Source organism: Tiliqua scincoides, chromosome 3 (genome assembly GCF_035046505.1).
Source record: "Tiliqua scincoides isolate rTilSci1 chromosome 3, rTilSci1.hap2, whole genome shotgun sequence".
In the NCBI taxonomy this organism is placed as follows: domain Eukaryota; kingdom Metazoa; phylum Chordata; class Lepidosauria; order Squamata; family Scincidae; genus Tiliqua; species Tiliqua scincoides.
In genome coordinates this window covers 215,966,377-216,083,756 of record NC_089823.1, presented here as the reverse complement: position 1 = coordinate 216,083,756, position 117,380 = coordinate 215,966,377, and the positions used below count along the sequence as shown (strand labels likewise).

Below are 117,380 nucleotides of genomic sequence, written 5' to 3'. Positions count from 1 at the left end.
AATGAGTCTTTGGCCCTCTGGAGACTTGCTGGAGCCCGTGCTGGCCCAACACAACTGCTCTCAGCATGAGGCCAACTGTTTGACCGCTCACATGAGCTTCCTTCCATTGCTTGCTGTTTCACACCTGTGATACAGCAGCGGCAGTGACCTTCAGCTATTGCAAGACCTTCAAGCAAGGTTACAAGTCTGAGTCATTTCATTTAATATTTCATACATATATCATTATAGGATCATGTTGTTCTGATGCAGACATTAATCTCTGAAATACTGTGTCCTTTTATGCAAATAAGTTATTTGCAGTAGGGTTGAGCATTGAGGAGCCAGCCCATGATCATATGTTCTGCTAGGTTGTGTTTGAAGTTCACCACTGGAGTTGTATGCATTTTGAATCTAGAACTCTGAAGGGAAATGGAATGGCTGGGGGCTAATTATAAAGCTCACTCCACACATCTGTTAATAGTTTCCAATTGGTCACCTGTACTGGAAAACTGCACTTGGAGACAGGTCTGATTTGAAGCTATCAGGTGATGGTGAGGTTGACTGAGGAGTAGATACTGGCAGTAATTCTTACCTATTTTTGAATGATTTCCTATGAAGAGCGTTTGGTACTGCAGGGGAGTGTTTGCTGTGGAGAGTGTGTGTGTGGGGGGGGGGGAATAGGTCTTCTAGAACAGGGGTGCCCAAACCCTGGCCCTGGGGCCTCTTGCAGCCCTTAGACTCCCAATGCGGCCCCCAGGGAGCCCCTGGCCCTCCAGAGACTTGCTGGAGCCTGCACTGGCCTGATGCAACTGTTTGACCTCTTGTGTGAGCTGTGGGATGAGGGCTCCCTCCACTGCTTGCTGGTTTCACATCTGTGATGCAGTAGCGGCAGCAAAGGAAAGACCAGTCTTGCTTTGTGCAAGGCTTTTATAGGCCTTGAGCTATTGCAAGACCATTCATTCATATACATTCATCTTTAATACGATGAATACGTACATTCATGTAAACTTATGTAAATTTACTCAAACTTTAAATGTAAATTTTTTTCCCCTGGCCCCCAAAACAGTGTCAGAGAGATGATGTGGCCATCCTGCCAAAAACTTTGGACACCCCTGTTCTAGAACATCAGTGTGGGAATGGGGCTTGCTAGCATGCTCTTACTGTCCTTGCACAGATTCATTCTGTAATCTCTGAAAGGGCCATTCTCTGCCCCCCAGTTTCTGTCCTTTATCGAAGACATCGATAGCTCACTAATTCAGTGCTCTTGGTCAGATAAAACATTTCCTATCCAATGCGGTGAAATGACAAGTATGTTTGGTGAGGGACAGGCCTGCAACAATAGCAGGTCTGTCAGAGTAACTTGGTCTAAATGCCATACCAGCAAATTCCCAAACTGTGGTTGTGACGCTGTCACACTGCAAAGCATTACAGAGAGCCTCTGGAGACTCGTTCTGAATGCACCAGGCCTGCGAACCACTCCATTGGCCTACGCAGACCTCCAAATGCCCTGCAGGAGAGACTTCTGGTTTGCTTCTGCAAAGCATTCTGGGGTCCATGGAGGCAAATGGGTCGCAGGACCAGACCAGCCCAGAAGCAGTTTCTGGAAGCACCTAGAACCTTGTGGTGCTGCAGAACATCGTGGTGTGACAGGTGTGACCCACCAGGACTAGGTGGGTCATGGCACTAAAAAGTTTGGGAACCCCCGTACTATACTATTGAAAAGGAAATATTCGCATGTTTAAAAAAGTAGGCAGATGATTATTCTGTGTCTATTTTGTTTCTGAAGTGATCTGGCTCTGCTCAGACACAGTAGAATCTGTAGGTTTCAGTATAAATTTACCTGCCTGGTTATGTGGCTGTGTCCTGTTAAAAGAAAGGGTCATTTACTGTTGGATTCTTCATAGCATGCCCTGCAGCAATTTGAGGAAAACCTCAAAAGCCATAGGCAAAATTTATCAAACATTTGCAATGCAATAGGAAAATAAACCTCTGAATGAACAAGTAGTTAAAAATAAATAGTGCCTGCAGACAATATTTTTGACTTCTTTTCATCATTAGTACTATTTCGATCTTCCAAATGTTGCAGGAATGAATGTCAATCACAGCTTCTTGTATGGTAGGAGAAGCAGTAGCCTTGCACCATAGGAGTTGAAAGTACTATTTTGACAGTGATACATGAAAACACTTTAGCTGTCTCACTAGTGGAGACATTCGAACATTTTATTGAGATGCTGTGTTAGTGAGGGGCAATGCAAGGGTACCCTGTGGAGTGGTAGAGAAATGATATTACTGGAATGTTATGTAGTATGCAATATTAAAACAGAATTGAATAGTTAGAAGCTGCCTAACCTCATTTCCAGTTGCATGTATGGTATGTATACAAAACATCTAGTAATACTTTTATTAACAAGCATACACTGCATCTGTTGTAGCCAAGTCAGGACCAATGAAGTTGCAGAAAATAGACTGGTCAATTGCCCCAACCAATCCTGACCTTTTTGTGTTAATACATTAAAACTGATCAACTAAGCTTGACCAGTTTTAATGTATAGAGACCCAGTATGTGTTGGTAACTTGATTTATTATGGGCCAGGCTGAAAGCTGGTGCACACCTTATATTCACTAACAAAAAACCAAAAGTAGCCCTGCTGCTACAGCAGATGTCCCATGTTGCAGTTGTGATGTGTAGATAGCGTTGTAATCTATATCATTGCAGTAGCGGACACAAATGCATGTGTAGAGCGGCCCACTGCAAAACATTATAAATGGATCAATCTTCCAATTTGTGGTAGTGAATTCACAACTCAAAGCTTTAATGTAAAAAGGAACCTGCAACTTTGCCTGCAAATCTAGCAGGGCTGTGTGGCTGACTTCTATGCCTGTTTGCATGGTTGATATACAGTAATGTGATCTTGTGCATAGACCCCTAATCTGGCTTTTGTTTGACTTCAGTTTAAAAACAAAACTGGTGCCACTGTCCCAACTCCTAGAGAGGCAATTTCTGTAGGTTCAAATGTGCAGCTGGTTGGGTTAGGGCCACTATTTAAATTCTGTATTTAAGTATTAAAACCTGCTGCAGGTGCATTTACATGTGAAAAGTGCCATTTATAATGTTTTGCGCACCACCCAAGGAACAGTTTGGATTGTTCCATAAGTTCGCACTAACTTCTGCATAATAAGATATTGTCTCATGGTAGCATCTCTCACTCTGTGCTATAACCAATATATGCTTCAGTTGAGAAGTACAGGTTTAATATAGGCTTTGAGTCCATTCAAATATTCATTGCATGCTCTATTATATATAAATAGTATAGTATACAAAGTCTTATCAGAGTGAAAAAAAATGCCACAAGTAAAATATTTTACCACCCTTTTCTTTGACTCCTGTGAAGTGGTGAGGCCAAGCAAGAAAAAAGTTGCTTGTAGTACACAATGTAAAAAAGTCGGATCTATTTACAAAAAAATGCACTGCAATTTAAATTGTATTTATACAATTACATTCTAATTTATAAAATTACAAATCACTTTCTATTTACATGGTGGTTTGACAACACAACTCCTCTCAAACTGCAAGGCAGAGGTTTATACTGTGCTGTTCAACAGCTGCTGTACTCCTGGCAGGCCGCTAGTGGGGAAGGAAAAGATGAGACCAGCCAATCACAATCCAGCTGAGAAACTTACCCATAACTTGAGACTAGCTGAAGATGGTGGGGTGCAATAGAATGACAAACCTAAAAGTGGCTGAATTCAGCCCACAGTAATATGCTTTCTCGAAACTGAGATGAATAAGCTTAAGAGTGCCTAATGTAGTGTTGGACTTTCCGTAGCCAACACCACTGACAGGCTTTTCTGAGTGGTTCCAGCTTCTCTACAATCTGTTTCATCTAGGTGGACAAAGAAGCAGCTAGGAGATGCTATTAGAGGAGTGGTATTCCCCACTGGCTCTTTCTCCACCAGAACTGCTTCTGGAAGAAACTCCTGACAGCAGAAGCACTAGTGAGGATCCCACCCCAAGCAACAGACTTCTGGCAAAACAAACATGTTCAAGAACACAGCTGTTACACAGTAATCCAAAACACTTACTTGAAAGTACAGTGATAGTCCCAGATATTTAGTTCTTGTAAATGTGTTTAAGACAGGAACTAAATAAATGTTAAAAGAGACATTGTAAGTTGTTCTAAGCACAATGTAGAACACACTATCCTGTTGTTGCTTTTTGTCACACCTTTGCCAACCAACATACTGTCAGTGATGACAGGTAGGTAATTCTTTCCCCCTCGCTAACACATTCTGTGTACCTGCTCTTTCTTGCTACTTGACTCGGGACACAGCTTGCTTTCACCATGGTGCACCTAAAATGCATGGGACTGAAGCAGACAAAGAAAAGCTACCAAGAATCTATGCAAAATACAGATATAGTACAGCTGATACAGGTGCATGTGTGTATGACACACAGGAACCATAGATGCAATCTAGTGAAAGCTGTACTTGGTACTGAATAATGTGTTTCAGTCCTGTTAGTGCCAGTGAGATCAGGACTGCAATCCTATGCATGTTTACTCAGAAGTCCCATTGTGTTCAAGGGGGCTAATTTCCAGCTAAGTGCACAGAACTGCAGTCTTAGATAGGTTTACTGTATTGTACCCTATGGCCACAATCCAACTCTAGCTGCATATCCAAAGATGCACACCCCCAGAAGATACATGTGCAGTAGCCTCCTTTCTGCACATGAATTTTCTTGCCTGGATTGAGGCAATTATGCAGAAATGAAAGGAACCTAAAGTAAAATGGAAGGCAAGATGAGAGGTCTTTAGAATCAATGTCTAAAACAGAGGATCAGCATGGTTAGGATCCAGGATGGATTACTTCACTGTAATAGCCATAGGGATAATTCTATCAGGAATTCTATACCAATGTAAAATTAACTTTTAATTAAGAATGACTAATTTAAAAAATTCAATCTGCTACTAGCTGAAATAAATTTCAGTTGCTACAACGTTTGAATGGAGAAGTTCCTATCTGAATGCAAATTCTTTGCAGTTGCTTCTAGTCATGATTGCATAGACTGAGACCACTTTGTCACATGCTGTAGGCTAGCTGTAAAGTGACCATCTGGAGGCGACTAAGAGATCACAGACCCCACTTAGTGCAAATTCTGAAGTACTTATATGGCAGTGAAAATCTAGACATTGGTTTCGAGGCCTAGCAAGCGTCCCATCCGTTCCATGTTCTTCTCAATTGTGGCTTGACATGTGATCTCCTTGGCGCATTCTGTTGGAAACCAGCCTCTCTCTCCATCACGCAAACGCTCTCCTTCATACCAACCTGCAACAAATTTATTTATTTAATTAAAAGATTTCTATCCCGCCTTTCCTCTGCTGAAGCAGATGCCCAGACAGACGAAACATAACAGATATCTTAACCTAAGTTGACACGAACCTTTCTGGATATGACCACAGGTCTCTCTAGTTTACAAATTAGTTTTCAATCATGAGCAGCTAGAGTCTTCCGATAATCCAACAGACACAGGATGTACAAAACAGCCCTTCTCCCCAAGCAACTGATATTCAGAGATATGCAGATTGTTTCAAATTCCCTGGTAGACAGAGGATGCTCCCAGCATCACCATCTGTTGCAAACTGATGCCTCAGCAGAAGTGGTGCTGCTGAAAGGGTGGCTCATGTAATAATTGGGCTCTCCCACACCTTGAAAACATGGGTCAAGGTTTGCATATTTTCTCTTCTATCATTTGCAGCTAATGACTTCCTAAGTGAGAAAAATGAGCTTATTTCTGGCCATCATTGGCTTAATGATATCACTTCCTAATGTCATCAGTTTAATGACATCATTTCTGGCCCTCAGCAGGTGCCATGAATGAATGTATGAAATTAGTTTGACACCCCTGGTTAGCTGATGGACAGCAACTGGCCCACGGCCACATAATGGGCTACATGGTTGAGTGGATTTCTGATCCTGGGTACTCCTGGTCTAAATACAACACACAAACCTACTGGCTCTGCCCCTCAGGAATAAACTGGCATGAAGACTATGATGCTGGATTATGGTCTTCTGTAGTTTATCCTTGATGTAGCTCATGGATATCTGTATATGTGACTGTGATAAAGTCCACTCACCATCATTAACTTTCTGAGAGACCAAAACGACATCAGCAGTTTGAAGGGACAGCTCATCCGATTGCTTGGCAGTGTATGTCCTGATGACTTCTACCTGGGTCAGTGCTGAGAAGAAATTGACATTCAATTGATGCAAAGGCAAGCATATGATAAGTTTATTGCTGCTCAGCTTATTTAACAACAACAACTAGGTATTTATATACCACCTTTCTGGTCATCGGATTACTCCTCTGACTTTATTCAAGGCGGTTTACATAGGCAGGCGTTTCTAAATCCCTCAAGGGGATTTTGATAATCACAGAGGTTCTCTTTCAAGAACCAACAACATTTCAGAATGGATCTTCCTGGTTTGGTCTCATTTCTGGCCTCCAGTTCTCCCACGCAGGCTGGTAATTATTTTCTGGTAATTAACTCACTTGATAAGAGGCAATGACTTATGGCCTTCAACTTGTAATGACTGTTTCACACATTCAGTGATAGTAACAGCTGAATTTATCACATAGAAAAAAACTTGAAGATGACAGAAAAACACACAATCGTGTCTCATTGATTTAAATGGCACTGGGATGTACCTAGCTGTTTCTGAACAGAGAGCTCTGGACTCTTCGGAAATTAGAGATTTCCGATATCCCCAGCCCAGAAACATGGAGTATTTCAGAAGAGGCAGAGAGCATGTTCAGGCGACTATTCACCAAGTGGTTCCATAAAACAAATGTGTACATAACCACTTTGAAAGATGGTTCTCTTTCATCCTCTGAAGTACAACAAAACCACAAAGAATAACCTTGAATTGTACCTAAAACACAAAAAGAGCTAGTAAAAGTGCAATACTTTATACCAGCCAACTCTCAAGAAAATCATTTTTTTAAGGACGTACTAACTTCCTTTTTGCGGAAAAATTCAGAGGTAATTTAGACCATTCTCAATACACATACCAGTCTTACTTTAACGTTCAACATTTGTGGGAAACGACCACAAAAGGGAAGTGCATTTATATCTCACATCCATGTCCTCAAGCACCATCTCATTTCTCACTTACTGGTTCTGTCTGTGCTCTGTCTATCACTGCTCTGCCCAAGTGCGGTAATCCAACGAGCCCGTTCATTCCTGCAGCAGAGAAAGGAAAACAAAGAGATCCTTCAGGCAACTGGCATTTAGGTTTTACTGTGCTCACTGAATTGAAATTTTAGTGCACTGTTACAGAAAAATATTTTTCTTTTTCTCTTTGAAGGACCCCATTTTATCTATCAATAAGTAGGGGGCAATTCCCTGTTTGTGCATCAGTGCAAACTACTAGTCAGGTTTTGCAACTCATCTGTCCTCACACTCTTGACACATATATCAGCATGCAGAACTTAGGCAGCTAACCAGTGTCTTGCTTCGGGCTAGCAGTGATGAACTATGGGACTCTACACTTCAAGCTCCATACCAACCACCGACTGGCTCTCCTATACAGCTTCTTTATTAGAGTTGCTTTGATTGCTGTTAACTAAAAATGGGTGCAATGCATTTCTTCTGTATCCAGAAGATGGGAACTGATAAATGAGTGATGAGGAAGAGGATTAGCCAACAAGTTAAGGAGATTGACCAGAACAAGAAGTTAACTTCCTGTTAGGGTTCAATCTAGTTTTTTCAAGCACTCAGGATGCCTACACCCTACCTCCATGTCACTGTAACCTTGTATGCTTATAGCGATCTGTAAAAGGAAGAACATTTTCACAAAAGAAAATATTTCTTTACTCAGCGTGTGGTTGCTCTGTGGAACTCTTTGCCACAGGATGTGGTGATAGCGACTGGCCTGGACGCCTTTAAAAGGGGATTGGACAAGTTTCTGGAGGAAAAATCCATTACGGGGTACAAGCCATGATGTGTATGCGCAACCTCCTGATTTTAGAAAAGTGTTATGTCAGAATGCCAGATGCAAGGGAGGGCACCAGGATGAGGTCTCTTGTTATCTGCTGTGCTCCCTGGGGCATTAGGTGGGCCGCTGTGAGATACAGGAAGCTGGACTAGATGGACCTATGGCCTGATCCAGTGGGGCTCTTCTTATGTTCTTACAGTAGTAAGGATCTAAACAAAGTTAACGGGCATAGGGATTCACAGAGATAGGGTTCCCCCGTATTTTCTGTTTCTGTATCCATGGGTGCCCTGGAATGGGCAATGTGAAGATGAGGAAAGGGCTAGAGTGCCTCCACTTTTGTCCTCCACACTCTGCTCTTTCCTGCACTGCCTTCTGCCACATTCCCCCTTTTCTTTCTTTTTGAAATCAGGTAATGGAAAGAGGAGCAGGAGTGGTGGTGGCATGCTATTCCACTAGAGAGCAGCTGGGCAAGGGATGGGGTAGCTAGAGGCACCTGGTAAAGGAGGTAGTGGGGGGGTAGAATGGGTACCCTGGCTATCTGCTAAAGGAGGTACCCGGGCGGGGGCACAAGGATAAGATGCAGAGGCAGGGTGGTGCTCATTATCTTCTACACCAGTGATTTCAACCTGAGTGCTGCAGCATATTGGTGCGCCACAAGGATCTGAAGGGGTGCCATGGGAGTTTCAGAGAGTCATTTATTAGTAGAGCCATTGGGAGATGTGAGCTCCCCACCAGCAGAATGGTATGCTTGTCAGTTGTCAAAAAACTAATGGTGTGACTTAACAGTTTTAGTGTCTTGACAGTGTGGTGCGAGATGAAAACGACTGAAAATCACCATTCTAGGTGAGGCCAACATCTCACCTTATAGGGCTCTGCTGCCCCCCCCCCCATGGACTTTCATCAGAGGACAATTGGATATTAAAAGTTTGAACAGTTATAGGAGCGGTTTTCTGAGATTATTTTTCATATTTTTCTACCACTGCAGTCTTTTAGCAGCTGGCTGCTATGATCAGAAAGAAATATTTAAAAGTATTGTGAAATACTCCAGACAGGATTTTTTTTTTTTAATTGGGGGGGAGAATGACAAACTTTCTGGGCAAGACTACATGTGAGCTTTTGTGCAGATAACCCCTTCAGCCTTCCAGTTTCCATGGAGACAGATACAAACTATGGGCTTTGTAGAAAGCTGCTTGAATGTGAATGGCATCCCAGTGAAAGGAATTCTCTTTCATTGGGATTTGCACCAGTGAGAACAAGATGTTTCTTGTTTCTGTTGTCTAAAGCTGAACACAATCTGAAACTGGCCCAGCCAAATAAGGCTGACCCTCCTCCAAAACTTCAGTTTCCCCCCAAGCAAACAAAATTTTAAACACAGTTTCCATGGCTTTATCATGTCTTGTACTGAATACATGAGCTACAATGCTTGGTTAAGAAAAAAAATATTGCACACAAAACAGCAACAACAAGCAACAAAATCGTTGGCAATTTTTATCACTACAGTAGTGAATTTTATCGCTTACCATGAGCCTGTGCTCATCTCTGTGCTAAATCTCTATCTGGGGCACTACAGAACCAGTTAGTCAAACTGCTACCTGAGTCTATATGGCTAGCTTGTGTCAACCAATATTCTAAAGAAAGAAAGAAAGGTACCACAGGTCTCTTTCTCGGTTGGGTTTAATGAAAAGTTCTGGCCACCAGGTGCTAAATCCCCTAGGCTGGTATTTCCCAAACTGTGGGTCGGGACCCACTAGGTGGGTTGCAAGCCAATTTTAGGTAGGTCCCCATTCATTTCAATGTGTATTTTATTTTTACTATATTAGGCTTGATGCTACCATGGTATGTGAGTGCACTGGAGGAAATGTTACAGACCTGCACTTTTAACAGGCTACTTACTATGTATATGCCTGTTACAATGATAGTCAATGGGGCTTACTCCTGGGTAACTGTGGATAAGATTGCAGTTTTGGGATGTTTAGGGAATTTTTTTTTTTAAAGATCAGCAACTGCTTGGTAGGGTTAGGAGGATTCTTAATTTTACATAAATTTTTAAACTCATACTTACTGCAAACTTTTAATTTTAATTTGAGGTAACAGCCTCAGATATTAAAAAGCTTATTAGTGGCCTCAGTGTAGGAAAGGCTGCCAGGCCAGACAGTCTACCCTCCAACCTGTTAAAATTGGATCCGGATTGGTGGGATCCATTTCTAGCAGATCTGTTCACTCAGGCGGACAGGTCAGGAATTATGCCTGCATCCTGGACAAAATCTATTTTGGTTCCACTACACAAAAAAGGTGACATAAGATCCCCATAAAATTTTCGACCAATAAGCCTTTTGTCAGTGGTAGCCAAGATGTACTCCAAACACTTGCGAGACAAGCTTTTAGGTTGGTTATTACAGAATAATGTTATAGGCTCTGAGCAGGCTGGGTTTCCAGCAGGGAAGTCAACCTTAAATAATTGTCTAATTCTGTCTCATCTTGCAACAAAGCATGCCTCACAGCAAAATTCACATCTATATGCAGCTTTTTTAGATCTTAAAGGTGCATTTGATTTGGTGGATCGGGAGAATTTGTGGGGCAAGCTAACTAAAATGGGACAGAAGTTTGATTTTTTTGATACAGAGACTTCACTCTGGCACCTCTGATCGTATCAAGTTGTCCTCGTGCGGCGATTTGTCTGGGGAGGTTTCCCTGAATAAGGGAGCAAAGCAGGGTTGTGTGCTTGCCCCCCTCCCTGTTTAATTTATATGTTAATGATTTCGCCACCCACTTGCATGAGGTTGACACTCACTGCCCTAAACTTGGCTCCATAAAAGTCCCTGTACTGCTCTATGCAGATGATATGGTTCTGCTCTTCCGAACCAGAATTGGTTTATGGCACCTCGTTCAATCTAGTTTTACCTATTTTGAACAGAACAAGCTCTCTTTAAACTGCGAAAAGTCCAAAATCATGGTATTTGGTCGGTCATGTAAACCCTAACTCTGGACTTTTAATGGCAAAGTGAACAAGCAAGTAAAGGAATTCAGGTATTTGGGTATTCTGTTTCATTACAGACTCTCTTGGAGTCCGCACCGGCAGGCGAGGATTCAGGTTGCAAAATTGTCTACACAGGCTATTGCACGCTTTTTCTATGCATGGGGCAATTCTTACATCCCTTCTGCCCTGCAAATTTTTAACACTAAGGTTAAGACCCAAATTTTATACAGAATACCTATCTGGATATCTGCATTTGGTGCCAGCTTTGAGAGGATCCAGTCATGGTTTTTACATAAAATATTTGCCCTACCACGCTGCGTTCCATACGCAGTATTATGTTTGGAAGCAGGCCAGCACAAATTAGAAACCATGGCCAGGGTTAGTTTCTGCAAATTCTGGTTAAGGGTTTGCTACACATCTGAGCAGGATATTCTGCTCAGAGGTTATTAACTGACCCAACACTCTCCCCGGGCCTGTCATTGTTTCTCAAAAAGGTTCAGGCCATAGGTCTCTCAGCAGATCTGTTAGGAGCCCTCTGTCCAGAGCTGGCATTTAAAACACTGAAATCCCGATTGGAGGATAGAGAGCGGCAAGAGCTGTTTGCAGCCGCATCCACCACCTGTTCACCTCTCCAGTTTTCACTTTTTCCAATCCTGGATAAATGGCCTGCTTACTTATACTTCCTATTCAACTCACAGGAATGGACAGCTTTCTCACTGGCACGCTGCAATGTCATGCCATCTAATTTTACTTCGGGGAGATTCATTGGCCTGAGTGTGCAAGCAAGGGTATGTGGTTGCAGCTCTCTGGACATTGAATCTCTTCCGCATATGATCCTAACTTGCAAACAGTTTGACGATCTGCGTTCACAGTTGCTCAAGTTGCTTTTATCCTACGTACGTGGGTCAGAGGACCCTGTGTTATGTTATCTGCTATTAGGAAAGGATGAGGTATGTACACGCCAGGTGGCAAAATTTCTTTATTTAATTTTGAGGAGGTGCGGTATAAGTGAGTAAGGGCGATGTACTGGTTTGATTTATGGGGGCTGTTTTAGGTATTGTTTAACTGAGTTGGCTTGGTCATGTCGTGAGAATGGATGATGGCCGGATCCAAAGGATTTCCTCTATGGAGAACTCGTGCAAGGAAAGCGCCCTACAGGTAGATCTGAAGGCCTTAGGAGTGGACCTCAACAGGTGGGAAACCCTGGCCTCTGAGCGGCCCACTAGGAGGCAGGCTGTGCAGCATGCACGGCCTTTCCCAGTTTGAAGAGACACTTGGCCAACAGTCTGAGGCAAAGAGGCAAAGAAGGAAGGGCCATAGCCAGGGAGACAGACCAGGGACAGACTGCACTTGCTCCCAGTGTGGAAGGGATTGTCACTCCTGAATTGGCCTTTTCAGCCACACTAGACGCTATTCCAGAACCACCATTCAGAGCGCGATACCATAGTCTTTCGAGACTGAAGGTTGCCTACAGTATTGTTCGATGTTTTCATGTTTTATTTTATGCCAATAAAAGGTTCCTGAATCTGAACTTACTGCAAACTTTTAATTTACTTAATTGATTGATTGATTTGGATGTTAAATTTTCCTGCTTGATGGTATCATTTCCGGCCATGACATCACTTCCATGTTAAGGACATCACTTCTGGTGGGTCCCAAAAGATTGTCATTCTAAAATGTGGGTCCCAGTGCTAAAAAGTTTAAGTACCACTGCCCTAGACTACAAACTAGACAGAACATGATAGGTCTGTGATTGGACTTCTATGCAATTTTTTTATCTATCTGCAGTGACACGAGACACAAATTCAATCAGGGCTATGGGACAGTGAGCAATGGGGACAAAACCCGTTCCCTCACACCAAGGTCTCAATCCAAATGACCCTCATCATTAGCCACAGAGAGAAAAACATAAATACACAATATGGGAAAGGCTTAGACTCTTCCCTATAACTTGCCAAGGCCCCAGTTCAAACCAGAGCCCCTTACAGCAGCTTTAGACGAAGAAAACGTTACTGCGCAATCTAGGCATGGAACTCCCACAGAGTTTGGGTCTAGGATTACGCATTCTCTCAAGTGTAAATTCATTAACATTTGCAATGAAAATGACAGAAACTAAAGGTTTCTCCTCCCAATTTCTGGTACAACCTGAGGCCACCCACACATGATAGGATGTGGAATTAGACCACAATTTTTTTTTTAAACAAAGCTATGTATATTTCTGTTCACTTTCTGGGCCTCCCTCATGGTTAGGTTCTCCTTTCTGTATAAATAGTTCAACAACATGACTTCCAGATGTGCCACCTGGCCTGCACTGAAAAATGTAAACTAAACAATTTTTTAAAAGGCATTAAAACATTCATTAATCGGAGCCCTTAACCACTGAATGGCTTGATACCAGACTAAAATAGAACTGCCTAACATGGTTGTGGCAATCTAGAGTGTACCCCCACTACCTATACAAAGGTCTCAATAGATTCTCCACCACCTGTTTCACTCTTCTGCACTTCATGAAGCCCCTCTTTTCGTTTCTGAAATGCTGCAGCTGCACAGCTGAAGAGCTGCCTCTCCCAGAAGGAAGTTTCTTCACATTATTCATTTGGCTCAAGTATTCTAGTCAAAACTCTTGCCATGAAATAAGAGAGCACACTCGTTTTTCATAAGGGGTGAATTTTGTGTCTTAACATATCTTAAGAACCAGTCCAGTGTAGGAGGAAGAGTGCACAGGGAGATCTATAGTTGAACCCCTCCTCAGTCATGGTATTCACTGGGTGACACTTTAGCAGTCAATGAACTCCCTACTTCCTAGTCCTTACTTTCACAATGTGACTGAAGGTTAAGACGTGCACTACCCTAAGCAGCCTAGAGGAAAGAGTCACTCAGGAATTCAACCTTCACATGAGCAGTAATTCAGAGGGAGCCCATTCCAACATTTATATCAGAACTAAAATGCTGTATAGCAGTGGTTCTCAAACTCTTTAGCATCAGGACCCACATTTTAGAATGACAATCTGTTGGGACCCACCAGAGGTGATGTCATTAACCTGGAACTTATGTCATGGCCAGAAGTAACATCATCAAGCAGGAAAATTTTTAATACCTTCATACGATCAAATCAACTGAGTAAGTTAAAAGGTTACAATAAATATCTTTAAACATTTTTTAAAAGAAAATAAAGAACACTTCTGACCCTCCCAAGCAGTTGCTGATCCAATTAAAAAAAATTCCCCAAATATCCTAAAGTCTGAAATCCTAGCCACATTTACCGGGAAGTAAGCTCCATTGACTATCATTGTTAAAGCCTATACGTAGTAGCCTGTTCAAAGTACAGATCTGTCTCATTTCCCCAAATGCAGTCACATTGTCTATTAAAAATAAAATACACATTGAAATAAATGGGGACCCACCTGAAATTGGCTCGCGACCCACCTAGTGGGTCCCAACCTACAGTTTGAGAAACACTGCTGTATAGAGTGCTATGGCCATTCCCAAGCCGCACAACAAATGTCCCCAAAAGCAACCAAGTACCCTGCATGAAAGGGCGTCTTCAGTCGTTTCTTCTTTTATGTTTTCACATTTCATGGACAAAAGGAGGCTCTGGGTGAAATGATGAGAACCCCAGCATTACAAATACAGGGGTCCTACTACATGCCCATTGTAAACCAAAAAGGCTGTTAACACCTATACTTGACCAGATAACACACTAACACATGCTTGGCATTCTCATGGAAAATAAGAATTTGTTGCCAACTGTGAAACTTGTTTCTTGGGTCACTGAAACTCATGTATATTTCATTGTTTTAAATGCACTGGACAGGGGCCAATCCATCTGGGAACTACGTGTTCCTCCTCAACAGACAGAAAAAGAGCCTGGACGTGATAAGCAGATTGAGAAAAACATGTTATTGACTTACTGAGTCTCAGTCCCCAGTAGCAGTTCAATCTTCTCTCCTGCATGGTTATTTAAGACAGTTAATCTGAAGAGGTGATTTGCCGAACTCTGCCGAGAGTAGAGCATAGGTGTGCTGTTTTTTACAGGAGAGGAATTCAGCTCTTCGCTGTCACACTGTTCAACTAACAACTGATCCCTTAAGGAATAGTCTGTGACATTGTAGTTCTCTTCACTGCAAAAACAAAAGTGGGAAGAAGAACAAGGCAGACAATTGCTTAGAGCCAAATTGCTAGTAAATTTATCAGAAATTGGATTCTGCAGTAGAACCAAGTTTTGAGAACATTCCATCACTTTACACATAATTATTCAGACATTCTCAGCCTTTCAGCACATGAAGGAGAAAAAGACTTAAATGTTTACAAAGCAAGAGCTTAATTATAAGAATCTATTTTTTATATAAAAATACGGAACATTCTATTTGGAGATATTAAGAACATGAGAACAGCCCTGCTGGATCAGGCCAAGGGCCCATCTAAGTAAGTATTTAACAATGAGCCCAATCCTATCCTCCGCCAGACCTAAGAATGCAGCTGTGTTAATGGAGCTTACCTCCTGTTATGCCACCTGGTCACCAACGGGTCTCCTTTGACCCACACCACCTATTTTGCTGGCATAAGTCTTGGAAGAGGAAGGGGTCATTATGGGCTGCAAAAGAGTGGACAGCATCCTGATGCATGCTGCTGTCACTGGGATCCATCCCCTCTAGTCCTGTGAATATGGATCTTGACAAACACCAACTGTTTTTACTTTTGCACTATTGCTATCTACTGCACTGAGGTTCAGTTGGATTTGCCAATATGGTTCTGAGATGGTTGTAATTTGCTGATGGGCTTTTCTATTTGTTTACATTATGGTTTCATTTTATTATTGTGAAACTGCTCTAAGTGCTTGTTTTGAAGACGGGCGAAGGACATTTTATTAATAATAATAATGTCAACTGTGTAACATGTGACTGCACTTTTCCACTTTTATCCACTGTTTATTAAGCCATTTCATATACGCAACAGGGACCAAATATGTTTGTATCCCTGCACATGCCTGATCTCGTTTGATCTCAGAAGCTAAGCAGGGTCAGGCCTGGTTAGTACTTGGATGGGAGACCTCCTGGGAATACCAGGTGCTGTAGGCTTATACCATAGTCTTTCGAGACTGAAGGTTGCCAACCAGGGCTGGATAAAAACAGGTTTTAAAAATGTCTGCTGACATAGTTCTACCAGTTTTTTGCACTCAGTTTTTTTCTCGTTCAGACAGTGGAAAGATTGCAAATCCATATATCACACTGCAGTTCTCATCCATCTCTGTATTTTATGTATCAGAACTGTAGGGGAGGGAGAGTATAGCATAGGAGTAGAAGCTCTCAGGTGCATGCTGAATACAAACAGGCATACAGAGACGGCACAAGTGGGGGGAATGAGATTAGTACATAAGGAAAATGGAGACTGGATAGGAGTTATAAACTTTGTTGTCATCCTCTACAACACAAGAGACCTACAGTCAGAGAGACCAAAGCAAAAGTATATGAAAGTGCATGTGCTTAGCTATCCCCAATATCCTGCATTCCATGCAAGCATTTATAATTTTCTCCCCATCCGAAAACTAAGGCGGCTCTCGAACAGTTATCATGTGGTTTCTTTTCCAACATAGTCAACAAACTGCAAATCACACTGTGTCAGTTCCAACATATTCCATGAAGGCTCACTGACTGTTCATTCCGGAAAAGATAACAGAGGACATTTTACATAAACAGTCCATTTTCTGGAGTTTGCTAAGCAATGAATTCCAGTGCACGAGTGCCTTATAATGAGAGAACCCAATTTTCAGCAGAAGAAGGATTGAATTTCACAGGGCACACACAGCCTGTATGATCAATGCCAATAAGACCCAAACAAACAACAAATCACACCCTCTGACAGTCTGTAAGCACTATTAAAAGCCTAGCTCTGCAGAAGATGAGTAGCAGATGCTGTATGAAAATTGCTTTGCAATCAGACTGTACTTAAAAAAAATACTCAGCCTCTCCTGTAGAAGAACATAATATCGATTCCATTGCATTTCCTGAAGTCCAATTTTTATCTGCATACACACCACAGAACACAGACTAAGGAGAATTTTCTACAATATAGATACAGGAGGCCCGCATTCTCGGCGGGTTCAGTATCCACAGATGCTGGTCGGCCTCGCCCACCAAGCCTCTGAACCCAACCGAAGCTGTGCTCCAGTCTGGTCTGGAGGCCCTTCAGGGGCCTGCAGCCCCTGCAGGTTTCAGAATGACCATTTCAGCCAAAACACGTGACTTCCAGTTTTACAATAAAACCAGAAGTGACTTTTGATGCCTTAAAAGGCATAAAAACGTCACTTCCGTTTTTGTCATAAAACCAAAAGTAGTTGTTTTTTGGCCAAAACGGTCATTCTTATGGGTCTCAGAGGATGCTCTGCTTGAGCTTGGAGGGTGGGGACCCAAAATCCACAGGTCTGAATATGCACGGTTTTCTTTATCCTCCATGGGTGTTCCAGGAACACCCTGCAGATAACATGGGCCTGTGTGAGTGAGTGAGTGAGTGAGTGAGTGATTCTTTTTTTCCTGTTCTGTTAATTAAATTTTAATAATCAAAGAATACTGCAGCAGTTCTATTACACTGCAACACATTTTAGCTACATGTATTTTGTACTAATACTCTGCTTTTTGGCTTAGTAAACCTGACATAAGAATTGGTGAAAGAATTCAGGCTTCAGTCTAATTAGGCAAGGGCTTAGCATTACGTTGAACTGCTTCCTGGTGAATGTAGTTTAAGGCCGGTTTTAGCAAGCAGCTGTGGACAGGTAACATTCCAATGCACTGCTTGACCTTTGGCTGGCTTCGCATTTAAGAAGGTCCAGCTGCATTCCACCGCCAGGATTATCTGAGGAGCTGACAAGCCATTAGACAGAAAGAGAATTTTAGTGATATCCTTAGGGGATTGCAGACCATGGGGAAAGTATATTTAATAACCACAGCCTCAAAAATGTATAGAACTGCCTGAAATTTAAGTCTTTGACAGGTATCTGAACTGACGTTAATGAGCACATGAGATAAACATACTTTATATTACACACACACACACACACTCACTCTTTCCCTAGGTGGGGGGGACAAGCAGGTACATTGAACATTTTAACCAGGAGTCTTCAGTCATATTAGTGCGACTCTGCACTTGTACAGAAGAAAGTCACCTTGCAGACATATCCCTAGGGCAGTGATTCCCAAACTTAAAAAAAAAAAATTATATAAAACACTGCATAAAACACAGTACATAAAACACATACTATAACCTCAAAGAAAAAATATATAGGAAGAGCGAAGTGGTGGTAGTGAGTCTTCATGAGCAATCCTAACCCACTTTCCAGCACTGACATAAGGGCAATGCACCAGGTAAGGGAACAAACATTCCCTGACTTTGAGGGGGCCTCCGTGAGTGCCCCCCAACTGCAGGATGGAGCACATATCCTATTGGAACAGTTATGTCAGTGCTGGAAATTTGGGTAGGATTTGGGCCCTATTTACTAATATCTATCATTTATTTTTTTAAAAAAAAGAATAAAATAAGTCTCCATCAGTCCTTTTCATCTTCTATTATTTAAAATTTTCCTCTACCCAATAATACTCGTATATTTAATTTTATCCTTATTCATCAAAACCACTGATCATTATTTTTTTCTTTTTTCTTTCTTAATTGTCAGTTTGTCCATTTCTGCCAAATCCAGAACTTTTATCCACCATTCATCTACCAAAGGGAATTCCATAGTTTTCCAGTATTCCAGAAGTGGAATTTCCGATTTCATTGCACTTGCAACTTTCACTATTTAGAAGCCGCGGGGAGCCCTGCAAGCGCTCTGCAAGACTCCCCATACCCCACCAGACTCTGAGAACACGTATGTTAATTTAAAAATAGCCCCCCTTCCCCCACTGGGGCGTGATCCTAGGGATCACTTTGTTGCCCCCACTCCTGCCAAGACTTACCCCAGGAGTAAATCTCCCAGGAGGTTTGAGAACCACTGCTCTATCGTACACAGTACACTACAAGAAAGCTTCTGGTTTCATTTGTATATTTTAATTTCATTTGAGTATAAAACTGCAACCAATCTTTCTTTTTTTGCTTTCTCACATGTCTACCATATATGATAAAAGTACCTTCTTGTTTTTTTACATTTCCAACATCTATTTTTGCTAATCTTCATACATTTTTGTTAATTTACTTGGTGTCATATACCACTTGTAGAACATTTTATAAGAATTCTCTCATATAGATATTCATATTCAATGAAAATCTCAACCATTTTGTCCATAACTTTTCCCATTGCTCCATTCCCCTTGCCTCTGGACGGTCCTCTGAGCCTAGCAGAAGCTGCGGATGTCTGTCCAGGATCTCTGCTGGGCTCAGACTGAGCCCTAGAGGTAAAAAAAAAGTCACTTCTTGTTTCTCCTTGGAAACTGGAAGTGACGTTTTTAATGCCTTATAAGGCACTGAGAGGCCCAGGGAAGCCCTAGAGCAGGCATTTTCAACCACTGCGCCATGGCACACTGGTGTGCCATGAATGGTCTGCAGGTGTGCCATGGGTGTTTGAAGGAGAGTCATTTATTAGTAGGACCATTGGAGGATGTGAGGTCCACACCAACAGCATGGTGTGCCTTGTCAATTGTCAAAAAACTGATGGTGTGCCTTGACAATTTTAGTACCTTGTCAGTGTGCAGTGACACAAAAAAGGTTGAAAACACTGCCCAAGAGGGTTTATTTTTTAACCACTATGACTCTCCCAAAGGATCTCCTCTATGGAGAACTCGTGCAAGGAAAGCGCCCTACAGGTAGACCACAGCTGCGATACAAGGACATCTGCAAGAGGGATCTGAGGGCCTTAGGGATGGACCTCAACAAGTGGGAAACCCTGGCCTCTGAGCGGCCCGCTTGGAGGCAGGCTGTGCAGCATGGCCTTTCCCAGTTTGAAGAGACACTCTGCCAACAGTCTGAGGCTAAGAGGCAAAGAAGGAAGGCCCATAGCCAGGGAGACAGAGCAGGGACAGACTGCACTTGCTCCCTGTGTGGAAGGGATTGTCACTCCCAGATTGGCCTTTTCAGCCACACTAGACGCTGTGCCAGAACCACCTTTCAGAGCGCAATACTATAGTCTTTCGAGACTGAAGGTTGCCAATAGACAGGCTCTAGAACAGGCGTGTCAAACGTAAGGCCCAGGGGCCGGATGCGACCCACGGAAGCTTTTTATCTGGCTCTTAGGCTCTCAGCTGCTGAGCAGTGCTGAGGTGTTACTGCTGAAAGGGCAGCCCTCATGAAAATTGGGCTCTCCCATAACTTGAAATATGATCAAGGTTTGTGTATTTTCTCTTCTGTCATTTGCAGCTAATGAGTTCCTAAGTGAAAAAAGTGTTTATTTTTGGTTATGACCTGATTAATGATATCATTTCCTGCCTAATGACCTCACTTCCGGCCCTCAGCAGGCACCATGAATGCTGTTCGGCCCTTGGTATGAAACGAGTTTGACACCCCTGCTCTAGAAGGTTTTGTTTGTTTGGGTTTTTTTTTACCTGTAGAGCTTAGACTCAGCCTCTGCTGGCCTCAGAGAAGCCTCCAGAGGTGAGGGGAGCAGAGCTTCCCTTGGCTCCAGAGGGTGGGGGAAGTGTCTGCCCATATCCATGGTTTCACTTAATTGGGGGTGGGGTCCCGGAATGGAATCCCTGTGGATATGGGGACACGCCTGTATACATTTTCCTGGAAATTAATCTTATCACACACAGAAAGGATATGGGGTGGACTACTGTTATAGAGGCAAGCAGTCCAATATTAACTACACTACTTGGATAAAATCAACACGTTTATTTATTTAACTTTCTCTGAATTTATTTAACTTTTCTCTTTAACTTTCTCTTATTTAACTTTCTCTGTAGTCTACCAACCTCTTGAAGACTCAGACTACAAAATACACTTTAGACATAAAATGCCAAATGCACCAACCATGCATTCAATAGATGATCACAACAACTGAAGCATAAAGCCATCACTGTATGCCTAACGCTATGAGATTTATTATACTTTTATCTTCTTATAGCTAAATCACAAATAAGTCTCATTGCTCAGATGCCTGTCCACTTGCTTGCTCAATATAACAGTTATATGTAAGTCGCTTAATCATACTCCTGGTATGTAAAGCATTTGCAAATGCTGTCTTGAATGTACATCCCGTGTTAAACCACTGGACAAAAAAGTGTTAAACCACTCAACCAAAATGGTCCTTTTTTAACCAAAAAAACACTTTCTTGTGTTAAACCACTGGACACTGCACAAAAAAGTCGTTCTTATCTACAAGGTAATTTTAGCGTGTACTAGCAATCTTTATCTAGATTATTTTTTATCTAAGCCCTTATCATTGGCTTGGCTGAAATCTCCAAGTCTAGATAAGTGATTGAGTAGATAAATACAAATATTTTGAAGAGAGCACAGCTGAAGCACAGCAACTGTTACCCTGCACATTCCTGATCTCGGAAGCTAAGCAGGGTCAGGCCTGGTTAGTACTTGGATGGGAGACTGCCTGGGAATACCGGGTGCTGTAGGCGTATACCATAGTCTTTTGAGACTGAAGGTTGCCAACCACCACCAGCTGAAGTCTATATTAATCTGGGACATACAGAAGACTATTTCATGGCCATGGCTCACCATCCTATCTATTAAAAAATCATGTTTGCTGCCTTGCAATATGTCTAAAACTTAAAACTGAACTTTTGAAGCTTGATGAGTAGTTAAGACAACAGAACGAATCCTGAATGGCTTCAAAATACCATTGGCTTATTCTTAGCTGGGTAGGTGCTTTACATTAATTATTATTATTAATAAGGTCCCAAGTTCATTTCCAGCATCTCTAGCTAAAGAAATCTTGTGTAGCAGGATTGAGAAAGACACTGCCTAAGGCCCAGGAGTCCCAGTGCCAATCCTTGTCAGGAATAGTGTTTTAGAAGGATCAGTGGTATGGACAAGTAAAGGCAGCTATGTATGCTGAAAGCTACAGATGCACTACAATGGTTTTAGCACCATTGGGAACGAACTGTGACTAGCTGTCAAGCATCTGCACACCAGATACGCATAGTTCCATATACCAATATCCAGAAAAAAACACTTTAAATCAAATTTAAAAAACCAACCAAAAACTGACAAAACTATAAATGTGTCAGGTACCAAGAAGTTACCAAGTACATTCATAAGAACATAAGAAGAGCCCTGCTGAATTTGGTCAAAAGCCCATCTAGTTCAGCTTCCTGTATCTCACTGTGGCCCACCAGATGCCTCAGGAAGCACACAAGGCAACAAGAGACTTGCATCCTGGTGCCCTCCCTTGCATCTGGCATTCTGACATACCCCATTTCTAAAATAAGGAGGTTGCACATACCCATCATGGCTTGTAACTTGTGATGGACCTTTCCTCCAGAAAATTCCCTTTTAATGGCATTCAGGCCAGATGCCATCACCACATCCTATGACAAGGAGTTCCACAGACTAATGAAACACTGGGTAAAGATATATTTTCTTTTGTCTGTCCTAAGTCTCCCAACACTCAATTTCAGTGGATGTCCCCGGTTCTGCTATTGCATGAGAGGGAAATAGCACCCCCCCCAGGTTAATGGGAATAAAAAGAAGACCTCAACAATTAAGTACACTATGCTGTACACTTTGACCCATATGAACAGCACTTGGCCCATTACTGTTCCTTTCTGTAAATGATGGGCAAGAGTTACCTACCTACACAAGTCCCATGTATCTCCCAGGATTACTAACACTTTGACTCTTCCCAAATTGCCACATGCAAACAAGGCCCACATCAATAATCAAAGAGGTACAGCAAGCAGCCATTTTAATTATTACAGTTCTTCTGACTAAAAGCAAATGTATTCAAGTACAACTCTTACCTCTTCTTTTTTGTGATAATGAGGACATCGTTGAAGAGGAAGAAATACACCTGCTGCTTAGAAGTCCTTTTTGAGAAAAGTCCAGTGTCTTCTACATATGCTGTTAATTCACCACGTTTCACTAGCCACCGAGAGGAAGAAACCAGTGGGAATGGCTACAAAATACAAGGATTTCCATTTACTCTCTCAGAAAGACATGGACATGTTAAGAAACTTTTAAAGCGCTGTATACCCTACACGTAAGGTTTTAATAAAGTGGGGAAAAAGTCAACTTTCTTGACATTTTGACCACCGCTATATATATTGTGCTGACGGCTTAGTGCCCTGCTCACAGCAAATACGGTATACTGAAAAGAAACTGACATTAAAACTACAGCAAAGAAAGCAACAGAGAATGTGGAAAAGGTGTAAGACTCACAAAGTAAGCAGCAAAAAAAGTTCCAAATGCAAACTCTGGCTATTACCTGAAATGGGAGGCTAGTAGAACTGGCAGAGCAGTTTCAGTTATTCTATTTCATGTGCACAAACTACATGCATTCTGAGCATGTATGGGGTCGCAGGCTGCTCTATGCAATGCCTATAGGGAACGCGCATTCCAATTAATGGCGAGGCGCATTGTAGTGCATTCTGCATTGTGTGTCTCTAACCTCAGGCATGGAAAAGGATAGGTCATGCCCTTTTTTTTCTAAGCAGCAACTGTTAATCTAGCAACTCTGTTTGTGGTATAAACACACATGGGCAGGGACCATGTTAATGAGTCTGTGGGGGACTAGCCAGTGGATTGCGTTACCATGCAGCAAACTACCAGGGACTCTTGACTCTTTCCAAGTCAATGGTTTTAAACACAAAAGAAGGTGGGGGAAATGATCCAAAAGGGACTTCTTAAGAAAGGACTGCCACTTCCACTTTATGAACACTACAATTATATCAAGTAATCTATAAATCATGCAGCCTGGTTTATATTAACGGTGAAAGACAGTGTCATAATGTCAAGCAGCCCTGAGGGCTTTATGGAGCTCTGTGGTAAGATACAAATGGCAAAAATAAATTAAAAAGAAATAAATACGTTTCATAACACACGCACGCACACAAAGCACAAGTTTGCATTTGCCCATGGTTAGTGAATGCCTCCAATCTTTCTTCCATATGAACCAAGTATGTTTCTGATTTTCATCTCAAGTTTATGCATCTGGTTAAAATCCAATCAAAGTATAGCCTAGGTTTTCATTTGGTTTTTTAAAAAAATGCGTCTTACTATAACCGTCTTATAGAAATTCTCTCGTTGTCAATAAAGTGAGCCGAAAATTATGCCAAGAATATTGGTAATTTTCACAATCCAGTTTCAAATGGCCCATAGGTTAAGTCAAGTTTCCTGGCAATATTCAACACATAATATATCAAATAAGACATTACAAAAGGGAAAGAGGAAGACGTGTATAATTTCCATACTGCCTGATGAATTATAAACCTGAGGCTGCAACCCTAACACAATTTCTATTGAATAAGCCCTATTAATACAATACTCCTGAATAAACATACACAGAATTGCAGTTCCTTAAAATCTGCTCTGGAACACATGAGAACATTACGGGTTAACTTCAGAATGTGCTTGCAATGAAAGCATCAGGAAGCACCTTGCCAGAAATCTTCTGGCAAATTATTACAGTGCACTTTATATTAAACACTTGCAATGCTTCACTGTTTAGGAACACACAAATATATTAAAGCTAACCAGAGCCTTCGCTTGCGATATCTAAAAGGAAGTAAAAGGGAAATTTTCCTTCCTTGAAAGCTAGCAGCAGACTATTTCACAAAGGCCCAAATCCTAATCCACTTTCTAGCACTGGTATAGCTGTGTCAATGAAATGTGTGCTGCATTCTGCAGTTGGGAGGCACTCACAGAAGCCTCCTCAAACAAAGGGAATGCTTGTTTCCTTACCTAGAAGCTGCATTGCCCTTATGTCGATGCTGGAAAGTGGGTTAGGATTGCGCCCAAAGATGCAAATTCTTTTCTAACACTGAAAAATATGCTGCAGTCATAACATCATAATTCCAGTTTAGTTTATTGTGTCTAAAATGTGGACATTTGGAACTGCCAGTGCGCACTCAACCATGACTGAGACACCAGTTTAGCATCAAACCCGAATTGCTGCAAAGCACCATTTGCCTAGAGGTCACTCTATATGCAGGTAACCCTAGCGAAAGCCAGTGGGATGAAGCATCTAACCAGTACCCTCCCTGTTAACGTTGGGAGAATTAAAGACTTTTCTGTGTCACCTTGCCTTCTCTCTTTGGCTGTTGCTTAGCTGATCCTGTTACGATTATTGTTAGCGATACTGGTTTTGTGTTGCTGTTTTATTTTTATCATATTAATCCATTCAAGAGCTTTTAAAGCTCCTAAACTTTTGATTGTGTTGTTTTTAATATCAATGTCATAAGCCTCCTTGGTCACCTTTAATGCAAGATATAATAATAATAATATACAGTATTTATATACCGCCTTTCTTGGTCTTTATTCAAGACTTTATTCAAGGCGGTTTACACAGGCAGGCTTATTAAATCCACGCAGGGATTTTTACAAATTGAAAGAAGGTTCTTTCTTTCAAGAACCACTACATATTCAAGGTGTTACACTCCGATCTGGTTTAACATTCTGGCCTCCATCCTCCCACGCTCCGAGCAGATGGAACAGCTCAGCTGCAGCTTGCCAGCTGCTTCAAGGTCGCACGGTGCCGGTGGCCTCGAACTGGCGACCTTGTGGATGTTAATCTTCAGGCAAATGGAGGCTCTACCCTCTAGACCAGACCTCCTGCCAGACCAGACCAGATACAAAGCAGGATATAAATAATTTTAGTGTTTCATTAGTACGGAGAACAAAGATTGTTAGAGTGACAGGTCTCAGACCTTTAGGGCGCAATCCTCACCAACTTTCCAGCACTGACTTAGCTGTGCTAGTGTGGTGCACACCGCATCCTGAAGTGGAGAGGCAGTCAAGGGGCCTCCTCAAGGTAAGGCATGTTTGTTACCTTACCTTGGGGCTGCATTGTGGCTAGGTCAGTACTGGAAAGTTGGTGAGGATTGCACCCTTAACCTTACAGAGGCAACCGGAGCTTCCCCGGGCCTCAGAAGGCCTTAGAAAGACCTAAAATGTCATTTCCAGTTTCCCCCCCAAAACTGGAAGTGACCTTCTATGGCCTCCCAAAAGTCTTCTGAGGCCTGTGGAGGCAGCAATCAGCCTTCATAGGCCTCAGAACACCCTTCGGAAATGACCAGAGTGCAGCTCCAGTCACCTCTGGAGGGTCCAGGTTGGGCCAACTCCACGGGTCTCAAATCTGCGGATAAAGAGGCCCGACTGTACATAATCCCAGTGTCAGAACTTTCATTTCAAAAAGGTCTCAGTGAATATTAGATTTAAACCTGGCTAATTAAAACACACTCTAATAGAGCATTTTTTGAGGGGGGGGGGGTTTCCTGGTTTGTACAAGTACCTTCAGAAGGAAATATGCCTGATCTGCATTATTGGTTATAAAAGTGTGAAAATAGTCTTTTTTGCCAGGCTTTTAGACTGGCAAGAGCTAAATTTGATACCTGCTCCTATTCTACGTTGTTGTATTTTACAAGTTTTTACTTGCCCTTTAAAATGTTTTTACTAAAATCATAATTTTATACAGCGCCAAGAGGCACCTCAGGGGCTCCAAGGTGACAGACGAGTCCCCAGTACCGCTGACACTCATCTTTCTCAACGCTCCTCGTTTCGTGGTCTTGAGACTGTGACTGCATCCTTAGGTATCCCAGCTGTTTTTATTTTAAAAACTGTATAAATCTGTAGCTTGGGGAACTGGAAAAAACACCACCTCTGCCTGTCCAAAAAAACCTTGGAACACTGAGGAACAAAAAGAAATAAGCATAAACAGAATTGTTCTCAGAACATTATTAAACACAGAGAATGGGAAGCTCTGTGATTATCCGGTCTAGGTAATATAGGTCAGTTTGAAGGATGTTTTTAGCCGAACTTTTTCTGCTTAGTTCCAGTGACCAGACTTCCATCAACAGTTATGTCATCTGTTGCCTATGCCTCATCCATCACAAACTCTTTTCATGATATGAACTTGTTAGTCCTCTTTGAGAACATCAGTTCAAAAACTCTCTAATCCCCAGGTAATAAAACCATGTTTACGCAAGGTGTGTCAACCCATCATTAAAACTAAGTAAAGATTAAAGTTTGCACAGCAGAAGTATGAAGGAAGATATCATACCTTGATTTTGAATTCCAGCTGGGAGTTAATAGTGTACATCATTTCTGTCCGTTCCATCTTCCGAGCACCTTCGTTACAAAGGCGGACCAACTGGGAAAGAAACACTTTATTCATCAGGTATATTAGTATTCTATATTGCAAGCTATCATATTTCTCTTTACATTGCACTATTTTTTTTAGAAATTCGCAGCAATGAGGAAGGGGGTCAAACATATATCTGTTTCACAGAGGAGTGCTACATAAGGCATACTTTCAACAGCTTCAGAGCCTGCATGCCCTCATTCCAAAATGAACTCATTTATTATGTAATTATATTGACCCATATATTTTTACACATCTCTTGATAACAGTGATGGAAGGGGTTCATTTTAGTCTTGCAAGAACAATATAAAAAAATAGCCCAACGCAGGTTTTCTAACAGCAGTTCCCCAGTGGCTATTTTTGTTCCTTTAGGGTGAAATTGTCAGTCAGCTTGGCAAAAACGTGTTGTGGCTGAGTGGTGAGCTGCAAAGAGCAGCAAAAAGATAGGGTATTTTTCACCCAGAGTCTGCTTCCACCTCCCTGCAGCCCACCATGGACAGAAATGTTGGATTTGATTCCCACTTGCTAAAAGTAAGTGGGATATGAATCAGGAGGGAGCTAACCCACACTTCTTGTTTTGTTTAAACTAACCACAAAGAAGTGGAAAGGTAAGAGGGTAGGTGGCATTCTGCCTTCCATGCAGAGGACAGAGTGTGCATGGCAAAGATGGGTGGCAGATCACCCTTGATTGTAGGCCTTGATTGTAGGCCCTTGATTGTAGGGAAGAATCTATGGCTAGAATGAGGGTTCTTTTTAGTTCCTTCTAAATAATTATCCTCTGGAAATACCCTCCATAGACTGACTTTTCCCCCAACCAACTTATGTACTAGTCTTCTTGCAAAATAACCAATTTCAATATAACCCGAGTGTATCTGCAAGGATGAATTGGTGGGGAAGGGCCCAGGGATAAGCACTCTCTTGGACCTCCAGATTCTCACTGTCAAATGCCCTGGCCCACCCTCAAGCATCTCAAGACAAACACAGGCTTGGGAATTCTGTGTTTGTCTCATCAGATATGGTTCTACCTTTCCGTCATGCGGAGAATAGTGGGGAAACTGTAAATAAACTTTGGACATTTGATGGGAAGACAGAAGCCAAATGAAAGCTGGTATTATTATGCTCCCTATACACTCTGAGCTCAACTCAAATGCTCTTCATTTTATTCCAACCATGGCATTCTTTCATCTACCACCTGGAGATCTACTACCTACAGTGGGAGATCTGGACAAGAATGGCAAGAGCCACACTAAACCCCCAGAGAGTCTCATATACAATAACTGTAAGAATACACTGCAGCAACCTTAAACATCTTTTGTTGCACAGTCCTCAGAAGTAAGTCCCAGAGTAAGTTTTACTTAGTAAGTACTCGTAGTTAAGTAGCAAGTCTTTCTTACTACTCAGAAGTAAGAAATGTGTTGCATTAGCACAGTTCAGACTGTACTATCCTGTTTTCCAAAAGTCAATGTAAACATCTTTTGGTAAGCAAAGCAAATGGTGTCTTTTTAAAAAATTAATTATTGTTGATAAACTTTAACAACAAGAAACAACTGGCAATTAGCATTGCCCATGTTCAGTATCACCAATGAGGGATATAAAAGAGAGTTTTTGAAAATTAAAATGGGGCGTGTGTAGACTTGTCTCTTCTTTCTTTTTTCTAAAGCAAAGATCAAAATCTATGAACCATAATGTGTAATCTATTGATTCTAGCCAGTTTCCCAGATATATCATATGGCACAGTAGTTCAATGAAAAGGATCACGGAGTCACTGATGGGGAACACTGTAGCCTTTGCTAATGCCCATCAATAGCTTAAAGTAGAAAATGGGAAAAGAAAATGATTTCTGTGTATGCTACCTAAAGCCCTGGGGAGAAAAAGCAAAATAATCTTTCCTGCTCCTTTTCTGGAAAAAAAAAAAAAATTAAAAGGTTCACCAGGAGTCACAGAGCTAGAAAGTAGTTATGCTAGCAATTTCTATTTCAAGCAATTTTGTGTGTAGGAGGCACATTAAGCTCTTTTCTCACTCTAGAAGCCAATGAATTCAGTGCAAGTGATTTGGAGAAGCAGAAGATAAAGACTTTTTAAAAAGACCCTTGGGATATCTTTTGCCTAGGAACTACTTGGTAAGCTGCTAGTGCACCATCAAATGCATTTTTATGAGACAAAAATAAAAGTCATGCTCATCACTGATAACTTAGTGACATTCACAGAGGGTAAGGTAGAACTAAGCAGGGGAAATGCTATTTTTTCTTTCCAATTCCTCTCCTTCCCTAGTTTTACTACAGTGCACATTGCTCTGCTGTTCCCATAGGTAACTCCAGCAACGTTGGCTGTGTCAGATAGTGTAGTAATATCAGCACGTAAATAATAATCATAATCCTTGATTATGCTTGATAATGATGTTTAAACAAACTTGATAATGATGCTTAAACAAACTGACCCCTTGATAATCATGCTTAAACAAACTGAGTCAGCATTTTGGTCTGTGGTACTCTTCCCAGATTTAAGAGAAAAATTGAAATTATCTCCATATGCATAAAACATACTTGACAAGAAACAACTACAGCCTAACAAGAAGGCACATGTATTTCCAAAGGGTAACTATACCACTATTCCAACAAAAATAGTATACTGCCTTAGAATACTGGGTGATGTGATGGTCAATGATAAAATAAACCTGTGGTACCAGCTTCTGTGCCTTATATCCTTCTTTGTGTAACTGTTATAAATTGGACAACAATTGCCTCATATAAATGGAGACATAAGTGGAAATTATGGTTCATGGAGTTCAGTGATGCAATACAAGACACCAACAGCGCTTTACAGACATTTTGGACAACGGAGATACCCCATTCTAAATGGGTGACTGAAGCATACCTTGCTTACTTCTTTTAAAGCTCGTTTGCAAACTTCATATTTTGGTGAATCTTTAGGCGTTTTCTGGCAAATAGTCTGAAACAAAAGATCAACCTATTCAGAGATGGGCATTTTTTTTTAATTTCTTGCACTAAAAGACTATGGGTAGGAAGTTTCATATTGCAATGGGGGGGGGAAGCCTGAAAAGTTTTATTTTATGGAAAACCAAATTATACCACTTTCCAGTGCACAAAAGGATATATGTGGGGGGGGGGGGGAACCTGTGAATAGCATAGCATCAATACCACAGGAGAGAAGCACCTAATCCGATGACAAAAGCTCTGCATCTTGGAAACAGAGTTCTAGAGCCTGGATGAATCAGTCAAGAAAGTCCCATTTTGTTTGTATATCAACTGCAGTTCAGACTTGCGGGTTATCATTCCTTTGCGCCCCACACCTTCCCTTCTCAATATCAAGTCCAACAAGTCACTTATTCCAAAGATTTCAGAGTGAAGTCTTCTGAGAGCTTTTAAGACATTTCAGTCAAGTGGAAGATACTATCCAAAGAGCTCTCTTTTTCAGAAACACCATAAAAGTAAAAGGAATCTGCTCACTAAATCAACGTTTTGCAGACTTGCTTTCATAAGCAAGCTATGAAAACAAAGTAATACCTAAGCAAACATCCCGCACTGATATGTTTCTAATGATGAGGGGGATGTAGTATGTTTTTTGTGAGAGTAGCCAAAACGTTATAAAACCCTTGCCTGGTAAAATGTTATTACAGTCTGACTGTAATAAAAAGAATAATGATTCCTGCCTTGCTGGCCAACTGACATAATCAAAATTCATTACAAAGAAAAGAATAAATAACAGAGTTGTCTTGGAGGTAGGAGAACCAGGTCCACCGCCCAGGAAATTTGTTAAGTGACCCTGAGCAATTCAGACCTTCTGAATGTAGATTCCTAATTAAGACAAAACTGTAAGTTGGAACTATAAGTAGGAAGACATTCCTACCCAGGCAAAGGGATACAATTTTTGTTGACATTCCCTTCATGCCAAACCCCACACTACTTCCAAGAGTCTCCAACCCTCAAGACGGACTTTTCAGGAAGAATGGGAGGCCACAGAGGGGAGGGCAGGTTGGGAAAACCCAATTCCATTCACGGTTCTTTGGATTCAACCCAGTAATAATAATTATCCGTATAAAGTTATTTATAATAATATTGAAACGTGATGTTCTTACATCCATCAGCAGTGGAAGTCTTGTAACCCTTTGCATTGGAAGAATAAGAAAAGAAATCATAGGTAAGTTCCGACAGTCTTCTTGGGACTCAATCCGTGACAGTACTTCCTTAAAGGCTGGATTTGTAGCTCTGGCCAAAAACAAAGCAAAACACAAAGTATTAACATAGAATGAATGAGGAATATGACATAAGCAAAAGTTTAGTTAGCTGGTCTGCACAAGGAACATGGGTTGCCAGTTACCCAAATACGCTAGTTTACAAAACGTGCATAAGACTTAAAAGCCACAAACACACACTTGCCCCCTCCAGAGGACTCCCCCACCTACCTCTCAGGGCTTACTTTACTATGCAGCTCTGCCCTTCTTCCTACTGACCTCTAGGAATTGAGATGTTCCACTTTCTTCCTTGCAGAGGAAGGAAATGGAATGTCTCCATTCCTGGAGAACCCTCATGAAGGAGGGCTGATCAGCACCATAGAGGAAGCAAGGGAGGGGAGGTGGAAGGCAGGCTGGGAGTCTTGCTTGACTGATGCTTTCTTAACCAGAACACTCAATTAACTGGTACCTCTCCCCACATGAGAAGAGAAGATTTGAGGTAACCAAGTTTGCTGCTTAACCAAGTGCCAGAGAACACAACTTTTACCATATTAAATGCCTTGTTATTGAATTCAGATACATAAATACACTACTGCTTTGGTAAAATTGCTGAAAAACAGGAATAAAATTCATTATTCGTGTAACAATGATGCACTGCATCTTCCTTTCCTCTGCCAGTCCTCTTAATCATATTCTTGCCTGACCTGCTCTAGGGCAAATTCTCTCTTTGCTGCAGGCAAGGATAGGAAAGAGGACCAGTGAAGGACTGGGGTGAACGGTATAGCAACAGCAATCTCACTAGATTGCCTCAGTACACTTAAATATGAGTATCATTTCCAGACAAGAAACTTGCAGCCAGGTATATTAACTATTTCCTCAAACAATCACATACAGCACAGAATGCATCACTTGACCAGAACTGATAAGTCAGTCTCCAGCCAATGTGATCAGCCTCTCTTTGTAGGAATTAATCATGGTTTTAAGAAACATCTAGACATGTACAAGCAGCTGCCCAAATCAGAGCACCACAATTTTTTTTTTTGCATACAATCCTGATGTTGCCAAAGTGGCTATTTCAAAATATAAAGATCAATTTCCATTGCTTACAGTAGTTTCTGGAGAGTTCGCTGCTGGTAGACTTCATTTGTGCAGTATTTCACATAAGGGTCAAAGGTTGATGCCGTGTGCTTTTCCACAATATCACTGATATCATCTATGAAGATGTTATTCTGATGCCTTGCTTCAAGCTCTCTAAAGAACCTAGTGAAAAGACAACACATTAATAAAACTTGCTTTTCTGCTTTGTTATCTGAAAAACTAAGAGGTCTTTAACTGATTCTATACCAAACATTTATAAGTCATCTCAAAGAGACAACGTGAACAATCTATGAAGTTTCATACCAAAGAACAGCCTTAACCCATCTAAAAAGGGTGCACATACTTTTATTGTCAGCAGAAATAGTGTTGATAATTTGTATGGAGGGAAGATGAATGATTAGCCGAACACCAACCATATCAAACTCATTGGGTTATACAAATATATTTCATCAACAAGCAAGGAATGGAAACAACTTGAAATAACACATTTGCAGCCCATTCAGGCATTCTGCAAAGTGTACTGCATTTGAAAAGTGGTAAAACTGCTAGTTTTCCATTAAAATTATACAGACAATTCATGCCATATAATTCAGAGACCAATCCTATCTGTGATGTACGCTGGCAGATTCTGAGGTTCATCAGTGTTCCACATTGTCTGCTACCACAGTCATCTTTCTGATGGTCTATAGAGTACAACTGTCCACACAAAGGCCAGGAGACCATAAAATAGGCTTTTATTCCTATTCTTGTCTTGAAAACCTACTTGCAACCTGTCCACACAGCATCCCCTCCTCATGGTCAGAGAACTAGTGTTTGGGTCTCCAGTACTGCAGGTCCATGCACACATGAAATTGATTCTGCACACAGACTACATTTGCAGATTGGAGCTATGGTCTGAAAATTCTCAAGTTCCCTGGCAATTGTAGTTACCCAAAACTGCCTTACTACTGCTGAATAAATTAATTTTGGAAAATTATGCTGCCTGCCCTTTTATATTTCAAAGACATGCCTGACAATAAAACCATTCCAGAAATTAAATGTAAAAATCCAGCACCACTGGCTATTAAATTATGTCATGCCTTTGAGGAAGAGTGAATTATAGAGATGCAGAGGGAGTAGAAAATGAACACAAGCTCACCTTTGCTACTGAAATCAGTGCTACAGCAAGACATTGGTAAAACATAAAAATTTAAAGTTAGAAACTGAGGCCCCACTGATGTCCTTCCATTAATAAGCAATTTGGTAGAATTAGGAATTAATTATAATAATCCCTAGGGGGTACACACTTTAAAATTGGATCCAAAGCCCCTTTAACAATGCAAGAAGGATTTTCTGAAGTGCATTTTCCTTAGTTTAAGCTAAACAAGGTTTTGAGATGGAATCTATTCCTTTCCCTTTATTTTCTCATTAAAATAAATATCTGGTCTGTGATAATCTAATTTAGTTTACTGTCAATTCCTAAGAGGCTGCACTAACCAATCTTTCTTTCCCTCACGTTAGAAAAGAAAAGTCTTGCAGCACAATTCTATGTAAGTCCACTCAGAAATAAACTCCAATGAGATTTACTCTCAAATAAGTGTCCAGGATTGCAGCCTAACAGCCTGATCCTATGCATGTCTACTCAGAAGAAAGTCCCATTGGAGTCTGGTGCATACTCCCAGGAAAGTGTGGATAGGATTGGACTGTAACTCATAAGAACATAAGAACAGCCCCACTGGATCAGGTCATAGGCCCATCTAGTCCAGCTTCCTGTATCTCACAGCGGCCCACCAAATGCCCCAGGGAGCACACCAGATAACAAGAGACCTCATCCTGGTGCCCTCCCCTACACCTGGCATTCTGACTTAACCCATTCCTAAAATCAGGAGGTTGCGCATACACATCATGGCTTGTAGCCCATAATGGATTTTTCCTCCAGAAACTTGTCTAATCCCCTTTTAAAGGCGTCTAGGCTAGACGCCAGCACCACATCCTGTGGCAAGGAGTTCCACAGACCGACCACACGCTGAGTAAAGAAATATTTTCTTTTGTCTGTCCTAACCCGCCCAACACTCAATTTTAGTGGATGTCCCCTGGTTCTGGTATTATGTGAGAGTGTAAAGAGCATCTCCCTATCCACTCTGTCCATTCCCTGCATAATTTTGTATGTCTCAATCATGTCCCCCCTCAAGCGTCTCTTTTCTAGGCTGAAGAGGCCCTAACGCCGTAGCCTTTCCTCATAAGGAAGGTGCCCCAGCCCCGTAATCATCTTAGTCGCTCTCTTTTGCACCTTTTCCATTTCCACTATGTCTTTTTTGAGACACGGCGACCAGAACTGGACACAATACTCCAGGTGTGGCCTTACCATCGATTTGTACAACGGCATTATAATACTAGCCGTTTTGTTCTCAATACCCTTCCTAATGATCCCAAGCATAGAATTGGCCTTCTTCACTGCTGCCGCACATTGGGTCGACACTTTAATCGACCTGTCCACCACCACCCCAAGATCTCTCTCCTGATCTGTCACAGACAGCTCAGAACCCATCAGCCTATATCTAAAGTTTTGATTTTTTGCCCCAATGTGCATGACTTTACACTTACTGACATTGAAGCGCATCTGCCATTTTGCTGCCCATTCTGCCAGTCTGGAGAGATCCTTCTGGAGCTCCTCACAATCACTTCTGGTCTTTACCACTCGGAAAAAATTGGTGTCGTCTCACAGCAGCCCCACCAAATGCCCCAGGAAGTACGCCGGTTAACAAGAGACCTCATCCTGGTGCCCTCCCCTGCATCTGACATAGCCCATTTCTAAAATCAGGAGGTTGCACACACACATCACGACTTATAACATGTAATGGATTTTTCCTCCAGAAACTTGTCCAATCCCCTTTTAAAGGCATCCAGGCCAGATGCCATCACCACATCCTGCGGCAAGGAGTTCCACAGACCAACCACACACTGAGTAAAGAAATATTTTCTTTTGCCCATCCTAACTCTCCCAACACTTAATTTTAGTGGATGTCCCCTGGTTCTGGTGTTATGTGAGAGTTTAAAGAGCATCTTTCTATCCACTTTATCCTTCCCATACATAATTTTGTATGCCTCAATGATGTTCCCCCTCAGGCATCTCTTTTCTAGGCTGAAGAGGCCCAAACGCCATAGCCTTTCCTCAAAAGGAAGGCGCCCCAGCCCAGCAATCATCTTAGTAGCATTCTTTTGCACCTTTTCCATTTCCACTATATCCTTTTTGAGATGCGGCGACCAGAACTAAACACAATACTCCAGGTGTAGCCTTACCATTGATATGTACAACGGTATTATAATATTAGCTGTTTTGTTCTCAATACCTTTTCTAATGATCCCAAGCATAGAATTGGCCTTCTTTACTGCCGCTGCACATTGGGTCGACACTTTCATCGACCTGTCCACCACCATCCTAAGATCTAATCTGTCACAGACAGCTCAGAACCCATTAGCATATATGTGAAGTTTTGATTTTTTGCCCCAATGTGCATGACCTTACACTTATTTACATTGAAACGCATCTGCCATTTTGCTGCACATTCTGCCAGTTTGGAGAAATCCTTCTGGAGCTCCTCACAATCATTTCTGGTCTTCACCACTCGGAAAAGTTTGGTGTCGTCTGCAAACTTAGCCACCTCACTGCTCAAGCCTGTCTCCAGGTCATTTATGAAGAGCTTGAAGAGCACGGGTCCCAGGACAGGTCCTTGGGGCACACCGCTTTTCACATCTCTCCACTGTGAATATTGGCCATTGACACCCACTCTCTGTTTCCTGGTCTTCAACCAGGTCTCAATCCAGAAGAGGACCTATCCTCTAATTTCTTGACTGTGGAGCTTTTTCAGTAGCCTTTGGTGAGGGACCATGTCAAATGCCTTCTGAAAGTCCAGATATATAATGTCCACGGGTTCTCCCGCATCCACATGCCTGTTGACCTTTTCAAAGAATTCTAAAAGGTTTGTGAGGCAAGACTTACCCTTACAGAAGCCATGCTGATTCTCTCTCAGCAAGGCCTGTTTGTCTATGTGTTTTGAGATTCTATCTTTGATGAGGCATTCCACCATCTTACCCGGTAGAGATGTTAGGCTGACTGGCCTATAGTTTTTTGGGTCCCCCCTCTTTTCCTTTTTAAAGATCGGCGTGACATTTGCTATCCTCCAATCCTCTGGCACTGTGGCAGTTTGGAGGGACAAGTTGCATATTTTAGTCAAGAGATCAGCAACTTCATTCTTCAATTCCTTACTAACTCTTGGGTGGATGCCATCAGGGCCCGGTGACTTATTGATCTTTAATTTATCAATGAGGTCTGAAACATCTTCTCTTTTAACCTCTATCTGACTTAACTCCTCGGTCAGGTGGGGCCGTTCGGGCAGCGGTATCTGCCCGAGGTCTTCTGCTGTGAAGACAGATGCAAAGAACTCATTCAATTTCTCTGCCATCTCTAAGTCTCCTTTTATTTCCCCTTTCCCTCCCTCACCATCCAGAGGGCCAACCGCTTCTCTGGCGGGTTTCCTGCTTCTAACATATTTGAAGAAGCTTTTATTATTCCCCTTAATGTTGCTGGCCATTTGTTCCTCATAGTCTCTCTTGGCCTCCCATATCACCTTCTTACATTTTTTCCCCCACAGTTTATGTTCCTTTTTATTCTCCTCATTAGGGCAAGACTTCCATTTACAGAAGGAAGCTTCCTTGCCCTTTATGGCCTCTCTAACTTGGCTGGTTAGCCATGCGGGCACCCTCCTGGACTTAGTCGAGCCCTTCTTCCATTGCAGTATACACTTCTGCTGGGCCTCTATTACTATTGATTTGAGCCACCTCCATGCTCTCTGTAGAGACTGGACTCTTTTTACCTTCCCTTTCAACCTCCTTCTAACCAGTCTCCTCATTTGAGGGAAGTCCGCCCGTCAGAAGTCAAGGGTTTTGGTGAGAGATTTGCCAGGTATTCTTCCCCCGACGTGCATGTCGAAACAGATCGCAGCATGATCACTGTTCCCCAATGGCTCAGTAACACTGACATCTCTAACCAGGTCCTGAGTACTGCACAATATTAAATCCAGAGTCACCTTCCTCTGGTGGGCTCCATGACTAGCTGCTCTAAGGCACAGTCATTTAATATGTCAAGAAATCCGGTCTCCTTTTCATGACCAGAACACAAATTGACCCAGTCTATATGAGGATAATTGAAGTCCCCCATGATTACAACCCTGTCCCTCCTTGTCACCTCCCTGATCTGTTTCCTCATTTCTAGGTCCCCTTCTGGTTTCTGGTCTGGAGGATAATAGTATGTCCCTAGTATTACATCACTCCTCAGGTCTGGTAATTTAACCTACAGAGATTCTACGGTGGAGTCGGACCCACCTTCAATCTCTACTTTGCTGGATTCTATCCCTTCCTTAACATAAATGGCCACCCCACCTCCAACCCGCCCCTCCCTGTCCCTCCTGTAGAGTTTATAGCCCGGGATTGCGGTATCCCACTGATTCTCCGCATTTCACCAGGTTTCCGTTATGCCCACTATGTCAATGTTTTCCCTTGTCACCAGACATTCCAGTTCTCCCATCTTTGCTCAGAGACTTCGAGCATTTGCATAAAAGCATTTGTACATGGAATGCCCCAAGATGGGCTGCTTATTCGCTCCTTTGTCCCTGCATCCTCTCATTGTGCCAAACCGTCTATCACATTCCATCACGCTACCATTCCCAATTTCTTCTCCTACTCTGCCTTTACCTTGTTGTTCTCTAACCTCCCAATCCTCATCCCATAGAGATGAGGAGTCCCGAACCGGATGCCCCTCGGCTCCTGTCGACTTTCCCCCAGGGATCAGTTTAAAAGCTGCTCTGCCACCTTTTTAATGTTATGCGCCAGCAGTCTGGTTTCAGTCTGGTTCCATTCTGGTTCAAGTGAAGCCCGTCCCTCTTATACAGGCCCCGCTTCTCCCAATGAATCTCCCAGTGCCTAATGAATCTAAACCCCTCCTCCCTACACCACCGTCTTATCCACGCATTGAGACCTCTGATCTCCGCCTGCCTAGCTGGCCCTGAGCGTGGAACAGGTAGCACTACAGAGAATGCTATCTTTGAGGTCCTGGCTTTCAGCTTCCTACCTAATAGCCTAAATTTGGCCTCCAGGACCTCCCGGCTACACTTGCCCATGTCCTTGGTGCCGACATACACCACAACTGCTACCTCCTCCCCAGCATTATCTACCAGCCTATCTAGATGAGAAACACTGATAGCCCCCACCCTGCTCCTGGCTGTCTGACTGCATAGCTTTTTTTAGTTTGTTTGTTTTTGTTTAGGGGTACTTAAGAACTCTACACTGGTTAGCAGCCCTCTTCTCAAGGGAAGAGAAAGGGCGGTATCTGGGGCCCTGGCTTCCTCGCCCTGCTGCTGAACTCGCACAGATGCTAAACTCGCAGTGCCTTACCTGGCACTTTGTTCCCGAGGCACTTAATGTCCCAGTGGCCGCCTACGCTTCTGCAGAGAGCCTCATGTGGTGGCAGGCACTAGCTTTATACTCCTAGCTAGCTCCTCCTCCCTCCCTCCTTGCTGAATGAAAAGGGGCTGGTCTTCCCAGGTGAGATTTCCCTGAATGGGGTCAGTTGTCAGTCCTCTTTCCCTGCTGACAGAAGGAAGTCTCTTTGAACATGTATTCTGATTAACTCAACCGTTCTTGCTGAAGGACCTTTCCCTGGATTCAAAATGTTGATATGCAACTTCTTTTCAATTAAGACTGAAACAGAAATTTCTATGTATCAGTGATTCCAAAGGAAATGAAAGCAAATACATGATTGCTGCTCGTAGCTCTGCTCTAGACATTCTTTGTGCTTTCTGGAGCTTGGATACACACCTTCCCTGTTCACTGGGCAGTGATGAATTCCCGGCTGGTTCCTGCCACTGCTGTGAATGGGGAAACTTTCCGCTGTCAGGAGCCTGTGGTGTCCTCATCCTGGCCAGGAACAGGTACAACAGATCCAGTGATTTGCAACTAAAATCACCATGTGGAATACGCAGTAGTTGGATTCCAGCACGCCAGGAGCTTCTCAGGATTTCTCCATATCCACAGGCAGCACTGAAGCAGACTTACGGATCCTGTCTTCAGTGCTCCCTCTGAATCACTGCAGCAAACGACTGAAGGCAAAATGACTAATTTAATCGTACACATAAATGATTGCAAACTGCAGTAAGGCTCTTTCTGCCCCTAAACAATACCTCAAAAATGCTTTAATTTAAATAATAAATTACCCCCCAAATACCCTCTAGCACTTGAATACACATCTCACCCTGTTTGTTTTTTTTGGACAGAAAGAGCCGACGTGGAATAGAAAGTAAAATGTTGGACTTGGATCATGGAGGAGTTCATGCCTCAACGCAGCTATGATGTTGCTGGGTAGCCCAAGGCCAGTCATCACATGAACTGAGGTTCATTTCCAGGAACGACTTTTTTTTGGAAAAGCAGTATATAAATATTCTTTAATAATAATAAAGTATGTGTATAGGAATGAAGCCTAAAAAAAAAAAATCAACTGAAGCAGACCTGGTCAGGTTCCATAGCAGGCTACGCTCATGCAAGTGTGCTTAATTTTAGGCTGCAGATTTTATTTCACACTGATATCTAAACATCTAAAAAGTTTTCCAAACAAGAAGATATTTCTAAGGATTTGGTGAACAAACCGCATTCCGCTGCACACAGTTTAACTGGGATTTTACTTGGTGTTCTGCTCAATTTATCAGTTAGAATGGAACAGCAAAAACAAACATGAAAACACTGCTAAGCAGCTCCTAAAAAGAAAAGGAAGCAGGCTTCAAATTCCCAGCAATTATCTGTACAGTATCTCTATAAATTTTACACACACTACGTGAAAAAAGCAATTTTTTTTCCTGAACTTTGTTCCCAATAGTAGAGCAATGGAAGTGGATCTGGTTTCCCTAACAACCTTTCCTCTGACATGTAACAAAGGCTTTTATTTTGTATCACGTGTGTATATTCCAATCCTAATCCTGACCGACAGCACTTTGATAAAACATAATGACCTCTTTCAATACTCCTTTGTACACTTGTTGAAACATTTTCAAAGGAGGTTTAAAATCACAGGCCAGAAACATGAGTAAACAACCAAAATGTCAGCTTTACAAATGTGTTTCCTCCTAATGAGGGACAGTTACTGCACTTTATTTTGTATGCTGTGAACTTACACTCATGCACACACACCCCAAATGTCTCATCCTGTCTTCAAGGACTCAAATGAATAATTCTATGACACAGATTCAAAAGTACCACTTGATAAGAATTCATCATATTAAGCATGAATAAGTAACCTATTAATTTCTACTAACACAATTAACTGGGCAGCTGTTAAAGACCTAAACTGGATCCACAGGAGGACATCAGGGAAAAGGTTACCTGAAGTCTGTGACATCTTAACAGTCACGTTTGCATAGCCCAGAAGCCCCAACCCCTTATTTCTCTTTTCTTTTTTGCATAATCTCAAGTCAGTGGCTCTCACACTTGGTCCTTTCAGGACATTGTCACTGGCCACCTGGTATACAAGATACCAGGTGATATACCAGGTGATATACAGGCCACCTGGTATGCAAGAGGAATCTGCAGGCCTTAGGAGTGGACCTCAACAGGTGGGAAACCCTGGCCTCTGAGCGGCCCGCTTGGAAGCAGGCTGTGCAGCATGGCCTTTCCCAGTTTGAAGAGACACTTGGCCTACAGTCTGAGGCTAAGAGGCAAAGAAGGAAGGCCCATAGCCAGGGAGACAGACCAGGGACAGACTGCACTTGCTCCCGGTGTGGAAGGGATTGTCACTCCCAAATCGGCCTTTTCAGCCACTCTAGACTCTGTTCCAGAACCACCATTCAGAGCGCGATACCATAGTCTTTCCAGACTGAAGGTTGCCAACACCTGGTATACAATATCACCAACAGAAAATTACCATCAGTCACTTCCTTTCTGTGAGCAACAATGCACTGGGGAACAATATTCAGGCTATTTTGTTCCCTGCTTACATTCCATTAGTTTACCCCTGCCAATCTTTCATTTCTCTACTCTCACTGAAATCAACAGGGTTTATTTCTGAGTAGCTCATAAGCCTGCACTGTGAAAGCTTAGGGAGCATGTACATAAGCCACAAGACACAGAATCACATGCATATATTTTTGTGTGCTTACAGGACATGGGATGGTGCACTGTGTGTACTGTGACACATGCTGACTTCTGCTGCCAAACGCAATTAAATTTTCTTGGGGTTAATTTGTAAATGCCACAAAATCTATCTGGTTTAAGCAGTTCTCTAAACAAAATGCTCCCCCCCCCCCGTTTCCAGTGAGGGTTAAAAATATCCCTACAAAGTGAAGTACTGGAGAAAGTGCACACACAGTGTCGTAAAGTGCCTCAATAAACAGCATGAGTTTTGATAAAACTTCCAAGATCGATCCTGTTATTTGTTACACAGGCATAGTCTATTTTAAATGCATAAAGAAGGACTGAAAAACTTTAAAAAAACTCAGTGCCACAGTGTCCATTTGTAACTAACAAATGGGATTGATAACCAAAGCACAATAGTTTGCCGTGTACATACTTCAATCTACGTATGTGGTGTGGTGTCAGGCTTGCCCCATCTGCCGTTTTCATGTTGAACTTATGGAGTTGTTTTATATAGCACAAAATTCCTCAAAACAACACTTCCATGTAGGAACTAACAGATAACACCTAACATGTAAGACTATCACAAGCGAGCATACAGTCTATGTGCACATAAATTGGAACAGAGAGCTCATTCAACCCCTATAAAGGATTGTCTTATAAGGGGAATCGGACTTTTTCACTTCCTTCACTTAACAGTGATTGTTTCTCTGTCAGCCAGGAAATATGGAGGAAGGGGCAAGATTTTTAGCAGACCAAAGACATGTACTGGTTGTGGAAAAAATGGCACTGCCAGATCCAACAGCATCTGAGTAAAACAAATAAGAACACATGAATATGGCTCAATTGGGATAAGGATCAAACAAGGCCAAGTTTTGATACAGAATGCTTGGTCTCAGTTTTGCAAAAAGGAAAACAGGGTGTTAAGAGCACCTTTGGACACTGCTGCTCACTACTCTGTACTTAGTAACCATAAAACTTTCCCCAAATATTGGAATTAGGGAAAATGCTTCCAAATAGGTTTCAGTCCCAGAAGTCCTCCAAATACCACACACAGAACAAATTAAGCAAAGGTGTGTCCTAGACAGGGGGGAATATTGGACAGTAGAGCCATTCCGTGGCCTTTTGCATGAAGACCAGATACAGATATCCACTGGAAACATGCAGCAACTTGATAGTCTTAGACTTGATAGTCCAACATCTGTATTTTTTGTTAACAACTGAAAACATCACAGATCTTATTAACTTAAATAAATCACAGAAAGCTGCCTTATTTTGAATCTGACCATTAGTCCATCTAGTTAAGCACCGTTGACACAGTGTTGTATGAAAAATGTTTCAAAGAAGAAAATATCTTCTTTCCCTAGTGTTGGGGCAGTAGAACAGAGATGCAATGATAAAGCACAATGATGTAATTTTTGTTTACCCAGGATATGAAATAAAACATAACCCTTCATGAGTTTCCATTATAAGAAAGTAAACAGTAACTCAGCTGATTTAAGAATTTTAACATTAGTTAGAGCCTGAGGGTAAATATACCATTGCTGCAACATGAGACCTTGATGGACTTTTGCAAGACTTGCTACTTATAACTTATGTCCTTTTTACATAAAACAAATTGCATGTCACAGTAATCATACTACAACAAGCTTCTCTATGTGTTTCCTGGGTGATTTAGCATTAACTTTCCAATATGAAGCAAGGAAGCTTGTTTAGAGATGCAGTATTCTAAGTATCCTATCCACCATCTGGAAGAGACTGGGGAAGCAGCTCTTTGATAAAGCACCAGCTTTGCATGCCAAAGATCCCAGGTTCAGTCACTGGCATTTGGGCCAGGAAAGACCTTTGTCCCTTGAGAACCCTGCCAGTCATTGTAGAATGTAGATAATACTGGTCAGATGGAGCCAGGGTCTGACACAGTATAAGGCTTTTTGAAAGGTCAGATCAGAGTGGAGAACCACTCTGACCAGAAACCCAAGATATATCTGTTGTCTGCACAACAGAATTTCTAGCTGTGAAACCTGTTGTGCTAATCTGATAGCAATCAGGAACAACACATGCCAAGAAAGAAACCTCAAGCAAACCAATCTTAATGGCTCGAAGGAGAATTTTATAAAGTCTTTCAGCACCATATGAAATTCCAGAAGTTGAAAAACTGATGGCCTGAAGAGAGAAGCACTTCTTTTATGTAGGGACTGAAGGAAGAATGTTGTCTGCTATTTCAATGTCTTGCAAAAGTTTCCTACATGGAGGAAATAGTAAAAGGACTTCTCTAGGAGTAGCCAGACTGAATTTAGAGTTCACATATACACACTGAAGGCCTTAGGAGCGGACCTCAACAGGTGGGAAACCCTGGCCTCTGAGCAGCCCGCTTGGAGGGCTGTGCAGCATGGCCTTTCCCAGTTTGATGAGACACTTGAACAACAGTCTGAGGCAAAGAGGCAAAGAAGGAAGGCCCATAGCCAGGGAGACAGAGCAGGGACAGACTGCACTTGCTCCCGGTGTGGAAGGGATTGTCACTCCTGAATCGGCCTTTTCAGCCACACTAGACGCTGTTCCAGAACCACCTTTCAGAGCGCGATACCATAGTCTTTCGAAACTGAAGGTTGCCAACATACACACACTGTTTATTCAAATTCATAGACTGAATCTGATAATAGCATTGGCTGCCCTGGTGCAGACAAAATAATACATATGCTTGTATCTGCAATAAAATCAGTAGCCTTGGCAAATTCATGCAATTTTGTAAGAGTGCGAGTTTCTCTTGCAGGACACATTCATGTTTGTGTTCATTTACAGTACCTGTTCCAAAAGTCCTTAGGCCAAAGGACTGAAATCCAAATAAATATTTGGTATTTATGTTTACTATAAACTTTTAAAGCACTGTCTTACTTTCTTTCAATGGATAGACACACCTGACTGCATTTAAAATGTTCAACAAAGATGCCACGCTTACTGTGTCTATGTGCACAGAGATCAAAGTTCATTATCACTTCAAACATGCCCAGTGTCATTCAAGTCACCTCTGAAACCTACTGGAAAATCAAAAGTTGCAATTCAGAACAGTAAGGATGGAAAACAAACCTTTGCAAGTCCTAGAATGCACTCAGTATGGCTCTGAACTGTAGTTAATGAAAACAAGCTGACATAGCATAGTGGTGAGAGCAATGGGCTAGATTTGAACACAGTTTGCACAAGCTCACTGGATGACTTTGGGCTAAACATTATCCTAGATCCTTTTGCTACTGTAGCTTTATGAGTGTTATTAAAAGAATGTCTGAATAAACCACTCCTTGGTCACCTGCCCAGAACCTTCAGATACAAAGTTATAAATCTAAATAATAAACTAGGGAGGCGATAAAACCAGCACTCAAGGGTTGGAAAGGTCAATAGCCAAGCAACAGAACCGGTCCAGAAGAAAAAGGGCCAAGGGAAATTAAGCAGGCAGTCAACTAAGACACTAAACTATGTCAAGCATGCAATCTGCACTGTAATACCCAGATGAATTATGCTACTCTACCTGTAAAAGAAAGTTCAAAGTGACTTCTTTGCAAGAACATCAGGCTAGTTATACAACCACAGAGCCATTTGCATTCATGCCATGAGCACCACTTAAGGTAAATTGTTCCAAAATTATCTTTCTTTTTACATTTACTTCACAATGTTTTAATCTCATCTGAAAGTTCGGAAGTTAATCTGAAATAAAGAAAATAAAAAGACAATGCGAGATCCTTCCAAGTTTCCCACTGCTATTTCAAGCCATGAGTGCTCTCAATGTTAGGGGGGGAAAGGCTAGTTTTCCCAGCATGTTATCTATTAAATTGTAGTAAATTATAATAACTACGATGAATAATTAATGGCACAAAATTCAGAGGTACTGATGTGATTTATGTGGAAAGTCAAATTCCATACACCTGTACTGGCAGAGTTTTGAGCCCTAAAATGAAGGGGTATTCATCCAAGCAATTCTTCTACCATGACAAACTGGAAGGTATACAGTCTAATGCCCCTGCCACTCAGACATTTGCGTTATATGATACAACAAGAACATAATTATTTTCAAATTTTTAGCACTAATATATGCAACACATTTAGTACAACAGAATGCTGGGTGCAGCACTACTCTGAGCTATATTCCAGAGAAAATGTAGTCACCGAAGTAGCGCTGAACAACATTGAGTGCCTGCGTGTGTTGGAGAAGCTTGACAGTGAACCAACCCTAGAAGAACTTCACGTGGCCCTGGACTCCCTTGCCTTCGGCAAGGCACCAGGAAAAGATAGCATCCCTGCTGAAGTCCTAAAGTGCTGCAAAGAGATCATCGTCACTGAGCTGCATGAAATCCTCTGTCTTTGCTGGAGAGAAGGTGGAGTACCTCAAGACATGAGGGATGCAAACATCATCACGCTGTACAAGAACAAAGGCGACAGGGGTGACTGCAACAACTACCACGGCATCTCTCTCCTTAGCGTTGTAGGATAGCTGTTTGCCCGAGTTGCACTAAAGAGGCTCCAGGTACTTGCAGAGAGTGTCTATCCAGAATCGCAGTGCGGTTTCCGAGCCAACAGGTCCACCACTGATATGGTATTCTCCCTTAGACAACTGCAGGAGAAATGCAGGGAACAACAACAGCCACTCTTTATAGCCTTCATAGATCTCACGAAGGCTTTCGACCTGGTCAGCAGGGACGGCCTCTTCAAGATTCTCCCCAAGATTGGATGTCCACCCAGGCTCCTCAGCATCATCAGATCTTTCCACAAGGACATGAAAGGCACTGTTGTCTTTGATGGCTCCACATCAGACCCCTTTGACATCCAAAGCGGAGTGAAGCAGGGCTGTGTTCTTGCGCCAACCTTGTTTGGGATTTTCTTCGCTGTCCTGCTGAAGCATGCCTTTGGAACTGCAACAGAAGGCATCTATCTCTGGACCAGATCAGACGGAAAGTTCTTCAACCTCTCCAGACTGAAAGCAAAGTCCAAAGTTCAGCTGAAATGTCTGCGTGACTTCCTCTTTGCCAACGATGCAGCTGTCACTACCCACTCTGCCAAAGATCGCCAGCAGCTCATGGATCGTTTTAGCAAGGCCTGCCAAGATTTTGGACTGACAATCAGCCTTAAGAAAACACAGGTCATGGTTCAGGATGTGGACTCACCTCCCTGCATTACAATCTCTGTGCATGAACTGGAGGTTGTCCATGACTTTGTGTACCTTGGCTCAACGATCTCCAACACTCTTTCTCTCGATACTGAGCTAAACAAACGCATCGGTAAAGCAGCTACCACGTTTTCCAGACTCACAAAGAGAGTCTGGTCCAACAAGAAGCTGACGGAACATACCAAGATCCAGGTCTACAGAGCTTGCGTCCTGAGTACACTTCTGTACTGCAGCGAGTCATGGACTCTTCACTCACAACAGGAGAGGAAACTGAACGCTTTTCACATGCGCTGCCTCCGACACATCCTCGGCATCACCTGGCAGGACAAAGTTCCTAACAACACAGTCCTGGAACGAGCTGGAATCCCTAGCACGTATGCACTGCTGAAACAGAGACGCCTGCATTGGCTCGGTCATGTTGTGAGAATGGATGATGGCCGAATCCCAAAGGATCTCCTCTATAGAGAACTCGTGCAAGGAAAGCGCCCTACAGGTAGACCACAGCTGCGATACAAGGACATCTGCAAGAGGGATCTGAAGGCCTTAGGAGTGGAGCTCAACAGGTGGGAAACCCTGGCCTCTGAGCGGCCCGCTTGGAGGCAGGCTGTGCAGCATGGCCTTTCCCAGTTTGAAGAGACACTTGGCCAACAGTCTGAGGCAAAGAGGCAAAGAAGGAAGGCCCATAGCCAGGGAGACAGACCAGGGACAGACTGCACTTGCTCCCGGTGTGGAAGGGATTGTCACTCCCGGATTGGCCTTTTCAGCCACACTAGACGCTGTGCCAGAACCACCATCCAGAGCGCGATACCATAGTCTTCCGAGACTGAAGGTTGCCAACAAGAAGTAGTACAACATGAGAAACATAGCAGGAAAAGAGATCGCTTCTACAAAAAAGAAAGGTGGGAAGGGAGGAATCATAATGACTATTTAATCAATACACTAAATTTATTTATTTTAACAAAATTATACCCTGCATTCTGCGCCATAGGGGTCACCAGGTTGGCTCACAACAATCATAAAACAATGAAATCAATAAAAGTCATACTAAAGATATAGAAAAATTACAAATCAACAGACCATCCACCAGACTATTACTGGCCACTAAACAGGAAAATCTAATTCAGTAGCACAATTCAAGGAAGACCAGAAATGCCTAGGGATTCATACATGCAGACAATACATTTGACCAAGGATTAACACATTCTCCGAACTTGCTTTGAATTAAGGGCATCAGCAAGTATAAATTTCACAACTACAAATAGTTGCTGAAGTGCATTTCAATCACTCACAATATAGGTTTAACTTGGATGCATCTTGTTCCCACACAACTCTAAGTGATTGGAAAAGGCTGTTTGGCTTAAAACCAAAAGAAATATGGAGATTCCAAACAAGAAATGTCTTAATTTTAAAAAATCTTTCAAACCTTTTCACATGGTTTGCATTTTGCAGGACAATATCAGTTAACACAAAACAAACATTGGACTTAAAATGATATGTTCCTTTTTAGCAGTGAACAGAGGATTCATGTGTTGTCCTGCATACCTGCCCCTTGAGAGACATGGTCATGCGATCCAAAAACACCTCCCCATCCCAAGGGGTGTCTACTTCCAATTTCAGAATGTCAAGAGAATTCCATAGTCACAGATCTACACCTTTGGAGGTAATATGTAGATTGGAGTTAGGTAGAAGCCATGCTAGGTGAAGTAAAGATATAGGTGAACCTCCCAAAGAAAGGGAGTTAGAGGAAAAGAAACTGGTATTTCAGACTGATAGAACAACAACATACCTCTTCTAACAAAGTACTGAGGTATGAGATAGAGATGGATGTACACATCCAACCCTCAGTTCTATATGAAGAACTGGATGATAGGATAAGTCCCTAGCACTGGATACTGGAGGGAATCATAAGTCCAATGCTAATTCCCTAGAAGTAGAAAAGGGTATCCCAAAACAGTACTCCCAAAAGTCATTATATCTTCGGGATGGGCTGATCCCATCAACCACCATGACTGAAACACTGGTTGAAGTACTCTTTGTCTCACTGATGTGCACTTCTCTATCTCATACTATCAGGTGAGGTTCTGAAGATCATGTTGTTGCTTTGCAGATGTTTGATAAATGGGATGTGGGTGGCAAGGGATGCAGAAGGATGAAGCACACTGATGGTGAAGCGTATAGTGACATCCCAGGAGCCTGAGGTGAAACATTAACTCATAAGGATATTTATATACAACTTTTCAACAAATAACAAAATGGTTTTCAGAGAAAATTAAATAACTAGCAGCCCAACCCTACTCCCAGTCAGTCCATAGCACACAGTGTCACTAACGGAACATGTGCTACATGCTATGGTGATTTGGGGGGGGGGGAACGACAATCAGACTGCCAGCAATAAGGAAGTAAAAATATATGTCTTGCTTATCTTCTGGTAGACCACCTGGTCATTGATGGGTTTCTTCTGAGGTCACTTAACAGGGATACATTCTCCAATCCCCACTGTTATTCGATTAGGACATTAAGCAAACATTCAGCCCAATCTAGTGCCTTTGTTGTGTAAACAGACACTCCCTGACAGACATTAGCTGGTTGCACAGGCTACTGGAGATAGATTGCCTCTTCTTTGCATTAAGAGCCTCTTTGCTGTGTAAACAGACACTCTGCTGCAGGCTATGGGAGACCTGACTGCCTCATGAAGAGCCTCTTCGTTGTGCTTTGACCACTGTTGGATATGTGGCATGTCATTAAGCGGAAGGTCGTTAAGTGACACACACCTGTACACCAGCTATTTTGCTGGTGTAAGTCCAAGAAGAGGAAGGGGATGGAGTCTGGGCTGGGAACAGGGTACAGAATCTGGTACATGCGGCTGCTACAAACGTCGGTTTGACTCCTTGGGTCTTAGAAGGTGGTACTCTGGAGCCTTCTCTAGATAGGGTGGTTCCACCAGTTGCAGAGGCTGCATCAGAGAGAGAGTCTGAGGGAGAAGGATTGTTTTTGTACCTGATTATTTTTTCTGTGTCTCTTGCTCATGTCAAAGGAAAAAGAAGGAACTGATAGATGGAGCACCAAAGTGACCCTGCTACATGGAGCTAAACAGGCCTAGAACCAGGAGTAGATTTCCCGTGGGGGCAGAAAGATTCCAGATCACATGACCCCATCTCTCAAAAAGCATGGGACAATCCATGCAAGGATAACCTCTGTTGTTCAGTCCTCTGGCAATCAGATCGGTAAATTATAAATGCACCTACATAACAAATATACAAATTCCTTGTGAGCCCAATATTTTTAAACATGTTCTTGCTCAGGTATGACATACTGAATCAATGATTTGAACCAATAATCCTCACAAAGAACTGGTAATGAAGATTTAAGCTGAAGCCCTGCATTTGATTTCCACTGTCTGTAACAGAACTAGAGAGTAGGATTATCAGACAATGACTGGAATCCTGAGACCCAGTATATACACTGGAAGAGAGACAGCATGCAAGCTAGACCTGTATAACAGTGGGTGTAAATGTTAGCCACGGCCAACAGGAGTTTGTTGGTTGTTTAGAGGCTTGTGGGTTGCTCTCTCCTATAGAACCCTTGTTTGACTTCTACTGTCTTGTTTTTTTCTGCCTTTGTAACAATGGCTGCAGTTCTCTTTCCGTTCAAATGAAGCTCTTAACAAAAGTCAGTTTTGCTGTGCACAAGACTGCTTTAACCCCTCAGCTCTGCTAGCAGTAAGGACACAAAGAAAAGTTACAGGTTCAGCTGGAGTTTTGCCTAACCTCTAACAGCTCTTACTGCAGACGATAAAAGATGCTTTGTTTTAAAAAGCACTTCAATACTGTTTCTTCAGAAACAGAATATCAGAAAAAAAGTAAGCTAAGGTCCAGCTGCACACTCCAGGCATGATCTTTCCTCAATCAAGTACAGAGTCTGCACACAGAGTTATAGAAGCCCTATTGACACATCCACAGGCAGTGTCTCACAGCAGTCAAGGAATAAGCACAGGCTTATCTCCTAAATCACCATTCAACCTATCCTACGCTCAAACTTTAAAGCTTGTGACATGATTCAGTGAACAGGGAGGAATGGATGATATGGGAGATGCTGATATGCTGAGATCAAGGGGAATAAAGCCTCCATGAAAATTCTCTGCACATCCCAGCAAAGGATCATGCCCACAAACTTTCCCTTTTTTGCAATTTTGCTACATAAGCCCCACTGGATCAGGTCAAAGGCCATCTCACAGTGGTCCACCAGGGAGCACACAAGACGACAAGACACAAGCTGCATCCTGGTGCCCTTCCCTGCATCTGGCACTCTGAGGTAGCCTACCTCTAAAACCAGGAGCTTGCACATACCTATCATGACTTTTAACCTGTGATGGACTTTTCCCCCAGAAATTTGTCCAGTCCCCTCTTAAAGGCATCCAGGCAAGATGCCATCACTACTTCCTATGGCAAGGAGTTCCACAGACTAATTACACGCTGGGTAAAGAAATAACATGCTGGGTAAGTTTTGATGGATTGTTTTATTCTATAGTTTTAATTATTTTATGCTATTCCAGTTCGCATTGTTAAGGCCTCTGATTACATAATAAAAATATATCACTACTACCTTACATACAACACACAAAATTTGTATTTTGATCCCTACCATAGGGCTCACATTTTTCTCCATCTAGTTATACTCATACTCAATGACCTACAAAAGAAGTGTTTTAGAAAGGTCCTTAGTGTACGATAACAAGAAAAAAGCACAGTATGTGCCATCTTCCTTTATAATTGTTTTTGCCATAGATGGGTAACATGGATTCACAGAAGATGATATGTTTTACTCTTTTTAACTTTGAGTGAATTAAGTAGGATTCCTACTCAAAAAAGTCCAGCATTGATAACTGCTGTCAATGCAAACAATGATATGCAGGTGGGACCTTGGTATCTAATGATTTGGTAACCACTGATTTGACTCACCACTGATATTGGTCCACCTTTAAATGCCTTGCAACAAGGGAAAAAGCACCAAAATCCAATTTCCTACTTTTGCACTGTTAAATAATTATGATTTCATTCCACTAGATTCCATTATTCAGCCCACCTAGTGGCTGAATGCAGTAGAGTCTATACAATACATTCTAGGGTGACAACGGAGAAGCAAGAAACCTGGAAGTGGGTCTTTAAAGTTATTTTTCCATTGATTTGGTATCCACTGATTTTTTTTTTTAAATCCACTGGGGGTTCCAGAACAGAACACCAGTGGATAATGAGGCACAACATGTATATGTAAAAGCTCCTTGAACTACCAAAGAGATCTCTGTTAAATAAATACTTACTTCTTGCTTGCTTCACAGACATCAGCAATATTGGAGAAAAGGTGATGGTTTTCTGTTTTGGTCATTGTAGAACCCAGTTCTTTAGAGTTTTTAAACATTCGGATCAGAATTTCCAAACTTAGCAAGTACGAATGTTCTGAAGATATTACTTCAAATATAGCCTATATGATGGGAAAAGGAAAACGCACAGTGTCAGTTGCTTGGGCTTTAGGGGCTAATATCAGTGGAACATTTTTTTCATTATAGGCATCAAACACACATATCATAGTCTTAAGAGGATTGCTCTGGCACTGTTCACACCAAAGATCACTCTGGAAGATGCTTCATAGTTTAAAATGTCCAAAAAATGTTCCAAAGAAAAATAAAGGGCAAGCATTTCAAAGGCACTTCATACATTACAAATTTAGCATATACTTTGGTGAAAGTCTGAGGGTAAGAGATATTTGAGAAATACAAATTTTGTGGTGCGTTAAGTACAATAACAATAAAGTAATCTAATCTAATCTAACATTGAGAAATACAGTCAGCCATTATAACCTGGGGGCTTGCAACCTGGAGATTTGACTCTACACGGGATGCAAGTCCGCGCTGGAGGGCCTCAAGAGAACCTCCCAGCTGTAACTGGAAGTTGCATCCAGGAGGTCTTCTGAGGCACAGGAAGGCTGCATACAGTCTCTCCCTACCCCAGAAAGCCAGCCAGAGCTTTCTGAAAGGCACTTCTGATTTTTCCACTGGACCACTCTGAAGATTCCACTATCTGCTGAGGGGGGAGGAGGAGGTCGGGGAACTGATGTCCCACAGACACTGAGGGCACACTGTAGTTCAAAATCATCTGAAACAAACAAGTCTCTACAGCAGTGGTTCCCAAACTGTGTGGTAGGACCCACTGGTGGGTCGCGACCTGATTTTTGGTGGGACTCCAAAGGGTGATGAAAGATCAGATAATTAATTGTCTCAAGCCTTGGGGTTATTCAAAAATCAGATATTGCAGTTGCTAATTACCCTGCAACGAGCTCAGCTCCTGGAGTTTTCAAGCATGTCAAGCATGTGTAATAGGGAGAAAAAGGTTTAAGGATCTTTTTCTGGTTATTATTACTTATACATAAATAAAATATTATTTCTTTCTAGATCGCCTTTTAAAACAACAACAGGTAAACCTAGGTGGGTCTCAACAGAGTCATTATTGGCAACCTTCAATCTCGAAAGACTATGGTATCGTGCTCTGAATGGTGGTTCTGGAACAGCGTCTAGTGTGGCTAAAAAGGCCAATTCGGAAGTTACAATCCCTTCCACACCGGGAGCAAGTGCAGTCTGTCCCTGGTCTGTTTCCCTGGCTATGGGCCTTCCTTCTTTGCCTCTTTGCCTCACACTGTTGGCAAAGTGTCTCTTCAAACTGGGAAAGGCCATGCTGCACTGCCTGCCTCCAAGCGGGCCGCTCAGAGGCCAGGGTTTCCCTCCTGTTGAGCTCCACTCCTAAGGCCTTCAGATCCCTCTTGCAGATGTCCTTGTATCGCAGCTGTGGTCGACCTGTAGGGCGCTTTCCTTGCATGAGTTCTCCATAGAGGAGATCCTTTGGGATTCGGCCATCATCCATTCTCACAACATGACCGAGCCAATGCAGGCGTCTCTGTTTCAGCAGTGCATACATGCTAGGGATTCCAGCTCAATCCAGGACTGTGTTGTTTAGAACTTTGTCCTGCCAGAGTGTCATTTTAAAAAGTGGGTCCCAGTGCTAAAAAGTTTGTTTTGAAGATTCGCAGTAAAATAAATCCATGTTTGTGCTTTGTCAGTTGAGGGACTCACTACAGGTACATGTAACATGAGAAGCAGTACTCTGGAGTGCAGTGGCCAGATTGTTCAATTTGGATGCATGAGATTCAGTTCCAGGATACTGTGTGAATAATGAAGCTCACCAATTGGACATGGCAGCTTCTCATCTCCCAGGCTAACTTCCCTGAAAGATCGGTAGCAAGAATAAAACTGGTGAGAATTTTCTGCACTAAAAGTAGAAATTAACAGCAATAGATATACAAATTCTGTTTCGTCCAAAATTTGGAAAAAAAATTAAAGCTTCTGCAAGATTTATCTACTTTTGGTAGCCTACATAAGGATGATAGAAAAAAGCACTATAATAAAGTGTCGTGATGCTGTTTAAAACAAAACCACAGTAATAAGATGAAAACCTGTTATTTTGTACAGTATAAGCAAATCCCAAATTAATGAAAGGTCTGTAGGGGCACGAAAACTTCTGGATAGTAAGAGATTCAGCTCATTGAAAGCAGTGGAAACTGAGAAGCAGCTGTGCAAGATGCTTTTACAAAAGGTCAGCTGGCTGAAAAGGGAAAGGGTAGGTCTCCAGAATGCACAGGCAGCCTCCCACACAAATCTTCTCGATCAATTCATTTCTTCGCTTAACTCTGCCAAATCCTAGGCTACACTGCCCAACATCCTCTTTCCCTGGTGCGCTTTCATTCATTTAGTATGAATGCCATAGTAGAGTAACCCAACGAAATCTGACTCGAGCAACATGTTACTGTTAACGTAAACAATGCATCCAGTTTTTGTGCATTCAACAGTCACTAATTTATTTGCAACAAGAAGGATATTTTGATAATGATAGTTGGGATCCTGGTGTAATTCCTACTGCCACTGTCTCTCAAATGATGCTAACCCAGCAGCATGCAATATATTATTGTTGGCAACCTTCAGTCTCGAAAGACTATGGTATCGTGCTCTGAAAGGTGCTTCTGGCACAGCGTCTAGTGTGGCTGAAAAGGCAGATTCAGGAGTGACAATCCCTTCCACACTGGGAGCAAGTGCAGTCTGTCCCTGCTCTGTCTCCCTGGGTATGGGCCTTCCTTCTTTGCCTCAGTCTGTTGGCCAAGTGTCTCTTCAAACTGGGAAAGGTCATGCTGCACAGCCTGCCTCCAAGCGGGCCACTCAGAGGCCAGGGTTTCCCACCTGTTGAGCTCCACTCCTAAGGCCTTCAGATCCCTCTTGCAGATGTCCTTGTATCGCAGCTGTGGTCTACCTGTAGGGCGCTTTCCTTGCACGAGTTCTCCATAGAGGAGATCCTTTGAGATCCGGCCATCATCCATTCTCACGACATGCAATATATGGAGGAGTGCATATCCGCGGATTCACTTATCTGCGGATCACGTTGGCGGGGCCCCCCTGCACGTGCCTCCTCTGGAGGTAAAGGGAGCTCTGCTCCCCCTGCCACCGGAGTATCTTCTGAGCCCAGCAGAGGCCATGGACATTAGCCCAGTAAAGGCCAGCAGAGGCCACAGATATTTGCCTCAGACTAAGCCTGAGAGGCAAAAGAAGTCACTTTTTTGACTGTACGGCTCAGAGTGAGCTGGGCAGAGGCCATGGACGGTTGGACGTGGCCTCTGCTGGGCCCAGAGGAACCTCCAAAGGCCGGGTGAGCACACCTCATCTTGGGAGGGTGCAGGAAGGCATCCCCTCGTATCCATGGATTCACCTATCCGCAGAGGATTCCAGAATAGAACCCCCGTGGACACAGGGGCATGCCTGTACTATATTTTTATAATAAGCTGGATAGTGTTAAGTATTACATGCTTTGTTTTTAAGTCCAACCAGGCAGAAAGAAAAATCTGCTTCATAAAAAAAAAGACTGGAGGGAACAGAAGGGTCCCAAGTGCTGAGACAACCGTTTCCCACCAATCTTCTTACCCTCAAAATTTCTGCTACTCCTGCAGGCAGTTTGTTCCCTTCATTGCAATCATGAGGAAAGGATTTGCCTAGAGAGAGCAGCAAAGTTCCATGACTAATTTGTTCCAATCTGTGCATTTTTTGTTCAGGGAAGGGACAACTGAGCCTTCGTCTTCATGATACTATTTAAGGATTCTTTGTTCCCAGTTCTGATGACAGCCCTCATTGATTCCTTCTAAGCTTAGAAATTTGAGGCTCAGCATGCCAGTTCAGAAAGTCAAAACAAGATATAGGAAGTCTACTTATATCTGTTATGAGAGTACAAAATGAAAGCGAGCAATAAACCAAGAAATGTTTTGAGCTCACTTATAATGTACTGATGCTAATCAGAGATCAAGAATGAGAACGTGTTTACCAATTACTATTCTCTACACAAGGGAGTGACAGGCCCCCCGAGTGGCACTGTGAAATGCAGTTATACTTCATTTGCATGGCATCAATGCAAACAGATGTCTGAAGCTTGATAGCTTATGAATGCTTTTTACACTCTTTAGAGACCAAATGTATACTTCGGCTTTGCATGTAGCACTAAGAAATGCAGATGTGGTCAAGGCTGGAATCTGATAACACTTTAAAAGGAAAACTGGATGTTCTTTTTTAGATTAACCTACTTATTTCTCATCGCAACACTTGGCACGCTGAAATAATAAACTGCAAGAACAAAAATTGCCCCATTTTGTTCTTCTTTGGGGGAAAAACCTAGTAACATTTGTTCTCTGCCCCCTTTACTAGCTGCCTTTGATCAGTCAATCTGATTTCGAAATCTGTGGATCAGGACCCACTAGGTTGGTCGCGAACCAATTTCAGGTAGGTTCCCATTCATTTCAATATTTTAAATAGACTTGATACTACCACAGCACGTGACTGCATTTGGGGATACATTATAGATCTATACTTTTAACAGGCTACTATGTATATTCGTTTAACGATAGTCAATGGAACTTACTCCTGAGTAACTGTGGGTAGGACTGAAGCCTAGGATTGTTAATTTTCCTGCTTGATGATGTCACTCCTGGTCATGACATCACTTCCGGCGGGTCCTGACAGATTCTCATTCTAAAAAGTGGGTCCTAGTGCTAAAAGTTTGAGAACCGCTGCGTAAATCATTTTAATAGTTTCTTGAGCTTTAACAAACCATTCACACTAATGAAATAGCACGCAGTACTCAGACGACCAATGTCTGTGACGACAATGTAACAGTACTCAGTACCAACGTCTCCTTTCAATATGTGCAATTCTAAACTTGAAGATAATTCTTGGATTTACTTCTCTTTTCATGGATGCTTACTATGTTCTCAGAAAAGATGGCTGCTGCAGGTGTTGTGGGGAGCCTCGCACAGCCCTCCACAGGGCTCCCTGAGGCTTGGAATCTTGAAAAGAAGCGTTTGCAAACAGGAAATGCTTTGAAAACTCTTCTTTTCAACATTCTAAGCATCCGGGAGACCTGTGGAGGGCTGCAGCTTGCAGCAGGCTGTAGTAAGTAAAAGCACTCCTCTTTCACCCGTTAGTAACACTGCCCTCAGCCCCGCCCCTGCAAAGACTTACCTCGGGAGTAAAACTCCCGAAATGTTTGAGAACCACTGATCTAGAGAATAGAGGGTTGAGGAGGAGGAAAGTAAAAGAATTTTAGGATCATTCCTCATTTATATTTTAAAGGTAAAGGTGATCCACCTCACACACACAAAAAAATCCCATATCAGAAAATATTAAGAGAATGAAATAATACAGAATGGGATATATACTGTATCATGTAAATAGCTCAGATAAAAAACTGAGAACAGAATAAGCAGGATGTATTCTGAATAAGACCACTTTTGCATTTGAGCATACTGAATATGCTCATGCGTTTAGCATATACAGGGAGTCCTATATCTGCAAATCTTGTATTCGCAGTTTCGCTTATCAGTGGATTAGATCCATGGGGATTCCCCCCCCCCCCCGCATGTGCATTGATTCCAAAGGGTGTTCCAAGTCCCAAAGAGGTCAACAAAAGAGACTTACAGATTTACAAAAAAACCAGCAAGTGACACACTTAATGCCTTTTAAGGCATTAAAAACATCACTTCCGGTTTTACAAAAAAAAAACCCGGAAATCACTTTAATTTTGCTCTAAGAGTCATTCTGGGGCCTCAGAGGCTGCGTGCGGACACACGAGGAATTGTAGGGCTCAGAACACCCTCTGGAAGGGGGGGCGTTCCCTAGTATCCGCAGTTTCAGTTAACTATGGGGGGTTCTAGAATGGAACCTGCGCAGATAGCAGGACATGCCTGTACTATCAATTTTGGTCTCCCATTTTTAGATAACTAACTACCCTTTATGTAGGTCTTTATAACTTATGTATCCTCTCTCTAGACAAGCTTCATACCCCCAGAAAATCTGGTTTAAAAGGTAACTGTACTACAATTTACTTTAGTCATATGAAACAGAAGAGAACACAACCAGAATCTACTGAGGATGTCCTCAAGAAAAGGAGGCTATGAAAGGATTATACTAATTAATGGCATGTACAATCATAAAAGTACCTCTTGCCTTTTTCTTTCTTCTTGGCTGATGGTCTGAGATAACCCATTCTTTTTCACCTGAAAGAAATTTAAATTATTATTATTATTAACAGTATTTATATACCGCTTTTCAACTAAAAGTTCACAAAGCGGTTTACAGAGAAAAATCAAATAACTAAATGGCTCCCTGTCCCAAAAGGGCTCACAATCTAAAAAGATGCAAATGAATACCAGCAGGCAGCCACTAGAACAGACAGTGCTGGGGTGAGGTGGGCAACCTGCTCCCCCTGCTAAAAAAAGGAGCACACACACATTAAATCCTTTTAATTTAAAATTAAAAACACACACACACACACATTAAAATTAAACACACACACACACACACACAAATCCTTTTATCTATATCTATAATAAATCCGTTTATCTTCTAAATATTTCAAGTGTCCCAATCAAAATATCTGCTTGATTTTAGGGTAGCTTCTCATAAATTTCTGGAAAGGTATTGGTTGGCCTCTAGGTAGGAATAATGTAGGAAATAAAAGTCTCAGAAATCACATATGTACTAGCTGATTTACATATTTTCCAAAATATAAAGCTACTCAATTAATTATTTGATTATATTTTGGAGATGGCCAGAATGTGGAGAATCACTCAATAGTTCCACATGCCCAAGGAAGCCTTGACTGCAAAACAATTCTAATCATATTAATTCAGATGTACAGCTCCAACCTTGTCATACATGGATTTGACACAACACAAAAGGCCACTGCAAATGAAAAGGAATATGCTGATCCCCAGAGAAGAGGAAAAATGCATCCCTTTAAAATCACAGATTTCAAAGCGACCATTCTATTCTTCAGGCAGGGCGTCCTTTGCATTTCTAATTGCTGACTATCTCTATACAACAGTAAGAAAAGGTGTTTTTAAGCCACAATTGTAAAGAAATGCACTTTTTAATTTTTTTTAACTGCTTTTATTTAACATATTTTATGGTATCAGCAGGGAGTCCCAGAAACAGGTCTTTAAATCTATTTTTCCACTTCTTTTTATCCACTAGGGGTTCTGGAACGAAACCCCAGTGAATAACGAGGGACAACCTGTATAATCCCACTGAGGAAATGGATTTCATCATAAATGTGCTTAGCTCTGAACAAGGTCCTACTCTTCTCTTTCCTGTTAAGGTCATCTGCCAGAGCGATGAGAACCGTTTCAGTTCCAAAACCAGGCCAGTGCCAAGAATCAAACACCTCAGTATAACCACAGTACCATCTAGAACTGTCAAAGGCTGGACTTACATCATCCAGGGTATCAACACAATGTTGAAACCACACATATGAAACCACACATATTACAACATGATTGCAGGAGCGTTATTCCAGTGTTTTCGGCCGATAAGCTAAATAAATATTTAGGGTCAGGATACAAACTGCAAGTGCTAGGCACTAATGTTGAAGATTAGGCAAAATGGTGAATTTTTTCTAAGCCAAAAGTAAAAGATTTATTTTGTGTGCATTTTAGAATACATGTGTCCTGCCTCTTTCCCAAAGGACTCAATACACTATGCACTACATTTCATTATTTCTTGGTGTGTTTAAAAAAAATGTAAACTGGGTAGACTATTTTAGTCTACCTCCACTCTTCATTCACCTCCACTCTTCATTCACCAGCTTTCCACTTCCCATTTTTAAACAGGAAGGGAAAGAATTTAGTGGACACATACTGTCTGCTATATAAATATGCTCAGATGTGTCTTCCTCCCCACCCCCAATACATCCTATGATAAAGGCCAGAGTGCTTACTTCTCTTAGGCAGACTGCTGAATGCCAAAGAGTTCTAGGTTCTGTGCCAACCGAAGCATTCAGCAAGCAACTCTCTTCTTTCCTATTCAAGCTCAAAAACCAAATAAGTACCTGTAGTTCCAAAACAACCCCCAAATATGAGTTCTGTCTGAAAGTGCACGCCAACACATGTTCAAATTGTAGGTTAATTAAAGACGCTGAACTGTATGCACACAAATACTGCCCTTTCTTTGTCTGGCACACACTTAAGGAAACAATTTCATTTGTATAGCCTGATACTTCACATGCAACAGAGCAGTACATCTCAGTGGGCACATAGGTCATAAATGTAGGCAGGATCCAACCACGGTACAGCCTTCAAAGGAAAGACTTGCAAGTTCAGTTACAGGGCTAGCAGCACTAGAAAGCAATAGAAGCGGGATAACCTTTTACAGAAGGAGTTAAGCTTCAGGTTTAAACACAAAGTATGCTCCAATGTTGGAAGAGGCAACACACCGCCTTCACAAGAGCTAAACTAGGGGTACAATGCTTAGGAACATAGGAAACTGACTTATAGCAAGTCAGAACATTGGTATATCTATGTCCCTAGCGTCAACACTAGTTGGCTGCAATTCTACAGGGCTTGAAAAAAGACTCTACCAACTTTTCCCAGTTATACCTAGCCTAGTTATAGGCTAGGTATAACTAAGGACTAAACCTAAGGAACCTTTAAAAATGCCTATCTGTTTAAGTAAGCCCTTCTCTACTAAATTTGCTAAGCTTTTCATCAGTTCATTTAAATGCTCTTCTAAAATGATTGCATTTTAGTTATTTTAAAGACTCATCTTATAAATGATACATTTTAGATGGGTTTTTTTTGTCTGTTTTTAATTTCTCTTTAAAATGCCTGGAACTGTGGGAAATACAGGATAGAAATGTACCAAAGGTTTAAAAAATTCATATCTAATCGGGTGGAAAGTAGCCCCTGCTAAGTGGGTTAAGAGACACTTTTAAAGAGGTGATTCTCTTGTATTTAGCACTAGGAAAGAAACTGTCCCTATTAATCCCCAGCATAGTGTCTTTTCCAGTGGCCATTTGCTGGAATATTCATTGAGGGTTTTTTTTAGAACTGTGAGTTTCTAGGACAGGGCATCATTTTAAAATTGTCTTTTGCACTCTTAAATGCTTTGCAAACGTTGCTGTTGAAAAGTGGTATTATTAGGTTACATGCAGTATTCAGACATTAATTCATTATAATTCTGCCTATAAGCCAGCTAAGCTGATTCATTTCAAAGTAAGTTGTGAGAAAAACTCTATTTTCACTTTCATACTTCTAATTAAAAATCACACAGTTCTCAGCAGTCCAATTGGTGTACTAGAATCCTTCAAATTCAATGCCTTTTTTATAATATCCTAGATAATTCTCTCTACATGCCCTTGTATACTTACAGCTCAAGTAACCTTTCACAAGTACATTATTCCCTCATTAGCACACATTGTGAATTGGGTAGGATAGATTTTAGTTCTTCACATACTGCTTTACTGGAAAAGCTGACATGCAAAAGTAGAGTCTCAAAAGGACAAACTACCCTGGAATCCTTTCATAAAGTCTGGTATCCATTTACTGCATTAGAGCCCAATCCTATGCATGTCTACTTAGAAGTCAGTCCCATTATAGTCAATGGGGCTTACTCCCAGGAAAATGTGGATAGGATTGCAGCCTTAATCAATAGCAGCAGATCATCACCAAGACCTTCTTGCCATTTTGGAAAGGCTTTATGACAGGCAGAAACCAGAGCTTTCTGCTGTCTTCCAATGCTTCTTCTTACATGTAGTCAATGAAAGTACAGGTTGACCCTCCTTACCCGCGGATTTGAGAGCCACATATTTGACTTTATATAGATCCCGACCCACGTCTGGAAGGCTTCACCAAACCTCCCAGGCATGACCAGAACTCTCAGAGACTTCTGAGAGGCACCTCCAGTTTGAGGAAAAAGCAGAAGTGCCTCTTAGAAGCCCCTGGGGGGGTGCCTTCTGAGGTATGCAGAGGCAGCGCCCAACTCCCTGAGCCTCAGAACACTCCCCCGCCCACAGATCTTAATATCTGCAGGTTTAGCATCTGGGGGGAGGGTCTGGGAACAGAACTCCTACAGATACCAAGGGCCAACCTGCAGTGATTCCACACAACTAGATAAAACAGTGTTTCTCAAACTGTGGGTTGGGACCCACTAGGTGGGTCGCGAGCCAATTTGAGGTGGGTCCCCATTCATTTCAATATTTTATTTTTAATATATTAGACTTGATGCTACCATGGTATGTGACTACATTTGGGGAAATGCTACAGATCAGTACTTTTAACAAGCTACTATGTATATTCTTTTAACAATGATAGTAAATGGGACTTACTCCTGGGTAGGATTGCAGCCTAGGATTGTTAATTTTCCTGCTTGATGATGTCTCTTCTGGTCATGACATCACTTCCGGTGGGTCCTGACAGATTCTCATTCTAAAAAGTGGGTCCCGGTGCTAAATGTGTGAGAACCACTGAGATAAAATATTTTACATGAAGGAAGCAGTTCAGGAGATAAATACGGGGAGGCATATTTGTAGGATTATAGCACTCTCTCACCGGTTACAAATACTTACATAAATGTCCTGTACAGTTACCCTCCACATACATCCAGAGTTGAATCCTAAAGGATTCTAGTACAAGGGGGGGGGGGATCCCCAACGTATGTAGTTCCTCCCTACAGTTGCAGCATCTTCCATGCCACAACTCTAAGGTCTCCCCAAGAACACCTTTATAGAGAGCACATGGAGTTGCAGCAGGAGACACAAAGTCCTACTTTATGAGCACGCTTGTGGGTCAAAGAATCTAATCAAGCCATTTTCAACCTTTTTCATCTCATGACACACTGACAAGGCACTGAAGTTGTCTATGCATACCATAAGTTCTTTTTATAATTCACAAAACACACCATGCTGCTGATGGGAGGTTCACATCCCCCAGTGGCCCTACTAATAAAAGAGCCTCCCCCTAACTCCCACGGCACACCTGCAGACTATTTGCAGCACACAAATGTGATACAGCACACTGGTTTAAAATCGATGATCTAACCCAGGGGTGCCCAAACCCTGGCCCTGAGGCCACTTGCGGCCCTCAATGCGGCCCTCAGGGAGCCCCCAGTCTCCAATGAGCCTCTGGTCCTCCAGAGGTTTGTTGGAGCCCACACTGGCCCAAGAGCGTGAGGGTGACTGTTTGACCTCTCACGTGAGCTGTGGGTTGAGGGCTCCCTCCACTGCTTCTTGTTTCACATCTGTGATGCAGTAGCAGCAGCAAAGGAAAGGTCAGCCTTGCTTTGTGCAAGGCCTTTTATAGGCCTTTGAGCTATTGTAAGACCTTCATTCATTCATATATGTCCATCTTTAATATATTCATTTATGTAAACTTATGTAAATTTATTCCAATTTTATAAGTAAACTAATTCCTTCCCCCCCCCCGGCCCCCGAAACAGTGTCAGAGATGATGTGGCCCTCCTGCAAAAAACTTTGGACACCCCTGATCTAACCCATAATATACTTAGCACTGGATATAACTTGGATATCATTGCAACTCTTTATCACTAATAAGTGAAGGCTACATTTGCCACTCTGAAGGGAAGCTGCCCTACCACAAGAGGGACTGTGCTCATTAGTGGATCACAAAATTCACGAGGGTTACATTAACTAGCAATGCGCAGTGCCTTGTCTGGGCCTGTGCAAAGTTGAGGTTTCCTTTTCCACTCCCCAAAATACCAGGGCCCTACAACAAAAAGGAGAGAGAAAAAATGCCATGCTTTACACAAACATCCATGCTCTAACCTTCAGAAACATATTTGGATCCGCTTCAATTAGCTATGGCAAGTCTGAACAAGTTGTGACCTACCACACCAAAATGCAGCCAGCCAGCGAGAGATGGCTTCACAAGTCTCCTGTGTCACTGTCTTCTTGGGACTGCAAAAACTGGGGGTGGGGGGGCAGACTGTCAAGCACCTTTCAGGTCACAATGCATACCTTGGGAGCTGCATTTGCCTTGGTGCAGTTCATGCAGCCTGAACTACTGGCATAACCCCAACAATTATCACTGAATAGATCCAAAGAGTGTATTCCAAAATACTCACAGAAGTACAGAGAGTTTTCATTGTCTGGTTCCTTCTTTCAGAAAGAAGCACTTCCATACACTAACAAGGGTTATCTCTACATACTACAATGTATTCATTTGCCATATTTCAAAACATTGCTCTGTTAAATAATACACTGAGGCTGCAATCCTAACCACACTGTCCTGAGAGTAAGCCCCCTTGAACAAAATAGGACTTACTTCTGAGTAGACCTGGTTAGTCTTGTGCCTTAATGGAGCAATCCTAACCAACTTTCCAGCACTGACATAAGGGCAATGCAACTTTGAGGTAAGGGATCAAACACTGCCTTACCTTGAGGAGGCCTCCATGACTGCTCCCTAACTGCAGGATGCAGCACATGCCCCACTGGCACAGCTATGCCAGTGCTGGAAAGTTGGTTAGGACTGCGCCCTAAAGAAAATTTTGCCCTGGGAAAAGATGGTAGTTTTTGCAGAGTCACAAACAGACATTCAGTGTTGCTATTAAAGGTAATCATAATATGAAACTTACTGACAATCAAATATAGGACTATAAGCAGGCAAACATAAAACTCTTCAGTGCTTGGTTAAATTGTACTTGTAACCATATCAGGCCATAGTACATAAACAAAGAGAACCTCGACCTCTGACAGAGATTTTGATTGCAATGAAACGGCAGGGAAATTTATATTTGCTCAACCACAGAGGCATTTACATTTTGTCCTGTCACTATAATCTGATTCTTCCATTTTCTTAGTGCAAGCAGTTCCCAATCTGTATCGTAACGTCCTGGGATATTGTGGCGCACTTGCTGGGACCCAGAAGCAAGACTACAGCGTGAGCCTCCAGATGGCAGCAGGAGGTTCAACACAATGGGCAGAGCTGCAGTGCACGAAAACCATGCACTGCAAAAAGCCCTCCTGCCAGCACTGACCCTCTTACCTGTATTTAGAGGCTTTTATTAGATCTCGGAACCAGAAAGTGAATAGCAATGACTTCACTGTGTGATGTGTTTTACATCATCATCATTCACTTCCTGGTTCCAAGGACATCGCAGCCCGGTAAGTTTGGGAACCGCTGCCTAAGTGGTGCCACTTCAATGTGATCACTTCCCACACTCTTCCAGTAATGATAATAGGAAGATAATAGGAGCCAGGATGGTGTAGTAGAAGTTCAGGAGTTCATTAAGCTTCCTGGGTGACCTTGGACCAGTCTCTCAGCCTCACCCAAATTATCCACTCAGCCCAAATTTTCAGACAAAGATTACAGGTTTGGTATGAGGATAAATGGTTGGTTGACAACCTTCAGTCTCGAAAGTCTATGGTATAAGCCTGCAGCACCCGGTATTCCCAGGCGGTCTCCCATCCAAGTACTAACCAAGCCTGACCCTGCTTAGCTTCCGAGATCAGACAAGATCAGGCATGTGCAGGGTGAAAGGAGGGGAGAAATATACATACCACCCTGAGCTCCTTGGAGGAAGGGTAATATAAAAAAATGTGAAAAATAAATAAATGATGATGTGGAAAGAGCAGATTATTACTACAAATATTTATATACTTTTTTGTTGTTGAAAAGTTCACAAAACAGCTTATAATCATATAAATTGTTTTAAGTCCCAAAAGAGTTCACAATTTTAAAAGACATACAAGAAAACATCAGCAAACCGCTTCTACGAAAGACACTGTGCTGGTGTGTTTAGGGACTGTTAGTCTCACTTTGCTAAATATAAGAGAAGCACCACTTGAAAAAGTGCCTCCTGATCCGTTAGTAGAAATATATGGTTACTCCCTAAGTCAGCACAGCACACAAACCCAGATGGGTGCGAGAAGCAACCACAGGACAGTGGCAACTAATCTGTTAAAATAATGCAGGAAGAGGGTAATAGATGTCAACAGTTTAATCATGAAGACGACAGGAGTTATTAAATGCTCAAATTCCACCATAACAATGTGTGATATATTTACGGCACTTAGCCAGAACTCAAATTATATACATTATATATAATTATACACATTCACACACCCACGGAATGTAGAACTACAAACATATGACAACAGTAGTTCCCGTTTAATACACACACTTGTTTTGTTTCCTTGACTAGCAAATTCGCTTAGGAGTACAACACCAGGAGTAACTTGACAATAGCTCAAGTAATATTGGAACTGTAGACATACTGACAGCACCCTACATTTCAAACTTATCAACCCTCTTTCTCTAAAGTATCAGAAGAGATCACATCTATGAATGGAATGTACTTACAACTTATAACAAAGTCGTTTTTCTAAGTTCAAAAATTTAACAGACTAAGGGCGCAATCCTTACCCCTTATGTCAGTGCTTTCCAGCACTGGCATAGCAGTGCCAATGGGACGTGTGCTGCATCCTGCAGTTGTACACTCACGACGTCACTTACAGAGGACTCCTCAATGTAAGGGAATGTTTGTTCCCTTACCTCAGAGCTGCATTGCCCTTATGTCAGTGCTGGAAAGCACTGACATAAGGGGTTAGGATTGCACCCTACAGACCCAATCCTACACAGTGCACACCGGCTCACCGCCAGCACGCACTGTCACAAACGTGCCATAAGCATCAATGCTGGGAAGCAAAGCAAGTGGAAATCTCTTTCCAGAAGAGGAAGAGAGGAGAGGGTAGAAGTGCCCATCACTAAAATTTGCTCCCAGCTTACAATCCATGGTTTGCAGAGCCAGTGTCTCATCTACACCAACTCACTGTGAGGTCATATTTCCTGTAGAATAGTATTCAAAAATATACATTCTTTTGAGCAAAAGAATGAAACTGCTCATTTTCTTGCCTTACTTATTTTCATTAAATCTTATAATTTGAATATTTTCCTGTATATGATCCACAGTGTTCCCCCCTCCCCACCTCCATACAACCCCAAAGAAGATGGTTCCTTAAGTCCCAACACTGTTGACTTTGTTTGCATAAAAACGTGAGTGAAACAAAGTTTGGAATGCTGATCCAGCAGAGACCTCTTAGTCAGTTACAACTTTTCAGTATTATCTGCATGTCTATAAACACCACACACTGGGAGGTAGTTTGAGGGCAAAGGAAAGGCTATAAAACTTCAAGTTGAAAAGGACATAAGCAGATAAGAGACTTCACACATGCACCACCACATTCCAGTTTAGTTTTCGGCTCTGTAGCACTGGGACACTTACCACAAACAACTGACTCCATGTTGATCTCAGAGGTTTGTACTGAATAACTATCTTTTCATCTGACTTCTGTTCTTTCAGTTCTACCTCTTCATCAGAATCTATATCCAGAGCTTTTTCTTTGTAGTTCTGATACAACACAGCATTTTCTACAAGATCACCAAAAAGAAATGGGCTTGAGAAGATTTTCTAAGCACAGAAATAACATTACGAATATCACTCTCAAAGCCTGTGGACAAAATAGTCTTGTTTAAGACAGACAATAGGCTAGCATAGTACATATTACAGTAACAATAGATTACTGTACCAGCAGAAAGATGCCTTCCACCCAAATCAAATAACAGCCTGCGTTCTTTGTTGAGGAAAACTAGAATCTGATTTATTCTCCTTCAGTTAGCTCTTGACTGAATATAAAGTGATAACATTACAAGTATCTTTTTTAAATCTCACTTTTAAGCAAGCTATGTGTACTTCAAATAAGCACAGAATTAAACATTTCAGATCTCATTCTAAAATGGTACGTTTCTAGTCCTTATGAGGGAAGAGACCCTGAAAGCATGTTCAATGCCTTGGAATAGGAAGATTTCCAGGGGACAGTCTCTAGAGCCATGCATTGATCCTTTCTCCATGAATAGTGAAAACATAATAAATGATGCATGATATGCAAATATATGCACATTTGGTTGTATAATCTATACAGGTTTCGTTCATTTTTTTAATGCAGAGCACACAGCGCCTTAAGAAACAAATGTTAATAATAAGAATCGGATAACCACATCATAGCATGTTGCATACTTGCAGTAGAACTATAAAATGAAAACCACACTGTTATAAATGAAAATTAGTAGCTTCAGGCCCAAACATCTACAATTCTGCACTAAAAACCCCATTTCTGAAGTTGCAAGACCAGATTCTGGCTTTGGAATAAATTACTGCTATTCAATCAGACCAGAGTATACTTAATTTGACTGCATTTATTTGGGTTACAAACTCAAAGCAGCTGTTTTGTTTTTAAATTGATTTAGATTGATTTTAAACTTGTTCCCTTATTTTTTTTTATTTTTTTTTAGGAGTGAAGGAGCTAAGGTTGAAATGCAGAGTATTTTAGATAAGGAGCTTGAAAGGTCACTGTATCTGAAAGGAGTGCCCAGCAAAGAAGGCATTCCACTGCCTTAAACCTTAGAAGTCTCTGGAAAGCTGTAAAAAAACAGAGACAACACCTTTATTCGGCAATCCAATATGCAGAGAAAATTCCTGCCCTGAGAATTTCCCATTTGATCAAGTGGAAAAGAAGCTCTGCAATATGTAAACAGATGCGTAAACACAGCTGCCTCTTCCACCAAATAGGAATGTTTTCCCTGGGTATACTCCCCTGTTCAGGGAGCATGTGGCAAGGGAAAGCAGGACATACCTAGGCTGACATGCCTTCTGGTCATGCCCTGGATATCACCACACTGAGTGGTTGTCTGCAGAGAATAACAGTGAATAAGGAGAGAATTCCACCCTGTAGTTTGGAATCCTGCCCACTCAGTTTTACATCATGCCAAGCAACAGTGCTTGGATTCAGAGTTGCCCTTGACAGAGCTGTGTTGAACATGGGGACACCAAGGGGGCAAGGACAGAAGGCCCAACCGTGTGGGAAGATAGTACAGCTAGCTGGCCTGCTCCCATTCCCTGCTCCACAAACAGTGTCGATGAATATAGGAGGCAAACTTGTGAAGAGGATTCATGAGGGCAAGATACTGGTTCTATATACAGTGAAGAATAAGGTATTCAGGATTTGTATGTACAATAAAACCATAGCAAAATAAAAAAAGACTGTAAAAAGGGAGACACAACCATGACCAGGGGTGGCATCAGAGGTCAGTAAGGTCAAGCTGAGGGTCCACACCCATGTAATCATAATAATAAACATAGCATAAAATAACAATCACGAAGGCTTATATTGAAAAGATCGACTATCCAGTCAGAGGAAAATTAAAATTAAAGTTTGAATAAATAAATAATTTTACACAGTGTATAAAACTGCATCAGTAATAACTTCTAAAGTTACAGAAGTTAGCACTGCTGGCAAGGAAATGATATTTATTGCTTTACTAAATGCTTATACATTTTAGACCACTACTTCCAACAAATAGTTCTGACCACGAGAGCAGCTTCTCTACTCCATGCACCACAGAAGTCAGTACCAAGGCCATCAAGAGTCAGTAAAAATTAGCTACAATGATCTAAGCAATTGACAAAATCCTTTCATGCCCATGGGTAGGTTCGAAATGTCCTGTCTGCAAATGATAGGATTTAGTACTGATTTCATTCGTATGCTTTATGATGCCACCTTATCCTTGGTGGCTTGTTGAAAGCTTGTTGAAAGCCGCATATGCACATACACAAACATATGCACCAGCAGCTACACCCTTTCTTAGCCACTCCAAAGCTAAGGTTCAAAGCTCCAAAGACCACTTTTTTTAAAATCAAAATAATACCGGGGGGGGGGGGGAGGAGAATACTATCAGGATCAGGTATTTGGCAGGACAAATAACCTTACTAAGCCCCCTAACCTCACTGTGATTCCACACCATTTCACCTTCCCCACACTATTTTGGAAACACACGTGCACACACACATGGCTACATTACGAATTCCATCTAATTATTACGGTGGTGCGCTGTTAGGCGTGTCGCCACCTCTGCTCTGCCCCCACTGGAGCACGGTTGACAGAGAAAATAGCAGCCTCTGATTGACTGCTAGGGTCTTTTGGGAGGGGAAGGGCAAACTGTGCACAGCAGATGGGGTTCTCCTCATTGCGCAGTTCACCCTTAACTGTCGGCTCCCACCTGCCCACCCGTGGTACAATCTAAGGTTAGCTGGTTGCCAGCATTTATGGAGCCGGGTAGGAATTTTTTACCGTTAGCTGGATTGGCATTGGTACTAGCACTTTTTTCACCTACCCCAGACTGGTAGAGAGAGACTGGCTATAGGTTTGGGGGGTGGGGCAGGGAATTGATATTTATGCCAAATAAGTGGTTAGTTTTCATTTGGTCACTTTGGCAGGTATTGTGCGGGCAGGGTAGGCAGAATGGGATGATTGGCATCCATGCTAAGATGAGCGAAGTCAAGGGAAATGCCATACACAACTCATACGCAACTCCTACCAGGTCGGTGAATCTGGCTGGCAGCTCTCTTGACTGGATAAGCTAGATCCCCCTGGCGTTTGACCAGGGGGCATTGAGACGATGATAAGTTGCTTGGGCTTTGCCCTTGACTTGGAGTCCAATGACTATACCCTATTCATATGGGGATGAAATTTTAGCTTTCCCCAGTCTTAGTGCCCACAAGATGGGTGGTTTAGCTTAATCCCTGCTGCAGTTTTTGATTGTTATATATTAAATAAAGTGGTCCTAATTCCCAAGCCTGTGTCTTGCATGCTTCTTTGGGGGGGGGGGGTGCAAAGGTAAATAGTTTGGCCCTAAAAGGTTCAGGTCCAAGGCACAGCCAGAGTATGGAATGATGCACATTACTGATGCCTATATGGCAAAGATTTAACTTGTTACTTCATGCTGCCCCAGTTCAGATAGCATGCTTATTCAGGACTGAAGCTCACATGCTACCCTTCCTCTGTCTCCATATACAGTGCTTACAAGAAGACTTCCTTATTTGTCAAACTACTGCTTGCCATATGAACTGGGAAACTGTGATTTGGCAAAACAGAGTCTACTGGCAAACTGAATACACAAGAGGAAGAGGGAGTGTATAAGCACAGTGAACATTCCCAATCCAATAAATCTCAATTTCTTGTGCCCAGAACGCAATTGCTGAACTGGACCACTGAGTATAAATAGAAAGTTCAACATTAGGCCATCAGGGGAAAAAAAAGCCCTCTCTGCAAGTAGACTGAACTAGGCCAGGAGGCATGGTATAGAAGAGGTTGAGCCATCCCCTTGCCTCAAAAAGTTAAGCAGGATCAGCTACCTAGATGGGAGACTGCTGGCTTATCTGTGTGGAAGAGTCAACTACGAACTCAACCGTTCGTAGCTGCAAAGAGTTGATTACGAACTCAATCGTGGATAGCTGCAAACCCTACTCAAAATCCCCTACCCCTACTGCACTCATGACTCACCTCTCTTCATCCACAAACGCTTTGCCAATTTTTTTTTTTTTGGCTTTGCTGCAGAAGGTTGAGGGAAAGTGAAATAGCCAGATTCATTTGGTAGACTAATCCAACAGCAGGCAACAATGAGAATGGTAACAGGAAGTGTATAGTAGAGGAAACAGACGGCGAGAATACGAGACTCCATGTTGACACCTGTGGCTTCCCACCCAGTCTGCTTTCAAAAGACAGTTCCTGTGAGGAGGATGCCAAAAGAAGGAATGCCAAAAGGGCACGCTCAGCTGTTACTTCAGTAGTCAGGGGCTGGAGTAGCTGAACACGCAAACAAGACAAAGGGTTTGGGGGAGCAAAGAGGCTTTATTTTTGAAAAACTTCTGATTAGCACTGTTTTAATAAAGAGTTCAAAAATGGTCTTCCTTAGAGTGATTAACGTGGTCCGCACCAGCCACAGTTATTTAAGCACATGCACAAGTGAAACACTTATTAACAGACGTGTGTGCTCACACACACCTCTTCCTCTCTCCGCATACACAATGCTTACAAGAATCATAAGGGGGCTGGTGATGTGTGAAAACCCTCACTTATATATACAGAAACATCACTTCCCTCCATCGTGAGCCAATGCAATCTAAAAGTTCTCATTCCACAGCTCAAAACATGCCACACTTTCACGCCTTTCTCTCCTACTCACCTCAAGCAAGGGAAAGAGACAGCTGCCTCTAAAAAGCGAGACCACAAGCTATGGCAAAGAATGGCTCCCTGGATGGTCTACAGTGTTACTCAAACTGTGGGTCAGGACCCACTAGGTGCATCATGAGCCAATTTCAGGTGGGTTCCCACTCATTTCAATATCTTATTTTTAATATACTAGACTTGTTGCTACTATGATATGTGGCTGCATTTGGGAAAATGTTACAGACCTGTACTTTTAACAAGCTACTATTTATATTCTTTTAACAAAGAAAGTAAATGGGACTTACTCCTGGGTAAGTGCAGGTAGAATTGCAGCCTAGGATTGTTAAAAATCTTCCTGCTTGATGATGTCACTTCCAGTCATGACATCACTTTCAGTGGGTCCTTACAAGATTCTCATTCTAAAAAGTGGGTCCCGGTGCCAAAAGTGTGAGAATCACTGGTCTAAGATACTGTCTCACCCACCAAACTCATGGATATTGAGACTCATATCGGTTTTGCAACCACACATTCAAAAACCCATGTGGAAAAATCCAAACTCATAGATTAAGAGGATGATGAGTGGCAAAGATACTTGAATATTGTTTGACATGAAACTCACAGGCTAAGTTTTGCATCCTAACATACTTTTTTCCCCTGTGGAACTGCCCACTACCATATAGATTTCTTCATCTGTGGCTTGGACCTAAGATTCACAAAGTGTGGGAAAATACGTATCAGATGAAAATAAATAATATCAGTAAATGGTGTAAAGACTCTGCCAACAACTAAGCCTTTGGCAAGTTCACAATCCAAAAGGCATTAACAACTGTAATATACTAAGTCAGCACTGTATGTTGTCCATGGCTACACTGAACACGATGTCGTTTCAAACTAAGAACTGAAGCCCAGCAAAAGGAAACTAAATCAAAACTGACTTGAAAAGCCATTCAATGTGGCCAAAGAAGGCAAGGGAAGATGGATGAAGTCGAAGCAGAACCAAAGCAAGGTAAAAGTAAATATTTGCTCCCAGCAAAGTCTGGCCAGCAAACAAAAACAAAGCATTTCATGCTTCTCACTATCCATGGTAACAGTGAAAGAAAGTGGGTCTCCAGCAACAAAGCTGAAGGCATGGGCAGCAAATCAGTAGAGAAATGAACTACTACAGTCAAAACTGGTAAGTCATCCAAGAGATAAAGAAGCCACTACACAATTGACAAGAAGGTTCTTTACATCTCTACAAAAAACACAAAGAAATCAGTTTAGTTGTACTTTGGTACAAAGCTTTGCTTGGGCATTACAATGTATTTGGAGAGAATAAGTCTGTCCAAAAACCAATACTTACCTTCCCCATCAAATGTCCCCTGTCCTTTCAGCATTTTCTTCTAAAATCATTTCATAAGAAGAAAAAAAGAGAGAGAGAGAAAGAAGAAACCGGTGAAAATAAGAATGCACAAGAATAAAATCAAGAAAACGGAACTTCAAAATCTAAAAGAGAAACACATTTGAATAAATATTTAATCACCAGTAAGTCATTCTAGCAACCACTGCCTTGGCCCATCCGCAACTTCAAAAAATGTTCTGGACCCGAGTCAGAGGCCTCTAGACCCCTGCAAAGGAACGTATGTATGGACCTGCTGGTTCCACTGAAGTTAGTGGAGCAGCATCCGCAAATGAAAGAGCTGCTTAGATCACATGGTCCATGTTACAGCTGAATAATCTTGCTCCTAGGTACAATAAACCCTTCCAAAAGAAAGGGTCAGACTGTTCATATTTCAGTAGTGATCAACAAGCAAGCAAGTGATTTTACTAGTCTGGAATCACAAAGTCCACAGCATTCACATAAGAGAAACAGGCTTGTCTTCTTTTTCCTGTAGAACAACTTCCTCTTGAGCAGCAGTTTCCAAACGCTTTGCCAAAGGCCACTTCACACATGACGTTTCACTTAAATGTGCGGAGACTGATGCAGAACCAGCCAAACAATCATGAACAACACTATAATACGCAAAAAGTTCTTTATGTGCATTTTCCCCTATACGTGCACACACCCGGATGATGCAACACTATGTTTAGCCTAGAGCGTTTTACCATACAATTTTATGGCACCCTACAGACTTTTCAAATCAACCGAGTTATGAGAATTCAGGGCCCAAAGCAAGGAATGTGAATTAAATGTATCAGAACGTGACACAGTTAATCAAAGTTTCAAACCTTAAATATACCTTTGTAACATCCTAATACATTAACATTAGCTAGATACAAACAATGTTAAGGCTATAATACTATGACATTTACTTAAGAGTAAGTCCATTCAGCTCATGGGAATTTACGTCCTGGTAAATATATGTGGGATAAGGTTATAGAATACTATTTTTTTTTTTAAAGTTTCATTTTGGGAATTGAAATAAGCAGCGAGACTATTACTAAACATTCAGTTTATTCATCTCGCTGCCATTCATAGTGGAATCTGTCTTTCCTGGTCTTACCTGAGAGTTAGCTTTGGTGCTAACCCAAGTATAACCCCAAAGTTATGGAAACACTGCCTTCATGTACAGTATATTTATTTACTTTGTGGATTTGAAAGTGCTTTGGAAAATGTCACTTCTCGGCGTTTTAAAATGAGATGTGGTAAGAGGGAACAATAAATGTAACAATGGAGTGGTTCAACAGCAGGTAAGGAGCTAGAAATAGCCTTTGACATCTACTTGGTAGTCTTTCTTAGAAAGGTTTAAGGGGGCAAAAAAGTCCTTCTGAATACATCAATCCTCTGTAGAACTCTAAAAATGGACATTCCTTACTAATCCTACCAAAATCTGCACAGAAAGTATTGTGCAGAAGGAATCTTCCTAGGCCACATAGAAGGAAAGCTGCCTGTATTTAGAAGGACCCTGCTTTTACAGGGTCTCACAGTTTAGGTCCTGAATGCACCACTGCAGAAAGCTACCTCCTAATGTACCTTTATATTTACTAACTTGATTTAAACTGATGCTATAAGAACTATTATAAGCCAGGGTGGCACAATGACTGATACAGAGTGAGAGGCAAGACCAGGTTTAAGGCCCCCCAAAGGGCTGATTTAGACAATCATGATTTCCACAAAGACTGATGTTTGTTATAGAACAGTGTTTCTCAACCAGTGTTACTTCTACCACTGGTGGCACTTGAGGTGGTGTCCAGTGGTACACATGGAGCCCCCACACCACCCCCCCACTGCCTAGCAGCAAGACCAGCAATGCACTGCGACAAGCAGCAATAGGAGGCTCACCAGGCTGATCTTCAGCATACACTTTTCACGTGCTTAAAAAAGTCATCCCATTTGCCGTGAGCCTCTTACCACTGTTTGTTTCGTTGCACCTGGCCTCCCAATTTGGAAGAACCTGTAACAGGCAATGACATTATCACCAGTGACTTCTGGTCATACTTCCAATAGGTGAACCATACAAAGTGGTACAGCAGGAGACAAATGTTAAGAAACTCTGTAATAGAACATATTAACCCCTGCTAATTGGGTAAGAGGCACTTTTTCAAGTGGGTGCTCCTTTTTTTAGCAGGGGGAGAGTAACTGGCCCACCTCACCCCAGCACTGTCTGTTCTAGTGGCTGTCTGCTGGTATTCATTTGCATCTTTTTAGATTGTGAGCCCTTTTGGGACAGGGAGCCATGTAGTTATTTGATTTTTCTCTGTAAACCGCTTTGTGAACTTTTAGTTGAAAAGCGGTATATAAATACTGTTAATAATAATAATAATAATAATAATAATAATAATAATAATAATAATAATAATAATAATAATATAAAGTTTGTGCCGTTCAGACTGTGAAGCTAGGAGGAAGACAGGTTCAAGATGTGGCTCACTGCAAGTTCTTTTTGAGATACACTGAGAGAAAGAGAGAGAGAGAGAGAGAGCGCATTTATCTTCTCCCATACCTTTTACTGATGTGCAAATGCTCAGTGATACCCATCCTCTTCACTGAGTGTTGGCACAGCAGCAAAAGTATGAAGATCACTATCTCGCTTTCTCTCACACACACACACTCACACATACTCTCAGCACAGCTTTAACAGCACAGCTTCTTACTAGCTTCACTGTTTTGAATTGTACGTGAATTTTTTTTTTTTTAAAGTTAGAGGAATGTAGGGCTTCTTTAAGAAAGGCTTTCAAAGGGATTAAGTCACATGATGGTAAAGAAACTTCTTTCCTTGATAGCCTCCTGCCTTGACAAACCCAAGTTTAGACTGCAGCTCAAGGGAGAAAAAACAACCCTACAAAAATTCAGCTAATCCTGACATACGTAAGTGCAAGTTGCACCCACTCTCCATATATGAAGAAGCTGTCCCTCTTGCCCATTTGGGGAACACTGTCTTCTAATATCAGACAGATAATGCCATGGTACTTGTCTCTTCCCTGTTGCTTATTGACTACAACTGGAAGAAGCCCATAAATTTGTGGAGGTCAAAAAACAGTCATATATAAATACAGTAAGACTCCAACCCTAGAAAGCACTTCCCCCCCTTCCCTTTCCTGGAATCCCCAGGTTTCCTTCCGTTTTCCCTATAGACACATTTTCAAGAAGACATCTGCATCCTCATTTTAGCAGGGTTTGAGTTCCCCTGTGGGAGGGATAGAAAAACCGCCCTGCCCAGATCACACCTGGCTTGTAACCCTTTGCCTCCCCTGATGTTCTCTACCTACATGCAATTTCCCCCACCATTGCCTATGAACCAGTGCAGTTCAGCACATGGTAGAAGGCAGGGCTCAGACTGGACAAGGTGTTCTAAAACCACCCCCTCTGCAGAAACAGCATAGTCAGTTTCACTGCAGAAAGAAAGGTATGTCTGAATTAACTGCAGGGTTGCATCAAGCTCCCTATGACTGTCTACTACACATTGGCAGACATGTACCTATGTACCTTGAAGTTGACCACAGCAATGCAGCTGCTAAAAGTGTAAGTGGATAGTTAGCCAAATATTTTACTCAATGACACTGGGAAATTCATTACCCCCACCAAGTCTGACTTACAGGATTTGTTACGAGGTCAACCCACTGCTGTGGTCTCCACAGAGGAAATACAGGATTCAAATACTCCTCCAAAGATAGAATGATTGGTGTGTTTTTATGTGAACAACACAGAACTATAAATCATTAATGGAAGTTTTGTCAGTTTACTTACCTTTATTCTTCCTAAACTAGAGAATTTCTCCTTATCTTCCACAACTGCCTTCAGCACCGGCTGGGACATTCTGTTTTTCTTCTTAAAATTGACAGCACCGTCAAAGTCAACGCCACTCACAACAGCTCGCCGATATGAAGTGGACCTCAAACCACGTCTCAGCATCCCAGGACTGTCCACCTCACCTTCTGCTTCTTCCTCCCCATTCACTACCAAAGGAATACCAAGGGTCTCCACCATGCTGCGGACTTTAAGAACTCTCCTGTTCGGTTCCACATTTTGGCTGTTGGCTTTGTTGGCTACTTTTATTTCAGAAGCTAAACTCTTAGGGATGATCTGTTGTTTCCCCACTTTTAGCGCAGCAGCACTATTCGTACTCAGAACCACGGGTGGCGTGTCTGCGAGCTCATTCTGATTTGATGGCAGTCTTTGAAGAGGCAGATGCTGCTGTTCTGAAGGAGCAGACAGGCAAACAGATGCCTTCTCTGAGTTTTTAGGAAGCTGGCTGGGTTGCGATGCTAAGGCGGTGGTTGTGTTGTTATTTGGCAAATGTTCAATTTCTGTAGGCGACAATCCAGGGCTTGACGTGAAAACAATTTGTTCTTTCTCTGGACTTAGCACGGCTTGATTAGAGATCCTCTTTGGGTGAGCCAGTTTATTGCCTGCTGAATTTATAGGACTGCTAGCTGTAAAATTTACAGAATTGTTCGAAACCATTTTTAGGACTTGAGGTGAAGAGAGCCTAGGGGAGTGAGTTTTGCACTCTGGAAACTGAACCTTTCCATTTGGCACAGAACCAAGGCTGAAGCTGAGAAGCAACGGGTTCCTTTGTACAGATTTGTTGTCCGGAGAAGTAATGACAGTTTCAGCAGGCTGGGTTACAGTGAACGCATCCCTGTCTTCCACAGGAAAATCTGTGAAAAGGACCCCAGTGGAGCTCTGGTAAGACTGGGGCCTGGGTTTGGTCTTCGTCTGCAAATGGACTTGATTGACCGACCTCCTCCTCCACAAGGGTGCAACATTATTGTTGGAAAAGTCTACTTCATTTGGCCCATCCATAACCAAGTGCTTGAGTCAACCCAACATTGAGACAGGAACGTGATCTGCCCTTTCTGACAATGGATAGGAGGCAAGGAAAAACATCAGTCAGTGGCAACTTACAGTCTAAGGCTACAATCCTACCCAAACTTTCCTGGGAGCAAGCCCCATTGACTATAATGGGACTTACTTCTGAGTAGACATGCATAGGCTTGGGCTCTAAGAGGTTAGTTTATTTACAAAAATACACCACCTCTTCCCCCAAAGGCAAAAAAGAGAACATCTAGTTGCGTCTGCAGCGATAGAAAAAGAGCAAGAATCCTTCATGAGTCATTTTAAGGTCTTGCAGGGTGACCAGGGTGGGGAGTTTCTTATCCCACTAACACAGATCATTACATGTTAAAGAACAAAGCAGGAGGGGAAGTTTTCTTTTTAAGCAGAGGGACTACTGAATTACAGAAGCTAAATATTTGCAAAGAATACGTTAGTTAAATGGTTGTTCCCAGGGCGGTCTCAGAAAAAAAAAAACAACAGGTAAAGTAATACGAACTTTATATTGGACTAACCTCTGTTGCCATAAGTGTACGCATTACATCACATCACAACTCCTTATCCTTCAGGCAGAGGAAGAATTGCTTGCATGTCCTCCCAGTAATGCACTACACTACTTCAAAAGGATTGTACAATATGCAGTTTTATGCAGAGCTCAGTGGGCTACTACCAACACCATACAAGTTGCTGGAACTTTTTTTCACCATGGACCAACTTTCCAGTGCACCATCTGGGGGGTAAGAGTCTACACATGAAGAAATTATGACTTGGAAACACAGAGAAACAAGCCTGTACTATTTAAATCATTCAGCACTCACACACTCACATTTCATTGAGTTTCCAGGTCATGGGTAATTATTAGTCCACAGCTGCAGGCAAACTCAAGTGGGAATTTGGAAAACCGAAAAAAGAGAGGATTGCACTTAAAACTGTCTCCAAAAAGCCATTTCACTCAATGGGATTTTTTTTCCTTTGAGCAGCTGACCACGCTGTGAGAACACAACTACTTTTCAAGCTCCTCTCCATTCCCAAACTGGTTTTCCATGCTGGGGAGAAGGCTGTGCGCTGTTCAAGCCAACAAGTCCAAAGTCCCTTTCAACACACAAGAGTTAGCAGCAGGTTGAAATTCCATTGCAGGTTGAAAGCTGCTGGAGTTTTCACAGACAAAGTGCATCTGCTGACGCAGCTCATGACCAGGGCAAAGCTGCTATCCAAAACCCGCTTACTAGTGAGTAATCTTCACCATACACAGAGGGACTTGCTTCTGAACAAATGTGCAGAGGGCTGGGCAATAATTATATTAGCTTTTAAGGTGTCAACTACATCTTTTGTTGTATTTGCTGCACTAGCTCTTCTAGAAGTTTTCCCTCAAAAGGATGAACTTAGGGAGGGCTTTCACCATTTATTATGCTTTAGCTCCTCTTACTGGATAGTAATGGGCTATTTTACATTTCAGCAATGACGGTCCTGGCAGTTTTCCCACACTGGATTACCCCCCCAACTACCAGCCCCCAACCCAGAAATAATTGCGATAACATTACTGTCACGACAATTACTTCTGCACTGCCACCTCCTTTCCCCCTTTGAAAAAAGGAGGGGGAGGAAGGAGGCAGCCCAGGCTCCACTCCCCAAGCCTGGCAGCCAGGGTATTTGCTCCTATTGCCCCCTCTCGGCACACCACTGCATTTGAGAGGGTTGTCTGTTTTTATGTTTGTTTGATTTTACCATTTGCTAATCAAGGCTTTTGAGTTTAGGGCACAATCCTATGCATGTCTACTTAGAAGTAAGCCCTAGGAAACTGTGTATACTGTACACTGTGCAGTGGTTCTCAAACTTTTAGCACAATGACCCACTTTTTCCGAATGAGAATCTTTCAGGATCCACTGGAAATGATGTCATGACTGGAAGTGACATCATCAAGCATGACAATTTTTAACAATCCTAAGCTGCAACCCTACACATACTTACCTACAAGTAAGTCCCATTTACTATCATTGGTAAAAGCATATACATATCAGCCTGTTAGAAGTACAGAGCTGTAACATTTCTCCAGATGCAGTCTCATACCATGGTAGCATCAAGTCTAATATATTAAAAATAAAACACTGAAATGAATGGGGACCCACCTGAAATGGACTCATAACCCACCTAGTGCGTCCTGACCCACAATATGAGAAACACTGCACAGGATTGCAGCCTTAGGGCCCAACAAACGAACAGGCCTTGCTGAGGGAGAATCAGCATGGCTTCTGTAAGGGTAAGTCTTGCCTCACAAACCTTTTAGAATTATTTGAAAAGGTCAACAAGCATGTGGATGTGGGAGAACCCGTAGAAATTATATATCTGGACTTTCAGAAGGCGTTCGACATGGTCCCTCACCAAAGGCTACTGAAAAAACTCCACAGTCAGGGAATTAGAGGACAGGTCCTCTCCTAGATTGAGACCTGGTTGAAGACCAGGAAACAGAGAGTGGGTGTCAATTTTCACAATGGAGAGAGGTGAAAAGCGGTGTGCCCCAAGGATCTGTCCTGGGACCAGTGTTTTTCAACCTCTTCATAAATGACCTGGAGACAGGGGTGAGCAGTGAGGTGGCTAAGTTTGCAGACGACACCAAACTTTTCAGAGTGGTGAAGACCAGAAGTGATTGCGAGGAGCTCCAGAAGGATCTCTCCAGACTGGCAGAATGGGCAGCAAAATGGCAGATGCGCTTCAATGTCAGTAAGTGTAAAGTCAACAACAACAACAACAGTATTTATATACCGCTTTTCAACTAAAAGTTCACAAAGCGGTTTACAGAGAAAATCAAATATCTAATGGCTCCCTGTCCCAAAAGGGCTCACAATCTAAAAAGATGCAACACCAGCAGACAGCCACTAGAAAAGACACTACTGGGGTGAGGTGGGCCAGTTACTCTCTCCCTTCTAAATAAAAGAGGAGCACCCACTTGAAAAAGTACACATTGGGGCAAAAAATCCAACTTTCCAGCACTGATGCAGCCACAATGTAGCCCCCCCAAGGTAAAGGAAAAAGTGTTCTCTTACATTGAGGAGGCCTCCATGACTACCCCCCCCCCCCACACACACACAGCAGGATGCAGTGTGTGCCCCACTGGCACAGATGCATCAGTGCTGGAAAGTTGGAAAGGACTGGGCCCTTACAGCCCAATCCTATGCACGCTTACTCAGTCCCAATATAGTCACTGGGTCTTACTCTCAGAGAAGGGTGGATCGGACTGCGGCCTTAAACACGTTGAATCGAGAACAGGCAACCTGGCCGTGGTCCTCCCCCTTCTCATCACATTCGCACTCGCTTGACGCCTGCCCAGCCCCATTGCCCCCCTCTCCCTCCCTCTCCCCCCTCCCTACTACTTACAGCCCAATCCTATCCACACTTCCCTGGCAGTAAGCCCCATTGACTACAGTGGGACTTACTCCCGAGTAGACATGCTTCGGAGTGGGCTCTTAGGCAGCCCAGGTCTACTCAGAAGTCAGCCCCACCGGTGTTCAGTGGGGCCTGCTCCCAGGGAACTGTGCACAGGGTTGGAGCCAGAGGTTCTTGGGGGGGGGGATCCCATTTCATCCACGCCGACAACTTCTGGGAGACTTTGGAGGGCGGGCAGAAAAGTTGGAGGGAGCCACGCCAGCGCCCCGCCACCGCCCCCTGGCTCTGGCAGCGGGAAAGAGGGCGAGGGGTCCGTGCTAGCCGCCCCCAGACCTCCCCCCGCGACTCCTCCCCGGAGAAGCGCAGCCTCTCGCCTCCTTCCAGCGCGCAGCGGGGGCCGCGGAGGCGGAGCATCCCTACCTGTGCGCGCCCCTCTCCGCAGGTGGACGGTCCCGCCAGCCAGGGGCTCGCCCGGCGCCGCGCCGGGAGCAGGAAGGATGCCCAGCTGGCCGGCGCGCGCGCGCGCTCCTGGCGGGCTCCGGCTTGACCTGCCCGCTCCGCTGCCAGCGCCTCCCTGTCCTGCTAGCGCCGCCTCGCTGCCGCAGCCAAGCGCCTCCCTTGGAGTCCGGCGGAGCGGCGGCGGCCAAAGGAGAGGTGGCCTCCCCCCCCCGCCAGTGCTTGCGCGTCGCTCCAGGCAGCGCTGGCTCCCAGGACCTCGCCCCAGCTGCAGTAGGGTCCGGACTCTGCATGCTGGGCGACTGCCTGGGAGGAGCAGTGGCCACGACCCCTGGTCCCCTTGGAGCCAGCCTTGCCTTGCATGCAGGGAGGTTGGGGATCGGGGCCTCCCATGTCCCACCCTGAACCTCTCCCCCTCAATGGAGCACTGGTGGGGTGGGAGGACAGTGCAATCCAAGGCATGTCTACTCAGAAGTAAGTCCCGTTGCAGTCAGTGGAGCTTACTTCCAGGAGTGTGTTGCTTTGCATGCAGAGATTGTGGGGATCGGGGCCTCCCATGTCCCACCCGGAACCACCGTCCTCCCCAAATGAAGCACTGGGAGGGGGAGGACGGTGCAATCCAAGGCACGTCTACTCACAAGTCAGTCCCATTGCATTCAATGAAGCTCTCTTCCAGGAAAGTGTGTCTAGGATTGCGGCCAAAGTGAGGGCCCAATCCTATCCAATTTTCCAGTGCTGGTGCAGCCATGCCCATGGGGCATGCACTGCATCCTGTGGTGAGGGGCTGTCACAGAGGCCTCCTCAAGGTAAGGGAACATTTGTACCCATACCTCAAGGCTACATTGTGGCTGCACCTGTGCTGGAAAGTTGGCTAGGATTGGGCCCTGAGGCAGCTGTCCTTGCAGTTGAAGAGGAGAATGTGGGCATGCCATCAGAGCCAGGAGCCAGAGGAGGCCTGAGCCTATCAATCCAAAGCTATCCCATAAGACTTCCACAGCCTAATCTGTCAGCCGCCCACAGAAGTTGTCCCTTGTGATCAAAAGTACTTGCAGGATCTATTTGGGTTTCATTATTGGAACATGTAATACTAAATCACTGCCCAGCTTACCCTTGTGTAATGTATTTGGGAGTAGCTAGGTCTCTACCAGCCAATCCAATATCTACTCAGAAGTAAGTCCTATTGAGTTCAATAGGGCTTAGTCTTAGGAAACTGTATAGGATTGCAATCTATGTGACCTAGGCAGCTTGAAGGCAAACTCAATACACCTTGACCCACCATTCTGTAGTCACTGTCTGTTTTGCTACACACAATTTGTAGTTCCTTTGAATTAATTCATAATAATGACGCTGGCCCCTTTCTCACAAAAATGGAAATAAAAATTGTTCCTTTGACATCCCAGAGGATCAGGCATCTTATATGTGACTATGAAACTGCCCACAAGTACTTAAACCTATTTTTGCTTGGCCCACAGTGTACACATTTGGTCCCTGTTGCATATATGCAAGGTGAAGCAGAAATGTCTTAACCATGAAAATGCTCCTTATGCACCACTGCATAAGGAGTTTGAATGTTTGAATGTCTTAGTTTGGCAACAGCACATATAGCGTTTGCACACTAGCCAGACAGGGGCAGATGAAAAAGAATGACACCAGATGACTTGTGGAATGCTTTGGTTCCTTCAGAATAGTTCTGCCAGACACCATGCTGGTGTGAAGGTATTGTATCTACATGGGCCAGCACATGGGCTGGTTGGTTGGCAACCTTCAGTCTCGAAAGACTATGGTATAAGCCTACAGCACCAGGTATTCCCAGGCAGTCTCCCATCCAAATACTAACCAGGCCTGACTTTGCTTAGCTTCCGAGATCAGACTAGATTGGGCATGCGCAGGGTAACAGTCTTTTAAAGAAGATGCTGATAGGGGACCCAATCCTATCCAATTTTCCAGTGTTGATGCAGCTGCAATGCTGCCCCATGGTAAGGAAACAAATGTTCCCTTACCTTGAGGAGCCCTCCATGACTTCCCCACTACTGGGTACAGTGCATGTCCCATTTGCATGACTGCTGCACCGACACTGGAATGTTGGATAGGATTGGGCCCTGTGTCAATGGAGCACCATTACAGTAGTCTCTGAATGTCCATTCTTATTTGAAGGGGCCCTGAGTGTGAACAGAAATCATGCAAGAGAGACTGACCAAAGGATACCTACCTTCAGGTGGTAATGGGTGAATGGCAGCATGGTGTTTAGCAGCCAGCTCTTGTGGGAAGTTTCTGAATGCTGATTACTAGTTGTGTGGAAGGGTAAAATATGATTTTAGCCATTGCCACTATCCATGGTGTTGCTACAGTTTTCCATCTCTGTGGCTCCTGTTTTCCCTGGGTTGTCCTATCTCCATTCCTTCCCCTTCTTCTTCTTCTGTACTTTCCTTTGTGTGTCTAGAGCAGAAGCGCTTTATCCATCCCATGTGATAGTTGGGCTCTCCCAACACCACTATCAGCTGCTCTCAGGTGCTGAGGTGTCACTGCTGAAAGGGCAGCCTGTGTGATAATTGGACTCCCTCATATCTTGAAAATACGATCAAGATTTTCATATATTCTCTTCCATTATATGCAACTAATGAGTTCTTAAGTGAGAACAAGGTGCTCACTTCTGGTCACCACCTGTTTATTGACATTTCTTCCTGCTTAATGACATCACTTCCGGCCCTCAGCAGGCATCATGAATGCTATTTGGCCCACTGTATGACCTGAGTTTGACACCCTGCTAGAATATAGGCCTTGTCCTCTCAGTCTTTACAAAGCACATACATTGGCGCACTACATATGTGCTAAGAGGCACTTTATATCTTGAAGGTTACTGCTTGGTCAAATAATTCCATTTTAAAAATAATTCCATTTTTAAAATTTAGATAATCTCAGGGCAGTTAAGAAAGCAAGAGACTTTGAGCCCAATCCTATGCATGGCTACTACTCAGAAATATTCCCATTATAGTGGGGCTTAGGAAATTTCACAATTACCTGGGAGTAAGCCCCCTTAATAAGTGGGCTTACTCCCAGGTAATTGTGAATAGGGTCGCAGTCTTCATTCCAGTTTTTTAAAGTTTTCCATTGGGATCCACTCCCCAAATTGAGAAGCAGGAGTGAATACTTTCCCCATTTCCTTTCAATAATTCATGGGGTAGTATATAAGCAGACTTTCCCCATGTTTCTGTGCTTTCTGAATTCTAGTACAGTGAGTAAATTGTTATGACAATATGGTGATTGTTCTTCAGGCAATTGTATTGTTTAGACAAGCCTTCAGTTAAGACTGATTTCATGTTGCCTTGATAAACAATTATCTGCTTTCTGCTTGGTTCTGCTGTTTTACGTTATGCTATTGTCATTTCTGTGTGTCTGTCAGCCCAATCCTATATGTGTCTATTCAGAAGTAAGTCTCATTCTAGTCAATGAAGCTTACTCCCAGGAAAGTGTGCCCAGGATTGCAGCCTGTTTCCCCATTCAAAGATTTTAGCCGGTTATTTAGTTTTGAAAGGATTGTTTTAAATGGATACGGTGCTGTTCAGAAAGTACCAGTATACTGTATTAAATTAATATGCTGGTCCTTTCTGAACAGCACAGTATCCATTTAAAAACCACCTAGTCAGGATGCTGTCGTAGTGGTTCTGGTGTTGGATTTTGACCTGGAAGATCCAGGTTCAAATTCTGGCTCGGCCATGAAGCTACCTGAGTGACTTTGGGCAAGTTGCTATCTTTCAGCCTCACCTACCTCACAGGGTTGTTGTGAAGTCCACTGGAGGGAAGGAACCATGTACACCACTTTGAGCTCCTTGGAGGAAGGGCAGTATAAAAATGTGAGGAAGAAAAATGATATCCAGGCTTATTTTACCATGGCCGGCTCCTACTATTGTTATCCGCACTCAAAAGGAAGTTTAAGAGAAGAGCTGATACAAGGGTAGAGCTTTCTGGTAATAATACCAAACAAACAGAAGCAATATTGGCAGCCTGTATGAAATGACATAAGCAGAAAAGACTGTGGCTTCAAGGATTTCACAACTTTCATAAGGCATTGGTATACAAGTAACTTCCAGAAAAATACATTCTTGGTACTCAGCACAGTTATCAAGCCGTCTGTTCCACACGTGTCCTCCAAAAGCCCTCCCCATTTAGTGCCTGCCTCAAACCCCTCCCGCAAGCCAATTTTGCAATCATTAGATTGAGCTCTCTTAGGTTTCCTTGCCAGCTTTTCCCACCCTTTCTCCTATTAGGCTGTTGTGCCTTTGACAGCCGCATGATAGCCAGGATCTAGCAGGTGAAGTTTCTCTCATTTCTGTCCTAGAAGAGGGTTCACTTTCTGAATGTCTGTCACTTTGCTATTAAAGGCAACAGAATTTTGCCAGAAGAAAGCTAGCAAAGCCAAGGTACAGTGGCCAAACTTTTTTTTGCCAATCCCTGCTCTTGTGCTTATTGATAGCCTATTTCCATACCCTGAAAAGTTTTAGCTGTTGATTTCTGCAGATCAAGTGTCTGCTAAAGCACAGGAGCAGTCCAACCTGTTTTGTTCTAATCAGTTGACAATCCTGTGTAATTGCTGGTTTTGTGCGTATTAATAATAATTATATTATTATAATAACATTAATAATAATAATAATATTAATTATTTTTTTAAATACTGTGGGTTGTTAACAGATGCACAGATCTGTGCTTGAATTGGTGGGATGGATAGCACATGGGTACCCCATTGTGGAGGAGGAAAGGTGGGGTAGAAATTGTTAAATAAGTACATGTATATAAATGTGTAGGTTGTTTGCAGTGGGGTGGGTGGAAGTGAATGGGAATGTGTGTGCAGAGAGTTTCCATTCTCTCTAGTGCTCTAAGCACTATCTGTATGTGTAAATATGCATGTGTAAATAGTAATAGTAATTGAAAACAATTTAATTATAGCATTTATCTCTTAAGTACAGGAAAAAGGAAATGCTTTTACTGTTTATTTAGATTTAAAGCCAGTCCTTCCCCTAAGGCTCATTAGAGGTGACATCTTCTTTTGTCACTTAATCTTCGAACACCTTTGTAAGGTACTGATTAGTTCAGCTTTAAGACCATAAGAAGAGCCCTGCTGGATCAGGCAAAGGGCCCAGCTAGTCCAACTTCCTGTATCACACAGTGGCCCACCAGATGCCTTAGGGAGCACAAAAAACTACAAGATATCTATATCCTGTTACCACTCCCTTGCACTTGAAATTCAGATGTAGGCTACCTCTAAATCTGGAGGTTACATGAGGTCATCATTATTTGTAATCTGACTTTTCTTCCATAAATCTGTCTAAAAGCATTTTTAAAAGCATCTCGGCCAGGTGCCATCACCACATCCTGTGGCAAGGAGTTCCACAGACTCATAACACGCTGGTTAAAGAAATATTTCCTTTTGTCTTTAGGCAGCTTAGAGGTAGACAACTGAGGCTGAGGAATAGAGAGCATCTCATCATCACTGGTAAGTCTATGAATGATCCAGACATGGGTTTTTCTTCAGCACTTTTCCCCATGGATAATACATGCAGTACAACTCAGCTTCTTCTTCTTCTCAGAAGGAAGTCTGAATGACACCACACTCCTACATGTATCTACTCAGATGTAAGTCTCATTGTGTTCAATGGGACTTACTCCCAGGGCTGTGTGTATAGGATTGAAGGAGTATAGGATTGAAACCTAAGTCAATGTTGCTATCACATTGCCACCTTTCACATGTTATTTAGTAGTGCAATAGGCTGTTCTGTCTCCTGTGATGACCAGTCGTATTTTGGTTTGCTAAGCAGGCATTTCACCTGACTGCACAGATGGACAAGTGAGAGACAGCCTGGCCAACTGCTGTTTGGCTGCCTGCGTCAAAACTGTCTTCTCAAAGGCCATGCCATTATGAAACTTGAAAGTGCTGCCACCTGAATTGCTTGTTTTTCTCATCCCTTCCTGTTCTATTTTCCTTTTGTACTGAGACTATTAGCTTGTACGTCTGTGGGCAGGAACTGTGTCATTGTGACCAGTGTTGAATAACACAGGGAGACACTCAGTGTCAGTGTGTGTCTTTGCAGACATGGGGGGGGGGGCACTTTTGCCTGCATTCAGCCTGAATGCAGGAATGATACCTGAATAGGATGACAGAGTGTATACTTTTACTGCCGTGCTCAAAACACTTGACAGTGGTTTCATTCTTGCTGGATGCAGTTTCATGACAGGCTTCTTGACTTTTTTTTCCCCAGTTCATATAGAACTAAAAGAATAATAAAAGAAAACTACCCACAAAATGCTGATATAACTACCAGAAAATGCTTCTATATGGATGTGTGCTGTTGCTCTCGATTTTTATGGCATGGCTTACTCCTTCATGCCTGCTTCTTGGGCTTCTTGAAGGCAACTGGTTGGTGGCTATTGAAAGCAGCAGGATTTTGGAAGTCAGTTCATCAAAGATGATCTTATGCGTACTGCATATTCTGGGTGCCTGGGTGCCTCTCTTTGTGATTGCCATTGTAACAAGACAATTCAGATAAGGTGCAATCATCAACCATCAGTCGAAGAACAAATTGAAAAACGCAGGCTGCAATGGTTTGACCACATCTGCAGAATGGACACCAGTTGGCTACCACACAAGCTCCCCTGAAAAGAGCAACCTCTTTACTGGAGGGTTCAAAGGGCAGCACCAAAGAAAACATGGCTCAAACACATTGAGGAAGATCTAAGGAACCAGTGATTGACCATCAGTGAGGCTAGAAATATCACCAACAATCACAAAGAGTGGAAGCATGTCATGACTGATACATGGATTCCAGCAGCACCTACAGCAGCGTATTGGTTGAGAGGACAGCCTGCTCACCAAGCACTGGCTAAGGACTGAAGAAAAAGAAAATACTGTGGGCGTAAGGTTGACTGTCAGTTTCCTCCCAAGAGACCCAACAGACCCTTTGTCCTCCTTCTTAAAACCTTATCCCATAAAACCATTTCTGTATATTTGTATGGAAGTTGGGGCTGCATGCAGGGACATGTGCATGTAAGCATCACTGAGCACAATAGGACTTAATTCATGTGTAGGATTGTACTGTTCTTGGAGGCTGCTTTAGGGATTACTTTTACCTACTCAAATCTTCGAGGTGAATAGAGAGTCCTATGGATCAGACTTATGGCCGTCCATATGAACATTACAAAATTGTGGGGGTGGGGCATTTAGCATTAATTACACAGGCCAACACACATTTTGCTTCCTTAAACGTTACACCAGTTCTCATGAGGAAGCTGCTTGAACCATTCACTAATGAGGCTGTACTATATCTCCAAAACTAGCCGTGATAGGGCAAAACGGATGCCATTTTTGGAATCGGCACCCCAAATTCATACCAAACAACCATAAAGTTTGGGAAAAACTTTTCTGACCCTCAATTTTGTAGGCCCATGTTACCATTTCCTCTCCTTTCCCTACTCATTTCTTTAAGACACCCTTGACAGAAATGATGTCCAAAGCAATGCTAAGCAACTGGGTCCCTGTCAGCATGTAAATGCAAGCAGTAAGAAGGGGTCTCAAATAACTGTCTTTGGAGCAAGAAGAGGGATCCACATGTATCTGTTCTATTATGGGCACAAGCCCATAATACATGGGTATGACAACAAATAATGTGGTATGACAACATACTTTCCGGCATTATTGCCAGAGCAGAAGCAGCGCAATGGAAATTGTGAGGAAAATAAAGCCTGGTCATTGTAAACTTAAAAAAGCAAATAGAGCTTGCATTAAGAGGAGAGGTTCTGGCTTAGTGGAAGATCCTCTGCTTTATATATAGAAGGTCCCAGGTTCAATTGCCAGTGTCCCCAGGTAGAACAGAGAAAATTACTGAAACCTGAAGAACCACTGCCAACCAGCAGCAACAAGAGTGACCTAGATGGACCAGTGCTCTGACAGGTTTCAGAATGCAGTTTAGATGCACTGCTGAATTGCTCAAAACAGTGCTAAAATCGCATACCCAGTAGAAGTTCAGATTACATGCAGGAGTTATGTAATTCTCCAAACACAATCTAGCTCAGAGGTGTCAAACTCATTTCATTCAGAGGGCCGAATAGCATTCATGATGCCTGCTGAGGGCCGAACATGATGTCATTAGGCAGGAAGTGATGTCATTAAACTGGTCATGACCAAAAATAAGCACTTTTTTCACTTGCGAACTCATTAGCTGCAAATGATAGAAGAGAAAATATACACATCTTGATCATATTCAAGATATGGGAGAGCTCAATTTTCAAGTGGGCTTCCTGTTCAGCAGTAACACCCCAGCATGGCTCAGCAGCTGAGAGCCTGAGGGCCGGATAAAAAACTTCCGTGGGCCGCATTCGGCCCCTGGGCTTTATGTTTGACACCCCTGATCTAGCTACTGGCACAGAGATTGGTGGTGTTGCTCTTAGATCAACAACAATCTGGACCTTAACTGACTTTCACATGTTATGTAGGAAGCAACCAGTTTGTCCCACTGGTGTACACTGACTTAACACAGAGCTACATTCACTTCCACTTGCTCTGCAAGCGTACCTATGCGATACACATTTGCCAATGTGTTTGTTGCATTTCCATTTTATGCTGTTAGATATACTAAAAACGTTGTGTGTCCAGAGTTCCACTGTGAGTAAAATAAATTCAGTGCCCATTTAGTTAGAACAAAGAGATCAGAATTCTTTTAAGCTCTAGAAAACCTGTGTTTGCATTTGAGACTTGGTTCCAGTCCTGAGTGTTCACATAAAGAAATTCTTTTGAAATGGCTCCTGTTTCGTGCTGTTAATCTTGGCTTGTACCTTCAGGTTTCCTGCCACCTAAATTTATTCTGAACTCTTTCGGTCATCTGCTTCTGCAACTGAACTTAAAGGAAACAGCCAAAGGACTGCAAACCAGCCAATCCTTTTAGAATATGATATGCCAATTTCCTTGTACCTGGGCAAAGGGCACTCTGCTTTCATTACCTGTGAGAAGGAGGGAGCCTCATTTTTCTGTGAAACATCTGAGCTTGAAAGCATGCATGCATCAAAACCTTTCAGTTGAGTAACTTGGGACTACAGCCAACCTTTTCTGCAGTACACAACAGCAATTTGATATTCTTTGGGAAGTGCAAATGTGATGGGCAGGAGGTCTGGCTCAGCTGGTAGAGCTGCCACCTTGTATGCCTGACGATCTGAGGCTGCCAGTTCGAAACAACCAGAAGTACCCGAGAACTGACATGCTGTTATACTGATGAGCTGACCCTCGGTGGCAGAGAGGAGTTGCTGTCAAGTGGAGCGTGGGAGGCGAAGGGCCAGAGAGAGGCCAGACCAGGAAGGAATCCAGCTGGAACGAGGATTTCTATGAAAGACTAGAGCTATTCAATTGTAAAAATCCCTACGGGGGTTTAGAACAGCCTGCCTATATAAACCGCCTTGGATCAAAAGTCTGAGGAGAAATCTGACGACCAAAGAAAGGCGGTATATAAATATCTGTATAAATAAAAAAAATAAAAATAAATGCATGTTGAACTAGTTTCTTCAGAAACTTTAAATTCACCAGGCAGGCTTTAATAGATGATGGGTGCTGATACCACCCACTCATCCTGTCCCATGTTGTGTTCTATGCAGCTTGGATGCAGGCAACCAGGTGTGGAGGATACTATTCTCCAGGGGGAAACAATTGAAATGCAAGCTTCTGAGGGCAGGGACTTTGCCTTTTGTGCTTATGGTGCTCAGTAAACAAGCCTGAGTATGTTGTTAGTGAAAGAAAGGCTACCAATTTGGGTAGACCTAATGTGTACAAGAGGGTTGCAAGAGTGCTAGCAAGCCCTGCCTTCACCCAATGCAGAGTTGATTGGTCGCATGAACAGGTTCTAAATGAAGTGTCTGTTCAAGTGACTAGCTGAAGATGATGTGATGTGAGGCACATCTGCACCAACCAGAAAGCAAACAGCGCTTTGCTGGTGGAGAGGCCTGCACTGCCCCATCAACACTGCAGCAGGAGTTCTGGCTGCCACTGCAGCGAGTGGGGGACCTCCACTGCCCCATGCCCTGGGGCAAAGGTCCATGATGGCACCCCCGCGGGATGTCGCCACCCCCCACATGCAAACCTTCCCCCTCCCACTTATCTGGAGCACACAATGCCTTGCACAGCTCCAGGACGTGTCGGGGAAGTCTCCTGAAGGTTCTCCGATGCTTTAAACTGTGCTTCCTGAAAACCGGAAGTGCAGTTTCCAACCCTGTTGGAAGCCTCAGAGAGATTTCCTCAGGGTCCTAAAGGCGCGTAAGGCTCCATGCCAAGGGCATTTGCCCCACAGAGTGAATGAGATGTCCACCTCTGACTGCAGCTCTGTTAAGCATCCAGCGATGTGAGGTGGGGGGAGGCATTCTGGGTGGGGGAGAGCAGAATGGGGGAGGGAGAAGCCCAGGAAGGTAGTGGGACCAGCAGAGGCCTCCTCCACTGAACCCTGTGCCCCATGCCGGGCTTCTCTAGTAAGAAGCCCAACTTCTCCAATGAAATAGCTACTGAAGACTCAAAAAGCCCCATGGAGCTGGCTGGGGTTTTACTTGGAGTAAGGGGACAAATGTTCCTTTCTCCTAAGGACAATTCCAGCCTGCTTGGATCCAGAATAGGATCCAGTGGTAGCCGTTTGGATCTGCCACTCCTGTGCTGGATAGTATTGGGCTGTTCAAGAATCAGGAAGGTCTTCGTAGAGCATCCATTAGAAAGGAGTTCATGATATAATGGGCACAAAGACAATTCAGAGCTAATGAACATCAGTATAGTGGTTGGAATATTCTTATAACAGGAAATATTTAGCTGTGTCCTTGGAGCTGGTTCAAGGCATTTAGAGATTCGTTCGAGAAAGAAAGATTTTTTTTAAATTATGTACTATGTTATCTATACTTAAGCTCATACGTTGTTACTTCTTGGCAGTACTTGTTTATATTCCTGTTTTACTTCCCCAAACCATATGTAAGTACATAGCTAGTACATAGCACTGTGGTTACATTTATAGATGCTGATTTTCATCTCTGTGACTACATTCTTCATTCATTCACATGGGATTCAGCATGTGTTCCACTAACATCAATAGGCAGATTCTGGCAAGTCCCCAGAGCCACACAGTTGACACACTATGTTCACAACTATGTATTTGTATGTACCTACACTGCTGTAGGTGCCTCTAACCACCTACAATATAGGATGGCACACTGTTTAAGGAGAGGGGCTGTAGCAGGAATAGGGGTGAGTGAAAAACACCCTTCTCACTTATTCAAGGTACTTCTGTTCATGCCAGCCTGGATGGTGTAGTACAGGGGTGTCCAATGATTTTGGCAGGAGGGCCACATCATCTCTCTGACATTGTGTCGGGGGCAGGGGGAAAAAAGAATTAATTTACATTTAAAATTTGAATACATTTACATAAGTATACATAAATGAATATATTAAAGATGAACTTATATGAATGAATGAAGGTCTTACAATAGCTCAAGGCCTATAAAAGGCCTTGCACAAAGCAAGGCTGGCCTTTCCTTTGCTGCTGTTACTGCATCATGGATGTGAAAAAGCAAGCAGTGGAGAAAGCCCTCATCCCACAGTTCACGCGAGAGGTCAAACAGTCGCCCTCACGCTGAGAGCGGTTGCATCGGGCCAATGTGGGCTCCAACAAATCTCCAGAGGGCCAGAGACTCATTGGAAACTGGGGGCTCCCTGAGGGCCGCATTGAGAGGCCTTGAGGGCCACATGTGGCCCCAGGGCCGGGGTTTGGGCACCCCTGGTGTAGTATGTTTGGGAGAATCTGGAAGATCCAGATTCAGATCCCTGTTCAGTCATGGCTTCCTTGTGCCAGTCACTATTTCGCAGCCTCACCTACCTTACAGGGTTGTTGTGAGGATGAAGGGAGGGGAGGAACTAAGTACACCACCTTGAATTCCATAGAGGAAGGACATTATAAAAAGGTGGAAAAAAAATTCTTAGGATGCAGTCTTCTACAATCTAAAAACACAAGTTAAGGTCAGAAACAGCTTAAAATATCAACCACAGTTCTGGGGGAAAGAAGCATCTTCAGATACCATTAGCTAGGTAGGGGTTCTTGATAAGAGGATAAGGCTATGATCCCAATGTAGTCTAAAAGGTGCAAGTGAGTTTCATTAAACTGTGATTTCTTTTATTTTTCACATTTTTTTTATACCGCCCTTCCTCCAAAGAGCTCAGGGTGGTTTACACAGCTGCTCCTCCCTTCTTTCTTGTCCTCACAACAACCCTGTGAGGTAGGTGAGGCTGAGAGAAAGTGACTGGCCCAAGGTCACCCAGGAAGCTTTGTGGCTGAGGAGGGATTTGAACCGGGATCATCCAGGTCTAAGTCCACCTCCCAAACCACTACACCACCCTGGCTCTCTTTCTTTTAGCATGCATAACATTGAACTAGCAGAATGGGCAGCAAAATGGCAGATGCGTTTCAATGTCAGTAAGTGTAAAGTCATGCACATTGGGGCAAAAAATCAAAACTTCACATATAGGCTGATGGGTTCTGAGCTGTCTGTGACAGATCAGGAGAGAGATCTAGGGGTGGTGGTGGACAGGTCAATGAAAGTGTCGACCAAATGTGCGGCGGCAGTAAAGAAGGACAATTCTATGCTTGGGATCATTCAAAAAGGTATTGAGAACAAAACGGCTAATATTATAATGCCATTGTACATATCGATGGTAAGGCCACACCTGGAGTATTGTGTCCAGTTGTGGTCACCACATCTCAAAAAGGACATAGTGGAAATAGAAAAGGTGCAAAAGAGAGCGACTAAGATGATTACTTCCTTATGAGGAAAGGCTATGGCGTTTGGGCCTCTTCAGCCTAGAAAAGAGACGCCTGAGGGGGGAAAATTATGCATGGGAAGGATAAAGTAGATAGAGAGATGCTCTTTATACTCTCACATAACACCAGAACCAGGGGACATCCACTAAAATTGAGTGTTGAGAGAGTTAGGACAGACAAAAGAAAATATTTCTTTACTCAGTGTGTGGTCGGTCTGTGGAAGTCCTTGCCACAGGATGTGGTGATGGCATCTGGCCTGGATGCCTTTAAAAGGGGATTGGACAAGTTTCTGGAGGAAAAATCCATTATGGGTTACAAGCCATGATGTGTATGTGCAACCTCCTGATTTTAGAAATGGGTTATGTCAGAATGCCAATGCAAGGGAGGGCACTAAGATGCAGGTCTCTTGTTATCTGGTGTGCTCCCTGGGGCATTTGGTGGGCCGCAGTGAGGTACAGGAAGCTGGACTATATGGGCCTATGGCCTGATCCAGTGGGGCTGTTCTTATGTTCTGAACTTTAAGTGTTACAAATACATGAATGGCCCTATTTAAATCTCTAAATTGCTGGAGGATGTGTGTAAAATAGGATCTGAGAGCAGAATACTTAGAGCCAAACTCCAGAGATATTTTCAGTTACTAGGGACAGCCTCTCCTGTCACCATTTGAAATGGCTTCACACCAAGACATGCCAAGCATTTTAAAAAGTGTTCACAGAACAAAAAAGAAGGGGAGTGTGAAACCTCTCCCATAGTCTGGGAGAGTTTGTGGTTGCTATGGAAACTGAAGAAAGGATGGAAATAGGTCCAAACAATGTCTGGACCCAGAGTTGTCTTTGCCATTGAGGGATGTCTTTTTCTGGGCCTGCTCTCTCTCTCTCTCTCTCTCTCTCTCTCTCTCTCTCTCTCTCTCTCTCTCTCTCTTTGTATGCTGAGAGCACACAAAGTGACTGTACAAGTGACAAAAGGGTGGAAGAGAAGGGAAAATATATTATGATTAGGAAAATTCTATAAACACACAACAATGAGTTAATGATCACAAGATTTAACTAAAAGAATATTTTGAATATATATTTAACCAATATTTAAGTTGCTGTCTTTTGTTTTCAAACTATATCTCAATCTGTGAAACACTCTTTAGATCAGTTTCTAACAGCAGAAATATAACTGGTCTTGATTCAGCGATAGAACCAGTGTGGTACATTGACTAAAATGCTGGGCTAGGATCAGGAGGTATGGATTCAAATCCCCATACAGTCCCAAAGCCCATTGATTTCATCCAATCATTATTGGTATCTAGCCTACCTTATAGGGTTATTGTAAGGATAACATATTACATTGTATGTCTCTCTTAGGACCTTATAAAAAAGGCATGATAAGAAACAAATACATATGTAATTGTGCGCCCTTTCAAGAAAACAGAAAATCTGTCCACGCAGAATGAGATTTTATGGAGTGTAGTCCCATGAGTGCCAGCTTCAGAGCTGTGCTGGACATGGAGTTAATTAACATACTAATTGTAATGGTTAAAAAGAGGCCAGGTTACAGGGCTACCTCCAACAGCATCCAAGGAGCCAGCCTGACCCATTCCATTCCCCAACTCAAATCCTCAGGGGTGAATGGCAGACCAGTTCCTAGAAGGTGAACATAAAAGCCACAAGAGCCCTGCCTGAACAGATCAAAGGACCATTGAGTCCCGCATTCTGTTTCCTACAGTGGCCAACCTGATGCCTCTGTGAAGCCAACATGTACATCAGGAAGACAAAGTTTTCCCCAGCAGTTGCCCCCCCCCAGCAACAGGTATTCCAAAATGCCCTGCATCTGAAGAGAAATGTTCCACAGATCCATCATGACTTAATGGACTCTTCCTCCATGAACGTGTCTAATCCTCTTTTATATCCAGCTGTTAGTGGCCAACAGCCTCCCTTCATAGCCAGCCACGCACAACTTCTTGCTACAACTTGCCTTGCTAGATCAGAGTCTCAGGTCCATCTAGTCTACAATACTATTTCCGACAAAAACCAATGAGCCATCTGTGAGACACAATCATATTGGCCAGCCCTTGCTGCTTTTCTTCAGTGTAGGTTTTATAAGTGATAGATTTTATAAGACATACGAATGATTTTATAAAATATACTGCAAACTATACACGGAGCTTTACGCTGAGACCAGGGAGATCTCCTCTAACCATGAAGCTCACAAAGTGACCATGAGCTAGATTTTCCCTAATGCCAGTCCCAGTCCATAGGATATTATGAGGAGATAATTCAAGGATCATTCCATATATAATGTCCCGAGTTTCTTGAAATAAAGGCAAGATGCAGATGTGAATTGTTTGTAAAAAACAAACCAAAACTCTTGCAGTTGAGAACATTGAATACATAACTTGAATAGGTCTCCATGAATTTGCTGAACAGAATTTTGCACAGATTAACTACAAATTGGCTCTTGGACCAGAACCAGGGAACATCCACTAAAATTGAGTGTTGGGAGAGTTAGGACAGACAAAAGAAAATATTTCTTTACTCAGCATGTAGTTAGTCTGTGGAACTTCTTGCCACAGGGTGTGGTGATGGCATCTGGCTTAGATGCCTTTAAAAGAGGATTGGACAAATTTCTGGAGGAAAAGTCCATCATGGGTTACAAGCCATGATGTGTATGTGCAACCTCCTGATTTTAGAAATGGGCTAGGTCAGAATGCCAGATGTAAGGGAGGGCACCAGGATGCAGGTCTCTTGTTGTCTTGTGTGCTCTCTGGGGCATTTGGTGGGCCGCTGTGAGATACAGGAAGCTGGACTAGATGGGCCCATGGCCTGATCCAGTGGGGCTCTTCATATGTTCTTATGACAGTTTTGAGCCCTGCACCAATGAAATCTCAAATGGTACTACGACACTCAAAATGAATTCCTGTTTATTAATTGGCAGTTGTGTTTTCTGAAAAAAGCATATGCAACATCAGCAGAAGTCCTTAGGAAAAAAAAAGGGGTGTTTTAACTCCTTGGAAAATATCACAAAATTCAATGCTTTGCTCTTCAAAAGTTGTTGTTTTTTTTAGACATAGTAGGTATCATTACATTACAAAAGTTTCTTTAGATAGCATATTAAACATTGATTGTTAATATTCTTAGTGTCAACCAAACAAATTTGAAACTGGCCAATCATGTGGGCGTTGCAAAAGAAATGACCCTGGAGAGCAAGCAATTGTGAATGTCTAACTTAATGTATATATAAAAAAGAAAAATCATTTGACTCTGGAGAAGGGGGAAGTTTCATTAAAAAGGTTACCTTAAGTGAGATTGTTTATCTGAGGTGTGAAGTGAAAAATAAGTCCATTTCCTTTGCCTTTCTCTCTCAATGGCAAAGACTCAGCTTGAACATTTATTTAACATATGGCCACCAATTTTCCTGTGCCCCCTGGCTATATAGTCTGAGGATGCTTCTTAATTAACAAATCCACTTGCTTAAATGAGATAAGCTCAAGAAAGTTGACTAAAAAAGTAAGAAAAGAATTCAAACTTTTTGCATAAGGAGACAGGACATTTGGTTGTATTCTGCATCACTTTTGGGTTTTGCTAGATAGTAAAAATAAGCCAGTGATGCTGAGCATATGCATTCCATGCCTAAACCAATGGCCTGGTTATGGTGTTATGGAAGAAGCAATCTAGTAGTGGATCAAACATTAATCGCTCATATGTGTGCGCATTGCAGGCTGTTCATTTTGCTACTTCAGCCCAATCCTATGTAACTCTGCACACGGCAGTGCAGCAGTGACACTGCTGCTGTATCCCTCAGTGGAGTTTTGGCATGTTGAAGCCTCCTTGGGGTAAGGGAAAATTTGATCTCCAGCAGCCACCATTTTGATCCTGCACCACGTCTGGTGCAAGTTCATGTAGACCTGTGAAGGCAGATCTGGCCTGGGTTAGGATTTGGAGGGTGCCACTGCTGCCAAACCTTCCCCCTTCCCTGTTGCGATCCGCCTTTCTCCCCACTCCTGGCACCACCCCGTTCCTCTCACTCCCTCATTCTGCCCTGTCTGCATGAACCCAGGTCTCGGGATTGTGGCCGGCAAGGGGGTTAGGCTCTTGGGGTGCACTACTGCCACCCTTCCCAGCCCCAATCTACCCTCCTGCCTTCCTCATCTCCTCCCTGTTACTCCCCCTCCTAGATCTGTTCCACTTCCTCCCCATTCCCCTTCACCCCCCTGCACTAATTTACCAGTGGCAGGCTTTTCCAATCCTTGAACCTGGCTACTTACCATTTGTGCCAGTGGTTGGTCTGTGCCAAATGGCTTGTCGTCTTTTGTGATAGCCGCAAAGGGCCTAATGCCGCCACAACAAGAGTTCCATCAGCGCCAAGGCCCAAATAGGATTGTGTGGTAAGATTCATTTCTTTTATTTTTTAGAGAAAAAAGACTGTGTGTGTATGTATACACGATATGTGTATATATTAATTTTTTTAAACAAAAAGTCTTATTTTTGAAATTTAAATTTGAAATTTAAGTTGGTAAGCAGATAAGAGCAGCTGAACATGCATACTAGCTTCAGTTCAAGCAAAAGAAAAACTCAGCATGGTTTTTTGTGCTAGGATTACAAAAAATGAAAATATGCTGTGAAAAGCTGTTTTCCAAGTTAAAAGAGGTAGCATCAACATTGAGGTTTGCATTTCCAAGCGAACAAGTGAGCTTCTTTTGAATCAATTAAAAAACAAACATTAACATCTCTCTCTTTTTAAACTGGTGCTTTCCACAAAGTACTAAACTGTGAACCATTCTTTTGCTTTTATAAGCTTTGCATTTTGCCCATTTGATTTTCCTTCAGTGAATAGCCTGTTTTCATAAAGAGACAAACGGGAATTGAATCCCTGGAAAAAAAAGTGCTACTTAGAACTGATATTATACGCTGAAAAATAAATCCATCCTAGAGAAAGGATAGAGAAAAATTGAAAATTGTCTATATGCTGAAGCGGTCTTTCATGAAAAGATAGGCTAAAATTAATAATAACACTTTTATTATTTATTAGTATTCTAATGAACTGCCTAGACTCATGTACTTACAAAAGCCCAGTGGAATTTTTGGGCAGCATCCAACAAGCTACTTCAGGTGCCCTCAAAAGGTTTGCTAACTCTTCATGGAATTTTTGACTTTTTTTGCTTTGAAAGGCAAACCTCTTTGCAAAGTGTTCTCGAGATTCCCTTGGGGTTATTTGCATTGCATTTTTGGAATTAGGGAAAAAAAAGAAGTCCATGCAAAACTTAACATATGAAAGTAAAGCAACCAATCAACAAAGCCTCACATGTTCATATAGAAACCACAGCCTTAAATAGTAAACTTACTTAAAACCTCTTATATTGTCAAAATATCCATTCAGATAGTTACTCTGAAGCATTTACAAATCCAAAATATTACCAATTTTTCCCCTTATGTCCTGAATAAAGTCATTGCCTCCTCATAAACTGCCCTTGCGTTATTTTATTATAGACAGAAAAAGTATGATCAGAACACACCAAACTTTCCTGTCCTAACTGGTTTTACTCATCACACTAATATTCCACCTTTCCTCCAAGGACATCAGGAAAGCATATCTGGTCCTCCCCACCACATTTTAGCCTAACAACCACCCTATGAGGTAGGTTAGGCTGATATATAGTGACTGGCTCAAAGTCACCTAGGTTAGGAACTGCAGTCCACTTCATCAGACGTATGAAGTGGAATCTTCAATAGACTGAGGGGTGTGCTGGTAGGTGGTTGGGTGAAGAGGGGAAAAAATGGAAAGGGCAGAATTAACTGTATGAGACCATGCAAATAATCTAAGCTTAAAAGATAAGCATGGCAACACTTCACAATAGCAGCAATTACTGATAACAGCCACTTTCTGGGGATGCTAAATTAATCTGTAGTATGGTTTAACAACAACAACAAAAACACCTTTGTCTCAGTTCAAGACTGAGGTAATAATATCAAGGCTTGTTATAAATTCTAATTCTGTTGATTCATGTTACAGTCACCTTTTGAAGATTTTTCTGTTGGAGAATTGCCATCTCAGAGTCCGCAGAAGGACTCTGTGCTGTAGACCTCAGAGTGACAATTCTTTAACAGAAAAGCTTGACAGGAATCAGTGTAATCAGTAAGCCCATTGCACATTACAAAATTCCAGAGCCTTTGCAGGAAAGTGCTAAGTGGGAAGAAAACCTAGGGTTGGGGATAGTTAGCAAGTGTGTCAGTGCTGGGCTGTGGCTAGCCTGTACACTCTCATTTGTACTTCTTCTCCAAGACCAGCCCAAGTCTTCCTGATGCCGAATGCTGCATCCCAACTGATGTTTTAGAATGTGAATCTGTCAGGACCCACTAGAAGTAATGTCATGAACAGAAGTGACATCATCAAGTAGGAAAATTTTTTAACAATCCTAGGCTGCAATCCTACCCACACTTACCCAGGAGTAAGTCCCATTGGTTATTATTGTCAAAAGCATATACATAGTAGCCTGTTCAAAGCACAAATCTGTAACATCTTCCCAAATGCAGTCACATACTATGGTAGCATCAAGTCTAATACTTTAAAAACAAAATATTGAAATGAATGGGGACCCACCTGAAATTGGCTAGCGACCTACCTACTGGTTCTGACCCACAGTTTCATAAACACTGTTGTAGCTCAGAACTCTCCTTCCCTCCGCATTGCCTCTTCCTCTCTATCCTCTCTTCCTTTTCCAATGCAGGGGGTGGAAGGAGGGGCAGTGGAGGCAAGTAGACAGACAGGTTGAGCACCCCCCCCCATCAATCTGCTGCCTGAGGCAAATGGTTCAAGTAGACATTTTGGATCAGCTGGCTCTGTCCTCACCTGCTAACTCTCTGAGGAGAGTATAATGACTGAGGAGGATTTAAGAAATAAAGTGTTTGGGAATATTGCGCTTAGTAGCAGTCTGGACCCTAAATAATGCTGCAGCAAGTGAGGTATTCAGGTTCCACTCCCTCTGAGGAAAACTGCGTGGATGCAAAGTTGGAGAGCTTCTTGCTCTCCTGGCTCTGGTGTGGTAGTGGAGATGATTCCTCATTGCAGATGATTCTGAGAGTAATTCAGAAGCGGATAATGTTACTTGATGGTATGGCTGATCTCCCTTGAAGTTCATCTGGCCAGAGCACAGCAAAGGCTGGATCCTCACTGGACATTCCCTATTCCTCAGGTCACCAGTTTAGGAGCCACTGTAGCTCTCACTGAGTTCTCTGTGAGCACTGTAGAATATGACACATACTTCTCATGTATGCTAATTATTTAACCTTCGTGTCACAGAGACCTGTATAGTATTTCAGTCTAACTCTTTGTGATACACCAAAGAAGCTATTTCCACAAATGTGTCACCTGATCAGTGGTGGACCTCCCATTCATTCTACAGGGAAAATGCTCCGGGTGTGGAGCCTTGCACACCTTTAGGACCCTGCAGAAGCCTCTCTGAGGCTCTTGACAGGGTTGGAAACTATACTTCCAGTTTTCTGGAAGCACAGTTTAAAGCATTGGGGAAATTTCAGGAGACTTCCCTAATGCTTCCTGGAGTCGCACTCCAGGTAAGTGGGGGGGGGGTGGATTTGTGCACGGGGGCGGTGTCATCCCATGTGGGGGCGCCATTGCGGTCCTTTGCCCTGGGACGTGGGACTTGGGAGGTTCGCCACTGCACTTGATTATGTAATTACTCAAGAGTTAAAACTGCCCGAGGTCCCAGTTGTGCACATGTGCACAAGAACATTTACTTTACATCTCAGAGAAGAGAGAGAAAACAGAGCCAATCATACCAAAATACCGTGTTGAACATGCTCTCATGATTTCATGTGGTTTCAAGAAGCTATTTTCTGTATTGCCATCATGGGTATTGATAGGTGCCTGCAAAATCCCACCCTAAACATTTAACTTTCAGTTCCAAACCATTGAATATTCAGTTTTCCTGGATTTTCCCCTTGTGTAGCTTTTATTTTTATTTTACAGTTATTGCTAGAATCAACAATATGCACAAAAATTCAGCACATAATAAATCTGCCTTTTCCTCTTTCTATGAAGAGCCAAAACAGATGTTTAATGAAAACCCTCTTGGCTAATTACTGCTCTCAATTACATTCAGGCAATATTAATGCATGTTACCAAAAACCAAACAATACAAATTTTTCCATAAGCTCAGTGCCATACCCTTTGTAAATAAAATTTACTATCTGCTTAAAGTTTGGATTTTTTTCCTGAATAGAAAGCATATGAGGTTTATTCTGCCTTTTTGGGTGAAACCTCTGCAACAAGAATGATAAGAAAACAAAGCTGAAATGTTCATTGAAACTAATGGCAATATATCTTTTCAATCTGGATCTTTCACAATAACGCTGAGTTTTGAATTGGTTCCTTTTGGAAGCCATTTTCAATCTGGTATTTTAACAGAGAATACCTTATCTTTGTGAAAAACTCCATTAATAAAACAATATATATTAATGTAGATATCTAAGGTAGGTATATGATGTGTTCAACAATATATTTAAAAAGCAAGGTAAGAATCCATACAAAAAAACATAAATATACAAACTCTTCTATGAGACAAAAGTAGCAATAATAATTGTTCAGATCAAATGAAATACTAATGTTATTAGCACAGGCAGAGATGAAAGGGCAGTCAATTGTCACAGGAGAAAAAGTGCAGGGAGTCTTAAGAGCAGAGACAGATTTGCAGGATATGTTGATGATGAGCAAATGTCCATTTGGTCAGAAAGAATGTCAGTAAGTAAATTCAGCGCATGAAGCTCTAGTCTGGATAGATTCAGATCTTTCAGCTTATGTCAATCTAAAGTGTTGTCAAGAGAATTTGCCACCACCCGCCCTTGTTAAATTTGTTTCACAATCAACTTTTCATCTGACATTGGAATGCAGCAAATAAAACTGATAGAATCTGTTGTCTTTTACTGATAGCAGTAGAAACTTCAAAGCAAAACGGAATCTGTTCCCATTTGACCTCCTAGACATGATGACTGGCATGAATGACTTGCCTTCATAGCTTTCACTGAACTTATCAAGGGCAAAAGCGAAGAAAAAATGCAGTGAAAAATCTAGGACCTAGAAAAGCTTTGAAGGTGTGTCACTCTTGGGAGCCTCTTCGAAACTGAATCACGAAGAATGTTGAAGAGCGAAGTTGCCCTTTTTCAGATCACATGTCCTTGTCCTTGGGAGGGTCTTTGCCTCGGGTCAAGTCACTGGTTTTGTACCCTGTAGGCATGAATCATGACATGGGTCTACGTGTTAGCAATTTATTTTCATTTTTAAAAATTCAAATTTATTTTGTTTGAGCTGCCTTGAACTATTGGAATGATGGGGTTAAATGCCGAAACAAAGCAAATAATCATTTGTACCTTTTCCCCCCTATAAAATATATGTTAGTAAAATCTGTAAAAAAAACTGGTAAGGTTGAATCTGGAGGGGCTTTGCTGAATTGGAAAGGCACGTTTGGTCATGCATTTTCAGGACCTGTTGATTCTTGCTCTTGTCTCAGTTCCCCTATCCAGTGGTTCTCAAACTGCTGGGTCGTGACCCACCAGTTTGTGTAACACTTCCTCTGTCCCTTTAAGGTCAGCTAAGAGGAGAGACAAGGAACGATCCCCATTTCAAGATTCCAAGCCTCGGGGAGCCCTGTTGAGGGCTGCGCTGTCCTCCCCGCACCTCATGCAGTCTCCCACAGCCTGCACTGTGACTCAAGTAAGTACAAGCACCTTCCCTTCACCTCCCTTAGGGATGCAATCTTGGGGATCGCTAAGGATCCTGATAGGATCCTGGAATAATTAGGATCCTGGGACAGGATTGACAGTGAGTCTGCAGTCTCATACTTTGTTTGTTTATTGGAGTCACAGCATGAAAAAGGTTGAAGACCACTGTTTAAAAACATTTCAAGAAGCAGCAGGCTGTTAGATTTTAAAAGTCTGCTTAAATAAAGGCCTGATCCTGTTTTCAAGATATACCAGTGTGTCTCCATGTATGATATTCATGTGTCTCTTCAACAACAGCCCCAAGAGTGTAGAAGCCTGCCCACCAAGGAATGCAGTGCAGACACCATTGCAATGTTGGAAAAAAGCCACACTGATCTTCCTTAGACATCACAAAAATGCCAGCACAACTCTGCCAGCAGAGAGGCCAAAACAGGGAGATTGAAACATGATGTAGGAGGAACATAGGATGGAGGGGACGAGGAGGAATTGGTGGTGATGTAGCTTGAATGCCTCATGCATTATGGGGCTCTCCTTCATTGGATGTTTTCAAGCAGAGGCTGGATGGCCACCTGTATGGAACCTGCAGCAGTCGTCTGCAATGTCCAGAGAGTTGGACAAGATGGCCACCCAGATTGGTTCCAACTCAAACATTTGATGAGTCTATAACTAGAAGGGATCTCTGTTACCACTTGGGGTTCAGAAGTGGGAGAACAGCAGGGGTAGCTGGTGCCACCTCTGCAAGCAGATCTTTAAACCTTGCTGAGGTCTTGATCCCCTTCCACAAAGTTTCTTTCTCTCCTCATCAGCACTCCTGGAATGCTTGGGAAGCAGAGCCAGAATTATTAAGCATTTGAAAGAGGGGAAAAATAGTGAATACGACTGAGATCCTAAGCAAGCTTCTTTGAGAGGGAAGTTCCACTGAGATCAATGAAGCTACTTCCATATGATTGAGGATCAGGGTGCAAGAAAGAAAGAAACCTTTATTGAGAAAAAAAACAGAGCCTGGAAATGTTAAAGGCTGAGAACTGACTGGCGGCCAAAAAGCATACCGAGTGGAAAAACAGACATGGGGATTTGCAATGAGTTGGCAGGCACTTGCTGGAGGAGAAGCCAAGAGAGAACACACAAAGCGACTGAAATGAGTCAGGGCTTAGAAAAAGAGATAGAAGAAAGAAAAGCCCGTGCAAGGATGGATAGAGGAAAGACTTAAGGCTTTCCAAAATACAAGATAAAAATAGATGGAAAGCCCGGCATACCAGATTCCATCTGACCCAGCAAAGGCAGAGAAAAGAATTTAAAATGAAGGAGGGGGCATTTGCAGTGAAGTTGTTGACAGTGAAAATCCATCGGTAGAGGAACAGACTTACATTTGCCTGCAGGGTTTGTTATAGCTCTGCTTTTCTGATCAATCCGTCCTGGGGCATTGAAGGACGCATTCGTTACTGAATGCCACAACAAAGACCAGCTCTTGCATTTCTTTAAAGCATTGACAGATGCGTATCAGTATCAGAGTGACACTTGGGTGTACAGAAGGAATTCGGAACCATGAAATCACTATTTCCAAAACTTCCAACACTCAGTTTGACTTTTTTGTTGCCACCAGCTGGTAGGATATTTCATGTTCAGCCTGTGAGAAGCAGCCGAGCAAGTGTACTGCTCAGTCATTGTCTCAACATGCAACTTGGCCTAATGCCAAATGAAGAGCAAGGATCGCTTCTCATAAGTCCATTCTGGCTGTGAAAAGTGCACTTGGCACAGTATCCTGTCCTGAAGAAACAGAGCAACCAAATAATGTGTAGCTGAATCAGCACTTTGGACCATCCAGCCCAGATAAAGGGAGGTCCTCTACAAGGCAGAGGACCTTGTCTTTCCAAGCAATTCAGTGTAAAGGAAAGGGGGAATGAAGGAGGCAGGCCAATGTATTTTTTAAAAACCAGAGATGCATGCAGAGCAGGTGCTCTAGCCCTGAGCTATGAACTCACCTCAACTTTTCCACAAAAACACAGGAAATTCCATGTGGCTTCCTCTCACCCTGCTCTGGTTACATTTGAAAGCTGGGCATCACAAGGGCGGAGATAATTATGTAGTTCCTCCCCACCTAATAGCAATCTTCCCTCCCAGTAGACTGTCACTTGGGAGGGAACAATCTGCACAACTGGTTCTGCCTGTGTTGTGATAGGCTTCCAGAAATTACCTCAGAAGAACATATCTTAGGAAGTAGCTCCCATACTGTTCCTATAAGGTATGAGGTACCTGACATTAGGTACTGAATTATGGTAAGGCAGTGTGAAATGGGGGGGGGGGAGCCCAATTCTAACTAAATCTCCTCTCAGGTCATCAGAGAAGGCCTTTTTACATGTGCCGCCACCTAAAGAGGTACGTGGGGCGGTGGCAAGAAATAGGGCCTTCTCAGTAGTGGCACCAATGTTATGGAACTCCCTTCCCCTTGACTTGAGAATGGCTCCCTCCCTCGAGACCTTTCGGCGAGGCCTGAAGACCTTGTTGTTTACACAAGCCTTCTGACTCTATGGCCTATTTAACATCTTTTATACATCTTTTAGTTTTTACAGGCGTGATTCCTCCTTGAACTGCTGTTTTATGCTCTTTTTATTCTGACTTTTATCTGATTACTGTTTTTATGGTTTCTCTTAATGTGTTTTTAATATGTTTTTATCTGTTAAATTAATGATAATAATAATAACTTTATTTTTATCCCACCTTTCTCCCCAAAGGGACTCAAGGCGGCTTACAACATATTAAAAACATAATTTAAAAACAAATAAAAACATATTAACACATCATAAAAAACAGCAGTCAGAGTAAAAAAAAAATAGGTAAAAAGAGCATAGAGCAGCAGCAAGTCATAAAAGAATCAGGCCTGTAAAAAATATTAAAAGATGTTAAAAAGATGTTAAAAGGCCGAGAACTCAGAAGGCCTGTTTAAACAGAAGGGTCTTCAGGCCTCGCCGAAATGTCTCAAGAGAGGGAGCCATTCTTAAGTCAGGGGGAAGGGAGTTCCATAGCGTTGGTGCCACTACTGAGAAGGCCCTATTTCTTGCAGCCGCCCCACGTACCTCCCTAGGCGGCGGCACTTGTAAAAAGGCACTTCTCTGATGACCTAAGAGGACGAGCCGGATTGTACGGGAGCAGGCGATCTCTAAGATACCCTGGTCCAGAGCAGTATAGGGCTTTAAAGGTCAATACCAGCACCTTGAATTGGGCCCGGAAACGAATGGGCAGCCAATGCAGCCGCTGGAGAAGCGGACTGACAGAGTCGAACCGCCTACCTCCAGTAACCACACGGGCCGCTGCATTCTGCACTAGTTGCAGTTTCCGAACCGTCTTCAAGGGCAGCCCCACATAGAGCGCGTTACAGTAATCTAATCTCGATGTCACCGAGGCATGGATCACCGTGGCCAGGTCTGCACGATCCAAGTACGGCCGCAGCTGGCGCACCAGCCGAAGCTGAGCGAAGGCCCCCCTAGCCACAGCTGCCACCTGGGAATCCAGGAGCAGCTGCGAGTCCAGGTGGACCCCCAAGCTGCGGACTTGCTCCTTCAGAGGGAGTGCAACCCCATTCAGCGCAAGCCGATAGTCCAGCACCTGCATCGAGGATTTCCGAACCAGGAGAGCCTCTGTCTTATCCGGATTTAATTTCAGCTTGTTAGCCCCCATCCAGATCCTCACTGCCTCCAGACAGCGCTCCAGGCCCTCAACCGCCACCCTGGAGTCTGGAGGAAAGGAGAGATAGAGCTGGGTGTCATCGGCATATTGACGGCACCCCACTCCAAACCCCCGGATGACCTCTCCCAGCAGTTTCATGTAGATGTTAAATAGCATGGGGGACAGAATTGAGCCCTGTGGCACCCCGCATCTCAAGGGCCAGGGTGTCGAACAGGCATCCCCCAGCACCACCATCTGGGACTGACCCTCCAAGTAAGAGCGGAACCACCGCAAAACAGTGCCTCAAGCTCCCAACTCGGCCAATCGGCCCAGAAGGATACCATGGTCGATGGTATCGAAAGCCGCTGAGAGGTCCAGCAGGACCAACAGGGACACACTCCCCCTGTCCAGTCCCCGGCGTAGGTCATCCACCAAGGCGAACAAGGCGGTTTCCATCCCAAAGCCCGGCCTGAAGCCAGATTGAAAAGGATCCAGATAATCCGCTTCATCCAAAACCCTCTGGAGTTGGGACGCCACCACCCGCTCAATTACCTTGCCCAGAAACGGGATGTTAGAGACTGGCCGGTAGTTATCCAACACAGTGGAATCCAGGGAGGGCTTCTTCAGGAGGGGGCGAACCACTGCCTGTTTCAAAGCGAGTGATAACGTCCCCTCCATCAAGGAAGAGTTGACCACCCTCCCTGTCCACTCAGCCAGCCCACCCCGGGCAGCTCTTATCAACCAAGCTGGGCAAGGGTTGAGCAGGCAGGCAGATGGCCTCACACTCCAAAGGAGTCTGTCCACATCCTCAGGCTGTACAAGCTGAAAAGAATCCCACAACACAGGACAAGCAGTTGCCAAGGGGACATCGTCAGACACTGTCAATGTGGCATCCAAGTTGTGACGAATACGATCGATTTTGTTTGCAAAATGTTGCGCAAACACGTCACAGCAGCTGACCGTGTATTCCTCCTGGTCTACTGGGGGGGCCTGATGGAGGAAGCCCCGCACCACACGGAACAGCTCTGCCGGACGGTTGTCAGCAGACGCAATGGTAGCAGAGAAGAACGATCTCTTCGCTGCTACCACCGCCACGGAATAGGCTCTGTAATGGGCTCTACTCCGTGTCCAATCGGATTCATCCCGAGTTTTCTGCCACCGTCGCTCTAGACGCCTGCCCTGCTGCTTCATCATTCGCAGCTCCTCAGTGAACCAAGGAGCTGCTCAGAGTCTGCGACGTGGCAGAGGTCGCTCCGGAGCAATCTCATCCACTGCCCTGGTCATTTCCCCATTCCAGAGGTCAACCAGGGCCTCAGATGAGATGCCAGTCTTGGCAGTGGGGAAATCCCCCAGAGCCCTCAGGAAACCTTCAGGATCCATTAGCCTCCGGGGGCGGACCATAGAAAATGGTCCCCCGCCTCTGCGGAGGTAGGAAGTCGCAACAAGCCTAAACCTTACCAGGAAGTGATCTGTCCATGACAACGGAGTGATCTTGATCTCCTCTACGTCCAGATCACTGCCTCCATGCCCAGCTGTAAACACCAGGTCCAGCACGTGTCCTGCAGTATGTGTTGGGGCCAAGATCTTCTGGGACAGGCCCATGGTTGTCATGGCGGCCATGAAATCCTGAGCTGCACCTGACGCAGGGGCCTCGGCATGCACATTGAAGTCCCCCAGCACTAATAGGCGGGGGGCCTCCAATGCCATCCCCGAGATCACCCCAGTCAGCTCAGGCAGGGAGACTGTTGGGCAGCAGGGCGGGCGGTACACCAACAGAATCCCAGTCCTGTCCGGCCCTCTCAACACAACATGCAGGCACTCAAACCCAGCAGACTGCTGGACAGGGCACCTGGTAAGGGAGATGGACTCACGATAGACCGTTGCAACTCCCCCTCCCCGTCCCTGCAATCTTGGCTGCTGCAACACCTGGAAACCTGGAGGACAAAGTTCAGAGAGACTAACTCCTCCTGCCATGTCCAACCAGGTCTCTGTAACACATACCAGGTCGGCTTTCTCATCCAGGATTAAATCCCGGATAATGCAGGTTTTGTTATTCACCGACCTGGCATTCAAAAGCAGCAGCTTCAGATCCAGGGACTCACCGCCAAGACCACCAGGCATCCGAGAATTGGGGGAAGGACCAGAAGGAGAGATGATCTGCCTATGATGAGCTCTCCTTCTCCTGTAACGGCCTGTCCAACCCCCACCGCCATATCTCCCTTGGCCCGTCACTCTCTTGATAGTGGCACCCCTCCCCTCCCCTGAGCTCCCTCCTGAAAAGAAACACATATGGCAAGGCCCACCTTCTGAGACTGGCCTATACAGAGAGAGACACCCAGCAGGACTGCTTACAAAAAGATAAAAACTAGGCAAGCCTAGCACTGGGTGTCTCACAGGCCAATCCTCTGCTGCAAAAAAGACTGTGCTGCCCTAAAGATTTCAGTTGCTCCTCTCTCCCCTGCCTTAAGCAGAAGGGGAGGAATAATCCGACCACTGCTTCAGTTCGTCAGCCAGGAAGGGAGCCTTGGTCTTCTGGGCACGAGCCCCAGGCTAAGAGCCACGGGCCAAGAGCCCTTCGGCTCGCGCCAAAGGCTTGCGCCTCTGGCAAGCCAGAGGCTTAAGCAGGTTACCTGCAGGGAGAAAGCAGCCACTCGTCAGTCCCGAGACCAGACACAGGTGTTCCCAATCACAGCTCCTTCCTCCACCCTCCTGGTAGCTGACCCTTAGCTCACTGACTGAATTAAATTCAGCTCACTCACTGAATTAGCTCACTCACTGAATTAAAATTATGTTTTAATCTGTTTTTTTAATATGTTGTAAGCCGCCCTGGGTCCCTTTGGGGAGAAGGGCGGGATGAAAATAAAGTTGTTGTTGTTGTTGTTGTTGTTGTTGTTGTTGTTGTTGTTATTATTATTAAATCTCCCATGCCAATGCAGCCCTGCCACTGAACTGGGCGTTACATCCTGTAGGTGGGGGGGGGGGCAGTCCTAGAGATCTCCTCTGGGTAAGGGGACATTTGTTCTTTTGCCTGGGAGTATGCCTCCACTGCCTAAAGGGATCTACTTGAACATGTGCCAGCAACTTTGCTCTCCCAAGTGTGACTAGACCCTAGAAGGTGAATCAAAGCCAGGAAAGGGAATAGGATGTTAGCAGCTCTGCTGCAACCAATACTTCCCCCTTCCTGGCCTCAATCTGCCCCCATCCCTACCCAAATCTCCTATCGGGGACCTGGTGCTCACTACAAACATTGATAGTAATATCTGCGTAAAAGTTAAAAGAGGCCCCACTCTGAAATACTTGTTAGTCTACTCAGAGGCGGTCCTGGGCTTTCCGGCGCCCAGGGCCACCTCTGCCTTTGCTGCCCCTCTGCCCCTAACCCGGAGTAATTGTGATGACGTCAGTGTCACCACAATTACTTCCGCGCGCTGCCTCCTCCATTCCCCCGTTAAAGGAAAGGGTTTTTAGCACTGGGACCTACTTTTTAAAATAACACTCTATTCGGACCCAGCTAGATTCAACCAGACTTTTAACAAAGGAGATCTATCTATCTATCTATCTATCTATCTATCTATCTATCTATCTATCTATCTATCTATCTATCTATCTATCTATCTATCCGCCCGCCCGCCCGCCCGCCCCGTTGGCAACCTTCAGTCCTGAAAGACTATAGTATCGCGCTCTGACAGCGTCTAGTGTGGCTGAAAAGGCCAATTTGGGAGTGACAATCTCTTCCACACGGGGAGCAAGTGCAGTCTGTCCCTGGTCTCTTTCCCTGGCTATGGGCCTTCCTTCTTTGCCTCTTAGCCTCAGACTGTTGGTCAAGTGTCTCTTCAAACTGGGAAAGGCCATGCTGCACAGCCTGCCTCCAAGTGGGCCGCTCAGAGGCCAGGGTTTCCCACTTGTTGAGGTCACTCCTAAGGCCTTCAGATCCCTCTTGCAGATGTCCTTGTATTGCAGCTGTGGTCTACCTGTAAGGCGCTTTCCTTGCACGAGTTCTCCATAGAGGAGATCCTTTGGGATCCGGCCATCATCCATTCTCACAACATGACGGAGCCAACGCAGGCGTCTCTGTTTCAGCAGTGCATACATGTTAGGGATTCCAGCATGTTCCAGGACTGTGTTGTTAGGAACTTTGTCCTGCCAGGTGATGCCGAGAATGCGTCGGAGGCAGCGCATGTGGAAAGCGTTCAGTTTCCTCTCCTGTTGTGAGCGAAGAGTCCATGACTCGCTGCAGTACAGAAGTGTACTCAGGACGCAAGCACTGTAGACCTGGATCTTGGTATGTTCCGTCAGCTTCTTGTTGGACCAGACTCTCTTTGTGAGTCTGGAAAACGTGGTAGCTGCTTTACTGATGCGTTTGTTTAGCTCGGTATCGAGAGAAAGAGTGTCGGAGATCGTTGAGCCAAGGTACACAAAGTCATGGACAACCTCCAGTTCATGCGAAGAGATTGTAATGCAGGGTGGTGAGTCCACATCCTGAACCATGACCTGTGTTTTCTTAAGGCTGATCATCAGTCCAAAATCTTGGCAGGCCTTGCTAAAATGATCCATGAGCTGCTGGAGATTTTTGGCAGAGTGGGTAGTGACAGCTGCACTATCTATCTATCTATCTATCTATCTATCTATCTATCTATCTATCTATCTATCTATCTATCTATCTATCTATCAATCAATCAATCAATCAATCAATCAATCAATCAATCAATCAATCAATCACCTGTAATAAAAACCAGAAAAAGACCCTTGGACATTTATCTTCCTATATTTACACATGTTTGCAAACTGCAGGAACTGAGCTATTTGCAGGGTCATTAGCAGCTACAGTATCAATTTTTTGATTAGCCTCAGGGCTTGGGGCAATTATCTGATCTTTCCATCACCCTTTGGCAACCCACCAAAAATCAGGTCATGACCCACCAGTGGGATCCAACCCACAGTTTAGGCAGCACTATCTTAAAGTTAAAAAAAAAAAAAGTCCTGATTACAGAATATAGTTTCAAATGCTTGTAGCCCGATTTTATGAATGTTAATTCAGAACTTCCACTGTGTTCAATGGGGCTTCCTCCCAGACAAGTACACACAGGATCACAGCCTTGAGCTACAGTCCTTTAGGGTAGGGGCTTAAAATATTCATTGCGTGCAAAGTCATTTTATATTATTTCACTCCTTTGCCTTTATCCCCTTTGGTCTTGATTCCCCTTAGGAACAGCTTCTTCTGTTACTGTAATTATTCCAATTGCCACTAGAAAGAGCTGTTTATCTTATTTTTAAGCACTGAAATGTTTAAACCTCACAGTAGTAGAGGTGTTAATCATCAGGAATGTGCATGGCAAGAAAGATTTTCATTTCAGAGGGGGGAAAATCCCAACAAAAGGGCAATAACGTTGAAAAGTATAGCAAGATTTTATATTTTACACAACTCAGCATAATGATCCCTGTTGCCTCTTACGAATCATAAATGTACATAGCATTACAGAGAGCTAGCAAAGGAGCCTTGGCAGTTTTTGAACACATGATGTTCCCAGAAAGCTTGCAGGTACTACACCTGTTACAAGTACAGTGGTATACAATTCTGCCACTGGATGGCAGTAAGATTTATTCCGACCCTGTCCACTTTCTCAGGTTCCAAGGTCTAGATCAGCCGTTTTAGAAATGGGCTGTGTATCAGAATGCCAGATGCAAGGGAGGGCACCAGGATGCAGGTCTCTTGTTATCTCGTGTGCTCCCTGGGGCATTTGGTGGGCCGCTGTGAGATACAGGAAGCTGGACTAGATGGGCCTTTGACCTGATCCAGTGGGGCTGTTCTTATGTTCTTATGTTAATTTTCTTGTAAGAGGCAGAAAGTGACCTTTGTTCTACATCTCATAGCGACTAAGATGATTGCTGGGCTGGGGCACCTTCCTTATGAGGAAAGCCTATGGCGTTTGGGTCTCTTCAGCCTGGAAAAGAGACACCTGAGAGGGGACATGATTGAGACGAAATTATGCATGGGAAGGATAAAGTGGATAGAGAGATGCTCTTTACACTCTCACATAACACCAGAACCAGGGAACATCCACTAAAATTGAGTGTTGGGAGAGTTAGGACAGACAAAAGAAAATATTTCTTTACTCAGCGTGTGGTTGGTCTGTGGAACTCCTTGCCGCAGGATGTGGTGACGGCATCTGGCCTGGATGACTTTAAAAGGGGATTGGACAAGTTTCTGGAGGAAAAATCCATTACAGGTTATAAGCCATGATGTGTATGTGCAACCTCCTGATTTTAGAAATGGGCTATGTCAGAATGCCAGGTGCAAGGGAGGGCACCAGGATGCAGGTGTGCTCCCTGGGGTATTTGGTGGGCTGCTGTGAGATACAGGAAGCTGGACTAGATGGGTCTATGGCTTGATCCAGTGGGGCTGTTCTTATGTTCTTATGTTCATTTTCAACCTTTTTCAGCTGACGGCACACTGACAAGGCACTAAAATTGTCAAGGCGCACTACCAGTTTTTTACTTACATTAAATTACTACATTACAATTAATTTTTAATTACAATAATTAATACAATTAATGACAAAGAATTAATAATTAATACAATTAATGACAAAGAAACTCACAAGAAGCTTGGAGAGGAAAGTGTATGTGATTCTGGAAAGAGGAAAAATGTTTTGAAGTAGGGTGATCAAAGTGTTATGCCAGAAAGTGTTGGCAAAGAGAGGGCAGATTGATCACATGGTGGAGAAATGTGGGGTGAAGGACAGTGAGGAGACATGATTGAAAGAAGTGCAGGATTAAACTGGAAATGGGGAAGAGAGAGAGAGAGAATGTGAGGCAAGTGATTCTGGATCTTTGGAAGGTGCGGATGAGTGAGGGGAGGGACAGTAACAGAGGTGTTAACTGTGTTTGTGAGATTGGGGGGATTATGCCGGTGGAAGGGGGTGGGGTGGGGGAGAAAAGGAGAGAGAAGTGCCAATTGTCTGCTCATATATTTGAGAAAAGTGTGACAAAAAACCCAATGTTATGCATGTCTACTCAGAAGTAAGCCCCATAATAGTCAATCGGGCTTACTCCCAGGAAATTGAGGATAAGGTTGCAGCCTTAGTCGTGCAGTGACCAGCCTCTTCGCTGGCTGCTTCTTGCTTGTGCTGCCTGCTGTGTGAGGCTCAAAGCAGCCACTTCCCCCGCGCATGGGCGTGCAGCTGCTGCTTGCCTCCTCTGATCCTACGGCATACCTGAGACAGCCTCGTGGCACACCAGTGTGCCACAGCACAGCACTTGAAAACCACTGGTCTAGATGTACAGGTCTAGATCTTCATAACATTCCACTGTGTCATTACACAATTGTTTGTGTAAATGTTTCTTATACAATTCAGAGGTGCAGATTCCAACAGTATTCTTAGTTTTTTTTAAAATCAGAAGTTTTTTAGCTATCTTAAATGTTGTGTTGTTATCAATCCTAGTGCCTAATGCAAGGGTGGGCAAACCCTGGCCCGGGGGCCATTTGTGGCCCTCGGGGTCCCCCAATCTGGCCTGCAGGGACTCCCCAGTTTCCAATGAGCCTCTAATCCATCAGAGACTGTTGGAGCTCACACTGGCCAGTCACAACCTCCAGGCAAAAGCTGTGGGCCAAGTTAGAGCAAGGTCTTTTGTAGTCCCCATGTGTTTTTTTTCTTCTCCCTGGGCATATTTTAACCCCCCCCCCCATTGCCTCTGAACAACTTATGTCTCCATGTGTTTCTGGCTTGTCCTGTATGTTTTCACTGTGCAAAGAGGTGTGTGGCAAACAGTTCATAGTTCTCATGTGGTTCTACATACCTGTATTATAGTTCTCATATGTTTTATAAACAGGCTCAGTAAAATTCATTCATTCATATGTTCTGTCTTTAATGTATTCATTTATGTAAATTTATTCAAATTTGAAATGTCAATTAATTCCTTTTCCCCTGGCCCCCAACACAATGTCCGAGAGATGATGTGGCCCTCCTGCCAAAACGTTTGCCCACCCGTGACCTAATGCATTGTAATACACATTATAGTATACAAGTGCAAAGCGCAAATGTTGGCTAAGTTGTTGATGCTTTGCAAAATAGTAGCATGTTTAAAATCCTTGCACCTAAACTAATGAAGAAACATCAAAATATTCCGATAAATGGGAAATTGTTCAGATTTTGTAACACAGTGTTATCGATGCTCCTTATTTCTATGTGTGAACAGGGCTGGCCCAAGACCTCCTGACGCACCTGAAGTGGCATGCCAAAGGCTGCCCCCTTACCCAACAATGTGCCAGCTCCAATGTCCTAGCTTAGCACTTCCCTCCCCTCCACATTTCCTCTTCATCTCTGACCCCCTCTTCCTTTTCAGCCCAGGGAGTGGGAGGAGACAGAGGGTAGTGGAGGCAAGTAGGGGGACAGAGATGGGCATCTCTCACTAATTGCTACCTGAGGTGACAAATTCAATTAGCCTGCCCTGTTTGTACACTAATTTGAATATACTAATTTAAATATATTAGTTTAACTATATATCCTCCCTTTTGTTGATTCCTAGAGTCCTCTGCAGTTCGCGCTCTGCTGCGCTGGCACAGCTAGGCCACATGGACTGCATTGCATCCAATGCAGTTTAGGAGCTGGTTGAAGGTCTCTGTGGGGTCAGGGGATATTATTTCCCCTTAACCTGAGTAAAGCCCCAGCCATTCCTATGGGGCTTCTCAAATCCACACCAGCAGCGTAGCTAGCGCCAATCCGGGAAGTCTGTGTAGGGCTGCCCAGACCGGGGAACGGGGGTTAGGATTTGAAGGAGGAGACCTCTGCCAACCTCAACTCCTCCTGGGCCTGACCCTCCCCCCATTCTACCCTCCCACACCAAAAACTGGCTCACATTGCCCTCCCATCTCCCCCTCCAAGC

General features: G+C 43.2%; 1 protein-coding gene and 1 pseudogene across 3 annotated transcripts; one reads left to right on the top strand and one right to left on the bottom strand.

Annotated features, from left to right (window-relative positions):
- Window positions 1-2,191: 2,191 nt before the first annotated feature.
- On the bottom strand, window positions 2,192-82,341 carry ARHGEF26 (Rho guanine nucleotide exchange factor 26). 3 transcript variants are annotated; one of them, XM_066622627.1, is made up of 15 exons: window positions 82,265-82,341; window positions 77,375-78,486; window positions 73,550-73,589; window positions 67,428-67,573; window positions 58,352-58,408; window positions 52,095-52,255; window positions 32,482-32,634; window positions 31,279-31,408; window positions 30,057-30,131; window positions 27,102-27,191; window positions 22,846-23,000; window positions 14,863-15,072; window positions 7,153-7,220; window positions 6,114-6,218; window positions 2,192-5,304 (listed from the first exon to the last, which is right to left on the bottom strand). In XM_066622627.1, exons 2-15 carry the CDS (start codon window positions 78,431-78,433, stop codon window positions 5,162-5,164), a joined length of 2,592 nt encoding a protein of 863 aa, XP_066478724.1. In that variant the 5' UTR covers window positions 78,434-78,486; window positions 82,265-82,341; the 3' UTR covers window positions 2,192-5,161. The 3 variants fall into 3 exon arrangements, with proteins under 3 accessions (XP_066478724.1, XP_066478725.1, XP_066478726.1); XM_066622628.1 differs by lacking the exon at window positions 82,265-82,341 and adding an exon at window positions 78,979-79,027; XM_066622629.1 differs by lacking the exons at window positions 67,428-67,573; window positions 73,550-73,589.
- On the top strand, window positions 15,913-16,029 carry LOC136646167 (5S ribosomal RNA; annotated as a pseudogene).
- Window positions 82,342-117,380: the final 35,039 nt, after the last annotated feature.

What these genes read in the sequence shown, in the direction of transcription:
- ARHGEF26 (XM_066622627.1), bottom strand. Translation starts at nt 78,433, where the DNA reads ATGGATGGGCCAAATGAAGTAGACTTTTCCAACAATAATGTTGCACCC. An exon ending in CTACTGGGGACTGAGACTCA is followed by an intron (nt 7,221 to 14,862) that starts GTAAGTCAATAA and finishes TCTCTGCTGCAG; the next exon opens with GAATGAACGGGCTCGTTGGA. An exon ending in ACAGAGCACAGACAGAACCA is followed by an intron (nt 6,219 to 7,152) that starts GTAAGTGAGAAA and finishes ATTTCTTCTCAG; the next exon opens with CACTGACCCAGGTAGAAGTC.